This window comes from Oncorhynchus nerka, linkage group LG6 (genome assembly GCF_034236695.1).
Source record: "Oncorhynchus nerka isolate Pitt River linkage group LG6, Oner_Uvic_2.0, whole genome shotgun sequence".
In the NCBI taxonomy this organism is placed as follows: Eukaryota; Metazoa; Chordata; class Actinopteri; order Salmoniformes; family Salmonidae; genus Oncorhynchus; species Oncorhynchus nerka.
Window position 1 is genome coordinate 7,503,154 of NC_088401.1, and position 137,500 is coordinate 7,640,653.

The 137,500-nt window shown below is 45.3% G+C and overlaps 3 protein-coding genes across 4 annotated transcripts in view; 2 read left to right on the forward strand and 1 right to left on the reverse strand.

Moving 5' to 3' along the window:
- Window positions 1–21,112: 21,112 nt before the first annotated feature.
- On the reverse strand, window positions 21,113–26,324 carry LOC115123330 (XK-related protein 9-like). Its single transcript, XM_029652665.2, has 4 exons — window positions 25,569–26,324; window positions 23,762–23,973; window positions 22,473–22,555; window positions 21,113–22,366 (listed from the first exon to the last, which is right to left on the reverse strand). The coding sequence occupies exons 1-4, from the start codon at window positions 25,883–25,885 to the stop codon at window positions 21,812–21,814; spliced, it is 1,167 nt and encodes a 388-aa protein (XP_029508525.1). The 5' UTR covers window positions 25,886–26,324; the 3' UTR covers window positions 21,113–21,811.
- A 10,538-nt stretch (window positions 26,325–36,862) lies between these two features.
- LOC115128017 (translocating chain-associated membrane protein 1-like 1) lies at window positions 36,863–79,327 on the forward strand. 2 transcript variants are annotated; one of them, XM_065019246.1, is made up of 11 exons: window positions 36,863–37,168; window positions 58,315–58,378; window positions 61,709–61,830; window positions 63,192–63,308; window positions 63,546–63,604; window positions 66,929–67,013; window positions 67,739–67,809; window positions 69,663–69,767; window positions 74,905–75,048; window positions 77,833–77,993; window positions 78,383–79,327. In XM_065019246.1, the coding sequence occupies exons 1-11, from the start codon at window positions 37,046–37,048 to the stop codon at window positions 78,451–78,453; spliced, it is 1,122 nt and encodes a 373-aa protein (XP_064875318.1). In that variant the 5' UTR covers window positions 36,863–37,045; the 3' UTR covers window positions 78,454–79,327. The 2 variants fall into 2 exon arrangements, with proteins under 2 accessions (XP_064875318.1, XP_064875317.1); XM_065019245.1 differs by having other exon boundaries at window positions 61,706–61,830; window positions 78,383–79,326.
- A 9,580-nt stretch (window positions 79,328–88,907) lies between these two features.
- LOC115131012 (nuclear receptor coactivator 2-like) overlaps window positions 88,908–137,500 on the forward strand; it is a 221,303-nt gene continuing 172,710 nt past the window's right edge. Inside the window, exon 1 of the mRNA XM_065019247.1 lies at window positions 88,908–89,039. The gene's annotated coding sequence lies outside the window, so the exon portion shown is untranslated. The remainder of the gene's footprint in view (window positions 89,040–137,500) is intronic.

Consider the following 137,500-nt stretch of genomic DNA (forward strand, 5'->3'; position numbering starts at 1 on the left):
AATTAGACCCAACCAAATCATAAGAAAACAAAAAGATAATTACTTAACACATTGGAAAGAATTAACAAAAAAACTGAGCAAACTAGAATGCTATTTGGCCCTACACAGAGAGTACACAGCGGCAGAATACCTGACCACTGTGACTGACCCAAAATTAAGGAAAGCTTTGACTATGTACAGACTCAGTGAGCATAGCCTTGCTATTGAGAAAGGCCGCCGTAGGCAGACATGGCTCTCAAGAGAAGACAGGCTATGTGCTCACTGCCCACAAAATGAGGTGGAAACTGAGCTGCACTTCCTAACCTCCTGCCCAATGTATGACCATATTAGAGAGACATATTTCCCCCAGATTACACAGATCCACAAAGAATTCGAAAACAAATCCAATTTTGAAAAACTCCCATATCTTTTGGGTGAAATTCCACAGTGTGCCATCACAGCAGCAAGATTTGTGACCTGTTGCCACAAGAAAAGGGCAACCAGTGAAGAACAAACACCATTGTAAATACAACCCATATTTATGCTTATTCATTTTATCTTGTGTCCTTTAACTATTTGTACATTGTATATATATATATAATATGACATTTGTAATGTCTTTACTGTTTTGAAACTTCTGTATGTGTATGTTTACTGTTAATTTTGGTTGTTTTTCACTTTATATATTCACTTTGTATGTTGTCTACCTCACTTGCTTTGGCAATGTTAACACATGTTTCCCATGCCAATAAAGCCCTTGAATTGAATTGAATTGAATTGAGAGAGAGGGGGGGGGGGGAGAGAGAGAGAGAGAGAGAGAGAGAGAGAGAGGGAAAGAGAGAGACAGACAGACAGAGGGAGAGAGAGCAAGAGGGACAGACAGAGAAAGAAAGAGAAAGGGGGACAGAGAGAGACAGAAAGAGAAAGGGGGACAGAGAGAGACAGAAAGAGAAAGAGGGACAGAGAGAGAGAGAGAAAGAGAAAGGGGGACAGAGAGAGACAGAAAGAGAAAGAGTGACAGAGAGAGACAGAAAGAGAAAGAGAAAGAGGGACAGAGAGAGAGAGAAAGAGAAAGAGTGACAGGCAGAGAGAGAAAGAGACTGTGTAAGGGCTGGCAGACATTCAGAATGGGTAGCACAGTTCGGCCCTGCTATGTTGCTTGTTGCTCTCTGATTTCAATGACTCTAAAAGTGAAACACAAAATCACCTTCCCTCATTTTGGATTCTATAAATAGGAAAAATAACAAGTTCCACCATCCAAAAGGCACCTGATTGGTGGAACGACTCAGTTACTTTAGCAAAAGGAACACTGTAGTTACTAGCTATCTTAAGATGAGTGTACTAACTAAGTCGCTATGAATAAGGGCATCTGACAAATGACTAAATTGTAAAAACTGTCAATGAAATGGACTGATTTATGTTAAAATATACCATTCTGTGTCTTCAAGGATCTTTATCAAAATACCACAATCTAGTCAGACTCATAGGAAATATCAATCTAGTCAGACTCATAGCAAATATCAATCTAGTCAGACTCATAGCAAATATCAATCTAGTCAGACTCATAGGAAATATCAATCTAGTCAGACTCATAGCAAATATCAATCTAGTCAGACTCATAGCAAATATCAATCTAGTCAGACTCATAGCAAATATCAATCTAGTCAGACTCATAGCAAATATCAATCTAGTCAGACTCATAGCAAATATCAATCTAGTCAGACTCATAGCAAATATCAATCTAGTCAGACTCAGGAAATATCAATCTAGTCAGATCATAGCAAATATCAATCTAGTCAGACTCATAGGAAATATCAATCTAGTCAGACTCATAGCAAATATCAATCTAGTCAGACTCATAGGAAATATCAATCTAGTCAGACTCATAGGAAATATCAATCTAGTCAGACTCAGGAAATATCAATCTAGTCAGACTCAGGAAATATCAATCTAGTCAGACTCAGAGAAAATATCAATCTAGTCAGACTTATAGGAAATATCAATCTAGTCAGACTAATAGATAATATCAATCTAGAGGAAATAAAGTCTATCACTATATAGGGCGCTACTTTGGTCAAAAGTGCTGCGCTGTATGTAGAGTAGGGTGCCATTTCAGATGCACATATGTAGAGTTGTAGCGCCCCCCTGTGGTTAAAACATGTTTTATGCAGACTTGAATTTATCACTTACCTCAAATCATTTCCGTCCGTCTCTCTCTCTCGCTCCACACGGTGTATCTAAGCAGCGTCACTGGTGACAGACCTCTGTGAACCTCTACTGGTTATGATCAGTGCTGGAAAAAGTACTCAATTGTAGTACTTAAGAAAATACTATACACCATCTTCCTTATATTATGCAAACCAGACGGCACGCTCCAACACTCAGACATCATTTACAGATAGCCAGGGGAACACTCCAACACTCAGACATCATTTACAGATAGCCAGAGGAACACTCCAACACTCAGACATCATTTACAGATAGCCAAGGGTACACTCCAATACTCAGACATCATTTACAGATAGCCAGGGGAACACTCCAACACTTAGACATAATTTACAGATAGCCAGGGGAACACTCCAACACTCAGACATCATTTACAGATAGCCAGGGGAACACTCCAACACTCAGACATTATTACAGATAGCCAGGGGAACACTCCAACACTCAGACATCATTTACAGATAGCCAGGGGAACACTCCAACACTCAGACATCATTTACAGATAGCCAGGGGAACACTCCAACACTCAGACATCATTTACAGATAGCCAGGGGAACACTCCAACACTCAGACATCATTTACAGATAGCCAGGGGAACACTCCAACATCATTTACAGATAGCCAGGGGCACACTCCAACATCATTTACAGATAGCCAGGGGAACACTCAGACATAATTTACAGATAGCCAGGGGTACACTCAGACATCATTTACAGATAGCCAGGGGAACACTCCAACACTCAGACATCATTTACAGATAGCCAGAGGAACACTCAGACATAATTTACAGATAGCCAGGGGTACACTCAGACATCATTTACAGATAGCCAGGGGAACACTCCAACACTCAGACATCATTTACAGATAGCCAGGGGCACACTCCAACACTCAGACATCATTTACAGATAGCCAGGGGCACACTCCAACACTCAGACATCATTTACAGATAGCCAGGGGCACACTCCAACACTCAGACATCATTTACAGATAGCCAGGGGAACACTCCAACACTCAGACATCATTTACAGATAGCCAGGGGCACACTCCAACACTCAGACATCATTTACAGATAGCCAGGGGAACACTCCAACACTCAGCCATCATTTACAGATAGCCAGGGGAACACTCCAACACTCAGACATCATTTACAGATAGCCAGGGGAACACTCCAACACTCAGACATCATTTACAGATAGCCAGGGGAACACTCCAACACTCAGACATCATTTACAGATAGCCAGGGGAACACTCCAACACTCAGACATCATTTACAGATAGCCAGGGGCACACTCCAACACTCAGACATCATTTACAGATAGCCAGGGGAACACTCCAACACTCAGACATCATTTACAGATAGCCAGGGGAACACTCCAACACTCAGACATCATTTACAGATAGCCAGGGGAACACTCCAACACTCAGACATCATTTACAGATAGCCAGGGGAACACTCCAACACTCAGACATCATTTACAGATAGCCAGGGGAACACTCCAACACTCAGACATCATTTACAAACACAGTATTTGTGTTTAGTGAGTCCTCCAGATCAGCGGCAGTAGACAACGCGTTATATTGATAGGTGCGTGAATTGGACCATTCTGCCTGAGCATTCGAAATGTAAGCAGTACTTTTGGGTTTCGGTGAAAATGTATGGGAGTAAAAAGTACATATTTTCTTTAGGAATGTAGTGAAGGAAAAGTTAAAAACTGTCACAAATATAAATAGTAAAGTAAAGTACAGATACCGCAAAAAAACGACTTAAGTTGTACTTTAAAGTATTTTTACTTAAGTAGTACTTTAAAGTATTTTTACTTAAGTAGTACTTTAAAGTATTTTTACTTAAGTACTTTCCATCACTGAGTAGTAGACACAATCATTTGATTTCAGGAAGTGTTTTACTCATTTCAAATCAACTTGAAACAACACATTTAGAGTCTGTTTGGCTCCCAGACCACATCTGAGGTCATGGAAGAAGAATGAATGAATTACTCTGATACCCAGTACTTTATCAGGCTAAAAACAAACAATAATCATTTCTTTGGGATAATAAAGCTTGATTTAAACAGGCAATGTGTTTTAATATGTATTTCTTTGTAATGTGTGGACTGGCTTCTGTATTTATCTAGTAGATTGAAATCGCTCCAGAGTGGCTCAACAGTCTAAGGCACTGCATCTCACTACTAGAGGCATCATTACAGACCCTGGTTCGATCCCCGGCTGTATCATAACTGGCTGTGATCGGGAGTTCCATGTTTCTACCTGGTTCTCATGCTGATGGAGTTTTTAAAAGGACACACAGAGAGAGAGAAAGAGAGATATGCACAATTGGCCCAGCGTTGTCCGGGTTAGGGGAGGGTTTGGCCGTGGTGGGCCGTCATTGTAAAATAAGAATTTGTTCTTAATTAACAAACTTGCCTAATTAAAAAAAAAGTTTAAATGAACAAATAGAGTTGTATTAGTTTGGGAAACATAAGCAATAAATATTTCACCTTGTATTTGACTTTGGCCCTAGGAAGTAATTACTGTCATTTAGACATGATTGTAATTATTCAACAAATCTCTCTTTCTCTCTTTCAGCATGAGAACCAGGTAGAAACAGGTATATGTGCACACACAGCCTCTCGCACCCAGCCCAACTCAGTATTCAGCAAGCTTAGTGATGTGCCTTATTTGGTGTCTCTGGGTGGATCAAACACAGACCTCTCTCTCTTTGGCAGGTACAAAACCGCCAAGTCTCTGTCAGGTCTCTAGTAATAACTGACCACGTCTCTGTCAGGTCTCTAGTAATAACTGACCAGGTCTCTGTCAGGTCTCTAGTAATAACTGACCATGTCTCTGTCAGGTCTCTAGTAATAACTGACCACGTCTCTGTCAGGTCTCTAGTAATAACTGACCACGTCTCTGTCAGGTCTCTAGTAATAACTGACCAGGTCTCTGTCAGGTCTCTAGTAATAACTGACCACGTCTCTGTCAGGTCTCTAGTAATAACTGACCAGGTCTCTGTCAGGTCCCTAGTAATAACTGACCACGTCTCTGTCAGGTCCCTAGTAATAACTGACCACGTCTCTGTCAGGTCTCTAGTAATAACTGACCAGGTATCTGTCAGGTCTCTAGTAATAACTGACCAGGTCTCTGTCAGGTCTCTAGTAATAACTGACCAGGTCTCTGTCAGGTCCCTAGTAATAACTGACCACGTCTCTGTCAGGTCTCTAGTAATAACTGACCAGGTCTCTGTCAGGTCTCTAGTAATAACTGACCAGGTCTGTCAGGTCTCTAGTAATAACTGACCAGGTCTGTCAGGTCCCTAGTAATAACTGACCAGGTCTCTGTCAGGTCTCTAGTAATAACTGACCAGGTCTCTGTCAGGTCTCTAGTAATAACTGACCAGGTCTCTGTAAGGTCTCTAGTAATAACTGACCAGGTCTCTGTCAGGTCTCTAGTAATAACTGACCAGGTCTCTGTAAGGTCTCTAGTAATAACTGACCAGGTCTGTCAGGTCCCTAGTAATAACTGACCAGGTCTGTCAGGTCTCTAGTAATAACTGACCAGGTCTCTGTAAGGTCTCTAGTAATAACTGACCAGGTCTCTGTCAGGTCTCTAGTAATAACTGACCAGGTCTCTGTAAGGTCTCTAGTAATAACTGACCAGGTCTGTCAGGTCCCTAGTAATAACTGACCAGGTCTGTCAGGTCTCTAGTAATAACTGACCTCCCTATTTTTCTACAGTCCAGATGTAGTTTCTACTTCAAACATCTATCTGCCAGCAGCAGCACAGCTGTTCAAATACTGTGGGTTAAAAAACACAACTAAAGGCTGTCTCCAAAATGGCACCTTATTCCCCATTTTCCTATGTACCCTGGCCAAAAGTACTGCACTATTTATACTATACTGAACAGAATTTTACATCCAAAATGTAAAGTGTTTGTCCCATGTTTCATAAAAGATCACAGAAATGTTCCATATTGTCACGCCCTGGTCGATGTATTTTGTGTTTATCTTCATGTATTGGGTCAGGCCAGGGTGTGGCATGGGGTTTTTGTATTGTGGTGTGTTTTGTCTTGGGGTTTTGGTGTGTATTGGGATTGTAGCTAGTGGGGTGATCTAGCAAAGTCTATGGCTGTCTGGAGTGGTTCTCAATCAGAGGCAGGTGTTTATCGTTGTCTCTGATTGGGAACCATATTTAGGCAGCCATATTCTTTGGTTGTTTTGTGGGTGATTGTCCTTAGTGTCCTTGTTCCTGGCGCTGTGTTAGTTTACACTAGTATAGGCTGTTTCGGTTTTCGTTACGTTTCCACGTTTGTTGTTTTTTGTAGTGTTTAATATTCATTCGTGTTTTACGTTTGTTCATTAAACATGGATCGCAATCTACACGCTGCATTTTGGTCCGACTCTCCTTCACACCTAGAAAACCGTTACACATATGCCCAAAAAACGTATTTCTCAAAAATGTTGTGCACAAATTATTTTTCCATCCCTGTCATTGAGCTTTTCTCCGTTACCATGGTAATCCATACAGCTGACAGGTGTGCCATATCAAGAAGCTGATTAAACAGCATGAGGTGCACAGGTGCACCTTGTGCTGGGGACAATATAAGGCCACTCTAAAATATACAGTTTTGTCACATAATTCAATGCCACAGATGTTTTTGAAGGAGAGTGCAATTGGCATGCTGACTGCAGAAAATGTCCACCAGAGCTGTTGCCAGAGACTTTAATGTTCATTTCTCTTCCATAAGCCACCTCCAACGTCATTTTAGAGAATTTGGCGGTACGGCCAACCGGCAGACCACTTGTAACATGGAAACCATGGCTCCAGAGTGGCGCAGCGGTCTAAGGGCACTGCATCTCAGTGCTAGAGGCGTCACTACAGACACTCTGGTTCGATTCCACGCTGTTTTTCAATTGGCTGTGATTGGGAGTCCCATAGGGTGACGCACAATTGGCCCCGCGTCGTCCAGGTTTGGCCGGTGTCAGCCGTCATTGTAAATAAGAATTTGATCATAACTGACTTGACTAGTTAAATAAAGGTTACATTTACAAAAGTAAAACAAATAAGTACACGCTGGCCCAGAACATCGACATCTGGCTTCTTCACCTGCGGGATCGTCTGAGACCAGCCATCCTGGGCACCCTACTCTGAGCAGACACCTGTCTACTGTGATATACCTGGGCACCCTACTCTGAGCAGACACCTGTCTACTGTGATATACCTGGGCACCCTACTCTGCACTGGGGCATTATCTGAGCAGACACCTGTCTACTGTGATATACCTGGGCACCCTACTCTGAGCAGACACCTGTCTACTGTGATATACCTGGGCACCCTACTCTGAGCAGACACCTGTCTACTGTGATATACCTGGGCACCCTACTCTGCACTGGGGCATTATCTGAGCAGACACCTGTCTACTGTGATATACCTGGGCACCCTACTCTGAGCAGACACCTGTCTACTGTGATATACCTGGGCACCCTACTCTGAGCAGACACCTGTCTACTGTGATATACCTGGGCACCCTACTCTGCACTGGGGCATTATCTGAGCAGACACCTGCCTACTGTGATATACCTGGGCACCCTACTCTGCACTGGGGCATTATCTGAGCAGACACCTGTCTACTGTGATATACCTGGGCACCCTACTCTGCACTGGGGCATTATCTGAGCAGACACCTGTCTACTGTGATATACCTGGGCACCCTACTCTGAGCAGACACCTGTCTACTGTGATATACCTGGGCACCCTACTCTGAGCAGACACCTGTCTACTGTGATATACCTGGGCACCCTACTCTGCACCGGGGCATTATCTGAGCAGACACCTGCCTACTGTGATATACCTGAGCACCCTACTCTGCACTGGGGCATTATCTGAGCAGACACCTGTCTACTGTGATATACCTGGGCACCCTACTCTGCACCGGGGCATTATCTGAGCAGACACCTGCCAACTGTGTTATACCTGGGCACCCTACTCTGCACTGGGGCATTATCTGAGCAGACACCTGTCTACTGTGATATACCTGGGCACCCTACTCTGAGCAGACACCTGTCTAGTGTGATATACCTGAGCACCCTACTCTGCACTGGGGCATTATCTGAGCAGACACCTGTCTACTGTGATATACCTGGGCACCCTACTCTGCACCGGGGCATTATCTGAGCAGACACCTGTCTACTGTGATATACCTGGGCACCCTATTCTGAGCAGACACCTGTCTACTGTGATATACCTGGGCACCCTATTCTGAGCAGACACCTGTCTACTGTGATATACCTGGGCACCCTATTCTGAGCAGACACCTGTCTACTGTGACATACCTGGGCACCCTATTCTGAGCAGACACCTGTCTACTGTGATATACCTGGGCACCCTATTCTGAGAAGACACCTGTCTACTGTGATATACCTGGGCACCCTATTCTGAGCAGACACCTGTCTACTGTGATATACCTGGGCACCCTATTCTGAGCAGACACCTGCCTACTGTTATATACCTGGGCACCCTATTCTGAGCAGACACCTGTCTACTGTGATATACCCGGGCACCCTATTCTGAGCAGACACCTGTCTACTGTGATATACCTGGGCACCCTATTCTGAGCAGACACCTGTCTACTGTGATATACCTGGGCACCTATTCTGAGCAGACACCTGTCTACTGTGATATACCTGGGCACCTATTCTGAGCAGACACCTGTCTACTGTGATATACCTGGGCACCCTATTCTGAGCAGACACCTGTCTACTGTGATATACCTGGGCACCCTATTCTGAGCAGACACCTGTCTACTGTGATATACCTGGGCACCCTATTCTGAGCAGACACCTGTCTACTGTGATATACCCGGGCACCCTATTCTGAGCAGACACCTGTCTACTGTGATATACCCGGGCACCCTATTCTGAGCAGACACCTGTCTACTGTGATATACCCGGGCACCCTATTCTGAGCAGACACCTGTCTACTGTGATATACCCGGGCACCCTATTCTGAGCAGACACCTGTCTACTGTGATATACCCGGGCACCTATTCTGAGCAGACACCTGTCTACTGTGATATACCCGGGCACTATTCTGAGCAGACACCTGTCTACTGTGATATACCTGGGCACCCTATTCTGAGCAGACACCTGTCTACTGTGATATACCTGGGCACCCTATTCTGAGCAGACACCTGTCTACTGTGATATACCTGGGCACCCTATTCTGAGCAGACACCTGTCTACTGTGATATACCTGGGCACCCTATTCTGAGCAGACACCTGTCTACTGTGATATACCTGGGCACCCTATTCTGAGCAGACACCTGTCTACTGTGATATACCTGGGCACCCTATTCTGAGCAGACACCTGTCTACTGTGATATACCTGGGCACCCTATTCTGAGCAGACACCTGTCTACTGTGATATACCTGGGCACCCTATTCTGAGCAGACACCTGCACTATCAGCTCCAATATAAATAACATGAGCATGTCTACTTCTGATAAGCTTCTCAGCAAAGCATTAAAAAACAATCAAGCCACCCAGAGAAGTGCTAAAAAGAAATAGCCCATATTAACATATGCAGCCTAAGAAACAGGATTCATGAAGTCAGTAACTTGCTTGTAACAGATGACATTCATATTCTGAAACTCACTTAGACAATACCTTTGATGATATAGTGGTAGCAATACAAGGTTGTAACATCTACAGAAAAGACAAATGCCAGTGGTGTAGGTGTTGCGGTTTATATTCAGAACCACATTCCTGTAAAGCTTAGAGGGGATCTCATGTTAAATACAGTTGAAGTAATATGACTACAGGTTCATCTGCTTCACCTAAAGCCCATTATTGTGGGAAGCTGCTGTAGACCACCAAGTGCTAACAGTCAGTATCTGGATAACGTGTGAGAAATGCTTGATAATATATGTGATATCAACAGAGAGGTATATTTTCTGGGTGATTTAAATATTGACTGGATTTCATCAAGCTGCCCCACCCAAGAAAAAGCTTCAAACTGTAACCAGTGCCTGTAACCTGGTTCAGGTTATCAGGTTCAGGTTATCAGTCAACCTACCAGGGTAGATACAAACAGCACGGGAATGAAATCATCATCATGAAATAAACTATACCATGAAACAAAAATTAATGAAATAAAGAATGATGGTACAAAGCTTTGGAGCACCTTAAATTACATTTTGGGAAAAAAAGGTCAACTCGGCTCCATCATTCATTGAATCAGATGGCTCATTCATCAGAAAACCCACTAATATTGGCAACTTCTTAAAAACTTTTTCATTGGCAAGATTAGCAAATTTAGGTATGACATGCCAGCAACAAACACTGACACTACATATCCAAGTATATCTGACCAAATTATGAAAGACAAGCATTGTACTTTTGAATTCTGTAAAGTTTGTGTGGAAAAGGTAAAAAAATATATTGTTGTCTATCAACAATGACAAGCCACCGGGGTCTGACAAATTGGATGGAAAATTACTGAGGATAATAGCAGACGATATTGCCACTCCTATTTGCCATATCTTCATTTAAGCCTACTGGAAATCAAATCAAAATCAAATCAAATCCAATTTTATTTGTCACATACACATGGTTAGCAGATGTTAATGCGAGTGTAGCGAAATGCTTGTGCTTCTAGTTCCGACAATGCAGTGATAGCCAACAAGTAATCTAACTAACAATTCTAAAACTACTGTCTTATACACAGTGTAAGGGGATAAAGAATATGTACATAAGGATATATGAATGAGTGATGGTACAGAGCAGCATACAGTAGATGGTATCGAGTACAGTATATACATATGAGATGAGTATGTAGACAAAGTAAACAAAGTGGCATAGTTAAAGTGGCTAGTGATACATGTATTACATAAGGATGCAGTCGATGATGTAGAGTACAGTATATACGTATGCATATGAGATGAATAGTGTAGGGTAAGTAACATTATATTATATAAGGTAGCATTGTTTAAAGTGGCTGGTGATATATTTACATCATTTCCCATCAATTCCCATTATTAAAGTGGCTGGAGTTGGGTCAGTGTCAATGACAGTGTGTTGGCAGCAGCCACTCAATGTTAGTGGTGGCTGTTTAACAGTCTGATGGCCTTGAGATAGAAGCTGTTTTTCAGTCTCTCGGTCCCAGCTTTGATGCACCTGTACTGACCTCGCCTTCTGGATGATAGCGGGGTGAACAGGCAGTGGCTCGGGTGGTTGATGTCCTTGATGATCTTTATGGCCTTCCTGTAACATCGGGTGGTGTAGGTGTCATGGAGGGCAGGTAGTTTGCCCCCGGTGATGCGTTGTGCAGACCTCACTACCCTCTGGAGAGCCTTACGGTTGAGGGCGGAGCAGTTGCCGTACCAGGCGGTGATACAGCCCGCCAGGATGCTCTCGATTGTGCATCTGTAGAAGTTTGTGAATGCTTTTGGTGACAAGCCAAATTTCTTCAGCCTCCTGAGGTTGAAGAGGCGCTGCTGCGCCTTCTTCACGACGCTGTCAGTGTGAGTGGACCAATTCAGTTTGTCTGTGATGTGTATGCCGAGGAACTTAAAACTTGCTACCCTCTCCACTACTGTTCCATCGATGTGGATAGGGGGTGTTCCTCTGCTGTTTCCTGAAGTCCACAATCATCTCCTTAGTTTTGTTGACGTTGAGTGTGAGGTTATTTTCCTGACACCACACTCCGAGGGCCCTCACCTCCTCCCTGTAGGCCGTCTCGTCGTTGTTGGTAATCAAGCCTACCACTGTTGTGTCGTCCACAAACTTGATGATTGAGTTGGAGGCGTGCGTGGCCACGCAGTCGTGGGTGAACAGGGAGTACAGGAGAGGGCTCAGAACACACCCTTGTGGGGCCCCCATGTTGAGGATCAGCGGGGAGGAGATGTTGTTGCCTACCCTCACCACCTGGGGGCGGCCCGTCAGGAAGTCCAGTACCCAGTTGCACAGGGCGGGGTTGAGACCCATGGTCTCGAGCTTGATGACAAGCTTGGAGGGTACTATGGTGTTGAATGCCGAGCTGTAGTCGATGAAAAGCATTCTCACATAGGTATTCCTCTTGTCCAGGTGGGTTAGGGCAGTGTGCAGTGTGGTTGAGATTGCGTGTGCCCTCAGGCCTGGAGGGAAGCAAAGGTCATTCCACTACCCAAGAATAGTTAAACCCCCTTTACTGGCAAAAAAATAGCTGACCAATCAGCCGGTTACCAATTCCCCAGGGCAGCTGTCTAAGCCCCTTACTTCTTTCAATCTTCACTAATGACATGCCACTGACTTTGAGTAAAGCCAGTGTGTCTATGTATGCTGATGACTCAACACTATACACGTCAGCTACTACAGTAACTAAAATTACTGCAACACATTGTCAAAACACAACTGATTGGCTCAAACTCATTAAAGAAGGAAAGAATTTCGACAAATTAACTTTTAACAAGGCACACATGTTAATTGAAATGCATTCCAGGTGACTACCTCATGAAGCAGGTTGAGAGAATGCCAAGAGTGTGCAAAGCTGTCATCGAGGCAAGGGGTGGCTACTTTGAAGAATCTCAAGTATATTTGTTTAACACTTTTTTGGTTAGTGCATGATTCCATATGTGTTATTTCATAGTTTTGTACAAAATAGTACAAAATAAAGAAAAAACATTGATTGAGTAGGTGAGTCCAAACTTTGACTGGTACTGTATCTATCTATCTATCTATACAGTATCTTTAAAATGGTGCAGTAGGTAGGTACCATACCAAATGGCATCCTCTTCCCTATGAACCCTGGGCAAAAGTAGTGCACTATAGGTAATAGGGTGACATTTGGGACACTCCCTCAGTGCCCTTGCGTCATACTAACTGACTTGCACCATCATCCCATCCCTCCTCCAAATGTGGGGAAATCTCCAGGTATGAGGCAAAGGGCCAGAGTAAGAGCCCTCCTAGCAGCAAAGGGCCAGAGTAAGAGCCCTCCTAGCAGCAAAGGGCCAGAGTAAGAGCCCTCCTAGCAGCAAAGGGCCAGAGTAAGAGCCCTCCTAGCAGCAAAGGGCCAGAGTAAGAGCCCTCCTAGCAGCAAAGGGCCAGAGTAAGAGCCCTCCTAGCAGCAAAGGGCCAGAGTAAGAGCCCTCCTAGCAGCAAAGGGCCAGAGTAAGAGCCCTCCTAGCAGCAAAGGGCCAGAGTAAGAGCCCTCCTAGTAGCAAAGGGCCAGAGTAAGAGCCCTCCTAGCAGCAAAGGGCCAGAGTAAGAGCCCTCCTAGCAGATAGACATTCACAGGTCGGCTAGCAGGAAGCGCTTAGGGATCCGAGGCATTGTGTGTGTGTGTGTGTGTGTGTGTGTGTGTGTGTGTGTGTGTGTGTGTGTGTGTGTGTGTGTGTGTGTGTGGATATGTTTTTCAATTTTATCAGAAATCCCCACTAGAATAGTAAACCAACAGACATTTGACCAACCGGGGACATTTTGTTAGTCGCCACAAGGACAAGTGCTGTTTCTTGGTGGGGTTAGGGTTAAGGTTAGATTTAGTGTTAGGTTAAGGGTTAGGAGCTAGAGTATGGTTTAGGGTTAAGGTTAGATTTAGAATTAGGTTAAGGGTTAGGAGCTAGAGTTAGGTTTAGGTTTAGGCTTAGAAGCTAGAGTTAGGTTTAGGGTTAGGGTTAAGGTTAGATTTAGATTTAGGTTAAGGGTTAGGAGCTAGTGTTAGGGTTAGGTTTAGGCTTAGAAGCTAGAGTTAGGTTTAGGGTTAAGGTTAGATTTAGATTTAGGTTAAGGGTTAGGAGCTAGTGTTAGGTTTAGGTTTAGGCTTAGAAGCTAGAGTTAGGTTTAGGGTTAAGGTTAGATTTAGATTTAGGTTAAGGGTTAGGAGCTAGTGTTAGGTTTAGGTTTAGGCTTAGAAGCTAGAGTTAGGTTTAGGGTTAAGGTTAGATTTAGAAGTTAGGGTTAGGTTTAGGCTTAGAAGTTAGGGTTAGGTTTAGGGTAAGGTTTATGGGTTAAGGTTAGGGTTAGGGTAAAAGTACGGGTTAGGGTTAAGGTTTAAGTTTAGGGGTTAGGGAAAATATCATTTGGAATGGGACTGAATTGTGTGTCCCCACAAGGTTAGCTGTACAATTATGTGTGTGTGTGTGTGTGTGTGTGTGTGTGTGTGTGTGTGTGTGTGTGTGTGTGTGAAGCCAGTTCGTTCAAGATCAACCTATACAATCCTTAACCAGTACCTTAACCCTATCCAATCCTTAACCAGTACCTTAACCCTATCCAATCCTTAACCCTATCCAAACCTTAACCAGTACCTTAACCCTATCCAAACCTTAACCAGTACCATAACCCTATCCAAACCTTAACCAGTACCTTAACCATTCAGAATGAGAAACTATACTTAATGTTTTAACCCAAGCACTGCTATGGAGGTGGAAAGCACAACAGTGGATTTTGTAGGACACAAGGGGGCACTATGAGCAAAGGAATCACAAGCAATATGACTGACCAAAGGAATCACAAGCAATATGACTCTGACCAAAGGAATCACAAGCAATATGACTCTGACAAAAGGAATCACAAGCAATATGACTCTGACAAAAGGAATCACAAGCAATATGACTTTGACCAAAGGAATCACAAGCAATATGACTTTGACCAAAGGAATCACAAGCAATATGACTTTGACCAAAGGAATCACAAGCAATATGGTCATCAACCTGGTTAATAATTATAATGATGAGGATTGTTTATAATACATTTTATTGGTAAATACATTATATATTTATATCGTAATACATGATATTTTTACGTTTTAAAGTGCATTTACAGACGGTAAATACTACACGAAACATCATATTATTTAATACAGATCACGACAGAATAACACTGTGGAAAATATGTCAGAGATGACATACATCAGTCATTCAATGGGGCGGCAGGGTAGCCTAGTGGTTAGAGTGTAGAGGTGGCAGGGTAGCCTAGTGGTTAGAGTGGAGGGGCGGCAGGGTAGCCTAGTGGTTAGAGTGGAGGGGCGGCAGGGTAGCCTAGTGGTTAGAGTGGAGGGGCGGCAGGGTAGCCTAGTGGTTAGAGTGGAGGGGCGGCAGGGTAGCCTAGTGGTTAGAGTGGAGGGGCGGCAGGGTAGCCTAGTGGTTAGAGTGGAGGGCGGCAGGGTAGCCTAGTGGTTAGAGTGGAGGGGCGGCAGGGTAGTCTAGTGGTTAGAGTGGAGGGGCGGCAGGGTAGTCTAGTGGTTAGAGTGGAGGGGCGGCAGCGTAGCCTAGTGGTTAGAGTGGAGGGGCGGCAGGGTAGTCTAGTGGTTAGAGTGGAGGGGCGGCAGGGTAGCCTAGTGGTTAGAGTGGAGGGGCGGCAGGGTAGCCTAGTGGTTAGAGTGGAGGGGCGGTAGGGTAGCCTAGTGGTTAGAGTGGAGGGGCGGCAGGGTAGCCTAGTGGTTAGAGTGGAGGGGCGGCAGCGTAGCCTAGTGGTTAGAGTGGAGGGGCGGCAGGGTAGCCTAGTGGTTAGAGTGGAGGGGCGGCAGGGTAGCCTAGTGGTTAGAGTGGAGGGGCGGTAGGGTAGCCTAGTGGTTAGAGTGGAGGGGCGGCAGGGTAGCCTAGTGGTTAGAGTGGAGGGGCGGCAGCGTAGCCTAGTGGTTAGAGTGGAGGGGCGGCAGGGTAGCCTAGTGGTTAGAGTGGAGGGGCGGCAGGGTAGCCTAGTGGTTAGAGTGGAGGGGCGGTAGGGTAGCCTAGTGGTTAGAGTGGAGGGGCGGCAGGGTAGCCTAGTGGTTAGAGTGGAGGGGCGGTAGGGTAGCCTAGTGGTTAGAGTGGAGGGGCGGTAGGGTAGCCTAGTGGTTAGAGTGGAGGGGCGGTAGGGTAGCCTAGTGGTTAGAGTGGAGGGGCGGTAGGGTAGCCTAGTGGTTAGAGTGGAGGGGCGGCAGGGTAGCCTAGTGGTTAGAGTGGAGGGGCGGCAGGGTAGCCTAGTGGTTAGAGTGGAGGGGCGGCAGGGTAGCCTAGTGGTTAGAGTGGAGGGGCGGCAGGGTAGCCTAGTGGTTAGAGTGGAGGGGCGGTAGGGTAGCCTAGTGGTTAGAGTGTAGAGGAGGCAGGTAGCCTAGTGGTTAGAGTGGAGGGGCGGCAGGGTAGCCTAGTGGTTAGAGTGGAGGGGCGGTAGGGTAGCCTAGTGGTTAGAGTGTAGAGGAGGCAGGTAGCCTAGTGGTTAGAGTGGAGGGGTGGCAGGGTAGCCTAGTGGTTAGAGTGGAGGGGCGGTAGGGTAGCCTAGTGGTTAGAGTGGAGGGGCGGCAGGGTAGCCTAGTGGTTAGAGTGGAGGGGTGGCAGGGTAGCCTAGTGGTTAGAGTGGAGGGGCGGTAGGGTAGCCTAGTGGTTAGAGTGGAGGGGCGGTAGGGTAGCCTAGTGGTTAGAGTGTAGAGGAGGCAGGTAGCCTAGTGGTTAGAGTGGAGGGGCGGCAGGGTAGCCTAGTGGTTAGAGTGGAGGGGCGGTAGGGTAGCCTAGTGGTTAGAGTGGAGGGGCGGCAGGGTAGCCTAGTGGTTAGAGTGGAGGGGCGGTAGGGTAGCCTAGTGGTTAGAGTGTAGAGGAGGCAGGTAGCCTAGTGGTTAGAGTGGAGGGGCGGCAGGGTAGCCTAGTGGTTAGAGTGGAGGGGCGGTAGGGTAGCCTAGTGGTTAGAGTGTAGAGGAGGCAGGTAGCCTAGTGGTTAGAGTGGAGGGGCGGCAGGGTAGCCTAGTGGTTAGAGTGGAGGGGCGGTAGGGTAGCCTAGTGGTTAGAGTGTAGAGGAGGCAGGTAGCCTAGTGGTTAGAGTGGAGGGGTGGCAGGGTAGCCTAGTGGTTAGAGTGGAGGGGCGGTAGGGTAGCCTAGTGGTTAGAGTGGAGGGGCGGCAGGGTAGCCTAGTGGTTAGAGTGGAGGGGCGGCAGGGTAGCCTAGTGGTTAGAGTGGAGGGGCGGCAGGGTAGCCTAGTGGTTAGAGTGGAGGGGCGGCAGGGTAGCCTAGTGGTTAGAGTGGAGGGGCGGCAGGGTAGCCTAGTGGTTAGAGTGGAGGGGCGGCAGGGTAGCCTAGTGGTTAGAGTGGAGGGGGGCAGGGTAGCCTAGTGGTTAGAGTGGAGGGGCGGCAGGGTAGCCTAGTGGTTAGAGTGGAGGGGCGGCAGGGTAGCCTAGTGGTTAGAGTGGAGGGGCGGCAGGGTAGCCTAGTGGTTAGAGTGTAGAGGAGGCAGGTAGCCTAGTGGTTAGAGTGGAGGGGCGGCAGGGTAGCCTAGTGGTTAGAGTGGAGGGGCGGTAGGGTAGCCTAGTGGTTAGAGTGGAGGGCGGCAGGGTAGCCTAGTGGTTAGAGTGGAGGGGCGGTAGGGTAGCCTAGTGGTTAGAGTGGAGGGGCGGCAGGGTAGCCTAGTGGTTAGAGTGGAGGGGCGGTAGGGTAGCCTAGTGGTTAGAGTGTAGAGGAGGCAGGTAGCCTAGTGGTTAGAGTGGAGGGGCGGCAGGGTAGCCTAGTGGTTAGAGTGGAGGGCGGTAGGGTAGCCTAGTGGTTAGAGTGTAGAGGAGGCAGGTAGCCTAGTGGTTAGAGTGGAGGGGTGGCAGGGTAGCCTAGTGGTTAGAGTGGAGGGGCGGTAGGGTAGCCTAGTGGTTAGAGTGGAGGGGCGGCAGGGTAGCCTAGTGGTTAGAGTGGAGGGGTGGCAGGGTAGCCTAGTGGTTAGAGTGGAGGGGCGGTAGGGTAGCCTAGTGGTTAGAGTGGAGGGGCGGTAGGGTAGCCTAGTGGTTAGAGTGTAGAGGAGGCAGGTAGCCTAGTGGTTAGAGTGGAGGGGCGGCAGGGTAGCCTAGTGGTTAGAGTGGAGGGGCGGTAGGGTAGCCTAGTGGTTAGAGTGGAGGGGCGGCAGGGTAGCCTAGTGGTTAGAGTGGAGGGCGGTAGGGTAGCCTAGTGGTTAGAGTGTAGAGGAGGCAGGTAGCCTAGTGGTTAGAGTGGAGGGGCGGCAGGGTAGCCTAGTGGTTAGAGTGGAGGGGCGGTAGGGTAGCCTAGTGGTTAGAGTGGAGGGGCGGCAGGGTAGCCTAGTGGTTAGAGTGGAGGGGCGGCAGGGTAGCCTAGTGGTTAGAGTGGAGGGGCGGTAGGGTAGCCTAGTGGTTAGAGTGGAGGGGCGGTAGGGTAGCCTAGTGGTTAGAGTGTAGAGGAGGCAAGTAGCCTAGTGGTTAGAGTGGAGGGGTGGCAGGGTAGCCTAGTGGTTAGAGTGGAGGGGCGGTAGGGTAGCCTAGTGGTTAGAGTGTAGAGGAGGCAGGTAGCCTAGTGGTTAGAGTGGAGGGGCGGCAGGGTAGCCTAGTGGTTAGAGTGGAGGGGCGGCAGGGTAGCCTAGTGGTTAGAGTGTAGAGGAGGCAGGTAGCCTAGTGGTTAGAGTGGAGGGGCGGTAGGGTAGCCTAGTGGTTAGAGTGGAGGGGCGGTAGGGTAGCCTAGTGGTTAGAGTGGAGGGGCGGCAGGGTAGCCTAGTGGTTATAGAGTGGAGGGGCGGCAGGGTAGCCTAGTGGTTAGAGTGTAGAGGAGGCAGGTAGCCTAGTGGTTAGAGTGGAGGGGCGGTAGGGTAGCCTAGTGGTTAGAGTGGAGGGGCGGTAGGGTAGCCTAGTGGTTAGAGTGGAGGGGCGGCAGGGTAGCCTAGTGGTTAGAGTGTAGAGGAGGCAGGTAGCCTAGTGGTTAGAGTGGAGGGGCGGCAGGGTAGCCTAGTGGTTAGAGTGGAGGGGCGGTAGGGTAGCCTAGTGGTTAGAGTGGAGGGGCGGCAGGGTAGCCTAGTGGTTAGAGTGGAGGGGCGGCAGGGTAGCCTAGTGGTTAGAGTGGAGGGGCGGCAGGGTAGCCAAATGACTTAAATGTAAATGTAAATGTAGTGGTTAGAGTGTAGAGGAGGCAGGTAGCCTAGTGGTTAGAGTGTAGAGGAGGCAGGTAGCCTAGTGGTTAGAGTGTAGAGGAGGCAGGTAGCCTAGTGGTTAGAGTGGAGGGGCGGCAGGGCAGCCTAGTGGTTAGAGTGGAGGGGCGGCAGGGTAGCCTAGTGGTTAGAGTGGAGGGGCGGCAGGGTAGCCTAGTGGTTAGAGTGGAGGGGCGGCAGCGTAGCCTAGTGGTTAGAGTGGAGGGGCGGTAGGGTAGCCTAGTGGTTAGAGTGGAGGGGCGGCAGGGTAGCCTAGTGGTTAGAGTGGAGGGGCGGCAGGGTAGCCTAGTGGTTAGAGTGGAGGGGCGGTAGGGTAGCCTAGTGGTTAGAGTGGAGGGGCGGCAGGGTAGCCTAGTGGTTAGAGTGGAGGAGCGGCAGGGTAGCCTAGTGGTTAGAGTGGAGGGGCGGCAGGGTAGCCTAGTGGTTAGAGTGGAGGGGCGGTAGGGTAGCCTAGTGGTTAGAGTGGAGGGGCGGCAGGGTAGCCTAGTGGTTAGAGTGGAGGGGCGGCAGGGTAGCCTAGTGGTTAGAGTGGAGGGGCGGCAGGGTAGCCTAGTGGTTAGAGCGTTGGACTAGTAACCGGAAGGTTGCAAGTTCAAACCCCCGAGCTGACAAGGTACAAATCTGTCGTTCTGCCCCTGAACAGGCAGTTAAGCCACTGTTCCTAGGCCGTCATTGAAAATAAGAATTTGTTCTTAACTGACTTTCCTGGTTAAATAAAGGTAAAATAAATAAAAGAGTCTGTAACACATCACTGAGCGAGTCCATAACAACGTCTTCTTACTTCACTCTTAAATGTTAGGTGGCCTGTAAAAGGATGTCTTCCTTCTGTTCTCTGTTTGCATTGACATCATGAATCAACATATAAGAGGCGCTGTGTCTCACTATATTCATCTCAGCTGAGGACACCAGACCTGAGATATGTAGGCAGAATTTTAGTGGCCAAATATCACAGTCCCTTTTTACCTGTTCCGGTCTTTCAGAGCAGCAACAACAAAAAGGAAAAGAGACTTTGATCTCCTGAGGGGGCGTGAGAACGATCATATGATGTGATGTCACAAGACAAAATTAACAAAACCTGTCTAGCCTGCAGCTTACTGTAAAAGGGAGCAGCAGCTGTAAGACTGGAGGAACCGAAACTGATAAGATAAAAGAAGGCTGAGGTGACTTAGAAACTAAAAGGATGACAGTCAGAGTCCACCAACTAGACAGTCCACCAAATAGACAGTCCACCAAATAGACAGTCCACCAAATAGACTGTCCACCAACTAGACAGTCCACCAACTAGACAGTCCACCAACTAGACAGTCCACCAACTAGACTGTCCACCAGCTAGACTGTCCACCAGCTAGAATGTCCACCAAATAGACTGTCAACCAAATAGACAGTCCACCAGCTAGACTGTCCACCAGCTAGAATGTCCACCAAATAGACTGTCAACAAAATAGACTGTCCACCAGCTAGAATGTCCACCAAATAGACTGTCAACCAAATAGACTGTCCACCAACTAGACTGTCCACCAACTAGATAGTCCACCAACTAGACAGTCCACCAACTAGACTGTCCACCAACTAGACAGTCCACCAAATAGACAGTCCACCAACTAGACAGTCCACCAGCTGGACTGTCCACCAACTAGACAGTCCACCAAATAGACAGTCCACCAACTAGACAGTCCACCAGCTGGACTGTCCACCAGCTAGAATGTCCACCAAATAGACTGTCCACCAGCTAGAATGTCCACCAAATAGACAGTCCACCAACTAGACAGTCCACCAACTAGAATGTCCACCAACTAGAATGTCCACCAAATAGACTGTCAACAAAATAGACTGTCCACCAGCTAGAATGTCCACCAAATAGACTGTCAACCAAATAGACTGTCCACCAACTAGACTGTCCACCAACTAGACAGTCCACCAACTAGACAGTCCACCAACTAGACTGTCCACCAACTAGACAGTCCACCAAATAGACAGTCCACCAACTAGACAGTCCACCAGCTGGACTGTCCACCAGCTAGAATGTCCACCAAATAGACTGTCCACCAGCTAGAATGTCCACCAAATAGACTGTCCACCAACTAGACAGTCCACCAAATAGACAGTCCACCAAATAGACAGCCCACCAACTAGACAGTCCACCAACTAGACTGTCCACCAACTAGACAGTCCACCAACTAGACTGTCCACCAACTAGACAGTCCACTAACTAGACTGTCCACCAAATAGACAGTCCACAACTAGACAGTCCACCAAATAGACAGTCCACCAACTAAACTGTCCACCAACTAGACTGTCCACCAACTAGACAGCCAACCAACTAGACAGTCCACCAAATAGACAGTCCACCAGCTAGACAGTCCACCAACTAGATTGTCCACCAACTAGACAGTCCACCAACCAGACAGTCCACCAAATAGACAGTCCACCAACCAGACAGTCCACCAACTAGACAGTCCACCAACTAGACAGTCCACCAACCAGACAGTCCACCAACCAGACAGTCCACCAACCAGACAGTCCACCAACCAGACAGTCCACCAACTAGACAGTCCACCAACCAGACAGTCCACCAACTAGACAGTCCACCAACTAGACAGTCCACCAACCAGAGTTTGTCTCAGCAGTTACATTTCTCCAACTCATCCCCCTTAGCTGTTTAACAAAACAACGTGTCTGGGTGACACCTTTGTTGTTTTTCAAATGCCTGATTGTCCTTTTAACTCCTCCATATGAATATGTGGCGAATAGGAAGGTGAGCCTCAGAGCTGTAGGAAGTTCCTCATTCTCAGCATTGTATCTGGTTCTCTCTCCTGTCCCATGTGTCCATCCACCTCATCTGCCTGTAGACTCCTCCCTCTGGGGTGATAGACAGTATAATACAGAAGCAGATAAGCCAGCCCTAGAACGGTCCCTCCAAATATCAGCAGAGTCACCGGCCAAAAGTACTCAGCAGCGTTAACCTCTGGCCTCACCAGAACCAGCAGCAAAGGACCAGAGAGGTTCACAAACGCAAAGAGAACGTAGTACACAGCCATCTGCCATCTGGTATCCTGTCCTTTCACGTTAAAGAAGGTGAATATGAGGACGACTCCCACGATGATCCGATAGAGCCTCTCTAGACCTTTAGACGTGCAGAAGTCAGTACGGACCCAATGGGCCCAGAGGGTTCCGGCCAGCCAGACGACAGCCATTCCCAGGGTACTGTAGGGGCTGAGGACGAGGAAGAGGCTGAGGCTGAGGATGTGAGCGGTGATGGTCAACAGCTTGTATAGGAGGTAGACGAATGTAGGGAGGCCAGAAGGCATCTCTCGGACCTGGGGGTGTTATATTCATTATTATTATTTGATATATATATATATATATATGATAATATGATTATGTTATTATATATTATTATATGATATATTATTATTATATTACCTGGGGTAAGGATCGACGGAGACACCGGCGGTAGTCCACTATAGCCCAGGCGATGTTGATGAATGAGCCCACCATGCAGATGCCTGCACAGGGGAAGATGAGACACACATTAGAGAAGGATTTTACAATACTGGCATGTGTGAGAGACAGGCATGTGAGAGACAGGCATGTGAGAGACAGGCTTATGAGAGACAGGCATGTGAGAGACAGGCATGTGAGAGACAGGTATGTGAGAGACAGGCATGTGAGAGACAGGCATGTGAGAGACAGGCATGTGAGAGACAGGCATGTGAGAGACAGGCATGTGACATATTTGAGGTTGTGGTAGACATTCACTCACAAGGAGAGCAGCAGACCAGAGGGTCTAGTCTGGTTATTGTGTGGAGAGAAATGGAGAACAAAAGCTGTGGCAGTGGCTGCAGATTCTCACCCCCCCTCTTCCCTCCTCCCCCCCTCTTTCTCTCTCTCCCCCTCTCTCTCTCCTCCCCCCCTCTTTCTCTCTCTCCCCCTCTCTCTCTCCTCTCTCCCCCTCTTTTTCTCTCTCTCCCCCTCTCTCTCTCCTCTCTCTCCCCTCTCCTCCCTCTCTCTCCCCTCTCCTCCCTCTCTCTCTCCTCTCTCTCCCCTCTCCTCCCTCTCTCTCTCTCCTCTCTCTCCCCCTCTTTCTCTCTCTCCCCCTCTCTCTCTCCTCTCTCTCCCCCTCTCCTCCCTCTCTCTCTCCCTCTTTTCTCTCTCTCCCCCCTCTCTCTCTCTCTCTCTCCCTCTCCCTCCCTCTCTCTCCCCCCTCTCTCTCTCCCTCTCTCTCCCCTCTCCTCCCTCTCTCTCTCTCCTCTCTCTCCCCCTCTTTCTCTCTCTCCCTCTCTCTCTCCTCTCTCCCCCTCTCTCTCTCCTCTCTCTCCCCCTCCTCCCTCCCTCTCTCTCTCTCTCTCCCCCTCTCTCTCTCCTCTATCTCTCTTTCTCCTCTCTCCCCCTCTCTCTCTCCTCTCTCTCCCCTCTCTCTCTCTCTCTCTTTCCTCTTTCCCCCTCTCTCTCTCCCCCTCTTTCTCTCTCTCCCCTCTCTCTCTCCTCTCTCCCCCTCTCTCTCTCCTCTCTCTCCCCTCCCTCCCTCTCTCTCCTCTCTCTCCCCCTCTCTCTCCTCTATCTCTCTTTCTCCTCTCTCCCCTCTCTCTCTCTCTTTCCTCTTTCCCCCTCTCTCTCCTCTCTCTCCCCTCTCACCCACCCTCTCCCCCCTCTCTCTTTCTCTACCCCCCCCTCCCCCCATCTCTCTCTCTCACACACACACACATACACACATTGTATTGTGGACTTGTGTCCATGGCCCAGCAGGATATACATCTGGAAGAGGAGCTGAGGGACACTCTCCAGGAACGTCTCAAACAGTTTGAGCATGCTCAGATCGGTCGCCCGACCAAACAGGACCAAGTGGACCTCTCTGGAGAATTCAGCAGTCCCAGGTGACTTGAACCACACCGCCATGTATCCTGCCTTCAACAGGTGGTAGTACCTAACGGAGAGAGAGAGAGAGAGAGAGAGAGAGATGTGTGTCGGTATAGAGATAAACAGACTGCTGCAACCTGATTGGCTGAAGGCGATACGTAAACATCCGGGACAAGTATTAGCCACTGTTGCATTGTGGGTGAAAATGATGTTTCATAAAAGACACCGTATGCGTATTATCCTCGCCTTCTCAACATTAAATCGAGTTCAGGAAGACATTTTCAGGCTGAATGGAGAATGTTTGGTGTACAAACCGATCCACGGGTTATACAAGTGTATAGACATAGATCCCCTTTCGAACGGTGAGACGAAACGACTCAATATCGCTATCTGCCTTTGAGCTTCAACTAACCAAACAATTTGTGGACGCCAACGTTGTAACTTACTAAGTTACCGGTGGCACAATCACAGGATGACAATAAAGGTGTGTTGTATGGCTACTCAGCCATATCTTTTGGCTAGATAGCTACCTGGTAATTTAGTAATTAACAGGTCATCTATGGCAATCCATGGTAACTGGTCATTTATACTTTAATAACTTTTTTTTCTTTCATATAGTATTAAAATATATATATATATATATCTGTGTCATTATTCTCCATGAGTTTCTAGTAGACAGAGCATATGGTTCAAGATAAAATAGTTTAATTGATCAAATAAGCATCTAATCAACAATGGCGTTATTTTCAATTAACTCTGCAACTCTTCCAACTATTTACTTTTTTTCATAACAACCAACATTTTGGCACCAAAACATTTACAACAAAGACACATAGATATTGTGAAAAGGATATTTCAGGCTGAAACCCTCATATTAAAACACCGATTGTATTCACTATGATGATGGTTTATATTTAGGACAATGTTTATATATTATATTATATTTGTTTTACAGATTTGTCATTCTACTTTTAGTTTCTAAATCCTCTTATTTATTTATTATTTCCTATATTTGACATGTGATAATGCCACACAGAGTGCCAGAGATAATTACAGACACCAGTGATCTGGGCGGCAGGGTAGCCTAGTGGTTAGAGTGGAGGGGCGGCAGGGTAGCCTAGTGGTTAGAGTGGAGGGGCGGCAGGGTAGCCTAGTGGTTAGAGTGGAGGGGCGGCAGGGTAGACTAGTGGTTAGAGTGGAGGGGCGGCAGCGTAGACTAGTGGTTAGAGTGGAGGGGCGGCAGGGTAGCCTAGTGGTTAGAGTGGAGGGGCGGCAGGGTAGCTTAGTGGTTAGAGCGTTGGACTAGTAACCGAGCTGACAAGGTACAAATCTGTCGTTCTGCCCCCTGAACAGGCAGTTAACCCACTGTTCCTAGGCCGTCATTGAAAATAAGAATGTGTTCTTAACTGACTTGCCTGGTTAAATAAAGGTTAAAAAAAATTATAATAATAAAATAAAATAATCTGAAGTACCCCAAAAACTGCCACTATATGTCTTGTGAGAATTTACATAAAATCCTTGAAAGTTTTTGGTAAACTAATGGTAAAGTTTCCAGTAATATTCCGTCCGTTTCCACTCCTAATCTTGTGAACATCTCCAGCCAACGTCACTATAAAGTTGATAACAGAAGTAATCACATTTCAACCTCACATCATCACATACCTGGTGAAGATACCCATCTGCAAAACATGGAGTCCAATCAGTCTTCCTCTGTTCATCCCAGATATCAGCTTGTCTCCACCAGGATTAACCAGTGGGTTCCTCGTGTCATCTCTGTACCAGGTGTAGCTGAAGACCTGTGTGGCTGCTGAGCCAACCACCACAAACAGTAAAGTCAGCCCAGCCCAGACCAGGTTTCCAACCAGGAAGTACTTCACTGCTAGTCCAACGTCTGTCACAATGTCCACCAGGTAAAAGCCCAGTCCGATGACGGTACAGATCCATCGCGTTTTAGTGAACTCCGAGTCTGTTTGAAGCATGTTTTGGATGCTCAGGTTTTCACTTAACGGCAAATCCTAATTCCCACTTAAATCAAATGTTCACTTCGCCTCCCAAGTGACTTCAATGCACGAGGAAGTGGAAATTCGTTAGTTTATAGATGCTGTGGCTGGGTAATACTGGCTGAGTTTGTTTTTGGGGAGTTGGTGGTTCTGGACGGGTTTGCCTTGTTTTGGGGAGTTGGTGGTTCTGGACGGGTTTGCCTTGTTTTGGGGAGTTGGTGGTTCTGGATGGGTTTGCCTTGTTTTGGGGAGTTGGTGGTTCTGGACGGGTTTGCCTTGTTTTGGGGAGTTGGTGGTTCTGGACGGGTTTGCCTTGTTTTGGGGAGTTGGTGGTTCTGGACGGGTTTGCCTCAATTGACAATGTTCTGACTAATCCGAGATTTCCCGAGATTATTCTGTCCCCAATAATGTTTGAAATGACAAGAACTTCATGCCCTGTAAATGTATACGAAGTACAGAATATTATTAGGACAAAGTACAGAATATTATTAGGACAAAGTACAGAATATTATTAGGACAAAGTACAGAATATTATTAGGACAAAGTATAGAATATTATTAGGACAAAGTATAGAATGTTATTAGGACAAAGTAGAGAATATTATTAGGACAAAGTAGAGAATATTATTAGGACAAAGTATAGAATATTATTAGGACAAAGTATAGAATGTTATTAGGACAAAGTATAGAATATTATTAGGACAAAGTATAGAATATTATTAGGACAAAGTATAGAATATTATTAGGACAAAGTACAGAATGTTATTAGGACAAAGTAGAGAATATTATTAGGACAAAGTATAGAATATTATTAGGACAAAGTACAGAATGTTATTAGGACAAAGTAGAGAATATTATTAGGACAAAGTATAGAATATTATTAGGACAAAGTACAGAATGTTATTAGGACAAAGTACAGAATATTATTAGGACAAAGTACAGAATGTTATTAGGACAAAGTAGAGAATATTATTAGGACAAAGTATAGAATATTATTAGGACAAAGTAGAGAATATTATTAGGACAAAGTAGAGAATATTATTAGGACAAAGTAGAGAATATTATTAGGACAAAGTATAGAATATTATTAGGACAAAGTATAGAATATTATTAGGAGAATATTATTAGGACAAAGTAAAGAATATTATTAGGACAAAGTACAGAATATTATTAGGACAAAGTATAGAATGTTATTAGGACAAAGTATAGAATATTATTAGGACAAAGTTCAGAATATTATTAGGACAAAGTATAGAATATTATTAGGACAAAGTATTAGTATAATTTAGTCACATGCATATTTGAGAAACTATTAACAGATAAATAAACATCTAAACGTTCAAATCCATACATGGCTGTAAATGTATTCAGATGATGTGGCCTGCTTCCCTGATTGACCTTTGCCCTTTGCCTGCACTTTTCTCATCATAAAGAGAGAGAGGAAAGGGAACAGACTAATAGAGACAGGTAATGTAATAGACTAATAGAGACAGGTAATGTAATAGACTAATAGGGACAGGTAATGTAATAGACTAATAGAGATGGGTAATGTAGTAGAGACAGGTAATGTAATAGACTAATAGTGAGAGGGGTAGTAGAGACAGGTAATGTAATAGACTAATAGGGACAGGTAATGTAATAGACTAATAGAGACAGGTAATGGAATAGACTAATAGAGACAGGTAATGTAATAGACTAATAGAGACGGGTAATGTAATAGACTAATAGAGACAGGTAATGTAATAGACTAATAGAGACAGGTAATGTAATAGACTAATAGGGACAGGTAATGTAATAGACTAATAGAGATGGGTAATGTAGTAGAGACAGGTAATGTAATAGACTAATAGTGAGAGGGGTAGTAGAGACAGGTAATGTAATAGACTAATAGGGACAGGTAATGTAATAGACTAATAGAGACAGGTAATGTAATAGACTAATAGAGACAGGTAATGTAATAGACTAATAGAGACGGGTAATGTAATAGACTAATAGAGACAGGTAATGTAATAGACTAATAGAGACAGGTAATGTAATAGACTAATAGAGACAGGTAATGTAATAGACTAATAGAGACAGGTAATGTAATAGACTAATAGAGACAGGTAATGTAATAGACTAATAGAGACAGGTAATGTAATAGACTAATAGAGACGGGTAATGTAATAGACTAATAGGGACAGGTAATGTAATAGACTAATAGAGACAGGTAATGTAATAGACTAATAGAGACAGGTAATGTAATAGACTAATAGGGACAGGTAATGGAATAGACTAATAGAGATGGGTAATGTAGTAGAGACAGGTAATGTAATAGACTGCAATAGAGACAGGTAATGTAATAGACTAATAGAGGCAGGTAATGTAATAGACTAATAGAGATGGGTAATGTAGTAGAGACAGGTAATGTAATAGACTAATAGAGACAAGTAATGTAATATACTAGTAGTGAGAGGGGTAGTAGAGACAGGTAATGTAATAGACTAATAGAGACAGGTAATGTAATAGACTAATAAGGACAGGTAATGGAATAGACTAATAGAGATGGGTAATGTAGTAGAGACAGGTAATGTAATAGACTGCAATAGAGACAGGTAATGTAATAGACTAATAGAGGCAGGTAATGTAATAGACTAATAGAGATGGGTAATGTAGTAGAGACAGGTAATGTAATAGACTAATAGAGACAAGTAATGTAATATACTAGTAGTGAGAGGGGTAGTAGAGACAGGTAATGTAATAGACTAATAGAGACAGGTAATGTAATAGACTAATAGAGACAGGTAAATGTAATAGACTAATAGAGACAGGTAATGTAATAGACTAGTAGAGACAGGTAATGTAATAGACTAATAGAGACAGGTAAATGTAATAGACTAATAGAGACAGGTAATGTAAAAGACTAATAGAGATGGGTAATGTAATAGACTAGTAGAGACAGGTAATGTAATAGACTAATAGTGAGAGGTAATGTAATAGACTAATAGAGACAGGCAATATAATAGACTAGTAGTGAGAGGTAATGTAATAGACTAATAGAGACAGCTAAGGTAGACTGCTGATAACATATCCTGCCTAACATCACTACAACAGAGATCTAATCAATCAGTTTCATGTAGCTGGTGAGCTCTCCCTCCGTGTCCTGAACAATTACATAACCTCCTGTAGGAAGGAGCATCTTGTTCTGGTTCTTAGCTATAGAGACAGGTAATGTAATAGACTAATAGAGACAGGTAATGTAATAGACTAATAGAGACAGGTAATGTAATAGACTAATAGAGACAGGTAATGTAAAAGACTAATAGAGACAGGTAATGTAATAGACTAGTAGAGACAGGTAATGTAAAAGACTAATAGTGAGAGGTAATGTAATAGACTAATAGAGACAGGTAAATGTAATAGACTAATAGAGACAGGTAATGTAATAGACTAATAGAGACAGGTAATGTAATAGACTAATAGAGACAGGTAATGTAATAGACTAATAGAGACAGGTAATGTAATAGACTAATAGAGACAGGTAATGTAATAGACTAGTAGAGACAGGTAATGTAAAAGACTAATAGTGAGAGGTAATGTAATAGACTAATAGAGACAGGTAAATGTAATAGACTAATAGAGACAGGTAATGTAATAGACTAATAGAGACAGGTAATGTAATAGACTAATATAGACAGGTAATGTAATAGACTAATAGAGACAGGTAATGTAATAGACTAATAGAGACAGGTAATGTAAAAGACTAATAGAGACAGGTAATGTAATAGACTAATAGAGATGGGTAATGTAGTAGACTAATAGAGACAGGTAAATGTAATAGACTAATAGAGACAGGTAATGTAATAGACTAATAGAGACAGGTAATGTAATAGACTAATAGAGACAGGTAATGTAATAGACTAATAGAGACAGGTAATGTAAAAGACTAATAGAGACAGGTAATGTAATAGACTAATAGTGACAGGTAATGTAATAGACTAATAGTGACAGGTAATGTAATAGACTAATAGTGACAGGTAATGTAATAGACTAATAGAGACAGGTAATGTAATATACTAATAGTGAGAGGTAATGTAATAGACTAATAGAGACAGGTAATGTAATAGACTAATAGAGACAGGTAATGTAATAGACTAATAGAGACAGGTAATGTAAAAGACTAATAGAGACAGGTAATGTAATAGACTAATAGTGACAGGTAATGTAATAGACTAATAGTGAGAGGTAATGTAATAGACTAATAGAGACAGGTAATCATTCAAGTCTATTAAACATTGTTTTTACATTAATGCCAGTCAACCATCTGTCTCTTACATCTCACCACATTTATTCATTTTACTTTATTTTTTTTACCTTTATTTAACAAGGTTAAATCATTGAAGATAAAAAATGTTTACATTTCTTTACACTTCTTTTACAGTTTCCTCGGTCATTGTATCAAGTGGAAGTTGTCAGAACAAAGATTGATAAAAGACAACAACAACAACAACAATAGATTGTTCAATATTTTCTAGAAGTGAAGCACAGTGGTACTCACCGGTGTGTCTTCACTAGTCTTCCTCTTACTGTCAGTGACCAGGCACACTGCTCCAAGGTCCGTCTCTCTTCTGGAGCTCCACCCTGACAACCGTAACCAACACCCACAGTCATACGCCATTAAAGAGTCAACGCCTGGGCTGTGTGTGTGTGTGTGTGTGTGTGTGTGTGTGTGTGTGTGTGTGTGTGGTAGACCACTGACATGTGAGTTGATGTGTGTGAGAGGTAATGTCTCAATTAGCCAATTTCTCTACAAATGTACACACACAGACAGACACACGTGAGTCAACTCGAGGCATGGGTCTACTGTAAATACCACAAAGGGAAGTACACATTCTCAAAATTGTTCAGATTTCGTTTCAGGTTTGAGGTGTGCCAATGATGTCATCACTCATCACACTCTCTGATAACTCTGTGAATGCAGCGCTGAGTGTGAGAGAGTTTGGGTGTATGTTTGTGTGTGTGTGTGTGTGTGTGTGTGTGTGTGTGTGTGTGTGTGTGTGTGTGTGTGTTTGGGTGTGTATGTGTGTGTGTATGTTTGGGTGTGTGTGTGTGTGTGTGTGTGTTTGGGGTGTGTGTGTGTTTGGGGTGTGTGTGTGTGTGTGTGTGTTTGGGGGTGTGTGTGTGTGTGTGTGTGTTTGGGTGTGTGTGTGTGTGTGTGTGTTTGGGGTGTGTGTGTGTGTTTGGGTGTGTGTGTGTGTGTGTGTGGTTGGGGGGTGTGTGTGTGTGTGTGTGTGTGTGTGTGTGTGTGTGTGTGTGTGTGTGTGTGTGTGTGTGTGTGTGTGTGTGTGTACTTTTTGCGTACAAAGGGAGTCAAAGAAGTACATACATGAAGTGTAGTTGTGTAAAATCACAGGGTTCACCAAGACTTAGTGCTGAGCGATTTATGCTTTTTGAGGTCGGTTTGGTCCGTTCTGTCCGTCTGTCTGTCTGTCAGTCTGGTCAGTGTCTCTCTGTCTTCCTGGCCTGTCTGTCTGTCTTCTGGTCAGTGTCTGTCTGTATCTGTCTGTGTCTGTCTGTCTGTCTTCCTGGCCTGGCTGTCTGTCTTCTGGTCAGTGTCTGTCTGTATCTGTCTGTGTCTGTCTGTCTTGCTGGCCTGTCTGTCTGTCTTCTGGTCAGTGTCTGTCTGTATCTGTCTGTGTCTGTCTGTCTTCCTGGCCTGTCTGTCTGTCAGTCTGGTCAGTGTCTGTCTGTATCTGTCTATGTCTGTCTGTCTCTGTCTGTCTGTCTGTCTGTCTGTCTGTCTGTCTGTCTGTCTGTCTGTCTGTCTCTGGTCTGTCAGTCTGGTCAGTGTCTGTCTGTATCTGTCTATGTCTGTCTGTGTCTGTCTGTCTTCCTGGCCTGTCTGTCTGTATCTGTCTAAGTCTGTCTGTCTTCCTGGCCTGTGTGTCTGTCTGTCTGTCTGTGTGTCTGTCTGTGTGTCTGTCTGTCTGTCTGTCTGTCTGTCTGTCTGTCTGTCTGTCTGTCTGTCTGTCTGTCTGTCTGTCTGTTCCTCTGTCTGTCTGTCTGTCTCTGGTCTGTCTCTCTGGTCTGTCTCAGTTCATTTCTGAGATATTATTCTCCAAGGATCTGACCCTAATTAGTTTGAAGGAAATGAAAGAGCAAACCTAAAGTATTACACAACTCAACAGCACTACTTCATTGAAATGTGGGTTGTTCTAATCTACTCAAACGCACCTTTTTCTGGGTCACACAGAAGACTCAGTTCAGTATTTTAACACGTATTAGAACCATCAATTCTAGGTCCATTTATATGGACACAGTCAGGTAGAAAACAGGAAAGAGGCAGATATATCCATTTTAAAAAATAAACAAAATGGTTTCTCTCACCCAAAATACACCTGTACAGAGACAGTAAAGCACTAAATCCACTCTGGCCGTTCAGGGATTAAAAACCCAAGAGTGGTCATCCCTGAGGAAACAGGTCAAAGCTATGGTTTCATCCCTGAGGAAACAGGTCAAAGCTATGGTTTCACCCCTGAGGAAACAGGTCAAAGCTATGGTTTCATCCCTGAGGAAACAGGTCAAAGCTATGGTTTCATCCCTGAGGAAACAGGTCAAAGCTATGGTTTCACCCCTGAGGAAACAGGTCAAAGCTATGGTTTCATCCCTGAGGAAACAGGTCAAAGCTATGGTTTCACCCCTGAGGAAACAGGTCAAAGCTATGGTTTCTATCCTGTCACAACCCTATAAGGAAAGTCTTTACATGGATTGTCCCAAGTAGATGGTCCGTAGATGTTCAATAACGCCACATTTAAACTAACTGTCTATGAAACATAACCTTAACTAAACCCTGACCTAAACCCTTATCCTAACACTGAACTTTAATGAGATGTTTAATCCAAGTATGCAGTGAGGTGTGAGTAAACTGTGAAACAAGTTGCAGATGTATTCCTCCCGAAAAACAACAACGTTCTTCCCTGTAGGTAAACAAGAGCTGTAACATGGGTTATATGTCTACTTCCGGCGCCGACAGAGATGGCCGCCTCGCTTCGCGTTCCTAGGAAACTATGCAGTTTTTTGTTTTTTTACGTGTTATTTCTTACATTAGTACCCCAGGTCATCTTAGGGTTCATTACATACAGTCGAGAAGAACTACTGAATATAAGATCAGCGTCAACTCACCATCAGTACGACCAAGAATATGTTTTCCGCGATGCGGATCCTGTGTTCTGCCTTACAAACAGGACAACGGAATGGATCGCATGCAGCGACCCAAGAAAACGACTCCGAAAAAGAGGGAAACGAGGCGGTCTTCTGGTCAGACTCCGAAAAAGGGCACATCGCGCACCACTCCCCAGCATTCTTCTTTCCAATGTCCAGTCTCTTGACAACAAGGTTGACGAAATCCGAGCAAGGGTGGCATTCCAGAGGGACATCAGAGACTGCAACGTTCTCTGCTTCACGGAAACATGGCTCACTGGAGAGACGCTATCCGATGCGGTGCAGCCAACGGGTTTCTCCACGCATCGCGCCGACAGAAACAAACATCTTTCTGGTAAGAAGAGTGGCGGGGGCGTATGCCTCATGACTAACGAGACATGGTGTGATGAAGGAAACATACAGGAACTCAAATCCTTCTGTTCACCTGATTTAGAATTCCTCACAATCAAATGTAGACCGCATTATCTTCCAAGAGAATTCTCTTCGATTATAATCACAGCCGTATATATCCCCCCCAAAGCAGACACATCGATGGCTCTGAACGAACTTTATTTAACTCTTTGCAAACTGGAAACCATTTATCCGGAGGCTGCATTCATTGTAGCTGGGGATTTTAACAAAGCTAATCTGAAAACAAGACTCCCTAAATTTTATCAGCATATCGATTGCGCAACCAGGGGTGGTAAAACCTTGGATCATTGTTACTCTAACTTCCGCGACGCATATAAGGCCCTGCCCCGCCCCCCTTTCGGAAAAGCTGACCACGACTCCATTTTGCTGATCCCTGCCTACAGGCAGAAACTAAAACAAGAGGCTCCCACGCTGAGGTCTGTCCAACGCTGGTCAGACCAAGCTGACTCCACACTCCAAGACTGCTTCCATCACGTGGACTGGGACATGTTTCATATTGCGTCAGATAAAAATATTGACGAATACGCTGATTCGGTGTGCGAGTTCATTAGAACGTGCGTCGAAGATGTCGTTCCCATAGCAACGATAAAAACATTCCCTAAACAGAAACCGTGGATTTATGGCAGCATTCGCGTGAAACTGAAAGCGCGAACCACTGCTTTTAATCAGGGCAAGGTGACCGGAAACATGACAGAATATAAACAATGCAGCTATTCCCTCCGCAAGGCTATTAAACAAGCTAAGTGTCAGTACAGAGACAAAGTGGAATCTCAATTCAATGGCTCAGACACAAGAGGCATGTGGCAGGGTCTACAGTCAATCACGGACTACAAGAAGAAACCCAGCCCAGTCACGGACCAGGATGTCTTGCTCCCAGGCAGACTAAATAACTTTTTTGCCCGCTTTGAGGACAATACAGTGCCACTGACACGGCCTGCAACGAAAACATGCGGTCTCTCCTTCACTGCAGCCGAGGTGAGTAAGACATTTAAACGTGTTAACCCTCGCAAGGCTGCAGGCCCAGACGGCATCCCCAGCCGCGCCCTCAGAGCATGCGCAGACCAGCTGGCCGGTGTGTTTACGGACATATTCAATCAATCCCTATACCAGTCTGCTGTTTCCACATGCTTCAAGAGGGCCACCATTGTTCCTGTTCCCAAGAAAGCTAAGGTAACTGAGCTAAACGACTACCGCCCGTAGCACTCACTTCCGTCATCATGAAGTGCTTTGAGAGACTAGTCAAGGACCATATCACCTCCACCCTACCTGACACCCTAGACCCACTCCAATTTGCTTACCGCCCAAATAGGTCCACAGACGATGCAATCTCAACCACACTGCACACTGCCCTAACCCACCTGGACAAGAGGAATACCTATGTGAGAATGCTGTTCATCGACTACAGCTCGGCATTCAACACCATAGTACCCTCCAAGCTCGTCATCAAGCTCGAGACCCTGGGTCTCGACCCCGCCCTGTGCAACTGGGTACTGGACTTCCTGACTGGCCGCCCCAGGTGGTGAGGGTAGGCAACAACATCTCCTCCCGCTGATCCTCAACACGGGGCCCCACAAGGGTGCGTTCTGAGCCCTCTCCTGTACTCCCTGTTCACCCACGACTGCGTGGCCACGCACGCCTCCAACTCAATCATCAAGTTTGCGGACGACACAACAGTGGTAGACTTGTTTACCAACAACGACGAGACGGCCTACAGGGAGGAGGTGAGGGCCCTCGGAGTGTGGTGTCAGGAAAATAACCTCACACTCAACGTCAACAAAACTAAGGAGATGATTGTGGACTTCAGGAAACAGCAGAGGGAACACCCCTATCCACATCGATGGAACAGTAGTGGAGAGGGTAGCAAGTTTTAAGTTCCTCGGCATACACATCACAGACAAACTGAATTGGTCCACTCACACTGACAGCGTCGTGAAGAAGGCGCAGCAGCGCCTCTTCAACCTCAGGAGGCTGAAGAAATTTGGCTTGTCACCAAAAGCACTCACAAACTTCTACAGATGCACAATCGAGAGCATCCTGGCGGGCTGTATCACCGCCTGGTACGGCAACTGCTCCGCCCTCAACCGTAAGGCTCTCCAGAGGGTAGTGAGGTCTGCACAACGCATCACTGGGGGCAAACTACCTGCCCTCCAGGACACCTACACCACTCGATGTTACAGGAAGGCCATAAAGATCATCAAGGACATCAACCACCCGAACCACTGCCTGTTCACCCCGCTATCATCCAGAAGGCGAGGTCAGTACAGGTGCATCAAAGCTGGGACCGAGAGACTGAAAAACAGCTTCTATCTCAAGGCCATCAGACTGTTAAACAGCCACCACTAACATTGAGTGGCTGCTTCCAACACACTGTCATTGACACTGACCCAACTCCAGCCACTTTAATAATGGGAATTGATGGGAAATGATGTAAATATATCACTAGCCACTTTAAACAATGCTACCTTATATAATGTTACTTACCCTACATTATTCATCTCATATGCATACGTATATACTGTACTCTACATCATCGACTGCATCCTTATGTAATACATGTATCACTAGCCACTTTAACTATGCCACTTTGTTTACTTTGTCTACATACTCATCTCATATGTATATACTGTACTCGATACCATCTACTGTATGCTGCTCTGTACCATCACTCATTCATATATCCTTATGTACATATTCTTTATCCCCTTACACTGTATAAGACAGTAGTTTTGGAATTGTTAGTTAGATTACTTGTTGGTTATCACTGCATTGTCGGAACTAGAAGCACAAGCATTTCGCTACACTCGCATTAACATCTGCTAACCATGTGTATGTGACAAATAAAATTTGATTTGATTTGATTTTGATTTGATTTGATATGGCCGTGTGGGAACACTAACCCTATAAAGGTGTGTAGTAATTTAACATTTTAATATGAAAGATATCTTCCTTATGTTTTCATTTGTATTTTTTGTAAAGTTCAGAACTAGCATTGGGGCTCTTGACAAAACACCCCTGGTCATAAGATCATTAAAAGGCACTAAAAAGATATGTTGAGTCTATGAACGGTACGGGCTAGTATTCATCATGCTCCCTCTATGCAAAATAACATGCATGGGTTGTCTTTTTATCACTTATCCAGAAAATCCTGTTAACGGTTTCGATTTAATATCTCTTATCCAGTCGATCTTAAAAAATGGTTTCGATTGACTATCACCTGTCGGGGTTGTGAAGAGGAAGGCACGTAAAACCAACGGTCTCTGCACTCCAGACATGTAGGGGGCGGTAAACCGCACCGCTCTACCGACGACGCGCGTCGGCTGAGATCCTCCCACAAGAAGAAGAGCAGCTCGCTAGAGTCATTTGCTGACCCGTGTTTGAGTGAGAGAGAGGAGCAGGAGGGAGACTGGCTTGCGTTAAGAGCTGACGAAGACGGACAGATAACAATACCGAATACTTGGTCATATCTATTCACTCTCTGCTTTTGAGTTGCGCCGGTCGCTAAAAGTTCCCGTTTTGGAAGCCGTCCAAAATGGGGTTCCGCAAAAAGACCAACAAGAACCCGCCGGTGTTGAGCCATGAGTTTATCATCCAGAACCATGCAGATATTGTTTCCTGTGTTGCTATGGTGTTCCTCCTCGGGTTGATGTTTGAGGTAGGTCTAGTCCACATGTTCGAGGGGTCTGGGGTGCAATAAGAACTAAGCTTTCCAAATAATGTGACTCGTAAAGCTACGACGTGTCAACTCAACTGGGGAGAGAAGAAGAGGCTGAACTGTCACGTCAGCCTCTAGAAAGTGGACATGGTTGCTCAACTCCCCTATGTCTCTTTCTCTAGTGATGAATCCATAGTGTCTCTATTGTCGTGTCTTTGAGTTGAAAAGGCGTGTAGTGGCCTACTGTTATTATAGCTGTACAACTGACCACCATTTCCACATGGTTCCTTTTCTAGTCTAGGAGCCACTTGTAAAATTAGAAATAATTTGGTATACCTCGCATTGCAATCTTTGTGGTAGCAACTGGAACGCTAAATAGATTCTGAGATTGTAACATTTAAGCGGCTAACGTTACAATGTTGCAGTTTCGCTGGATACAATATTGTGCAAGAAAGACAGTCCAGCGTGGATACTTTTACTAGTGTTCTGCCAGCAGCACAAATAACGACGTCACGTAAGGTCTGGTAATGAGAGAACCTTCAAAATAAAAGCCCACCTTTCGAAACGTTGGCTAAATTCAAAAGATGGACACTTAAAAAAATATATATATATTGTGCCAACAAGAAAAGGCAATTGGTCATTTTTGAAAACAAATATGGTTTTAACATTTTTTTTTAAATCTGACTAATATTGAAAGGATATGTTGGCAGTGAAATGAGAATATTGGCTTGTAGAGAGACCTTTTCTAACTGTCTGATAAACTGGGGTGGAAAATACTCTGCAAGGTCTTACTAACCAAATGTGTAGTTTGAGTACATAGAAGGCAGTGAAAACACAGCATTGCTTCAACAGAGGCTTCAAAACAGCGATATGTGTGACAAAATCAAATCAAATGTATTTATAAAGCCCTTTGTACATCAGCTGATATCTCAAAGTGCTGTACAGAAACACAGCCTAAAACCCCAAACAGCAAGCAATGCAGGTGTAGAAGCACGGTGGCTAGGAAAAACTCCCTAGAAAGGCCAGAGCCTAGGAAGAAACCTAGAGAAGAACCAGGCTCTGAGGGGTGGCCAGTCCTCTTCTGTCTGTGCCGGGTGGAGATTATAACAGAACATGGCCAAGATGTTCAAATGTTCATAAATGACCAGCAGGGTCAAATAATAATAATCATAGTAGTTGTCGAGGGTGCAACAGGACAGCACCTCAGGAGTACATGTCAGTTGGCTTTTCATAGCCGATCATTGAGAGTATTTATACCGCTCCTGCTGTCTCTAGAGAGTTGAAAACAGCAGGTCTGGGACAGGTAGCACGTCCAGTGAACAAGTCAGGGTTCCATAGCCGCAGGCAGAACAGTTGAAACTGGAGCAGCAGCACGACCAGGTGGACTGGGGACAGCAAGGAGTCATCATGCCAGGTAGTCCTGAGGCATGGTCCTAGGGCTCAGGGCCCCCGAGAGAGAGAAATAGAGAATTAGAGAGAGCATACTTAAATTCACACTGGAGAAATACTCCAGATATAACAGACTGACCCTGACACAAACTACTGCAGCATAAATACTGGAGGCTGAGACAGGAGGGGTCAGGAGACACTGTGGCCCCATCTGACGATACCCCCTGACAGAGCCAAACAGGCAGGATATAACCCCACCCACTTTGCCAAAGCACAGCCCCCACACCACAAGAGGGATATCTTCAACCACCAACTTACCATCCTGAGACAAGGCCGAGTATAGCCCACAAAGATCTCCACCACGGCACAACCCAAGGGGGGGCGCCAACCCAGACAGGAAGACCACGTCAGCGACTCAACCCACTCAAGTGACACACCCCTCCTAGAGACGGCATGGAAGAGCCCCAGTAAGCCAGTGACTCGGCCCCTGTAATAGGGTTAGAGGCAGAGAATCCCAGTGGAAAGAGGGGAACCGGCCAGGCAGAGACAGCAAGGGCGATTCGTTGCTCCAGAGCCTTTCAGTTCACCTTCACACTCCTGGGCCAGACTACACGCAATCATTTGACCCACTGAAGAGATGAGTCTTCAATAAAGACTAGGAGGCCTGCGTCTTGTGACCGTAGCGTGTTTGTAGGTATATATGTCAGGACCAAATCGGAAAGATCGATAGGAGCAAGCCCATGCAATGTTTTGTACGTTAGCAGTAAAACCTTGAAATCAGCCCTTGCCTTAACAGGAAGCCAGTGTAGGGAGGCTAGCACTGGAGTAATATGATATGGTTCTAGTCAGGAGGATAACATGGTATGATAATATGGTTCTAGTCAGGATTCTAGCAGCCGTATTTAGCACTAACTGAAGTTTATTTAATGCTTTATCCGGGTAGCCGGAAAGTAGAGCATTGCAGTAGTCTAACCTAGAAGTGACAAAAGCATGGATACATTTTTCTGCATCAATTTTTGGACAGAAAATGTCTGATCTTTGCAGTGTTACGCAGATGGAAAAAAGCTGTCCTTGAAACAATCTTGATATGTTCGTCAAAAGAGAGATCAGGGTCCAGAGTAACGCCGAGGTCCTTCACAGTTTTACACCTTGAGGAGATACAGACAAGATATCCTCAACCGTTTTGGAGCCAAATAAACAAGTTAGGACCCAAACGACATAAGAAAATTCCAATGGAAGAGCAGGGACTGTCCCCAGTCCACTTGACCGTGCTGCTGCTCCAGTTTCAACTTCCACCTGACCGTGCTGCTGTTCCAGTTTCAACTTCCACCTGACCGTGCTGCTGCTCCAGTTTCAACTTCCACCTGACCGTGCTGCTGCTCCAGTTTCAACTTCCACCTGACCGTGCTGCTGCTCCAGTTTCAACTTCCACCTGACCGTGCTGCTGCTCCAGTTTCAACTGTTCTGCCCTATTATTATTCGACCATGCTGGTCATTTATGAACATTTGAACATCTTGGCCATGTTCTGTTATAATCTCCACCCAGCACAGCCAGAAGAGGACTGGCCACCCCACATAGCCTGGTTCCTCTCTAGGTTTCTTCCTAGGTTTTGGCCTTTCTAGGGAGTTTTTCCTAGCCACCGTGCTTCTACACCTGCATTGCTTGCTGTTTGGGATTTTAGGCTGGGTTTCTGTACAGCACTTTGAGATATCAGCTGATGTACGAAGGGCTTTATAAATACATTTGATTTGATTTGGGTACTTAAGGAGTTTGCTAGTTTGTTCTCAGGAAACGAAAAAGGTGGCATATTTTGAGGAAGAATTTGATAAAGGCATATGTTCCCTGAGAACTAAAAATGGAGCCCACTTTTATGCATGTATCCTGTACTTAATGAGGAGCTGTCTGCGGCAGACGTTAACCTGTAGTGACGCCCAGCCCGTGAACGGGACCGTTATCATCATCTGACACCAAGAGGTTAAGGTGATTGACGCTGCGAAAAAATGGGAAAGCGTGTGGCATTTATGAGCTGCCGAATGAAGTTTTAAAATGCCCTAAATTAATTGACCTCCTATATGATTTTCTTCAAATGTGTTTTTGAGTTCAGTATACTGCCATCCACTGGGTATGAGTCTATAGTGTATGAGTTCAGTATACTGCCATCCACTTGGTATGAGTCTATAGTGTATGAGTTCAGTATACTGCCATCCACTGGGTATGAGTCTATAGTGTATGAGTTCAGTATACTGCCATCCACTTGGTATGAGTCTATAGTGTATGAGTTCAGTATACTGCCATCCACTGGGTATGAGTCTATAGTGAATGATTTCAGTATACTGCCATCTACTGGGTATGAGTCTATAGTGAATGAGTTCAGTATACTGCCATCCACTGGGTATGAGTCTATAGTGTATGAGTTCAGTATACTGCCATCTACTGGGTATGAGTCTATAGTGAAGGAGTTCAGTATACTGCCATCCACTGGGTATGAGTCTATAGTGAAGGAGTTCAGTATACTGCGATCCACTGGGTATGAGTCTATAGTGAAGGAGTTCAGTATACTGCGATCCACTTGGTATGAGTCTATAGTGAATGAGTACACCATACTGCCCCATCCACTTGGTATGAGTCTATAGTGAATTCCATTCCCAAATCTTCAAATAATGAAGAGTACCACTGAACTATAGAGGCATATGTTTAATAAGTCCGATCTATAAATGATATTTATCCATATTCATCCATCCTCCAATAGGCTGATCTTTTTGAGGATCAAAACATTCTGGTGGAAGAACAAAATGTTTTTCATAAATCTAGAGCCTGTACAGATCATCTCTTTTCAGTCGGTACAATAATCAGAAATAGACTACGTGAAGAGAAACCTACTTTTGCACGTTTCATTGATTTCCAGAAAGCAATTTGATTTAGTAAATGGGGGATATTTTAGCCTATAGTTTGTTAAAAGACAGGGGGGTTGATGGGACATTTTTATCAAGCAATCCAGTCGTTTTACAAAGTACCAATTGCGTGTGTGCGTGTTAATGAATACCGTACCGATTGGGTTCCCCACAACCTCGGGTGACTTTGTTTGCTTTGTTTTATAAATGATTTGGCAAAAGAAATGAAACAGTCAAATATTGGAGAAAGATATGATGAGTATCTTTTTATAACATATTATTCTGATGTCAGAAACTGAAAAGACCTGCAGAAAATGTAATTATGTGCAGTCAGTTGGTGTAAAAGATGGAGACTCGTGTTCAACCAGACAGAAACACAGATAATGTCTTGGTGGTAAAGAGACTCGTGTTCAACCAGACTAAAACACAGATAATGTCTTGGTGTTAAAGAGACTCATGTTCAACCAGACTAAAACACAGATAATGTCTTGGTGGTAAAGATGGAGACTCATGTTCAACCAGACTAAAACACAGATAATGTCTTGGTGTTAAAGATGGAGACTCATGTTCAACCAGACTGAAACACAGATAATGTCTTGGTGGTAAAGATGGAGACTCATGATCAACCAGACTAAAACACAGATAATGTCTTGGTGTAAAAGAGACTCATGTTCAACCAGACTAAAACACAGATAATGTCTTGGTGTTAAAGAGACTCATGTTCAACCAGACAGAAACACAGATAATGTCTTGGTGTTAAAGAGACTCATGTTCAACCAGACTAAAACACAGATAATGTCTTGGTGGTAAAGATGGAGACTCGTGTTCAACCAGACAGAAACACAGATAATGTCTTGGTGTAAAAGAGACTCATGATCAACCAGACTAAAACACAGATAATGTCTTGGTGTTAAAGATGGAGACTCATGTTCAACCAGACTAAAACACAGATAATGTCTTGGTGTAAAAGAGACTCATGTTCAACCAGACTAAAACACAGATAATGTCTTGGTGTTAAAGAGACTCATGATCAACCAGACAGAAACACAGATAATGTCTTGGTGGTAAAGATGGAGACTCATGATCAACCAGACTAAAACACAGATAATGTCTTGGTGTTAAAGAGACTCATGATCAACCAGACTAAAACACAGATAATGACTTGGTGTTAAAGAGACTCATGATCAACCAGACAGAAACACAGATAATGTCTTGGTGGTAAAGATGGAGACTCGTGTTCAACCAGACAGAAACACAGATAATGTCTTGGTGTAAAAGAGACTCATGATCAACCAGACTAAAACACAGATAATGTCTTGGTGTTAAAGAGACTCATGATCAACCAGACAGAAACACAGATAATGTCTTGGTGTAAAAGAGACTCATGATCAACCAGACTAAAACACAGATAATGTCTTGGTGTAAAAGATGGAGACTGAAACAGGTCAGATCAGGGATATTGCCTCTGCGTATTGAAACGGGTCAGATCAGGGATATTGTCTCAGGTCAGATCAGGGATATTGTCTCTGCGTATTGAAACGGGTCAGATCAGGGATATTGTCTCTGCGTATTGAAACGGGTCAGATCAGGGATATTGTCTCTGCGTATTGAAACGGGTCAGATCAGGGATATTGTCTCTGCGTATTGAAACGGGTCAGATCAGGGATATTGTCTCTGCGTATTGAAACGGGTCAGATCAGGGATATTGCCTCTGCGTATTGAAACGGGTCAGATCAGGGATATTGTCTCTGCGTATTGAGACGGGTCAGATCAGGGATATTGTCTCTGCGTATTGAAACGGGTCAGATCAGGGATATTGTCTCTGCGTATTGAAACGGGTCAGATCAGGGATATTGTCTCTGCGTATTGAGACGGGTCAGATCAGGGATATTGTCTCTGCGTATTGAAACGGGTCAGATCAGGGATATTGTCTCTGCGTATTGAAACGGGTCAGATCAGGGATATTGTCTCTGCGTATTGAAACGGGTCAGATCAGGGATATTGTCTCTGCGTATTGAAACGGGTCAGATCAGGGATATTGTCTCTGCGTATTGAAACGGGTCAGATCAGGGATATTGTCTCTGCGTATTGAGACGGGTCAGATCAGGGATATTGTCTCTGCGTATTGAAACGGGTCAGATCAGGGATATTGTCTCTGCGTATTGAAACGGGTCAGATCAGGGATATTGTCTCTGCGTATTGAAACGGGTCAGATCAGGGATATTGTCTCTGCGTATTGAAACGGGTCAGATCAGGGATATTGTCTCTGCGTATTGAAACGGGTCAGATCAGGGATATTGTCTCAGGTCAGATCAGGGATATTGTCTCAGGTCAGATCAGGGATATTGTCTCTGCGTATTGAAACGGGTCAGATCAGGGATATTGTCTCTGCGTATTGAAACGGGTCAGATCAGGGATATTGCCTCTGCGTATTGAAACGGGTCAGATCAGGGATATTGTCTCAGGTCAGATCAGGGATATTGTCTCTGCGTATTGAAACGGGTCAGATCAGGGATATTGTCTCTGCGTATTGAAACGGGTCAGATCAGGGATATTGTCTCTGCGTATTGAAACGGGTCAGATCAGGGATATTGCCTCTGCGTATTGAAACGGGTCAGATCAGGGATATTGCCTCTGCGTATTGAAACGGGTCAGATCAGGGATATTGTCTCTGCGTATTGAAACGGGTCAGATCAGGGATATTGTCTCTGCGTATTGAAACGGGTCAGATCAGGGATATTGTCTCTGCGTATTGAAACGGGTCAGATCAGGGATATTGTCTCTGCGTATTGAGACGGGTCAGATCAGGGATATTGTCTCTGCGTATTGAAACGGGTCAGATCAGGGATATTGTCTCTGCGTATTGAAACGGGTCAGATCAGGGATATTGTCTCTGCGTATTGAAACGGGTCAGATCAGGGATATTGTCTCTGTGTATTGAAACGGGTCAGATCAGGGATATTGTCTCTGCGTATTGAAACGGGTCAGATCAGGGATATTGTCTCAGGTCAGATCAGGGATATTGTCTCTGCGTATTGAAACGGGTCAGATCAGGGATATTGCCTCTGCGTATTGAAACTGGTATTGTGGTGAAACGGAAGAGGAAAGACTATGTAACTATTGTGACCTCCAAGAAATTGAGAATGAAATGCATTTTATCCCCTATTGCCCTTTCTACCACTATATACACTTGCTCTTATTCCAGAAAGCACAGCAGATATACCCTGGTATTATGTGGCTGAGTGATGAGACAGACCACCAGATACACCCTGGTATTATGTAGCTGAGTGATGAGACAGACTACCAGATACCTGTATACCCTGGCATTATGTGGCTGAGAGACGAGGAGACAGACCACCAGATATACCCTGGTATTATGTGGCTGAGAGATGAGGAGACAGACCACCAGATATACCCTGGTATTATGTGGCTGAGCGATGAGACAGACCACCAGATATACCCTGGTATTATGTGGCTGAGCGATGAGACAGACCACCAGATATACCCTGGTATTATGTGGCTGAGTGATGAGGAGACAGACCACCAGATACACCCTGGTATTATGTAGCTGAGAGATGAGGAGACAGACCACCAGATATACCCTGGTATTATGTGGCTGAGTGATGAGACAGACCACCAGATATACCCTGGTATTATGTGGCTGAGTGAGGAGACAGACCACCAGATATACCCTGGTATTATGTGGCTGAGTGATGAGACAGACCACCAGATATACCCTGGTATTATGTGGCTGAGTGAGGAGACAGACCACCAGATATACCCTGGTATTATGTGGCTGAGTGAGGAGACAGACCACCAGATATACCCTGGTATTATGTGGCTGAGTGATGAGACAGACCACCAGATATACCCTGGTATTATGTGGCTGAGTGAGGAGACAGACCACCAGATATACCCTGGTATTATGTGGCTGAGTGAGGAGACAGACCACCAGATATACCCTGGTATTATGTGGCTGAGTGAGGAGACAGACCACCAGATATACCCTGGTATTATGTGGCTGAGTGAGGAGACAGACCACCAGATATACCCTGGTATTATGTGGCTGAGTGAGGAGACAGACCACCAGATATACCCTGGTATTATGTGGCTGAGTGATGAGACAGACCACCAGATATACCCTGGTATTATGTGGCTGAGTGATGAGACAGACCACCAGATATACCCTGGTATTATGTGGCTGAGTGAGGAGACAGACCACCAGATATACCCTGGTATTATGTGGCTGAGTGATGAGACAGACCACCAGATATACCCTGGTATTATGTGGCTGAGTGAGGAGACAGACCACCAGATATACCCTGGTATTATGTGGCTGAGTGAGGAGACAGACCACCAGATATACCCTGGTATTATGTGGCTGAGTGATGAGTAGACAGACCACCAGATATACCCTGGTATTATGTGGCTGAGTGAGGAGACAGACCACCAGATATACCCTGGTATTATGTGGCTGAGTGAGGAGACAGACCACCAGATATACCCTGGTATTATGTGGCTGAGTGAGGAGACAGACCACCAGATATACCCTGGTATTATGTGGCTGAGTGAGGAGACAGACCACCAGATATACCCTGGTATTATGTGGCTGAGTGAGGAGACAGACCACCAGATATATCCTGGTATTATGTGGCTGAGTGATGAGACAGACCACCAGATATACCCTGGTATTATGTGGCTGAGTGAGGAGACAGACCACCAGATATACCCTGGTATTATGTGGCTGAGTGAGGAGACAGACCACCAGATATACCCTGGTATTATGTGGCTGAGTGATGAGGAGACAGACCACCAGATATACCCTGGTATTATGTGGCTGAGTGATGAGGAGACAGACCACCAGATATACCCTGGTATTATGTGGCTGAGTGATGAGACAGACCACCAGATATACCCTGGTATTATGTGGCTGAGTGATGAGACAGACCACCAGATATACCCTGGTATTATGTGGCTGAGTGATGAGACAGACCACCAGATATACCCTGGTATTATGTGGCTGAGTGAGGAGACAGACCACCAGATATACCCTGGTATTATGTGGCTGAGTGAGGAGACAGACCACCAGATATACCCTGGTATTATGTGGCTGAGTGATGAGGAGACAGACCACCAGATATACCCTGGTATTATGTGGCTGAGTGAGGAGACAGACCACCAGATATACCCTGGTATTATGTGGCTGAGTGAGGAGACAGACCACCAGATATACCCTGGTATTATGTGGCTGAGTGATGAGACAGACCACCAGATATACCCTGGTATTATGTGGCTGAGTGATGAGACAGACCACCAGATATACCCTGGTATTATGTGGCTGAGTGAGGAGACAGACCACCAGATATACCCTGGTATTATGTGGCTGAGTGAGGAGACAGACCACCAGATATACCCTGGTATTATGTGGCTGAGTGATGAGGAGACAGACCACCAGATATACCCTGGTATTATGTGGCTGAGTGATGAGGAGACAGACCACCAGATATACCCTGGTATTATGTGGCTGAGTGATGAGACAGACCACCAGATATACCCTGGTATTATGTGGCTGAGTGATGAGACAGACCACCAGATATACCCTGGTATTATGTGGCTGAGTGATGAGGAGACAGACCACCAGATATACCCTGGTATTATGTGGCTGAGTGATGAGGAGACAGACCACCAGATATACCCTGGTATTATGTGGCTGAGTGATGAGGAGACAGACCACCAGATATACCCTGGTATTATGTGGCTGAGTGATGAGGAGACAGACCACCAGATATACCCTGGTATTATGTGGCTGAGTGATGAGGAGACAGACCACCAGATATACCCTGGTATTGTGTGGCTGAGTGATGAGGAGACAGACCACCAGATATACCCTGGTATTATGTGGCTGAGTGATGAGGAGACAGACCACCAGATATACCCTGGTATTATGTGGCTGAGTGATGAGACAGACCACCAGATATACCCTGGTATTATGTGGCTGAGTGATGAGTAGACAGACCACCAGATATACCCTGGTATTATGTGGCTGAGTGATGAGACAGACCACCAGATATACCCTGGTATTATGTGGCTGAGTGATGAGGAGACAGACCACCAGATATACCCTGGTATTATGTGGCTGAGTGATGAGACAGACCACCAGATATACCCTGGTATTATGTGGCTGAGTGATGAGACAGACCACCAGATATACCCTGGTATTATGTGGCTGAGTGAGGAGACAGACCACCAGATATACCCTGGTATTATGTGGCTGAGTGAGGAGACAGACCACCAGATATACCCTGGTATTATGTGGCTGAGTGATGAGACAGACCACCAGATATACCCTGGTATTATGTGGCTGAGTGATGAGGAGACAGACCACCAGATATACCCTGGTATTATGTGGCTGAGTGATGAGGAGACAGACCACCAGATATACCCTGGTATTATGTGGCTGAGTGATGAGGAGACAGACCACCAGATATACCCTGGTATTATGTGGCTGAGTGATGAGGAGACAGACCACCAGATATACCCTGGTATTATGTGGCTGAGTGAGGAGACAGACCACCAGATATACCCTGGTATTATGTGGCTGAGTGAGGAGACAGACCACCAGATATACCCTGGTATTATGTGGCTGAGTGAGGAGACAGACCACCAGATATACCCTGGTATTATGTGGCTGAGTGATGAGACAGACCACCAGATATACCCTGGTATTATGTGGCTGAGTGATGAGACAGACCACCAGATATACCCTGGTATTATGTGGCTGAGTGAGGAGACAGACCACCAGATATACCCTGGTATTATGTGGCTGAGTGATGAGACAGACCACCAGATATACCCTGGTATTATGTGGCTGAGTGAGGAGACAGACCACCAGATATACCCTGGTATTATGTGGCTGAGTGAGGAGACAGACCACCAGATATACCCTGGTATTATGTGGCTGAGTGATGAGTAGACAGACCACCAGATATACCCTGGTATTATGTGGCTGAGTGAGGAGACAGACCACCAGATATACCCTGGTATTATGTGGCTGAGTGAGGAGACAGACCACCAGATATACCCTGGTATTATGTGGCTGAGTGAGGAGACAGACCACCAGATATACCCTGGTATTATGTGGCTGAGTGAGGAGACAGACCACCAGATATACCCTGGTATTATGTGGCTGAGTGAGGAGACAGACCACCAGATATATCCTGGTATTATGTGGCTGAGTGATGAGACAGACCACCAGATATACCCTGGTATTATGTGGCTGAGTGAGGAGACAGACCACCAGATATACCCTGGTATTATGTGGCTGAGTGAGGAGACAGACCACCAGATATACCCTGGTATTATGTGGCTGAGTGATGAGGAGACAGACCACCAGATATACCCTGGTATTATGTGGCTGAGTGATGAGGAGACAGACCACCAGATATACCCTGGTATTATGTGGCTGAGTGATGAGACAGACCACCAGATATACCCTGGTATTATGTGGCTGAGTGATGAGACAGACCACCAGATATACCCTGGTATTATGTGGCTGAGTGATGAGACAGACCACCAGATATACCCTGGTATTATGTGGCTGAGTGAGGAGACAGACCACCAGATATACCCTGGTATTATGTGGCTGAGTGAGGAGACAGACCACCAGATATACCCTGGTATTATGTGGCTGAGTGATGAGGAGACAGACCACCAGATATACCCTGGTATTATGTGGCTGAGTGAGGAGACAGACCACCAGATATACCCTGGTATTATGTGGCTGAGTGAGGAGACAGACCACCAGATATACCCTGGTATTATGTGGCTGAGTGATGAGACAGACCACCAGATATACCCTGGTATTATGTGGCTGAGTGATGAGACAGACCACCAGATATACCCTGGTATTATGTGGCTGAGTGAGGAGACAGACCACCAGATATACCCTGGTATTATGTGGCTGAGTGAGGAGACAGACCACCAGATATACCCTGGTATTATGTGGCTGAGTGATGAGGAGACAGACCACCAGATATACCCTGGTATTATGTGGCTGAGTGATGAGGAGACAGACCACCAGATATACCCTGGTATTATGTGGCTGAGTGATGAGTAGACAGACCACCAGATATACCCTGGTATTATGTGGCTGAGTGATGAGACAGACCACCAGATATACCCTGGTATTATGTGGCTGAGTGATGAGACAGACCACCAGATATACCCTGGTATTATGTGGCTGAGTGATGAGGAGACAGACCACCAGATATACCCTGGTATTATGTGGCTGAGTGATGAGGAGACAGACCACCAGATATACCCTGGTATTATGTGGCTGAGTGATGAGGAGACAGACCACCAGATATACCCTGGTATTATGTGGCTGAGTGATGAGGAGACAGACCACCAGATATACCCTGGTATTATGTGGCTGAGTGATGAGGAGACAGACCACCAGATATACCCTGGTATTGTGTGGCTGAGTGATGAGGAGACAGACCACCAGATATACCCTGGTATTATGTGGCTGAGTGATGAGGAGACAGACCACCAGATATACCCTGGTATTATGTGGCTGAGTGATGAGACAGACCACCAGATATACCCTGGTATTATGTGGCTGAGTGATGAGTAGACAGACCACCAGATATACCCTGGTATTATGTGGCTGAGTGATGAGACAGACCACCAGATATACCCTGGTATTATGTGGCTGAGTGATGAGGAGACAGACCACCAGATATACCCTGGTATTATGTGGCTGAGTGATGAGACAGACCACCAGATATACCCTGGTATTATGTGGCTGAGTGATGAGACAGACCACCAGATATACCCTGGTATTATGTGGCTGAGTGAGGAGACAGACCACCAGATATACCCTGGTATTATGTGGCTGAGTGAGGAGACAGACCACCAGATATACCCTGGTATTATGTGGCTGAGTGATGAGACAGACCACCAGATATACCCTGGTATTATGTGGCTGAGTGATGAGGAGACAGACCACCAGATATACCCTGGTATTATGTGGCTGAGTGATGAGGAGACAGACCACCAGATATACCCTGGTATTATGTGGCTGAGTGATGAGGAGACAGACCACCAGATATACCCTGGTATTATGTGGCTGAGTGATGAGGAGACAGACCACCAGATATACCCTGGTATTATGTGGCTGAGTGATGAGGAGACAGACCACCAGATATACCCTGGTATTATGTGGCTGAGTGATGAGACAGACCACCAGATATACCCTGGTATTATGTGGCTGAGTGATGAGACAGACCACCAGATATACCCTGGTATTATGTGGCTGAGTGATGAGTAGACAGACCACCAGATATACCCTGGTATTATGTGGCTGAGTGATGAGACAGACCACCAGATATACCCTGGTATTATGTGGCTGAGTGATGAGACAGACCACCAGATATACCCTGGTATTATGTGGCTGAGTGATGAGGAGACAGACCACCAGATATACCCTGGTATTATGTGGCTGAGTGATGAGACAGACCACCAGATATACCCTGGTATTATGTGGCTGAGTGATGAGACAGACCACCAGATATACCCTGGTATTATGTGGCTGAGTGAGGAGACAGACCACCAGATATACCCTGGTATTATGTGGCTGAGTGATGAGACAGACCACCAGATATACCCTGGTATTATGTGGCTGAGTGAGGAGACAGACCACCAGATATACCCTGGTATTATGTGGCTGAGTGAGGAGACAGACCACCAGATATACCCTGGTATTATGTGGCTGAGTGAGGAGACAGACCCCCAGATATACCCTGGTATTATGTGGCTGAGTGATGAGGAGACAGACCACCAGATATACCCTGGTATTATGTGGCTGAGTGAGGAGACAGACCACCAGATATACCCTGGTATTATGTGGCTGAGTGATGAGACAGACCACCAGATATACCCTGGTATTATGTGGCTGAGTGATGAGACAGACCACCAGATATACCCTGGTATTATGTGGCTGAGTGATGAGACAGACCACCAGATATACCCTGGTATTATGTGGCTGAGTGATGAGACAGACCACCAGATATACCCTGGTATTATGTGGCTGAGTGATGAGACAGACCACCAGATATACCCTGGTATTATGTGGCTGAGTGATGAGACAGACCACCAGATATACCCTGGTATTATGTGGCTGAGTGATGAGACAGACCACCAGATATACCCTGGTATTATGTGGCTGAGTGATGAGACAGACCACCAGATATACCCTGGTATTATGTGGCTGAGTGATGAGACAGACCACCAGATATACCCTGGTATTATGTGGCTGAGTGAGGAGACAGACCACCAGATATACCCTGGTATTATGTGGCTGAGTGATGAGACAGACCACCAGATATACCCTGGTATTATGTGGCTGAGTGATGAGTAGAAATTTAAGAAGAAAAAAAATAGTCTGTTGTTTATTTCCGTTTGCAGAATATTTAGATAAAGCCTGGAATAAAAGACCTAATAATTACATGAATAAGATATTTAGCTTCTATGTGGTAGTGTGTGTGTGTGTGTGAAGGCTTGTCTTTCACGTGAATTTTCTCTTTGTGCCAGACTGGGTTCATTTTTCTGTATTTATATACACAATTGAAGTCTGAAGTTTACATACACTTTAGGTTGGAGTCATTAAAACTAGTTTACATACACTTTAGGTTGGAGTCATTAAAACTAGTTTACATACACTTGGGTTGGAGTCATTAAAACTAGTTTACATACACTTAGGTTGGAGTCATTAAAACTAGTTTACACACACTTAGGTTGGAGTCATTAAAACTAGTTTACATACACTTGGGTTGGAGTCATTAAAACTAGTTTACATACACTTGGGTTGGAGTCATTAAAACTAGTTTACATACACTTGGGTTGGAGTCATTAAAACTAGTTTACATACACTTAGGTTGGAGTCATTAAAACTAGTTTACATACACTTAGGTTGGAGTCATTAAAACTAGTTTACATACACTTAGGTTGGAGTCATTAAAACTAGTTTACATACACTTGGGTTGGAGTCATTAAAACTAGTTTACATACACTTGGGTTGGAGTCATTAAAACTAGTTTACAGACACTTGGGTTGGAGTCATTAAAACTAGTTTACATACACTTAGGTTGGAGTCATTAAAACTAGTTTACATACACTTAGGTTGGAGTCATTAAAACTAGTTTACATACACTTGGGTTGGAGTCATTAAAACTAGTTTACATACACTTGGGTTGGAGTCATTAAAACTAGTTTACATACACTTGGGTTGGAGTCATTAAAACTAGTTTACATACACTTAGGTTGGAGTCATTAAAACTAGTTTACATACACTTGGGTTGGAGTCATTAAAACTAGTTTACATACACTTGGGTTGGAGTCATTAAAACTAGTTTACATACACTTAGGTTGGAGTCATTAAAACTAGTTTACATACACTTAGGTTGGAGTCATTAAATCTAGTTTACACACACTTAGGTTGGAGTCATTAAAACTAGTTTACATACACTTAGGTTGGAGTCATTAAAACTAGTTTACATACACTTGGGTTGGAGTCATTAAAACTAGTTTACATACACTTGGGTTGGAGTCATTAAAACTAGTTTACATACACTTAGGTTGGAGTCATTAAAACTAGTTTACATACACTTAGGTTGGAGTCATTAAAACTAGTTTACATACACTTGGGTTGGAGTCATTAAAACTAGTTTACATACACTTGGGTTGGAGTCATTAAAACTAGTTTACATACACTTGGGTTGGAGTCATTAAAACTAGTTTACATACACTTGGGTTGGAGTCATTAAAACTAGTTTACATACACTTGGGTTGGAGTCATTAAAACTAGTTTACATACACTTGGGTTGGAGTCATTAAAACTAGTTTACATACACTTGGGTTGGAGTCATTAAAACTAGTTTACATACACTTGGGTTGGAGTCATTAAAACTAGTTTACATACACTTGGGTTGGAGTCATTAAAACTAGTTTACATACACTTGGGTTGGAGTCATTAAAACTGGTTTTCAACCACTCCACAAATTTCTTGTTAACAAACTATAGTTTTGGCAAGTCTGTTAGGACATCTACTTTGTGCATGACACAAGTAATTTTTTCAACAATTGTTTACAGACAGATTATTTCACTTATAATTCACTGTATAACAACAGAACAACAGTAAAGGACTGTGTGAAGATGCTGGAGGAAACGGGTACAAAAGTATCTCTATCCACAGTAAAACAAGTCCTTTATCGACATAACCTGAAAGGCCGCTCAACAAGGAAGAAGCCACTGTTCCAAAATCGTCATAAAAAAAGCCAGACAACGGTTTGCAACTGCACATGGGGACAAAGATTGTACTTTTTGGAGAAATGTCCTCTGGTCTGTTGAAACAAAAATAGAACTGTTTGGCCATAATGACCATCGTTATGTTTGGAGGAAAAAGGGGGAGGCTTACAAGCCGAAGAACACCATCCCAACCGTGAAGCATGGGGGTGGCAGCATCATGTGGGGTGCTTTGCTGCAGGAGGGACTGGTGCACTTCACAAAATAGATGGCATTGTGAGGCAGGAACATTATGTGGATATATTGAAGCAACATCTCAAGACATCAGTCAGGAAGTTAAAGCTTGGTTGCAAATTGGTCTTCCAAATGGACAATGACCCCAAGCATACTTCCAAAGTTGTGGCAAAATGGCTTAAGGACAACAAATTCAAGGTATTGGAGTGGCCATCACAAAGCCCTAACTTCAATCCTATAGAACATTTGCGGGCAGAACTGAAAAAGCGTGTGCGAGCATGGAGGCCTACAAACCTGACTCAGTTACACCAACTCTGTCAGGAGGAATGGACCAAAATTCATCCAACTTATTGTGGAAGGCTACCCGAAACATTTGCCTTTAAATTGTTTAACTTGGGTCAATGCTACCAAATACTAATTGAGGGTATGTAAACTTCTGACCCACTGGGAATGTGATGAAAGAAATAAAAGCTGAAATAAATCATTCTCTCTACTATTATTCTGACATTTCACATACTTAAAATAAAGTGGTGATCCTAACTGACCGAAGACGGGGAATTTTTACTAGGATTAAATGTCAGGAATTGTGAAACTGAGTTTACACGTATTTGGCTAAGGTGTATGTAAACTTCAGACTTCAACTGTATGTACATTATTTTACTGCTCTAGGGATATAATTATAGTTTGGATAACCTTATTTTACTATTACGTATTGATTTTTCTCCTTACATTTTTTTCACTCTTTATGTGATGCAGAGTAAACCGGCTGAAGAAATGTGAATTATTATGTTTGTTTATGTGTCAATTCATCCCACAAGGGGGATGGGTTGCCAACTAGGGATTTGACACTAAAATAAAATGTCATTCATTCATAAAATGTCAAATTCAGTCAGTGCAAGAAAGCCATGTAAAAGACTAAATAGTTGAACCAAGTCATATTTCAGGTTTTAAAAAAAGTTCTCTACAAACAAATCTGTATCCCATGTTCAGTCTATTAGCATATTGCTATTAGGGGAGGGGGGGTAGAACAAAGTGATGCTGGATATGAACAACGCAGTCCCCCTCCAAAACTACACATTTGCTTAGTAGAGACCCTACTGAGTACATCTCCACTTTAACTGAGCCGGGAAGAAAAGTTCTCTCTCCACAAGTCAAAGTACAGTCTATTACAGTGCAGTGGGTGGAGTCACCTACACGCTGTGTTAAACCTGTGTTAAACCTAGCACAAGAGACACATTTAAGTTTAGCAGGCTATTGAGTAATTCATATTCAACATATTTGTATTTTATTAAAAGTATATTTATTTAAATACAGCCTAGACAATAGCTTTCAACATACCAATATTTGTGAACTTTCAAAAATGTTGGTATGAAAACTCAAATTATCCATAAAAAAAAAAAAGGTGGTATCGATGCTGTGAAACAGTTGTACTGGACTAGTCTGCAAAAAAATATTCGATATTCCCAAAGTTTAGCATATCTTTGCAAAGGGACTCTTATTCTGAAGGGAGAAAAATCCTAGCTCGTCCTGCCAGCATAACATCCTGCTGCTAGGAGAACGGGGATGATTCTTCCTATGCGCAGATCAAGTGTTACGTGGCAATCACTGGGCGACCGTGAGCGCTGTCATCGTTTGTGGGTAACCCCCCCCCATTCATTAAAAAATCTAAAGTTATATTCTGTAAAAGTCCCAAGAATCGCAATTCATTTTACAAAGTGAACAGTTTACGTTTTAAAACAATTTGTGTTTTTTAAAAAATGTATTGTTGGTTTACACAGTTGTATTTTTTTTGCTTCATGTTTACTAGGGTGAATTCAGAAAAAGTGGAACTGGGACAGTTTAATATTTTATGCGGTTTTTATTTCTTGTTCCAACGAGGGAACCAAACCTATTGTTACTAAGCCCATGCAGAGAAACCTCATGATGAATAACGCATCGATGTATTGATGTGACATAGAAGCTTGCTCTGTCCTCCTCTAACAGGGAGCTCACCCTGCGACTCAGATCCATGACGTAGCTTTGTTTACTGGTTTGTTGTTAACGTTATAAACCTGTCATAAATAACGCACTGGGTAGAATTGTGGCGTAAATGTACATACGAGGTATTAGCGCATCAAAATAAACATTTTTAAAGTTGCCAAAATTATGTTTGTTTTGTAAATAGTTTTTGTTTTCCTGCTTAACCAACCATAGCTAGGAGAAGCTTATCGGTTTGTCCCATAGAGGAACGAGATCCCGTTTACAGTAGGGATCCCCTGTACTGGGGGTTAGGCTGGGCCGTACTGGGGGTTAGGCTGGGCCGTACTGGGGGTTAGGCAGGGCCGTACTGGGGGTTTAGGCAGGGCCGTATTGGGGGTTAGGCTGGGCCGTACTCGGGGTTAGGAGGGGCCGTACTCGGGGTTAGGAGGGGCCGTACTCGGGGTTAGGAGGGGCCGTACTGGGGGTTAGGCGGGGCCGTACTGGGGGTTAGGCGGGGCCGTACTGGGGTTTAGGCTGGGCCGTACTGGGGTTTAGGCTGGGCCGTACTGGGGGTTAGGCCGGGCCGTACTGGGGGTTAGGCAGGGCCGTACTGGGGGTTAGGCAGGGCCGTACTGGGGTTAGGCTGGGCCGTACTGGGGGTTTAGGCAGGGCCGTACTGGGGGTTAGGCTGGGCCGTACTCGGGGTTAGGAGGGGCCGTACTCGGGGTTAGGCGGGGCCGTACTGGGGTTAGGCGGGGCCGTACTGGGGGTTAGGCGGGGCCGTACTGGGGGTTAGGCGGGGCCGTACTGGAGTTTAGGCGGGGCCGTACTGGGGTTTAGGCGGGGCCGTACTGGGGTCGGGGCCGTACTGGGGTTTAGGCGGGGCCGTACTAGGGGTTAGGCGGGGCCGTACTGGGGTTTAGGCGGGGCCGTACTGGGGTTAGGCTGGGCCGTACTGGTGGTTAGGCAGGGCCGTACTGGGGGGTTAGGCTGGGCCGTACTGGGGGTTAGGAGGGGCCGTACTGGGGGTTAGGAGGGGCCGTACTGGGGGTTAGGCGGGGCCGTACTGGGGTTAGGCGGGGCCGTACTGGGGGTTAGGCGGGGCCGTACTGGGGTTTAGGCGGGGCCGTACTGGGGTTAGGCGGGGCCGTACTGGGGGTTAGGCGGGGCCGTACTGGGGGTTAGGCGGGGCCGTACTGGGGTTTAGGCGGGGCCGTACTGGGGGTTAGGAGGGGCCGTACTGGGGGTTAGGAGGGGCCGTACTGGGGGTTAGGCGGGGCCGTACTGGGGGTTAGGCGGGGCCGTACTGGGGTTTAGGCTGGGCCGTACTGGGGGTTAGGCTGGGCCGTACTGGGGTTAGGCTGGGCCGTACTGGGGTTAGGCTGGGCCGTACTGGGGTTAGGCTGGGCCGTACTGGGGGTTTAGGCAGGGCCGTACTGGGGGTTTAGGCAGGGCCGTACTCGGGGTTAGGAGGGGCCGTACTCGGGGTTAGGCGGGGCCGTACTGGGGGTTAGGCGGGGCCGTACTGGGGTTTAGGCGGGGCCGTACTGGGGTTTAGGCGGGGCCGTACTGGGGTCGGGGCCGTACTGGGGTTTAGGCGGGGCCGTACTAGGGGTTAGGCGGGGCCGTACTGGGGTTTAGGCGGGGCCGTACTGGGGGTTAGGCTGGGCCGTACTGGTGGTTAGGCAGGGCCGTACTGGGGGTTAGGCTGGGCCGTACTGGGGGTTAGGAGGGGCCGTACTGGGGGTTAGGCGGGGCCGTACTGGGGGTTAGGCGGGGCCGTACTGGGGGTTAGGCGGGGCCGTACTGGGGTTTAGGCGGGGCCGTACTGGGGGTTAGGCGGGGCCGTACTGGGGGTTAGGCGGGGCCGTACTGGGGTTGGCGGGTTAGGAGGGGCCGTACTGGGGGTTAGGCGGGGCCGTACTGGGGGTTAGGCGGGGCCGTACTGGGGTTAGGCGGGGCCGTACTGGGGGTTAGGCGGGGCCGTACTGGGGGTTAGGCGGGGCCGTACTGGGGGTTAGGCTGGGCCGTACTGGGGGTTAGGCAGGGCCGTACTGGGGTTTAGGCCGGGCCGTACTGGGGGTTAGGCAGGGCCGTACTGGGGGTTAGGCAGGGCCGTACTGGGGGTTAGGCTGGGCCGTACTGGGGGTTAGGCTGGGCCGTACTGGGGGTTAGGCTGGGCCGTACTGGGGGTTAGGCTGGGCCGTACTGGGGGTTAGGCTGGGCCGTACTGGGGGTTAGGCTGGGCCGTACTGGGGGTTAGGCGGGGCCGTACTGGGGGTTAGGCGGGGCCGTACTGGGGGTTAGGCGGGGCTAATCCTGTGTTTTATGTCTAAACAATCCTCTCCCTTGGCCCCTCTGTGATCCAGGTCACCTCGAAGGTTGCAGTGCTGTTCATCACTGTCCAATACAACGTTACCATCTCTGAAAATGGTGAGTTTAACTTTTATATTCTTCCCCATATTAACTTTTAGCAAATTATATATTTTAAATTGATTTTTAATTTAATTTTACGTGGTCAACTGTATGCTCCGATATGGAGGTTATATCGACTTCCTCTTTTGCTTTCATACATTTTTTTTCATGACATTTTATTTTGAATGAATGACAAAGCAAAACATTTCCTCGTGACATCCTCATTTCTTACCCACCTATTTGTCAGTGTGTCTGGACCTACTTTGCCTGTTATTCTGTCAGTGTAGAAACTTAACTAGGCAGCCTATAACTAGAATATACATTTGTGGTTCTAGAATCAGAAGGATTCTCCTCTGGGGTTACAGAATAGAACTCTACTCTATTGGCCTTCCACTTCTAGAACACTTTTCCCACTTCTAGAACACTTTTCTAGAACACTCTTCCCAATTCTAGAACACTCTTCCCACTTCTAGAACACTCTTCCCACTTCTAGAACACTCTTCCCCCCCCCCCCCCCGTGATGCTACATTTAGTCTCCTTGATTTATAATGTTCTCCTGTTAGGTTGTCCGGGAAGAATTGGGGCTAGGGTTTACTACAGGCTACAGCATCACCGCCTCGCCTGTGTCCCAAATGGCACCCTATTCCATATGTGGTGCTCTGCTTTTGACCAGGGCCTATTGGGTAGTGCGCTATATAGGGAAAAAGTTGTTTTTCTACAAACTCCTCCTTGTAACACTCATTCTATAACAGTGGGGCTCCAAACTCATTTATTCTAGCCATTCTACTTCCTGCTCTACGTAATCCTAAAAGTTCTACATCCTGTACTACTTAAACCTAGCAGTTCTACTTCCTACTCTACTTTGACTTATATTTGAAGTCATGTGCGAGGTGCTGATGGAATGTGTTTCGTGATGTCGGATTTTATTTGAAGAGCAGATATTCTTGGCAGGCCGCTTCCCAAATGGCACCCTATTCCTGACACGGTGCACTACTTTTAATCAGAGCCCTATGGACCCTGGTCTAAAGTAGTGCACTACATAGGGAATAGGGTGTCATTTGGGACATATATTCAGTTTACGATGCTCATAAGCCCTCTGTCATTCATTTAACAGGCTGGTGTTTTCAGCTAAATTACTTGAGTAGCAGGTCAGGCAGGTATTTCCTAGTCAAGTTGCCTTTTCAGCTTGAGGAAACCTTTTCCTCACTTGTTATATGTAGCATGTAGCATGTGGTATGTGGTTCTAAACCCTTCTTAAAGCATCCATGAAGGCCTTTGTAAAGGCTTTGAAACCTTAATAAATGCTACATGTATGTTTGTCTGAAGTGGGACCTTGGTGTGGTTATAGGGCCGGCTCCTACAGTGGGACCTTGGTGTGGTTATAGTGCCGGCTCCTACAGTGGGACCTTGGTGTGGTTATAGTGCCGGCTCCTACAGTGGGACCTTGGTCTGGTGGTTATAGTGCCGGCTCCTACAGTGGGACCTTGGTGTGGTTATAGTGCCGGCTCCTACAGTGGGACCTTGGTCTGGTGGTTATAGTGCCGGCTCCTACAGTGGGACCTTGGTGTGGTTATAGTGCCGGCTCCTACAGTGGGACCTTGGTCTGGTGGTTATAGTGCCGGCTCCGACAGTGGGACCTTGGTCTGGTGGTTATAGTGCCGGCTCCTACAGTGGGACCTTGGTGTGGTTACAGGGCCGGCTCCTACAGTGGGACCTTGGTGTGGTTATAGTGCCGGCTCCTACAGTGGGACCTTGGTGTGGTTATAGTGCCGGCTCCTACAGTGGGACCTTGGTCTGGTGGTTATAGTGCCGGCTCCTACAGTGGGACCTTGGTGTGGTTATAGTGCCGGCTCCTACAGTGGGACCTTGGTCTGGTGGTTATAGTGCCGGCTCCTACAGTGGGACCTTGGTGTGGTTATAGTGCCGGCTCCTACAGTGGGACCTTGGTGTGGTTATAGTGCCGGCTCCTACAGTGGGACCTTGGTGTGGTGGTTATAGTGCCGGCTCCTACAGTGGGACCTTGGTGTGGTTATAGTGCCGGCTCCGACAGTGGGACCTCGGTGTGGTTATAGGGCCGGCTCCTACAGTGGGACCTTGGTCTGGTGGTTATAGTGCCGGCTCCTACAGTGGGACCTTGGTGTGGTTATAGGGCCGGCTCCGACAGTGGGACCTTGGTGTGGTTATAGGGCCGGCTCCGACAGTGGGACCTCGGTGTGGTTATAGGGCCGGCTCCGACAGTGGGACCTTGGTGTGGTTATAGTGCCGGCTCCTACAGTGGGACCTTGGTGTGGTTATAGGGCCGGCTCCGACAGTGGGACCTCGGTGTGGTTATAGGGCCGGCTCCGACAGTGGGACCTCGGTGTGGTTATAGTGCCGGCTCCGACAGTGGGACCTTGGTCTGGTGGTTATAGTGCCGGCTCCTACAGTGGGACCTTGGTCTGGTGGTTATAGTGCCGGCTCCTACAGTGGGACCTTGGTCTGGTGGTTATAGTGCCGGCTCCTACAGTGGGACCTTGGTCTGGTGGTTATAGTGCCGGCTCCTACAGTGGGACCTTGGTCTGGTGCTTATAGTGCCGGCTCCTACAGTGGGACCTTGGTCTGGTGCTTATAGGGCCGGCTCCGACAGTGGGACCTCAGTGTGGTTATAGGGCCGGCTCCGACAGTGGAACCTCAGTGTGGTTATAGGGCCGGCTCCGACAGTGGGACCTTGGTCTGGTGGTTATAGTGCCGGCTCCTACAGTGGGACCTTGGTGTGGTTATAGGGCCGGCTCCTACAGTGGGACCTTGGTGTGGTTATAGGGCCGGCTCCTACAGTGGGACCTTGGTGTGGTTATAGGGCCGGCTCCTACAGTGGGACCTTGGTGTGGTCTGGGTGTTATAGTGCCGGCTCCTACAGTGGGACCTTGGTGTGGTTATAGGGCCGGCTCCTACAGTGGGACCTTGGTGTGGTTATAGGGCCGGCTCCTACAGTGGGACCTTGGTGTGGTTATAGGGCCGGCTCCTACAGTGGGACCTTGGTGTGGTTATCGGGCCGGCTCCGACAGTGGGACCTTGGTGTGGTCTGGTGGTTATAGTGCCGGCTCCTACAGTGGGACCTTGGTGTGGTTACAGGGCCGGCTCCTACAGTGGGACCTTGGTGTGGTCTGGTGGTTATAGTGCCGGCTCCGACAGTGGGACCTTGGTGTGGTTATACCGTTTGACATGTACTCTCTTATCGATTCATCTTTCCCCCTGTCTCCAATCTGTCCATTTCACTTGCAAAATACTCCCATCAGATGGTCCAGCAGAGACAGTAGGGTATAAAGGGTTTATTAAGGCGAAATGCTTTGTGTGTCTCCCTATCAGAAGGCCTATCAGAGGAGAGCGTGGTGAACCACTTCCACCACGGGCTGAAGGATCTGGCTACGATCTTCTTCTACATGCTGGTGGCCATCATCATCCACGCTATCATCCAGGAGTATGTACTGGACGTAAGGACACACACACACTCAGACACACACACACACACACTCAGACACACACACACACACTCAGACACACACACACACACTCAGACACACACACACACGCTCAGACACACACACACACGCTCAGACACACACACACACGCTCAGACACACACACGGATAATAATTAATTACCTCTAACCTCTATCTATACACCACCACCTCTAACCTCTCTCTCGATCTATACACCACCACATCTAACCTCTCTCTCTATCTATACACCACCACATCTAACCTCTCTCTGTCTATACACCACCACCTCTAACCTCTCTCTATCTATACACCACCACATCTAACCTCTCTCTCTATCTATACACCACCACCTCTAACCTCTCTCTCTATCTATACACCACCACATCTAACCTCTCTCTCTCTATCTATACACCACCACATCTAACCTCTCTCTATCTATACACCACCACCTCTAACCTCTCTCCATCTATACACCACCACCTCTAACCTCTCTGTCTATACACCACCACCTCTAACCTCTCTCTCTCTGTCTATACACCACCACCTCTAACCTCTCTCTGTCTATACACCACCACCTCTAACCTCTCTCCATCTATACACCACCACCTCTAACCTCTCTGTCTATACACCACCACCTCTAACCTCTCTCTCTCTGTCTATACACCACCACCTCTAACCTCTCTCTGTCTATACACCACCACCTCTAACCTCTCTCTGTCTATACACCACCACCTCTAACCTCTCTCTCTATCTATACACCACCACCTCTAACCTCTCTCTGTCTATACACCACCACCTCTAACCTCTCTCTGTCTATACACCACCACCTCTAACCTCTCTCTCTCTCTATCTATACACCACCACCTCTAACCTCTCTCTATCTATACACCACCACCTCTAACCTCTCTCTGTCTATACACCACCACCTCTAACCTCTCTCTGTCTATACACCACCACCTCTAACCTCTCTCTCTCTATCTATACACCACCACCTCTAACCTCTCTCTCTCTATCTATACACCACCACCTCTAACCTCTCTCTATATATACACCACCATCTCTAACCTCTCTCTATATATACACCACCATCTCTAACCTCTCTCTCTCTATCTATACACCACCACCTCTAACCTCTCTCTCTCTATCTATACACCACCACCTCTAACCTCTCTCTCTCTATCTATACACCACCACCTCTAACCTCTCTCTCTATCTATACACCACCACCTCTAACCTCTCCTACTCTATCTATACACCACCACCTCTAATCTCTCTCTCTATCTATACACCACCACCTCTAACCTCTCTATCTATACACCACCACCTCTAACCTCTCTCTATTTGTTATGCAGAAAATCAACCGAAAGATGCACTTCTCTAAGACCAAGCACAGCAAGTTCAACGAGTCAGGCCAGCTCTCTGCCTTCTACCTGTTCTCCTTCGGGTGGGGAACCAGCATCCTCATGTCTGTATGTGCTTTAAACTATAATGTTTAGTGTGTGTGTGTGAGTGTGAGTGTGAGTGTGAGTGTGTGTGTGAGTGTGTGTGTGTGTGTCGGGTGTGCAAGATGTCGGTGGTTTTAAATGGTCTACATTCTGGGCTGTTTTGTTTACTGGGCTAGTGGGGTGTTCCTGTTTTGTTTAAGACCATCTGATTGGTGCGTGTGTGTGTGTGTGTGTGAGACTTTTTTTTTGTTTCTCTTCCAGGAGAACTTCCTGTCCAACCCAGTGAGTCTGTGGGATGGATACCCTCATACCCTGATGCCGTAAGTCCTGAACCCTTTTCTATGCCAAACCCAAACATTATACTCATCAGACTTGGGTACTGTCTCTTTTTTGTTTTACAGAGTTAAAAAGTTAAACATGTACAACTAAATGTTTCTGACTGTTTTACACATCATCTTAGTGGGTTGTTTCCTTGTAATGGCTCATCATTCACAGTACTCCTCAGTTCCCTAATGTCAACTGGTGGGATATTTGCATAGAAGTGGGTGGCTTTGTTTAAACACACAGACAGACTGTTTGTACTTAGAGAGCATTAGTTCTCTTAAGTATCTCCGCGGAAACCGTTCTGCTTATTCTAGCTTCAGAGATGTTCTTTGGTTAGTTAGGGTTAGTAAGGGTTTCTATGGAAACCGTTCTGCTTATTCTAGCTTCAGAGATGTTCTTTGGTTAGTTAGGGTTAGTAAGGGTTTCTATGGAAACCGTTCTGCTTATTCTAGCTTCAGAGATGTTCTTTGGTTAGTTAGGGTTAGTAAGGGTTTCTATGGAAACCGTTCTGCTTATTCTAGCTTCAGAGATGTTCTTTGGTTAGTTAGGGTTAGTAAGGGTTTCTATGGAAACCGTTCTGCTTATTCTAGCTTCAGAGATGTTCTTTGGTTAGTTAGGGTTAGTAAGGGTTTCTATGGAAACCGTTCTGCTTATTCTAGCTTCAGAGATGTTCTTTGGTTAGTTAGGGTTAGTAAGGGTTTCTATGGAAACCGTTCTGATTATTCTAGCTTCAGAGATGCTCTTTGTGTTAGTCACAGGATTTCAGGTTGGAAAGGTGGTTAGTAAGATGGTTAGTTAGGGTTAGTAAGATGGCTAGTAAGGGTTAGTTAGGATTAGTAAGATGGTTAGTTAGGGTTAGTAAGATGGCTAGTAAGGGTTAGTTAGGATTAGTAAAATGGTTAGTAAGATGGCTAGGAAGGGTTAGTTAGGATTAGTAAGATGGTTAGTTAGGGTTAATAAGATGGCTAGTAATGGTTATTGTGTTAGTCACAGGATTTCCATAGTTAAGTGTCAAAGTAGATTTTTGCCTAATATAGACATACCAACAGAAAAAAAGTAATTATTTATCACGAGAGCCATGAACAATACCTAGTAATGCTTATACTGACAGAAAGATTACAATCTCACCTTTCTGGTCAACGTAGTTATACCTGGCTGAGGTGTAGTCATTTTTGAGGCCACGAACTCAAGTACACCGTCCAAATATGACAAATCAGTGGAGTGATATATATAGTTACAATCACATTTTATAAACGTCATACTGTAGTATTTCACCTATCTAAATACATGTGATCGTACTTAATGACAAGCTTGGGACCGTTTCGTATATAACTAACAGACCATTTTCAGCCCAGCGTCCTCCGACCAATGCAAAGATGCCATTTCAAACGCATGCTTTAGTCGTTACAACGTCAGCTTTAAAACACAGCGTGATATCTGTCCTTCTGTGACCGAGAGGAAACTGGTCCTGTTTCAATTCGACAAAATGATTTAGTATTCTTTCATGTTGAAAGCTCTAAACCCATCTGAGAACATCACAGTGAGATGATACTGCTTGAGATGCAATCCGTAAGCTCTCTCCTTACGCTCTAACCACTAGGGTGGAGGAGGTGGTCTAGTGGTTAGGGTGTAGAGGTGGCAGGGTGGCCTAGTGGTTAGAGTGTAGAGGAGGCAGGGTGGCCTAGTGGTTAGAGTGTAGAGGTGGCAGGTAGCCTAGTGGTTAGGGTGTAGAGGTGGCAGGGTGGCCTAGTGGTTAGAGTGTAGAGGAGGCAGGGTGGCCTAGTGGTTAGAGCGTAGAGGTGGCAGGGTAGCCTAGTGGTTAGAGCGTAGAGGTGGCTTAGTGGTTAGAGCGTAGAGGTGGCAGGGTGGCTTAGTGGTTAGAGCGTAGAGGTGGCAGGGTGGCCTAGTGGTTAGAGCGTAGAGGTGGCAGGTAGCCTAGTGGTTAGAGGGGAGGGGCGGCAGGTAGCCTAGTGGTTAGAGCGGAGGGGCGGCAGGTAGCCTAGTGGTTAGAGCGGAGGGGCGGCAGGTAGCCTAGTGGTTAGAGCGGAGGGGCGGCAGGTAGCCTAGTGGTTAGAGTGTAGAGGTGGCAGGGTGGCCTAGTGGTTAGAGTGTAGAGGCGGCAGGTAGCCTAGTGGTTAGAGTGTAGAGGCAGAAGGTAGCCTAGTGGTTAGAGTGTAGAGGTGGCAGGGTGGCCTAGTGGTTAGAGTGTAGAGGCAGAAGGTAGCCTAGTGGTTAGAGTGTAGAGGTGGCAGGGTGGCCTAGTGGTTAGAGTGTAGAGGCAGAAGGTAGCCTAGTGGTTAGAGTGTAGAGGTGGCAGGGTAGCCTAGTGGTTAGAGTGTAGAGGTGGCAGGGTGGCCTAGTGGTTAGAGTGTAGAGGCGGCAGGTAGCCTAGTGGTTAGAGTGTAGAGGCAGTTTCTTTTAAAAAGGAATTGGGGGCGTTTCTTTTAAAAAGGAATTGGGGGCGTTTCTTTTAAATAGGAATTGGGGCGTTTCTTTTAAAAAGGAATTGGGGCGTTTCTTTTAAATAGGAATTGGGGGCGTTTCTTTTAAATAGGATTTGGGGGCGTTTTTAAATAGGATTTGGGGCGTTTCTTTTAAATAGGATTTGGGGCGTTTCTTTTAAATAGGAATTGGGGCGTTTCTTTTAAATAGGAATTGGGGGCGTTTCTTTTAAATAGGAATTGGGGGCGTTTCTTTTAAATAGGAATTGGGGCGTTTCTTTTAAATAGGAATTGGGGGCGTTTCTTTTAAATAGGAATTGGGGGCGTTTCTTTTAAATAGGAATTGGGGGCGTTTCTTTTAAATAGGAATTGGGGCGTTTCTTTTAAATAGGAATTGGGGCGTTTCTTTTAAATAGGAATTGGGGGCGTTTCTTTTAAATAGGAATTGGGGGCGTTTTCTTTTTAGGGGGCGTTTCTTTTCAAAAGGATTTGGGGGCGTTTCTTTTCAAAAGGATTTGGGGGCGTTTCTTTTCAAAAGGATTTGGGGGCGTTTCTTTTCAAAAGGATTTGGGGGCGTTTCTTTTCAAAAGGATTTGGGGGGGGTGTTCTCTTCAAACCCTCTATGGAATGAGTGAATCATATCACTCAGCATGACTTCTCCTAGGTGTGTAATCCGTCTAGTGCTATTTAATAGCAAATTGTAGCTGCTTTTTTCTTTTTGTATGTGCAAAATGCTACTATAACATTGTCTTACCTACCTTCGTTGAATTCACTTGATTTATTTAGTTTTAAGTCGCTCTCGAGAAGTGTCTGCTAAATGAACTAAGAATATAAGGTAGTGATAGAATGGACTTGGTGTTTTGTTTGTGGTGCTTGTAGGTTCCAGATGAAATTCTATTTTATCAGCCAGATGGCCTACTGGCTTCACGCTCTGCCTGAGATCTACTTCCAGAAGACCAAGAAGGTGAGCACTTAGTACACACAGTACTCCAACAGACTATGTGTACTACGTGTATGTGTACTACGTGTATGTACTGTGTGTACTATGTTTATGTGTACTATGTGTACTATGTTTATGTGTACTATGTGTACTGTGTGTATGTGTACTATGTGTATGTGTACTATGTGTATGTGTACTATGTGTATGTGTACTATGTGTATGTGTACTATGTGTATGTGTACTATGTGTATGTGTACTATGTGTATGTGTACTATGTGTATGTGTACTATGTGTATGTGTACTGTGTGTATGTGTACTATGTGTACTATGTGTATGTGTACTATGTGTATGTGTACTATGTGTATGTGTACTATGTGTATGTGTACTATGTGTATGTGTACTATGTGTATGTGTACTGTGTGTATGTGTACTATGTGTACTATGTGTATGTGTACTATGTGTACTATGTTTATGTGTACTATGTGTATGTGTACTATGTGTATGTGTACTATGTGTATGTGTACTATGTGTATGTGTACTACGTGTATGTGTACTGTGTACTACGTGTACTATGTGTACTGTGTACTATTTGGATTGAATTGACTTAACTCACAAGTGAGTTCCTTGCTGATGTACTATTTGTGTTTCAAAAGAAGTTGAAACATTTTGATCACCAGAGTTAAATGTCGGCTGTGTCCCCAAGCAGTTTGTTTTCCTGAAATCCTGTCTCTTTTCCTGTTTGTTTGCAGGAGGATATTCCCCGACAGTTGGTGTATATCTCTCTGTACTTAGTTCACATCGCAGGAGCATACATTCTCAAGTAAGACTGGTTCACATCAACAACACTAGAAGATTATTGTTTTGTCCAATTGTACACAAAAGTCCAGTGGAAAATCCACCTCCACTTCCTCTACCGCTCTGAAAGATGCTTACACACAGAGGCCTGAGGTTGGGACAGAGGGCTGACTACAGCCGGGAGGTTGGGACAGGGGGCTGACTACAGCCGGGAGGTTGGGACAGAGGGCTGACTACAGCCGGGAGGTTGGGACAGAGGGCTGACTACAGCCGGGAGGTTGGGACAGAGGGCTGACTACAGCCGGGAGGTTGGGACAGAGGGCTGACTACAGCCGGGAGGTTGGGACAGAGGGCTGACTACAGCCGGGAGGTTGGGACAGAGGGCTGACTACAGCCGGGAGGTTGGGACAGAGGGCTGACTACAGCCGGGAGGTTGGGACAGAGGGCTGACTACAGCCGGGAGGTTGGGACAGAGGGCTGACTACAGCCGGGAGGTTGGGACAGAGGGCTGACTACAGCCGGGAGGTTGGGACAGAGGGCTGACTACAGCCGGGAGGTTGGGACAGGGGGCTGACTACAGCCGGGAGGTTGGGACAGGGGGCTGACTACAGCCGGGAGGTTGGGACAGGGGGCTGACTACAGCCGGGAGGTTGGGACAGGGGGCTGACTACAGCCGGGAGGTTGGGACAGGGGGCTGACTACAGCCGGGAGGTTGGGACAGGGGGCTGACTACAGCCGGGAGGTTGGGACAGGGGGCTGACTACAGCCGGGAGGTTGGGACAGGGGGCTGACTACAGCCGGGAGGTTGGGACAGGGGCTGACTACAGCCGGGAGGTTGGGACAGGGGGCTGACTACAGCCGGGAGGTTGGGACAGGGGGCTGACTACAGCCGGGAGGTTGGGACAGGGGGCTGACTACAGCCGGGAGGTTGGGACAGGGGCTGACTACAGCCGGGAGGTTGGGACAGGGGGCTGACTACAGCCGGGAGGTTGGGACAGGGGCTGACTACAGCCGGGAGGTTGGGACAGGGGGCTGACTACAGCCGGGAGGTTGGGACAGGGGCTGACTACAGCCGGGAGGTTGGGACAGGGGGCTGACTACAGCCGGGAGGTTGGGACAGGGGGCTGACTACAGCCGGGAGGTTGGGACAGGGGGCTGACTATAGCCGGGAGGTTGGGACAGGGGGCTGACTACAGCCGGGAGGTTGGGACAGGGGGCTGACTACAGCCGGGAGGTTGGGACAGGGGGCTGACTACAGCCGGGAGGTTGGGACAGGGGGCTGACTACAGCCGGGAGGTTGGGACAGGGGGCTGACTACAGCCGGGAGGTTGGGACAGGGGGCTGACTACAGCCGGGAGGTTGGGACAGGGGGCTGACTACAGCCGGGAGGTTGGGACAGGGGGCTGACTACAGCCGGGAGGTTGGGACAGGGGGCTGACTACAGCCGGGAGGTTGGGACAGGGGCTGACTACAGCCGGGAGGTTGGGACAGGGGGCTGACTACAGCCGGGAGGTTGGGACAGGGGGCTGACTACAGCCGGGAGGTTGGATCAGGGGGCTGACTACAGCCGGGAGGTTGGATCAGGGGGCTGACTACAGCCGGGAGGTTGGATCAGGGGGCTGACTACAGCCGGGAGGTTGGGACAGGGGGCTGACTACATTTCTACTCTGTCCACGGCTCCTCTTTTTTGATATGACAATTAGATGGTTGGAAATTGACACACCATAGCAAGGCTAGGGTTCGTGGTTAAAATAGCAGTTTTCTAGCCAAAGAAAGGCGAAGTATTCCCTTACCTCTCTGTGAGGCTCGAACCGTCTAATTAGTTGTCATTACTGTGGTAACAGGGGGATCTAACGGCGTCCATTTTGTGTCTTCCAGTCTGAATCGTCTGGCTCTGGTCCTGCTGGTGCTGCACTGCTTCGTAGAGCTTCTCTTCCACGTGTCCCGCCTGGTCTACTTCAGCAACGAGAAGAGACAGACTGGGTGAACACACACACACACACACACACACACAGACGGAGAGACTGGGTGAACACACACACACACACACACACACACACACACACACACACACACACACAGACGGAGAGACTGGGTGAACACACACACACACACACACACACACAGACGGAGAGACTGGGTGAACACACACACACACACACACACACAGACGGAGAGACTGAGAGACTGGGTGAACACACACACACACACACACACAGACAGACAGACAGACAGACAGACAGACAGACAGACAGAGAGACTGGGTGAACACAGACAGACAGAGAGACTGGGTGAACACAGACAGACAGAGAGACTGGGTGAACACAGACAGACAGAGAGACTGGGTGAACACACACAGACAGAGAGACTGGGTGAACACACACAGACAGAGAGACTGGGTGAACACACACAGACAGAGAGACTGGGTGAACACACACAGACAGAGAGACTGGGTGAACACACACAGACAGAGAGACTGGGTGAACACACACAGACAGAGAGACTGGGTGAACACACACACACACACACACACACAGACAGAGAGACTGGGTGAACACACACACACACACACAGACAGAGAGATTGGGTGAACACACAGACAGACAGACAGACAGACAGACAGACTGGGTGAACACACACACACACAGACAGAGAGACTGGGTGAACACACACACACACAGACAGAGACTGGGTGAACACACACACAAACACACACACACAGAGACACACACACACACACAGACAGAGACTGGGTGAACACACACACACACAGACAGAGAGACTGGGTGAACACACACACACACACAGAGACTGGGTGAACACACACACACACACACACACACACACACATAGACTGGGTGAACACACACACACACACACACAGACAGAGACTGGGTGAACACACACACACACACACACACACACACACACACACACACACAGAGACTGGGTAAACACACACACACACACACACACACACACACACACAGAGAGACTGGGTGAACACACACACACACACACAGAGAGAGACTGGGTGAACACACACACACACACACAGACCGAGAGACTAGGTGAACACAGACACACACACACACACAGAGACTGGGTGAACACACACACACACACACACACACACACAGAGACTGGGTGAACACACACACACACACACAGAGACTGGGTGAACACACACACACACACACACACACACACAGAGACTGGGTGAACACACACACACACACACACACACACACACACACACACAGAGACTGGGTGAACACACACACACACACACACACACAGAGACTGGGTGAACACACACACACACACACACACACACACACACACAGACTGGGTGAACACACACACACACACACACACACACACACAGAGACTGGGTGAACACACACACACACACACACACACACACACACACACAGAGACTGGGTGAACACACACACACACACACACACACACACACACACACACACACACACACACAGAGACTGGGTGAACACACACACACACACACACACACACACAGAGACTGGGTGAACACACACACACACACACACACACACACACACAGAGACTGGGTGAACACACACACACACACACACACACACACACAGAGACTGGGTGAACACACACACACACACACACACAGAGACTGGGTGAACACACACACACACACACACACACACAGAGACTGGGTGAACACACACACACACACACACACAGAGACTGGGTGAACACACACACACACACACACACACACAGAGACTGGGTGAACACACACACACACACACACACACACACACACACAGAGACTGGGTGAACACACACACACACACACACACACACACATACACACACACACACAGAGACTGGGTGAACACACACACACACAGAGACTGGGTGAACACACACACACAGAGACTGGGTGAACACACACACAAACACACACACACAGAGACTGGGTGAACACACACACACACAAACAGCGACTGGGTGAACACACACACACACACACACAGAGACTGGGTGAACACACACACACACAGAGACTGGGTGAACACACACACACACACAGAGACTGGGTGAACACACACACACACACACACACACAGAGACTGGGTGAACACACACACACACACACACAGACACACACACACAGAGACTGGGTGAACACACACACACACACACACACACACACACACATACACACACACACAGAGAGACTGGGTGAACACACACACACACACACACAAACACACACAGAGACTGGGTGAACACACACACACACACACACACACAGAGACTGGGTGAACACACACACACACACACACACAGAGACTGGGTGAACACACACACACACACACACACACACACACACACACACACACACACACAGAGAGACTGGGTGAACACACACACACACACAGCCAACTTGGCATTTTAGACCAGGATGTTAGTCAGTCTACAGGTCTTGTTGTGATAGTGTTTATCTATTAAGACATCATCTGTCCCGGACGACTGTGTGATCACTCTCTTCGTAGCCGACGTGAGTAAGACCTTTAAACAGGTCAACATTCACAGATGGATTACCAGGACGTGTGATCCGTGTGCTCCGGGCATGTGCTGACCAACTGGCAGGTGTCTTCACTGACATTTTCAACATGTCCCTGATTGAGTCTGTAATACCAACATGTTTCAAGCAGACCACCATAATCCCTGTGCCAAAGAACACTAAGCTAACCTGCCTAAATGACTACAGACCCGTAGCTCTCAAGTCCGTAGCCATGAAGTGCTTTGAAAGGCTGGTCATGGCTCACATCAACACCATTATCCCAGAAACCCTAGACCCACTCCAATTTGCATACTGCCCCAACAGATCTACAGATGATGCAATCTCTATTGCACACTGCCCTTTCCCACCTGGACAAAAGGAACACCTATGTGAGAATGTTGTTCATTGACTACAGCTCAGCATTCAACATCATAGTGCCCTCAAAGCTCATCACTAAGTTAAGGACCCTGGGACTAAACACCTCCCTCTGCAACTGGATCCTGGACTTCCTTACGGGCCTCCCCAGCTGGTAAGGATAGGTAGCAACACATCAGCCACGCTGATCCTCAACACGGGGGGCCCCCATGGGTGCGTGCTCAGCCCCCTCCTGTACTCCCTGTCACTCATGACAACTGCATGGCCAGGGCACGACTCCAACACATCACTAAGTTTGCAGACGACGACAACAACAGTGGTAGATCATGATCCCAGACAACGACAAGACAGCCTATAGGGAGGAGGTCAGAGACCTGGCTGGCTGGTGCCAGAATAACAACCTATCCCTCAACGTAACCAAGACAAAGGAGATGATTGTGGACTACAGGAAAAGGAGGACAGAACACGTCCCCATTCTCATCGACGGGGCTGTAGTGGAGCAGGCTGAGAGCTTCAAGTTCCTTGGTGTCCACATCACCAACAAACTAACATGGTCCAAACACACCAAGACAGTCGTGAAGAGGGCACGACAAAACCTATTCCCCCTCAGGAAACTAAAAAGATTTTCCATGGGTCCTCAGATCCTCAAAAGGTTCTACAGCTGCAACATCGAGAGCATCTTGACCGGTTGCATCACTACCTGGTATGGCAACTGCTCGGCCTCCGACCGCAAGGCACTACAGAAGGTGGTGTGTACAGCCCAGTACATCACTGAGGCAAAGCTTCCTGCCATCCAGGACCTCTATACCAGGCGCTGTCAGAGGAAGGCCCTAAAAATTGTCAAAGACCCGAGCCACCCCAGTCATAGACTGTTCTCTCTACTAGCGCACGGCAAGCGGTACCAGAGTGCCAAGTCCGGGACAAAAAGGCTTGTCAACAGTTTTTACCCCCAAGCCATAACACTCCTGACTTCTGCTGCTAATCTCTGTTTATCATATATGCATAGTCACTTTAACTATACATTCATGTACATACTACCTAAATGGACCGACCAACCAGTGCCTCCGCACATTGGCTAACTGGGCTATGTGCATTGTGTCCCACCAACCCCTCCTTTAAACTGCTGCTACTCTCTGTTCATCATGCATAAATAGTCACTTTAACCATATCTACATGTGCATACTACCTCAATCAGCCTGACAAACCAGTGTCTGTATGTAGGCTTGCTACTGTTTATAGCCTGTTGAATACAACACCTGTTGTATTCGGCGCACGTAACAAATCAACTTTGATTTGATCATAGTGTTTATCTAGTAGACAGTCTACTACAGGTCTTGTGTTTATCTATTAGACAGTCGGTCTACTACAGGTCTTGTGTTTATCTATTAGACAGTCGGTCTACTACAGGTCTGGTGTTTATCTATTAGACAGTCTACTACAGGTCTTGTGTTTATCTAGTAGACAGTCGGTCTACTACAGGTCTTGTGTTTATCTATTAGACAGTCGGTCTACTACAGGTCTTGTGTTTATCTATTAGACAGTCGGTCTACTACAGGTCTTGTGTTTATCTATTAGACAGTCGATCTACTACAGGTCTTGTGTTTATCTATTAGACAGTCGGTCTACTACAGGTCTTGTGTTTATCTAGTAGACAGTCGGTCTACTACAGGTCTTGTGTTTATCTAGTAGACAGTCGGTCTACTACAGGTCTTGTGTTTATCTATTAGACAGTCGGTCTACTACAGGTCTTGTGTTTATCTAGTAGACAGTCGGTCTACTACAGGTCTGGTGTTTATCTAGTAGACAGTCGGTCTACTACAGGTCTTGTGTTTATCTATTAGACAGTCGGTCTACTACAGGTCTGGTGTTTATCTATTAGACAGTCGGTCTACTACAGGTCTTGTGTTTATCTATTAGACAGTCGGTCTACTACAGGTCTTGTGTTTATCTATTAGACAGTCGATCTACTACAGGTCTTATGTTTATCTATTAGACAGTCTACTACAGGTCTTGTGTTTATCTATTAGACAGTCGGTCTACTACAGGTCTTGTGTTTATCTATTAGACAGTCTACTACAGGTCTTATGTTTATCTATTAGACAGTCAGTCTACTACAGGTCTTGTTATGATAGTGTTGATAAAGAATGGTCATGTAACTCGTGTCTGTCTCTCCACAAGGTTCTCCATCTGGGCGGTGCTGTTTGTCCTTGGACGGCTGCTCACCCTGTCCCTGTCTGTCCTGACTGTGGGCTTCGGCCTGTCCAACGCTGATCAACAGGGACTGGACCTGGCTAACGGGAACTTCAATGTGCTCATAGTTCGGTGAGAGAGAGCGTGTAATGGGGTGGCTTGGCTGGAATGAAACTTAACTAAAGACAATTTACTAGTTGTAGTTTTATTTATTTTTTATTTGACCTTTTATTTAACTAGGTAAGTCGGTTAAGAACACATTCTTATTTTCAATGACGGCCTAGGAACAGTGGGTTTAACTGCCTGTTCAGGGGCAGAACGGGGGTTTGAACTGGCAACCTTCCGGTTACTAGTCCAACGCTCTAACCACTAGGCTACCCTGCCACCTCTACACTCTAACCACTAGGCTACCCTGCCACCTCTACACTCTAACCACTAGGCTACCCTGCCGCCTCTACACTCTAACCACTAGGCTACCCTGCCACCTCTACACTCTAACCACTAGGCTACCCTGCCACCTCTACACTCTAACCACTAGGCTACCCTGCCGCCTCTACACTCTAACCACTAGGCTACCCTGCCACCTCTACACTCGAACCACTAGGCTACCCTGCCGCCTCTACACTCTAACCACTAGGCTACCTTGCCGCCTCTACACTCTAACCACTAGGCTACCCTGCCGCCTCTACTACACTCTAACCACTAGGCTACCCTGCCGCCCCTACACTCTAACCACTAGGCTACGCTGCCGCCCCTACACTCTAACCACTAGGCTACCTGCCTCCTCTACACTCTAACCACTAGGCCACCCTGCCTCCTCTACACTCTAACCACTAGGCTACCTGCCACCTCTACACTCTAACCACTAGGCTACCTTGCCGCCTCTACACTCTAACCACTAGGCTACCCTGCCGCCCCTACACTCTAACCACTAGGCTACCTTGCCGCCTCTACACTCTAACCACTAGGCTACCTGCCTCCTCTACACTCTAACCACTAGGCCACCCTGCCTCCTCTACACTCTAACCACTAGGCTACCTGCCACCTCTACACTCTAACCACTAGGCTACCTGCCACCTCTACACTCTAACCACTAGGCTACCTGCCACCTCTACACTCTAACCACTAGGCTACCTGCCACCTCTACACTCTAACCACTAGGCTACCTGCCACCTCTACACTCTAACCACTAGGCTACGCTGCCACCTCTACACTCTAACCACCAGGCTACCTGCCACCTCTACACTCTAACCACTAGGCTACCCTGCCGCCCCTCCACTCTAACCACTAGGCTACCTGCCACCTCTACACTCTAACCACTAGGCTACCTGCCACCTCTACACTCTAACCACTAGGCTACCTGCCACCCCTCCACTCTAACCACTAGGCTACCTGCCTCCTCTACACTCTAACCACTAGGCTACCTTCCACCCCTCCACTCTAACCACTAGGCTACCTGCCACCTCTCCACTCTAACCACTAGGCTACCCTGCCACCTCTACACTCTAACCACTAGGCTACGCTGCCGCCCCTCCACTCTAACCACTAGGCTACCCTACCGCCTCTACACTCTAACCACTAGGCTACCCTACCGCCTCTACACTCTAACCACTAGGCTACGCTGCCGCCCCTCCACTCTAACCACTAGGCTACGCTGCCACCCCATAGTAGGGAGGAAGTCCTTTCAGATGGTAGAGAAAACAGGATTAGGAACAGAGTCTAGTAAAGAAATGAGCCACTTCGACTGTACCGGTGTTCTCACAGTCTGGAGCCAGTTTGGCTATTACCTCAAATGTAATATTTGGTGTCTAACTACTGTCTCTTCCCAGGATCGCTGTGTCTAACTACTGTCTCTTCTCTTCCCAGGATCGCTGTGTCTAACTACAGTCTCTTCTCTTCTCAGGATCGCTGTGTCTAACTACCGCCTCTTCCCAGGATCGCTGTGTCTAAGTACTGTCTCTTCCCAGGATCGCTGTGTCTAACTACTGTCTCTTCTCCTCCCAGGATCGCTGTGTCTAACTACTGTCTCTTCTCTTCCCAGGATCGCTGTGTCTAACTACTGTCTCTTCTCAGGATCGCTGTGTCTAACTACTGTCTCTTCTCTTCCCAGGATCGCTGTGACTAACTACTGTCTCTTCTCAGGATCGCTGTGTCTAACTACTGTCTCTTCTCAGGATCGCTGTGTCTAACTACTGTCTCTTCCCAGGATCGCTGTGTCTAACTACAGTCTCTTCTCAGGATCGCTGTGTCTAACTACTGTCTCTTCCCAGGATCGCTGTGTCTAACTACAGTCTCTTCTCAGGATCGCTGTGTCTAACTACTGTCTCTTCCCAGGATCGCTGTGTCTAACTACTGTCTCTTCTCAGGATCGCTGTGTCTAACTACTGTCTCTTCTCTTCTCAGGATCGCTGTGACTAACTACTGTCTCTTCTCTTCTCAGGATCGCTGTGTCTAACTACTGTCTCTTCTCAGGATCGCTGTGTCTAACTACTGTCTCTTCCCAGGATCGCTGTGTCTAACTACTGTCTCTTCTCAGGATCGCTGTGACTAACTACTGTCTCTTCTCAGGATCGCTGTGTCTAACTACTGTCTCTTCTCTTCCCAGGATCGCTGTGTCTAACTACTGTCTCTTCCCAGGATCGCTGTGTCTAACTACTGTCTCTTCTCTTCCCAGGATCGCTGTGTCTAACTACTGTCTCTTCTCTTCTCAGGATCGCTGTGTCTAACTACTGTCTCTTCTCTTCTCAGGATCGCTGTGTCTAACTACTGTCTCTTCCCAGGATCGCTGTGTCTAACTACTGTCTCTTCCCAGGATCGCTGTGTCTAACTACTGTCTCTTCTCAGGATCGCTGTGTCTAACTACAGTCTCTTCTCTTCTCAGGATCGCTGTGTCTAATTACAGTCTTCTGTCCACAGGATCACTGTGCTGGCTACCATCTGTGTGACTCAAGCCTTCATGATGTGGAAATTCATCAACTTCCAGCTGAGGAGGTGGAGAGAGCAGGCCCAGGTCCAGGTCCAGCCCGTGAAACCCAAGAAGCTCCAAGCTCCCAAGACCAAGTCCAAGAAAGACAAAGGTGAGTCACGATGTTGTCTAAGTTAAAACACGTCTGGTTCTTTCTCTGCTTTTTAATCGGGATCCATCTAGAATTTTTATTTAATCAGTCAAGTCAGTTAAGAACAAATTCTTATTTATAATGACAGCCTACCGGGGAACAGTGGGTTAACTGCCTTGTTCAGGGGCAGAATGACAGATTTTTACCTTGTCAGCTCGGGGGATTCAATCTAGCAACCTTTCGGCTACAAGTCCAAAGCTCTAACCACTAGGCTACCTGCCACCCCTTGAATATGTTGGTTAGGGTTAAAACTGGTGTTAATGCTGCAAGTAGAGCTGGGTAGTTTGGCTTTATGTTTTTCATCTGTTGTTTGCTCCAAGAACATTGACTTTATCCTCTGTCCTTGGCAGCCAATGGAGTGAACGGAGTGAGTTCCAACGGAGCCGATTCGCCGAGAGCAAAGAAAGAGAAGTCTTCGTAAACTACCCCCCCCACACCCCCTTCTCAGTTCCTCCAACCAATCCCCTTCAGGCAGCATCCAGCCTTCTCATTCCACTGCTCTGTATGCTGTCTATGGCCCAATCCCAAATCCATCCCTAGACCCTTGTAGAGATCTAAGAGGAAATGATTGATTCAAGCAATATGGTGAAACTTCCACCTAGAATATCAGAGAGCCGAGTTGTACTAAGCCCATATTGATTACACCTGTCATATCATCTCAGATCCCCTCAAGGGGGTTTCATTTGGGACTGTTCATCTACAACAGCTACTAAAGGAGGACAACTCCTTCCAACAGGACTACAAGATCCAGAATGCATCTTGGCTTCATCTTCTTGTTGCCAATCTCCAGTGCTGACCATTCCCAGAATCATTGTGACACTGCTGTGTCATTATTACAGCGAAAGAAAACCATGAAAGAACAAAGAACTTATTTAAAAGTGCCTATTCATAGACTGTACAGGATGTGCAGATTTAAAATGTCAGGAATGATATAAGCTCAGTATTTCAGTAAACACCCCACACATCCCCCCAAGCCAGTTATGTTATTTATCAGACTGTGTCCTGTGACATGTTCTGTTTGTTTAACAAAAGGTCTTCTTGATTCAGTCCCATTTATTTGGAACCGCCTGAGAAATGCACCTGCTGACCTTCTAGTTTAAATGACCTCATTTCCTGTTTGTTTTTTTGTGGGGGGTGGGGGGTCTTTTTTTCATCAACACAGACATGTTTGTAGAATGGATAGGTTTAATTGGTTCATTGGAATGGATGGGTTTAATTGGTTCATTGGAATGGGTGGGTGTAATTGGTTCATTGGAATGGGTGGGTTTAATTGGTTCATTGGAATGGGTGGGTGTAATTGGTTCATTGGAATGGGTGGGTGTAATTGGTTCATTGGAATGGGTGGGTTTAATTGGTTCATTGGAATGGGTGGGTGTAATTGGTTCATTGGAATGGGTGGGTGTAATTGGTTCATTGGAATGGGTGGGTTTAATTGGTTCATTGGAATGGGTGGGTTTAATTGGTTCATTGGAATGGGTGGGTTTAATTGGTTCATTGGAATGGGTGGGTGTAATTGGTTCATTGGAATGGGTGGGTTTAATTGGTTCATTGGAATGGATGGGTTTAATTGGTTCATTGGAATGGATGGGTTTAATTGGTTCATTGGAATGGATGGGTTTAATTGGTTCATTGGAATGGATGGGTGTAATTGGTTCATTGGAATGGATGGGTTTAATTGGTTCATTGGAATGGATGGGTTTAATTGGTTCATTGGAATGGGTGGGTTTAATTGGTTCATTGGAATGGGTGGGTGTAATTGGTTCATTGGAATGGGTGGGTTTAATTGGTTCATTGGAATGGGTGGGTGTAATTGGTTCATTGGAATGGGTGGGTGTAATTGGTTCATTGGAATGGGTGGGTTTAATTGGTTCATTGGAATGGGTGGGTGTAATTGGTTCATTGGAATGGGTGGGTGTAATTGGTTCATTGGAATGGGTGGGTTTAATTGGTTCATTGGAATGGGTGGGTTTAATTGGTTCATTGGAATGGGTGGGTTTAATTGGTTCATTGGAATGGGTGGGTGTAATTGGTTCATTGGAATGGGTGGGTTTAATTGGTTCATTGGAATGGGTGGGTTTAATTGGTTCATTGGAATGGGTGGGTTTAATTGGTTCATTGGAATGGGTGGGTGTAATTGGTTCATTGGAATGGGTGGGTTTAATTGGTTCATTGGAATGGGTGGGTTTAATTGGTTCCACCGTATTGCTTTAACCTACAAGTTTGTGTGCTTCTCAAATGGCACCCTATTCCCTACATAGTGCTCCAATATTGACCAGAGATGTATGGCCTTGGTCAAAATTAGGGTACTACATAGGGAATAGGGTCCCATTTGAGTCGCAGATATTCTTTCAGGACACTGGCAGTGAGAATGAAGGAACGGGAATGAGGATAGGAAGCCATTCTAGTGAGAATGAAGGAACGGGAATGAGGATAGGAAGCCATTCTAGTGGGAATGAAGGAACGGGAATGAGGATAGGAAGCCATTCTAGTGGGAATGAAGGAACGGGAATGAGGATAGGAAGCCATTCTAGTGGGAATGAGGAGAGGAAGCCATTCTAGTGGGAATGAGGATAGGAAGCCATTCTAGTGGGAATGAGGATAGGAAGCCATTCTAGTGAGAATGAAGGAACGGGAATGAGGATAGGAAGCCATTCTAGTGGGAATGAGGATAGGAAGCCATTCTAGTGGGAATGAGGATAGGAAGCCATTCTAGTGAGAATGAAGGAACGGAAATGAGGATAGGAAGCCATTCTAGTGGGAATGAGGATAGGAAGCCATTCTAGTGAGAATGAAGGAACGGGAATGAGGATAGGAAGCCATTCTAGTGGGAATGAGGATAGGAAGCCATTCTAGTGGGAATGAGGATAGGAAGCCATTCTAGTGAGAATGAAGGAACGGGAATGAGGATAGGAAGCCATTCTAGTGGGAATGAGGATAGGAAGCCATTCTAGTGGGAATGAGGATAGGAAGCCATTCTAGTGGGAATGAGGATAGGAAGCCATTCTAGTGGGAATGAGGATAGGAAGCCATTCTAGTGAGAATGAAGGAACGGGAATGAGGATAGGAAGCCATTCTAGTGGAAATGAGGATAGGAAGCCATTCTAGTGGCAATGAGGATAGGAAGCCATTGTAGTGTATTTTGACTTGTTGTTGTTGTTGCTTTTCAAGCCCTTTGTTTTGGTGCTGTAAAAAAGACCTGACCCCTGTTGAGTTTCGTTAATGCATCCTGTGGCCTTTCCTTTGCTGAAGTAATCACTGATCTAACAAGGTTGGATAAGTCCGTTTCCCCCCCAAACCCAGTCAATGGCAGGATCAGTGGTCACTGTGAAGGGAGAAAATAATTATTGGTGTTGCATCCCAAATGGCACCCTATTCCCTAATATAGTGCACAAGAGCCACTATGGGATCAGGTGAAAAGTAGTGTACTACATAGGGAATAGGGTGCCACTTTAGGATGCACAACCCTAGTGAAAAAAATGGTTGCCATTGGCGATTGACTGCCTTCATTCGAGAGCCTGCAAAGCCAAAATCTGTATTTTTTTTTTAACATAAGTGATGAGGATCCTATCACAGAGGTTATTCGAGGACATATTTAGTGTTATTAATATTAGTGTTGTTTTCTTTGTTGAAGAATATGGAATTGAGGCCTACTTTTTGGTCAACAAACCCGAGTGGTTTGTGTTTGTCACTGTCTGTTTCAAATGGCAACCTATTCTCTTTATAATGCTGTCCTGTGTCCAGTAGAGTACCTAAGGGCCCTGGTCTAAAGTAGTGTACTATATAGGGAATAGGGTGCCATTTGGGACTGTATTTTGTCTCCTTTTCAACATGTTCATGGGAATATAATTTGATGTTATGAATGAGGAAATGTTGTGTTTTTCCATTTTATCCCTCTATTTTACTTTAACTGAATGTGCCAAATCAGAGCTCTCAACATGACGGGATCTTTCTTTCCTTTAACATGCTCACTCGTTGCCATTAAAATAATTTACACGGAAAGAAATGTGTCCAATTTTATTGAACTGAGATGGTATTTTGGTAGAAATATGCTGATGTAATGACGTTGTGTAATGTTTGACGGTGATATGTGGTTGTTACCTACCTTTTTGAATGCACTGCCTGGTATAAGATGGATGCTAAATGACCAAAATGTTAAATGGAATGTTTATTCATTTTGTAAATCATATCAATTAATCACTTAACTACCTCAGTTCTTTAAGAACATAACTATAATTTTATTTATATGTAAACTATATTATGAGAAACTATCATCTTTGGAATGAACGCAAACGCCAATGAATAAACTTTAACTAGAGGTCAAAGTTCATGAGCTGAAACTAATGATGTATATAAACCCTGGAATGCTAATGTTATGTATTGGCCAATGAGAGGCTTGAAGCCACTGATCGGCCATATTGCTACCCTGGAATGCTAATGTTATGTATTGGCCAATGAGAGGCTTGGAAGCCACTGGTCGGCCATATTGGAACTCCCCAGAAGGAGCAGTCCTGAATGGAATTCTACAGTCATGCAATTAAATGTTTCAAGGCCAAAATTATATCAAAAGTAAATTTGTTGTTGTGGGGACATAAGAACTTCCTATAAAATGATACTTTAATTTTACATTTAGCTCATATAATATAATTTAAGGTTACACATTCAGGTGTCTAATAGAATAGATGTCAAAAAAAAAAAAAAATTAAGATGACATGCATTTCTACAGCTTCAAATATGTTTTACAACAGTGGGGGAGTACAAAGATGGAGGTGCCATGACTTCAAAACAGTGCCCACTGTAAGTCATCTAGTGTGCATATATATATATAAACCATTGGTTGAAACAAACTAAATCCCTGCTGTACCACTGACAACCACATGGTGGAGCTACAGTTCACACAACCTGCTGTCAAAGACATGCAATTTGGTTGTGAACTGAAATATATACTGAACAGAAATATAAATGCAACATGGAACATTTTTATAGCCTTTACTGAGTTACAGTACATATTAGGAAATTGGTTAACTGAGAAAAATTAATTAGGCCCTAATCTACAGATTTCATGACCAGGAAAGCTTGATACCTAGTCAGTTGTACAACTGAATGCATTCAACTGAATAGTGTCTTCTGCATTTAACCCAACCATAGTTAGTCCCTGTTCCCAAGAACAATTAGGTAACCTGCCTAAATGACTACCAACCCGTAGCACTCACGTCTGTAGCCATGAAGTGCTTCGAAAGGCTTGTCATGGCTCACATCAACACCATTCTCCCAGAAACCCTAGAGCCACTCTAATTTGCATACCACACCACAGATCCACAGATGATGCAATCTCTATTCCACCCCACACTGCCCTTTCCCACCTGGACAAAAGGAACACCTATGTGAAAATGCTATTCATTGACTGCAGCTCAGCATTCAACATCATAGTGCCCTCAAAGTTCATCACTAAGCTAAGGACCCTGGGACTAAACACCTCCCTCTACAACTGGACCCTGGACTTGCTGACGGGCCGCCCCCAGGTGGTAAGGGTAGGTAACAATGCATCTGCCACGCTGATCCTCAACACGGGGGCCCCTCAGGGATGCGTGCTCAGTCCCCTCCTGTACTCCATGTTCACCCATGACTGTACGGCCAGGCACAACTCCAACACCACCATTACATTTGCAGACGACAACAGTGGTAGATCATGATCACTGACAACGATGAGACAGCCTATAGGGAGGAGGTCAGAGACCTGGTGGTAGGCCTGATCACTGACAACGACAAGACAGCCTATAGGGAGGAGGTCAGAGACCTGGACGTTGCTGCCAGGACAACAACCTCTCCCTCAACGTGATCAAGACAAAGAAGATGATTGTGGACAACAGGAAAAGGAGGACAGAACACGTCCCCATTCTCATCGACGGGGCTGTAGTGGAGCAGGCTGAGAGCTTCAAGTTCCTTGGTGTCCACATCACCAACAAACTAACATGGTCCAAACACACCATGACAGTTGTGAAGAGGGCACGACAAAACCTATTCCCACTCAGGAGACTGAAAAGATATGGCATGGGTCCCCAGATCCTCAAAAGGTTCTACAGCTGCACCATCGAGAGCATCCTGACGGGTTGCATCACTGCCTGGTATGGCAACTGCTCGGCTTCCGACTGCAAGGCACTACACAGGGTAGTGCGTACGGCCCAGTACATCACCGGGGCCAAGCTTCCTGCCATCCAGGATCTCTATACCAGGCGGTGTCAGAGGAAGGCCCTAAAAATGGTCAAAGACTCCAGCCACCCCAGTCATAGACTGTTCTCTCTGCTACCCCACGGTACCGGAGCACCACGTCTACGTCCAAGAGGCTTCTTAACAGCTTCTACCCCCAAGACATAAGACTGTTCTCTCTGCTACCCCACGGCAAGCGGTACCAGAGCACCAAGTCCAGGTCCAAAAGGCTTCTCAACAGCTTCTTCCCCCGAAGCCTTAAGACTTCTGAACTTCTTCTTTTATCCTGCTGCTACTCTCTGGTTATTATCTATTCAGAATCACTTTAACTCTACATATTACCTCAATTACCTCGACTAACCGGTGCCCCCGCACATTGACTCTGTACCGATACCCCCCTGTATATAGCCTCCACATTGACTCTGTACCGATACCCCCTGTATATAGCCTCCACATTGCCTCTGTACCGGTACCCCCTGTATATAGCCTCCACATTGACTCTGTACCGATACCCCCTGTATATAGCCTCCACATTGACTCTGTACCGATACCCCCTGTATATAGCCTTCACATTGACTCTGTACCGGTACCCCCTGTATATTGCCTCCACAGTGACTCTGTACCGATACCCCCTGTATATAGCCTCCACATTGACTCTGTACCGGTACCCCCTGTATATAGCCTCCACATTGACTCTACCAATACCCCTTGTATATAGCCTCCACATTGACTCTGTACCGGTACCCCTGTATATAGTCTCCACATTGACTCTGTACCAGTACCCCCTGTATATAGCCTCCACATTGCCTCTGTACCGGTACCCCCTGTATATAGCCTCCACATTGACTCTGTACCGATACCCCCTGTATATAGCCTCCACATTGACTCTACCGATACCCCTTATATATAGCCTCCACATTGACTCTGTACCGATACCCCCTGTATATAGCCTCCACATTGACTCTGTACCAGTATCCCCTGTATATAGCCTCCACATTGACTCTGTACCGATACCCCCTGTATATAGCCTCCACATTGACTCTGTACCGGTACCCCCTGTATATAGCCTCCACATTGACTCTGTACCGTAACACCCTGCATATAGCCTCCACATTGACTCTGTACCGGTACCCCCTGTATATAGCCTCCACATTGACTCTGTACCGTAACACCCTGTATATAGCCTCCACGTTGACTCTGTACCGACACCCCCTGTATATAGCCTCCACATTGACTCTGTACCGTAACACCCTGTATATAGCCTCCACATTGACTCTGTTCCGGTACCCCCTGTATATAGCCTCCACATTGACTCTGTACTGGTACCCCCTGTATATAGCCTCCACATTGACTCTGTACCGGTACCCCCTGTATATAGCCTCCACATTGACTCTGTACTGGTACCCCCTGTATATAGCCTCCACATTGACTCTGTACCAGTACCCCCTGTATATAACCTCCACATTGACTCTGTACTGGTACCCCCTGTATATAGCCTCGCTACTGTTATTTTACTGTTGCTCTTTAATTATTAGCAATTTTTATTTTTTATTTAGCTATTTTTTACTTAACACTTATTTTTCTTAAAACTGCATTGTTGGTTAAGGGCTTGTAAGTAAGCATTTCACTGTAAGGTCTACACCCATTGTATTCGGCGCATGGGACAAATAAACATTAGATTTGATACTTTTTTTTTTTAAAGTAGGGCTGTGGATCAGAAAACCAGTCAGTATCTGGTGTGGATCAGAAAACCAGTCAGTATCTGGTGTGGATCAGAACACCAGTCAGTATCTGGTGTGACCATCATTTGCCTCATGCAGCGTGACACATCTCCTTCACACAGAGTTGATCAGGCTGTTGATTGCGGCCGGTTGAATGTTGTCCCACTCCTCTCCAATGGCTGTGTGAAGTCGCTGGATATTGGCGGGAACTGGAACACGCTGTCGTACACGTCGGTCCAGAGCATCCCAAACATGGCAACAGCTCTGTTGGATATTCCTGCAGTCAGCCAATTACACACTCCCTCGAAACTTCAGACATCTGTGGTATTGTGTTGTGTGACAAAACTGCACATTTCCAATTGGCCATTTATTGTCCCCCAGCACAAGGTGCACCTGTGTAATGATCCTGCTGTTTAATACGATTCTTGATATGCCACATCTGTCAGGTGGATGGATTATCTTGGTAAATTAGATTGTCTCACTAACAAGCTTTTTGTGCGTAACATTTCTGGGATCTTTTATTTCAGCTCATGAAACATGGGACCAACACTTTATATGTTGCGTTCATATTTCTGTTCAGTGTATAATCAACCAATCAAGTGTTTAGGTTAAAACATTTAAATATAAAGTCCTAAGATAACCAGCACAATTTAGTCAATTTAATTGGAAAATTTTCAGTTTATGCAAATGTGGCCTATATTTAATTGGAAAATCTTCAGTTTATGCAAATGTGGCCTATATTTAATTGGTCAGTAGACCATTATCACAGGAATCAAGGTGGCCTAATATCTTAATATTATGTAATAGCAGTGGTTTTGATACTGGTGATGCTATTCGGGAGACCTATGTGTTGAAATAATTCCATTTAGCGGTTGTAAGTAGATAAGCTGATTCAGCTAGAATTGTTGTAGTAGATAAGGACTTGACGGAGAGGTTACTTAACATGTTTATACACAGACAATTGTTACTTTACCCTCATTTCTAAGAATCAAAAATAAACAGAAGAATCGTAGAAACCTTTAACTAGGCGAGTCAGTTCAGAACAAATTCTTATTTACAACGAAGGCCAGCTGTGATACAGCCCGGGATCGAACCAGGGTTTGTAGTGACGCCTCTAAATCAAATCAAATTTATTTATATAGCCCTTCGTACATCAGCTGATATCTCAAAGTGCTGTACAGAAACCCAGCCTAAAACCCCAAACAGCAAGCAATGCAGGTGTAGAAGCACGGTGGCTAGGAAAAACTCCCTAGAAAGGCCAAAACCTAGGAAGAAACCTAGAGAGGAACCAGGCTATGTGGGGTGGCCAGTCCTCTTCTGGCTGTGCCGGGTGGAGATTATAACAGAACATGGCCAAGATGTTCAAATGTTGATAAATGACCAGCATGGTCGAATAATAGTAAGGCAGAACAGTTGAAACTGGAGCAGCAGCATGGCCAGGTGGACTGGGGACAGCACTGAGATGCAGTGCCTTAGACCGCTTGCGCCACTCGGGAGCCCTTGTGAGTCCTTAAATGGCACTCTATTCCCTACACATTGCACTACATGGCACCCTACGTAGTGCACTACTTGGGCCCTTGGTCAACAGTAGTGCACACTATATAGGGAACAAACGTCTGTCTGGAGTGACTGATTGGCTCGTGTCCATGACAGACTTAAAGCTTGTTCTGTATTGAAGCAGTATGCTTATCTGTGTCTCAAAAAAGACAACAGCACATGTACCTTACCTTAACATAAAAGTGACACCCCCTGTGTGTGTGTGTGTCCAAAATGGAACGCTAATCCCTATAGAGTGCACAACCATATGGGCCCTGGTCAAAAGTAGGGCACTGTGAAGGGAATAGGGTGGCGTACGGGACGCAGGCCAGATATTTAAGGAGACGTTTGTTATTACGTTCTTGCTATCAAACGAGACGAGGAGGAGGACTGTTTTGCTGTCTCCTGTCCAAGGTCTAGTCTGCACTGTGATGACGACCGTGGTATCTTCATTCACTGAGATAAGCTGCATTCATGCCCTGTTGCCCACGTGAGCCTTTGATTCGTGACTACTTGTAGGAGGACGTGTTGATTATTGAGCATCAGACACATTTGTGTCTCTGGTTTCAGTGTGTGTGTGTGTGTTTCTGTGAGTGTGTGTGTATCATTCATTACAGCAGTGTGATTTGTGGATTCAAAAACAGTTTTTTAAAAATGTGTGTGTGTGTGTGTATTCACGCACTCTGCGACCTGAGCATGCAGTCCTCTCTGCACAAGACCTGAGTCAGACTCTAGAATCCTCTCTGGTTCTTTCTGCTTTGCTCATCAATTTCCTTCCTTTGCATCCCAAATGACAACCTATTCCTTTTAGTGCACTACTTGGACCAGGAACCTATAGGGGCCTTTGTGAAATCTAGTGCAACTATAGAGGGAATATAGGGTGCCATTTGACATGTATACTTCATCTGCAGCAATGGTCATCGTCTGATATGTTTACCCCATGTTCCTAATCAAAACTATTCACAATAAAACAAAATAAGATATGTTTACTATTTGCTATTTACTTGCTAGGAATATATCTGGGGGATCCTTAATAATAAATATATAACTGAATAGTTGTATTTAGCCTACATGTTGCTGTAAGTAAGTTAAATATGTTATGGCTAAAGCAATGTGTTAGAGCTATAGTCTATCTATGCTGTCAAGTCATCTTGAATAACTATGCATTTCGTATTCTATCCTCTTTGATTAACTAGCTAAATCACGGGTGTTTCTCTCCGCTGTCTCTCCGTGCTATATCATCACTTGGATGGGTTGTTGCTGTTTGTTCGCTGTCTTCCATACCGGAGAGAGACCCCCCCCTCCCCTGCTAACCGACTGGCTCCTCTCTGTGGTGCCGTGATATGATGTGTGGGGGAGGCTTTCTAGCGAGATAAACAAGCAGCCAGTCAGCATCGGGGTTTCAGCACAGAGCAGTCAGAGAGGAACATGGCCGCAGCAGCTCATTTAGCTCGCGCTATAGCTGTTCCTCCCAACCGAAGGTCAGACCGGGTTGATTAAACATACAGGATTTAACAAGAGCACGAGCGACGGAAAGTTTCACATCGTAAGTACGCATGTGGGTTTTTGTTGTTTTGGTTGATTCGCTGTTTTTTGGTGTGCAATTCCGTGTCCTTATTATTTTTGCGAGGGATTTAATATCTGAAACAGTGTCGGTACGTTAGCTTGCTTGAGCAAGGCAGCGCTGACTGCTAGCGTCGGCTACCACCGGGGAAGCTAGATCACTAAACAGACATGTTTTTAAAATGGTATATTCCTTTACCTTGCCGCACTTGATCCATTTTCACTACTCGTTTCCGTGCTTGGCAGTGCTTTTGCATGCATGTATTTCGTGCACCGGGGAATACTTTTATCTTTCTGAGTGTGCTTGTTGTCAGTGACTGAAGTTCACGGATCCCAATAGCGCTAGCCAGCCATTAGCTAGTTACAACAGTGGAAATTGTGAATGTTTTCAGAGACCCTCTCTCTCCTTGGCTATTTAACTTTAGTGTTTAGAGCGGGCTTTTAAATCAAGAGCAGTGATCGGATTGCTCATATCCACGAATCAGCCTTAGCGTAAATATAAATAAAAAGGTAAACAACTTTGTTTACGTAATGCTCCCCATATCAGTGACTTTAGTGAGTCAGCTTTCTTTCTGCGTCGTGCAAAGCTTGCTTCGCTACAATGTGGAAAAGTTGCAACTACACCAGTGGTATTTCTCAATAGGGGTGTGAAATTGAATGGGCCACGAAGTGGTGCAGAGTTCCAGTGGAATCTCACGAAGTCAGTCTAGTGATGATGTCGGACCCCCCAGGACTGTCCCCCCAGGACTGTTCCACCCCCCCAGGACTGTTCCACCCCCCAGGACTGTTCCACCCCCCAGGACTGTTCCACCCCCCACCACCAGGACTGTTCCACCACCCCCTTTAAGGGAACGTTCCTGCTGCGTTTCTCTCTCTCCACCCGGGTAGAAAGGGAGTGGGTAGCCTACATGTCATTTATTTTTTAGAAAGTGGGTTTTAATGACCTATTTACAATCTACGCAGGCGAGGTTGCGTAGTGTGATGACGTGCGGAACAGAGCTGCCGAGCTCTCATGCATTTGATCCTCTTCTCACGCCACACCTCTTAAATCTTAAACGCATTGAAAAGTACCGCTTTTTTTAATTTTATTTTTCCAATGAGTCAATTGTACAGTCAGTGGGTTTTATCTTTTCAGCTGTCCTCCACATCGTTTTGAAATGGGAGAATCTGCGCTTGCATTTAAAACATCACGAGCCACCCTGGTCTCAGATAATTTCGTATTATTGTGTACGAAAAATGTAGATATTTCGTTTATGTTAAGTTCAGATGATATGTATTAATTAGTGGATGTCCAGCAATCATTTGATATGTTATGAATTTCAGTTTGTGCAACATGTTATGGGTTCGTAAAATATACAAATGTTACCAATTTGAAAAACATAAGATATGTTACGAATTCCAATTTTTTGTTTTTGCTAATGTTAGCTAGGTGGCTAATTATCTCTTGGATAGGTGTTAAGGTTAGGCTTAAGGTTGGGACTTAGGTAAAAGGCTTAAGGTTAGGGGAATGGTTAGCTAAAATGGCTAGGGTTAGCTAAAAGGGTTAATATTAGGTGAAGGGTTAGCTAACACGCTAAGTAGTTGTAAAGTAGCTAAAAACCTGCTTAGTAGTTGCTAAGTGCAAATACTATAGTTGTCTGGGGATTAGAGCCGAACATGCAACCTTTGGGTTGTTAGAAATTTGCGTTAAACGCCCATCCACTACAACCAACCTGCTTTAATTTTCGTCCTAAGTAACTTTCTGTAACCATACTAAATATAAACATATTGTATCATACTTATTTGTGGTTTTAGGTTTACATTTACTATGTTACCTCTAGTCTATGAGACCAGGTTGCACGAGGGGAACCTCTGTCCGGTCTTGCCACAGCACTTTGAACTCTGGCACATTGAAGCATATGATTGGTCTAGTTATGTAAAGGATCAAGGGGATTGGATGGCGTTTTAAAGAAACGCCCCTCAAGATTAGAGTGGCGCTGAATGGAGAGAGAACGTTCTCCGCGGGGTTTATACAACTGTAAAATAAAACGCAAGGTAGCGCTATTTTATGTACAATGTTGTAAAACAAACTTCGCTGTTACTCCTGCAGAATGCAGCCTTTTGACAGCATGTACGAAAGTTGATTTAGTCCCCACTTGCATTAGTCCCCTTGTTTGGTGATTGGCATTTAGGCTGTGACAAGGAAAAGGCTTCTTCCAACCATCCCATTGTTTTTTTTCCCCCGGAATCCCCCCCCCCCCGTCTTTTTCCCCGGCCTCCCCATTTCCCCATCTCGTTTCATTACTGTCTGAATGTGTCAAACCATCTCAAAAAATGTATATAAAACACAGTAGCATACTTAAAATTAAACATAATTCCCAAACATCTCACAGTAACAAAGGCGTCGAGTTTGGAGTTTTCATTTAATGTTCAAACCACCCCGAATACACTTGACCTGTGTTTATTTTTAATTTTTAAATGATTAAAAAAAACAAAAAACCCACCCTGGTCATAGAACTAAGCCATGTCAAAATATGTAGAATGGCAGGAAATGAGCTTTAAAACAGTAAACTGTTATAAGGGGAACCCGCCATCTGATGGTTGTGCCAGGGGGCAATGAAATTCACAAAGCAAATCTCACTCCAAACGTTCTTCAAAAGTTGGCAGCCCTGTGCATAGTGATGGTACGATTGATACCGTACAGGTTGTCGCTAATTACCACAGCCACAAGTCATAATGATGGCTGACGCTGTGGTAACTAGTGACAACCGTTGATTTGATACCGGAGCTCCCACACTAGTGGCCCAGTGCTCCAGTTGTCTGTGGGGGTTTAAACACCTTTTTAGTTGGTGCTTCCTGTTTTTATTTCTTGACAAACAAATTTAAATTTAAAATTGTTCCTTTATCAGATTTTGTTGTTTTGCACCACCTTTTTGGTTTACTTCCTGTCTTTTACGTTTGGTTTTGGGTTTTTCTTTTGTTTTGCCTCTTAGCTGGCAAAATTTAGTGGGCTCCTCGTGGCGGGGGTCTTTTAGGTCTCAGTTGTTGTTGCTAGGCAACTTTCAGTGGACACCCCCACGAGTGTCTTTCAACCCCCCCACCACCATGTTTAGTTTGGGTTGTTGTCAGTGACTCGTTGTTAGTTCCCAGTTGTTTGAGCAACAGTTTTGTCTTTCTCGCTGGGGAACGTAACACGCCAGAGGACTCTCACCTGAAATCGTAGCACACTAGTATCAAATTTTGGGCGATTCTATTTTAGATAATTTTTTTGTATTTATCAAACAGTGATTGTAAATAAAAACCGCTCTAGTAGTTATTGGCTAACTATCAAATTAAGGATCCAAAGTTATTTTGTTAATATGTAAAAGTGAGTTAAACGTTTAATTCAAACCCCAAGTAAAGTTTACAAGCAGTTACCACGTGATAAATGACGAACAAAGCTTTGTCTGATCTCTCAGTCAGTGGATCCCGCTGTGGCTTCCAACACATCAACCTCTCTAGACATTACTTAGACTAGAACAGTGATCTGCAAGGCATTCCTAGTCGATCGCTGAACATTTCTGTAAAAAAAAACAACACAACAACAATAACAATAAGTCTTGCGTTCCTATTTAAAAAAAAAAAAAAAGTATTTATCTCGGTCTGTTGGTTTGGGTACGCTCAGCTGTCCTGCTCACCGGGGAGGTGACGGATTCCCATTTCAAACCATTTCAAATGTCAGAAGGTACAAACTCTGCCTTCCCGCAGGCCCAGGGGGAGCAAATCAAGGCTTACCACTGGCCAATCGGATGGCTCAGATTACCGTGTGTGCAGTAATGTAGCAGGTGTAAAAGAGAGCTACAGTATAGTTGATATGGTGAGGTTTCTAAATGTTTAAAACCACGACTAGAGAGAGAGACTGTCAACAAATACAGTATAGTTGATATGGTGAGGTTACTAACCACGACTAGAGAGAGACTGTCAACGACTACAGTATAGTTGATATGATGAGGTTTAAAACCATGACTAGAGAGAGAGACTGTCAACGAATACAGTATAGTTGATATGATGAGGTTACTAACCACGACTAGAGAGAGACTGTCAACGAATACAGTATAGTTGATATGGTGAGGTTACTAACCACGACTAGAGAGAGAGACTGTCAACGAATACAGTATAGTTGATATGGTGAGGTTACTAACCACGACTAGAGAGAGAGAGAGACTGTCAACGACTACAGTAAAGCGCTGCTATTTTTCTGAGTTCATGTTTGTTTTCTTTACTCAGTACTGTCAACACTCTTTTTTTTTTTTAAAGCCAACGAAACATGTTATTCCTACTTCTACTCACCAGACAACAACACCGTAGCTGTAATGAAATGAGTAGGAAGTGTATTGATACACTTCCTTTAGTATTAGTGGTTTGAGTTGTATTTAATATGGAGGAATGTTTCACTTTCGCTGGTCCATAGGAGTAACAGCATGAATTTGTGCATGAGGCAGAAATAATGTGGTGCGACTCCAGTTTTTTTTCTCCATCAGCTGGAAAGACTTGTGTCCCTTTTTGGTCACTGTCATTGGAGGGAAAGGAAGAACGAGGGGATGTTGATTGGTTACTCAGTCTGCTGCCCTCTTCCTCCTCTGAGTCTGACCATCAGATGCAGTCTCCATCGGCCCAGGGGAAAAAAAGAAAAAGAAGCTAATTATTCAAATGTAAGCACAACAACTGATCTCTATATCATTTTTGCAGTGATAATGTTTTGGGCCTTATAGCCTACTGCAAAAACCTCATTACTACAGTACTGTTTGTAATAGGCTTAATAGATTTTGTATAGACTTACACTTTTTAAGTCATGTAAAAAATAAAAAATAAATAATAATCTGAACGGTAGATCTCAGGTTGCATTTTGACTCTGATCTCAACTCAAAGGTTAAATATTCTGTTCCGTTTCTCACCTGACAGGTGTCTCTGTCTGTAGAGCAGCAGCTAAGTCTGGTCTTGTGGAGGCTCAGTGTTCCGTTTCTCACCTGACAGGTGTCTCTGTCTGTAGAGCAGCAGCTAAGTCTGGTCTTGTGGAGGCACAGTGTTCCGTTTCTCACCTGACAGGTGTCTCTGTCTGTAGAGCAGCAGCTAAGTCTGGTCTTGTGGAGGCTCAGTGTTCCGTTTCTCACCTGACAGGTGTCTCTGTCTGTAGAGCAGCAGCTAAGTCTGGTCTTGTGGAGGCTCAGTGTTCCGTTTCTCACCTGACAGGTGTCTCTGTCTGTAGAGCAGCAGCTAAGTCTGGTCTTGTGGAGGCTCAGTGTTCCGTTTCTCACCTGACAGGTGTCTCTGTCTGTAGAGCAGCAGCTAAGTCTGGTCTTGTGGAGGCACAGTGTTCCGTTTCTCACCTGACAGGTGTCTCTGTCTGTAGAGCAGCAGCTAAGTCTGGTCTTGTGGAGGCTCAGTGTTCCGTTTCTCACCTGACAGGTGTCTCTGTCTGTAGAGCAGCAGCTAAGTCTGGTCTTGTGGAGGAACAGTGTTCCGTTTCTCACCTGACAGGTGTCTCTGTCTGTAGAGCAGCAGCTAAGTCTCGTCTTGTGGAGGCACAGTGTTCCGTTTCTCACCTGACAGGTGTCTCTGTCTGTAGAGCAGCAGCTAAGTCTGGTCTTGTGGAGGCTCAGTGTTCCGTTTCTCACCTGACAGGTGTCTCTGTCTGTAGAGCAGCAGCTAAGTCTCGTCTTGTGGAGGAACAGTGTTCCGTTTCTCACCTGACAGGTGTCTCTGTCTGTAGAGCAGCAGCTAAGTCTGGTCTTGTGGAGGCACAGTGTTCCGTTTCTCACCTGACAGGTGTCTCTGTCTGTAGAGCAGCAGCTAAGTCTGGTCTTGTGGAGGCTCAGTGTTCCGTTTCTCACCTGACAGGTGTCTCTGTCTGTAGAGCAGCAGCTAAGTCTCGTCTTGTGGAGGCACAGTGTTCCGTTTCTCACCTGACAGGTGTCTCTGTCTGTAGAGCAGCAGCTAAGTCTGGTCTTGTGGAGGCTCAGTGTTCCGTTTCTCACCTGACAGGTGTCTCTGTCTGTAGAGCAGCAGCTAAGTCTGGTCTTGTGGAGGCTCAGTGTTCCGTTTCTCACCTGACAGGTGTCTCTGTCTGTAGAGCAGCAGCTAAGTCTGGTCTTGTGGAGGCACAGTGTTCCGTTTCTCACCTGACACGTTTCTCTGTCTGTAGAGCAGCAGCTAAGTCTGGTCTTGTGGAGGCTCAGTGTTCCGTTTCTCACCTGACAGGTGTCTCTGTCTGTAGAGCAGCAGCTAAGTCTGGTCTTGTGGAGGCTCAGTGTTCCGTTTCTCACCTGACAGGTGTCTCTGTCTGTAGAGCAGCAGCTAAGTCTGGTCTTGTGGAGGCACAGTGTTCCGTTTCTCACCTGACAGGTGTCTCTGTCTGTAGAGCAGCAGCTAAGTCTGGTCTTGTGGAGGCTCAGTGTTCCGTTTCTCACCTGACAGGTGTCTCTGTCTGTAGAGCAGCAGCTAAGTCTCGTCTTGTGGAGGCACAGTGTTCCGTTTCTCACCTGACAGGTGTCTCTGTCTGTAGAGCAGCAGCTAAGTCTGGTCTTGTGGAGGCTCAGTGTTCCGTTTCTCACCTGACAGGTGTCTCTGTCTGTAGAGCAGCAGCTAAGTCTCGTCTTGTGGAGGCACAGTGTTCCGTTTCTCACCTGACAGGTGTCTTTGTCTGTAGAGCAGCAGCTAAGTCTGGTCTTGTGGAGGCTCAGTGTTCCGTTTCTCACCTGACAGGTGTCTCTGTCTGTAGAGCAGCAGCTAAGTCTGGTCTTGTGGAGGCACAGTGTTCCGTTTCTCACCTGACAGGTGTCTCTGTCTGTAGAGCAGCAGCTAAGTCTCGTCTTGTGGAGGCTCAGTGTTCCGTTTCTCACCTGACAGGTGTCTCTGTCTGTAGAGCAGCAGCTAAGTCTCGTCTTGTGGAGGCTCAGTGTTCCGTTTCTCACCTGACAGGTGTCTCTGTCTGTAGAGCAGCAGCTAAGTCTGGTCTTGTGGAGGCACAGTGTTCCGTTTCTCACCTGACAGGTGTCTCTGTCTGTAGAGCAGCAGCTAAGTCTCGTCTTGTGGAGGCTCAGTGTTCCGTTTCTCACCTGACAGGTGTCTCTGTCTGTAGAGCAGCAGCTAAGTCTGGTCTTGTGGAGGCACAGTGTCCCATATAGATTATCCAAACAAATAATTATAATTACATTAATTTGTAAAATAGTTTTCTTTGAAACACTGGCTGCATTGTGTTTTGAACTTGTTCTGTTTCTACTTAATATCCTAAATCATACAATGAAGCCACCATCTTTTGTAAATATATAATAACATTTAAAAAAAAAAACTAGGTTTCTCGTTTCAAAGTAAGAACCACGTGATCAATGACGTCCGACTCTTCTTTTCGTCAAGTCGTTTATTATTATAATTTTTTTCCGAACTGTTTGTTGCAAAATCCGATATCTTTTGCCGTGGTGCTTTCTTCAACGCAAAGTGAAACACTGACCTCTACTGGACACCTTGTATTTTTTATATATTTTTTATACCTTTATTTAACTAGGCAAGCCAGTTAAGAACAAATTCTTATTTTCAATAACGGCCTAGGAACAGTGTTCAGGAGCAGAACGACAGATTTGTACCTTGTCAGCTCGGGGATTTGAACTTGCAACCTTCCGGTTACTAGTCCAACGCTCTAACCACTAAGCTACCCTGCCGCCTCTACACTCTAACCACTAGGCTACCCTGCTGTATATCAATTACCTTAGATTTTTTTTGTGTTGTTGTTGGGTTTAATAGGCTCCTGAACTGTAGCTCAGCAGATGAGGACAGGGGATTTGGGATCGGACAGCAGCGTGGGCACAAGATCGAATCCTGGCTATGGCTGAAAATGGATTTTCTATGAAACCACATCTTTATCTTCCCATTGTTCAAATCATTTGTTTATTTGAGTTTAGCCTATTAATCATTTCTCTTGAATGTCCTAAATAATTGCGGATAAATATTTAATCAAATCGCTGCCTGGACTATCGTCATCGACCCTTTCAAACCACGTTGCTACTGTTTATTATCTATCCTGTTGTCTGGTCACTTTACCCCGACCTACAGTATACTGCTGTTACTGTCTATTATCTATCCTTTACCCCTACCTACAGTATACTGCTGTTACTGTCTATTATCTATCCTTTACCCCTACCTACAGTATACTGCTGTTACTGTCTATTATCTATGCTTTACCCCTACCTACAGTATACTGCTGTTACTGTCTATTATCTATCCTTTACCCCTACCTACAGTATACTGCTGTTACTGTCTATTATCTATCCTTTACCCCGACCTACAGTATACTGCTGTTACTGTCTATTATCTATCCTTTACCCCTACCTACAGTATACTGCTGTTACTGTCTATTATCTATCCTTTACCCTACCTACAGTATACTGCTGTTACTGTCTATTATCTATCCTTTACCCCTACCTACAGTATACTGCTGTTACTGTCTATTATCTATCCTTTACCCCTACCTACAGTATACTGCTGTTACTGTCTATTATCTATCCTTTACCCCTACCTACAGTATACTGCTGTTACTGTCTATTATCTATCCTTTACCCCTACCTACAGTATACTGCTGTTACTGTCTATTATCTATCCTTTACCCCTACCTACAGTATACTGCTGTTACTGTCTATTATCTATCCTTTACCCCTACCTACAGTATACTGCTGTTACTGTCTATTATCTATCCTTTACCCGACCTACAGTATACTGCTGTTACTGTCTATTATCTATCCTTTACCCCTACCTACAGTATACTGCTGTTACTGTCTATTATCTATCCTTTACCCCCTACCTATCATTATACTGCTACCTACAGTATACTGTCTGTTATCTATTATCCTTTACCCCTACCTACAGTATACTGCTGTTACTGTCTATTATCTATCCTTTACCCCTACCTACAGTATACTGCTGTTACTGTTTATTATCTATCCTTTACCCCTACCTACAGTATACTGCTGTTACTGTCTATTATCTATACTTTACCCCTACCTACAGTATACTGCTGTTACTGTCTATTATCTATCCTTTACCCCTATCTACAGTATACTGCTGTTACTGTCTATTATCTATCCTTTACCCCTACCTACAGTATACTGCTGTTACTGTCTATTATCTATCCTCTACCCCTACCTACAGTATACTGCTGTTACTGTCTATTATCTATCCTTTACCCCTACCTACAGTATACTGCTGTTACTGTCTATTATCTATCCTTTACCCCTACCTACAGTATACTGCTGTTACTGTCTATTATCTATCCTTTACCCCTACCTACAGTATACTGCTGTTACTGTCTATTATCTATCCTTTACCCCTACCTACAGTATACTGATGTTACTGTCTATTATCTATCCTTTACCCCTACCTACAGTATACTGCTGTTACTGTCTAGTCACTACCCCTACCTACAGTATACTGCTGTTACTGTCTATTATCTATCCTTTACCCCTACCTACAGTATACTGCTGTTACTGTCTATTATCTATCCTTTACCCCTACCTACAGTATACTGCTATTACTGTCTATTATCTATCCTTTACCCCTACCTACAGTATACTGCTGTTACTGTCTAGTCACTACCCCTACCTACAGTATACTGCTGTTACTGTCTATTATCTATCCTTTACCCCTACCTACAGTATACTGCTGTTACTGTCTATTATCTATCCTTTACCCCTACCTACAGTATACTGCTGTTACTGTCTATTATCTATCCTTTACCCCTACCTACAGTATACTGCTGTTACTGTCTATTATCTATCCTTTACCCCTACCTACAGTATACTGCTGTTACTGTCTATTATCTATCCTTTACCCCTACCTACAGTATACTGCTGTTACTGTCTATTATCTATCCTTTACCCCTACCTACAGTATACTGCTGTTACTGTCTATTATCTATCCTTTACCCCTACCTACAGTATACTGCTGTTACTGTCTATTATCTATCCTTTACCCCTACCTACAGTATACTGCTGTTACTGTCTATTATCTATCCTTTACCCCTACCTACAGTATACTGCTGTTACTGTCTAGTCACTATCCCCCTACCTACAGTATACTGCTGTTACTGTCTATTATCTATCCTTTACCCCTACCTACAGTATACTGCTGTTACTGTCTATTATCTATCCTTTACCCCTACCTACAGTATACTGCTGTTACTGTCTATTATCTATCCTTTACCCCTACCTACAGTATACTGCTGTTACTGTCTATTACCTATCCTTTACCCCTACCTACAGTATACTGCTGTTACTGTCTATTATCTATCCTTTACCCCTACCTACAGTATACTGCTGTTACTGTCTATTATCTATCCTTTACCCCTACCTACAGTATACTGCTATTACTGTCTATTATCTATCCTTTACCCCTACCTACAGTATACTGCTGTTACTGTCTATTATCTATCCTTTACCCCTACCTACAGTATACTGCTGTTACTGTCTAGTCACTACCCTACCTACAGTATACTGCTGTTACTGTCTATTATCTATCCTTTACCCCTACCTACAGTATACTGCTGTTACTGTCTATTATCTATCCTTTACCCCTACCTACAGTATACTGCTGTTACTGTCTAGTCACTACCCCTACCTACAGTATACTGCTGTTACTGTCTATTATCTATCCTTTACCCCTACCTACAGTATACTGCTGTTACTGTCTATTATCTATCCTTTACCCCTACCTACAGTATACTGCTGTTACTGTCTATTATCTATCCTTTACCCCTACCTACAGTATACTGCTGTTACTGTCTATTACCTATCCTTTACCCCTACCTACAGTATACTGCTGTTACTGTCTATTATCTATCCTTTACCCCTACCTACAGTATACTGCTGTTACTGTCTATTATCTATCCTTTACCCCTACCTACAGTATACTGCTGTTACTGTCTATTATCTATCCTTTACCCCTACCTACAGTATACTGCTGTTACTGTCTAGTCACTACCCCTACCTACAGTATACTGCTGTTACTGTCTATTATCTATCCTTTACCCCTACCTACAGTATACTGCTGTTACTGTCTATTATCTATCCTTTACCCCTAACTACAGTATACTGCTGTTACTGTCTATTATCTATCCTTTACCCCTAACTACAGTATACTGCTGTTACTGTCTATTATCTATCCTTTACCCCTACCTACAGTATACTGCTGTTACTGTCTATTATCTATGCTTTACCCCTACCTACAGTATACTGCTGTTACTGTCTATTACCTATCCTTTACCCCTACCTACAGTATACTGCTGTTACTGTCTATTATCTATCCTTTACCCCTACCTACAGTATACTGCTGTTACTGTCTATTACCTATCCTTTACCCCTACCTACAGTATACTGCTGTTACTGTCTATTATCTATCCTTTACTCCCTACCTACAGTATACTGCTGTTACTGTCTATTATCTATCCTTTACCCCTACCTACAGTATACTGCTGTTACTGTCTATTACCTATCCTTTACCCCTACCTACAGTATACTGCTGTTACTGTCTATTATCTATCCTTTACCCCTACCTACAGTATACTGCTGTTACTGTCTATTATCTATGCTTTACTCCCTACCTACAGTATACTGCTGTTACTGTCTATTATCTATCCTTTACCCCTACCTACAGTATACTGCTGTTACTGTCTATTATCTATCCTTTACCCCTACCTACAGTATACTGCTGTTACTGTCTATTATCTATCCTTTACCCCTACCTACAGTATACTGCTGTTACTGTCTATTATCTATGCTTTACCCCTACCTACAGTATACTGCTGTTACTGTCTATTACCTATCCTTTACCCCTACCTACAGTATACTGCTGTTACTGTCTATTATCTATCCTTTACCCCTACCTACAGTATACTGCTGTTACTGTCTATTACCTATCCTTTACCCCTACCTACAGTATACTGCTGTTACTGTCTATTATCTATCCTTTACCCCTACCTACAGTATACTGCTGTTACTGTCTATTATCTATCCTTTACCCCTACCTACAGTATACTGCTGTTACTGTCTATTATCTATCCTTTACCCCTACCTACAGTATACTGCTGTTACTGTCTATTACCTATCCTTTACCCCTACCTACAGTATACTGCTGTTACTGTCTATTATCTATCCTTTACCCCTACCTACAGTATACTGCTGTTACTGTCTATTATCTATGCTTTACCCCTACCTACAGTATACTGCTGTTACTGTCTATTATCTATCCTTTACCCCTACCTACAGTATACTGCTGTTACTGTCTATTATCTATCCTTTACCCCTACCTACAGTATACTGCTGTTACTGTCTATTATCTATCCTTTACCCCTACCTACAGTATACTGCTGTTACTGTCTATTATCTATCCTTTACATTACATGTAAGTCATTTAGCAGACGCTCTTATCCAGAGCGACTTACAAATTGGTGCGTTCACCTTATGACATCCAGTGGAACAGCCACTTTACAATAGTGCATCTAAATCTTTTAAGGGGGGTGAGAAGGATTACTTTATCCTATCCTAGGTATTCCTTAAAGAGGTGGGGTTTCAGGTGTCTCCGGAAGGTGGTGATTGACTCCGCTGTCCTGGCGTCGTGAGGGAGTTTGTTCCACCATTGGGGGGCCAGAGCAGCGAACAGTTTTGACTGGGCTGAGCGGGAACTGTACTTCCTCAGTGGTAGGGAGGCGAGCAGGCCAGAGGTGGATGAACGCAGTGCCCTTGTTTGGGTGTAGGGCCTGATCAGAGCCTGGAGGTACTGAGGTGCCGTTCCCCTCACAGCTCCGTAGGCCAGCACCATGGTCTTGTAGCGGATGCGAGCTTCAACTGGAAGCCAGTGGAGAGAGCGGAGGAGCGGGGTGACGTGAGAGAGCTTGGGAAGGTTGAACACCAGACGGGCTGCGGCGTTCTGGATGAGTTGTAGGGGTTTAATGGCACAGGCAGGGAGCCCAGCCAACAGCGAGTTGCAGTAATCCAGACGGGAGATGACAAGTGCCTGGATTAGGACCTGCGCCGCTTCCTGTGTGAGGCAGGGTCGTACTCTGCGGATGTTGTAGAGCATGAACCTACAGGAACGGGCCACCGCCTTGATGTTAGTTGAGAACGACAGGGTGTTGTCCAGGATCACGCCAAGGTTCTTAGCGCTCTGGGAGGAGGACACAATGGAGTTGTCAACCGTGATGGCGAGATCATGGAACGGGCAGTCCTTCCCGGGAGGAAGAGCAGCTCCGTCTTACCGAGGTTCAGCTTGAGGTGGTGATCCGTCATCCACACTGATATGTCTGCCAGACATGCAGAGATGCGATTCGCCACCTGGTCATCAGAAGGGGGAAAGGAGAAGATTAATTGTGTGTCGTCTGCATAGCAATGATAGGAGAGACCATGTGAGGTTATGACAGAGCCAAGTGACTTGGTGTATAGCGAGAATAGGAGAGGGCCTAGAACAGAGCCCTGGGGGACGCCAGTGGTGAGAGCGCGTGGTGAGGAGACAGATTCTCGCCACGCCACCTGGTAGGAGCGACCTGTCAGGTAGGACGCAATCCAAGCGTGGGCCGCGCCGGAGATGCCCAACTCGGAGAGGGTGGAGAGGAGGATCTGATGGTTCACAGTATCGAAGGCAGCCGATAGGTCTAGAAGGATGAGAGCAGAGGAGAGAGAGTTAGCTTTAGCAGTGCGGAGCGCCTCCGTGATACAGAGAAGAGCAGTCTCAGTTGAATGACTAGTCTTGAAACCTGACTGATTTGGATCAAGAAGGTCATTCTGAGAGAGATAGCGGGAGAGCTGGCCAAGGACGGCACGTTCAAGAGTTTTGGAGAGAAAAGAAAGAAGGGATACTGGTCTGTAGTTGTTGACATCGGAGGGATCGAGTGTAGGATTTTTCAGAAGGGGTGCAACTCTCGCTCTCTTGAAGACGGAAGGGACGTAGCCAGCGGTCAGGGATGAGTTGATGAGCGAGGTGAGGTAAGGGAGAAGGTCTCCGGAAATGGTCTGGAGAAGAGAGGAGGGGATAGGGTCAAGCGGGCAGGTTGTTGGGCGGCCGGCCGTCACAAGACGCGAGATTTCATCTGGAGAGAGAGGGGAGAAAGAGGTCAGAGCACAGGGTAGGGCAGTGTGAGCAGAACCAGCGGTGTCGTTTGACTTAGCAAACGAGGATCGGATGTCGTCGACCTTCTTTTCAAAATGGTTGACGAAGTCATCTGCAGAGAGGGAGGAGGGAGGGGGAGGAGGATTCAGGAGGGAGGAGAAGGTGGCAAAGAGCTTCCTAGGGTTAGAGGCAGATGCTTGGAATTTAGAGTGGTAGAAAGTGGCTTTAGCAGCAGAGACAGAAGAGGAAAATGTAGAGAGGAGGGAGTGAAAGGATGCCAGGTCCGCAGGGAGGCGAGTTTTCCTCCATTTCCGCTCGGCTGCCCGGAGCCCTGTTCTGTGAGCTCGCAATGAGTCGTCGAGCCACGGAGCGGGAGGGGAGGACCGAGCCGGCCTGGAGGATAGGGGACATAGAGAGTCAAAGGATGCAGAAAGGGAGGAGAGGAGGGTTGAGGAGGCAGAATCAGGAGATAGGTTGGAGAAGGTTTGAGCAGAGGGAAGAGATGATAGGATGGAAGAGGAGAGAGTAGCGGGGGAGAGAGAGCGAAGGTTGGGACGGCGCGATACCATCCGAGTAGGGGCAGTGTGGGAAGTGTTGGATGAGAGCGAGAGGGAAAAGGATACAAGGTAGTGGTCGGAGACTTGGAGTGGAGTTGCAATGAGATTAGTGGAAGAACAGCATCTAGTAAAGATGAGGTCTAGCGTATTGCCTGCCTTGTGAGTAGGGGGGGAAGGTGAGAGGGTGAGGTCAAAAGAGGAGAGGAGTGGAAAGAAGGAGGCAGAGAGGAATGAGTCAAAGGTAGACGTGGGGAGGTTAAAGTCGCCCAGAACTGTGAGAGGTGAGCCGTCCTCAGGAAAGGACCTTATCAAGGCATCAAGCTCATTGATGAACTCTCCGAGGGAACCTGGAGGGCGATAAATGATAAGGATGTTAAGCTTGAAAGGGCTGGTAACTGTGACAGCATGGAATTCAAAGGAGGCGATAGACAGATGGGTAAGGGAGAAAGAGAGAATGACCACTTGGGAGAGATGAGGATCCCGGTGCCACCACCCCGCTGACCAGAAGCTCTCGGGGTGTGCGAGAACACGTGGGCGGACGAAGAGAGAGCAGTAGGAGTAGCAGTGTTATCTGTGGTGATCCATGTTTCCGTCAGTGCCAAGAAGTCGAGGGACTGGAGGGAGGCATAGGCTGAGATGAACTCTGCCTTGTTGGCCGCAGATCGGCAGTTCCAGAGGCTACCGGAGACCTGGAACTCCACGTGGGTCGTGCGCGCTGGGACCACCAGATTAGGTGGCCGCGGCCACGCGGTGTGGAGCGTTTGTATGGTCTGTGCAGAGAGGAGAGAACAGGGATAGACAGACACATAGTTGACAGGCTACAGAAGAGGCTACGCTAATGCAAAGGAGATTGGAATGACAAGTGGACTACACGTCTCGAATGTTCAGAAAGTTAAGCTTACGTAGCAAGAATCTTATTGACTAAAATGATTAAAATGATACAGTACTGCTGAAGTAGGCTAGCTGGCAGTGGCTGCGTTGTTGACTTTGTAGGCTAGCTGGCAGTGGCTGCGTTGTTGACACTACACTAATCAAGTCGTTCCGTTGAGTGTGATAGTTTCTACAGTGCTGCTATTCGGGGGCTAGCTGGCTAGCTAGCAGTGGTGATTACGTTACGTTGCGTTAAAAGAACGACAATAGCTGGCTAGCTAACCTAGAAAACGCTCTAGACTACACAATTATCTTTGATACAAAGACGGCTATGTAGCTAGCTATGTAGCTAGCTACGATCAAACAAATCAAACCGTTGTACTGTAATGTAATGAAATGAAATTAAAATGTGATACTACCTGTGGAGCGAAGCGGAATGCGACCGGGTTGTTGGGTGAGGAAGTTCTATTCGGTAGACGTTGGCTAGCTGTTGGCTAGCTAGCAGTGTCTCCTACGTTAAGGACGACAAATAGCTGGCTAGCTAACCTCGGTAAATTAAGATAATCACTCTAAGACTACACACTCTAAACTACACAATTATCTTGGATACGAAGACGGCAAAGACAACTATGTAGCTAGCTAACACTACACTAATCAAGTCGTTCAGTTGAGTGTAATAGTTTTTACAGTGTTGCTATTCGCTAGACGGTGGACGTTTGCTAGCTGGCTAGCTGGCTAGCTGCTGGGCAGATAGCAGTGTAGACTACGTTAGGACGACGAAATACGATAATTACGCAATTATCTTTGATACAAAGACGGCTATGTAGCTAGCTAAGAAGAAATTGCTAAGATTAGACCAATCAAACCGTTGTACTATAATGAAATGTAATGAAATGTAATACTACCTGCGGACCGAAGTGCGGATGCGACCACTCGCTCCAACCCCTACCTACAGTATACTGCTGTTACTGTCTATTATCTATCCTTTACCCCTACCTACAGTATACTGCTGTTACTGTCTATTATCTATCCTTTACCCCTACCTACAGTATACTGCTGTTACTGTCTATTATCTATCCTTTACCCCTACCTACAGTATACTGCTGTTACTGTCTATTATCTATCCTTTACCCCTACCTACAGTATACTGCTGTTACTGTCTATTATCTATCCTTTACCCCTACCTACAGTATACTGCTGTTACTGTCTATTATCTATCCTGTACTCCTACCTACAGTATACTGCTGTTACTGTCTCTCTCCTGTACTCCTACCTACAGTATACTGCTGTTACTGTCTCTCTCCTGTACTCCTCCCTGTATACTGCTGTTACTGTCTCTCTCCTGTACTCCTCCCTGTATACTGCTGTTACTGTCTCTCTCCTGTACTCCTCCCTGTATACTGCTGTTCCTGTCTCTCTCCTGTACTCCTACCTACAGTATACTGCTGTTCCTGTCTCTCTCCTGTACCCCCCCTGTATAGTGCTGTTACTGTCTCTCTCCTGTACCCCCCCTGTATACTGCTGTTACTGTCTCTCTCCTGTACTCCTCCCTGTATACTGCTGTTACTGTCTCTCTCCTGTACTCCTCCCTGTATACTGCTGTTCCTGTCTCTCTCCTGTACTCCTCCCTGTATACTGCTGTTACTGTCTCTCTCCTGTACTCCTCCCTGTATACTGCTGTTACTGTCTCTCTCCTGTACTCCTACCTACAGTATACTGCTGTTACTGTCTCTCTCCTGTACCCCCCCTGTATAGTGCTGTTACTGTCTCTCTCCTGTACCCCCCCTGTATACTGCTGTTCCTGTCTCTCTCCTGTACCCCCCCTGTATACTGCTGTTACTGTCTCTCTCCTGTACTCCTCCCTGTATAGTGCTGTTACTGTCTCTCTCCTGTACCCCCCTGTATACTGCTGTTCCTGTCTCTCTCCTGTACCCCCTGTATACTGCTGTTACTGTCTCTCTCCTGTACCCCCTGTATAGTGCTGTTACTGTCTCTCTCTCCCCCTGTATAGTCCTGTCTCTCTCCCCCCTGTATACTGCTGTTACTGTCTCTCTCCTGTACCCCCCCTGCATAGTGCTGTTACTGTCTCTCTCCTGTACCCCCCCTGTATATCCACCTCGTACCTCTGCACATCCACTGCATTGTTGGGAAGGTCCAGTAACCATTTCACTGTCTGGTCTAAAACCTGTTTTACCGAGCTGTTACTGTCTATTATCTATCTATCTGTCTATTACCTATCTGTCTATTACCTATCTATCTGTCTATCTGTCTATTATCTATCTATCTGTCTATTACCTATCTATCTGTCTATTATCTATCTGTCTATTACCTATCTATCTGTCTATCTGTCTATTATCTATCTATCTGTCTATTATCTATCTATCTGTCTATTACCTATCTATCTGTCTATTACCTATCTATCTGTCTATTACCTATCTATCTGTCTATTATCTATCTATCTGTCTATTACCTATCTATCTGTCTATTATCTATCTGTCTATTATCTATCTGTCTATTACCTATCTATCTGTCTATTATCTATCTATCTGTCTTACCTATCTGTCTATTATCTATCTGTCTATTATCTATCTGTCTATTATCTATCTGTCTATTATCTATCTGTCTATTATCTATCTGTCTATTACCTATCTGTCTATTATCTATCTGTCTATTATCTATCTGTCTATTATCTATCTGTCTATCTGTCTATTATCTATCTATCTGTCTATTATCTATCTATCTGTCTATTATCTATCTGTCTATTATCTATCTGTCTATTATCTATCTATCTGTCTATTATCTATCTGTCTATTACCTATCTATCTGTCTATTATCTATCTATCTGTCTATTACCTATCTGTCTATTACCTATCTATCTGTCTATCTGTCTATTATCTATCTGTCTATTACCTATCTATCTGTCTATTATCTATCTGTCTATTACCTATCTATCTGTCTATCTGTCTATTATCTATCTATCTGTCTATTACCTATCTATCTGTCTATTATCTATCTATCTGTCTATTATCTATCTATCTGTCTATTATCTATCTATCTGTCTATTATCTATCTGTCTATTATCTATCTATCTGTCTATTATCTATCTATCTGTCTATTATCTATCTATCTGTCTATTATCTATCTATCTGTCTATTATCTATCTATCTGTCTATTATCTATCTATCTGTCTATTACCTATCTATCTGTCTATTACCTATCTATCTGTCTATTACCTATCTATCTGTCTATTATCTATCTATCTGTCTATTATCTATCTATCTGTCTATTACCTATCTATCTGTCTATTATCTATCTGTCTATTATCTATCTGTCTATTATCTATCTATCTGTCTATTATCTATCTGTCTATTATCTATCTATCTGTCTATTATCTATCTGTCTATTATCTATCTGTCTATTATCTATCTATCTGTCTATTACCTATCTATCTGTCTATTATCTATCTGTCTATTATCTATCTGTCTATTACCTATCTATCTGTCTATTACCTATCTATCTGTCTATTACCTATCTATCTGTCTATTATCTATCTATCTGTCTATTATCTATCTGTCTATTATCTATCTGTCTATTATCTATCTATCTGTCTATTATCTATCTATCTGTCTATTATCTATCTGTCTATTATCTATCTGTCTATTATCTATCTATCTGTCTATTATCTATCTATCTGTCTATTATCTATCTATCTGTCTATTATCTATCTATCTGTCTATTACCTATCTATCTGTCTATTATCTATCTGTCTATTATCTATCTGTCTATCTATCTGTCTATTATCTATCTGTCTATTATCTATCTATCTGTCTATTACCTATCTATCTGTCTATTATCTATCTGTCTATTACCTATCTATCTATCTATCTGTCTATTATCTATCTATCTGTCTATTATCTATCTGTCTATTATCGATCTATCTGTCTATTATCTATCTGTCTATTACCTATCTATCTGTCTATTACCTATCTATCTGTCTATTATCTATCTGTCTATTATCTATCTGTCTATTATCTATCTATCTATCTATCTATCTATCTATCTATCTATCTATCTATCTATCTATCTATCTATCTATCTATCTATCTATCTGTCTATTATCTATCTATCTGTCTATTATCTATCTATCTGTCTATTATCTATCTATCTGTCTATTATCTATCTGTCTATTATCTATCTGTCTATTATCTATCTGTCTATTATCTATCTGTCTATTATCTATCTATCTGTCTATTATCTATCTGTCTGTCTATTATCTATCTATCTGTCTATTATCTATCTATCTGTCTATTATCTATCTGTCTGTCTATTATCTATCTATCTGTCTATTATCTATCTATCTGTCTATTATCTATCTATCTGTCTATTATCTATCTGTCTGTCTATTATCTATCTATCTGTCTATTATCTATCTATCTGTCTATTATCTATCTATCTGTCTATTATCTATCTATCTGTCTATTATCTATCTATCTGTCTATTACCTATCTATCTATCTATCTGTCTATTATCTATCTATCTGTCTATTACCTATCTGTCTATTATCTATCTATCTGTCTATTATCTATCTATCTGTCTATTATTTATCTATCTGTCTATTATCTATCTATCTGTCTATTATCTATCTGTCTATTATCTATCTGTCTATTATCTATCTATCTGTCTATTATCTATCTATCTGTCTATTACCTATCTGTCTATTATCTATCTATCTGTCTATTATCTATCTATCTGTCTATTATCTATCTATCTGTCTATTATCTATCTGTCTATTACCTATCTGTCTATTACCTAACTGTCTATTACCTAACTGTCTATTACCTATCTGTCTATTACCTATCTATCTGTCTATTACCTATCTATCTGTCTATTACCTATCTATCTGTCTATTACCTATCTATCTGTCTATTATCTATCTGTCTATTATCTATCTATCTGTCTATTATCTATCTGTCTATTACCTATCTATCTGTCTATTACCTATCTATCTGTCTATTACCTATCTATCTGTCTATTACCTATCTATCTGTCTATTACCTATCTATCTGTCTATTATCTATCTATCTATTATCTATCTATCTGTCTATTATCTATCTGTCTATTATCTATCTGTCTATTACCTATCTATCTGTCTATTACCTATCTATCTGTCTATTATCTATCTATCTATTATCTATCTATCTGTCTATTACCTAACTGTCTATTACCTATCTATCTATCTGTCTATTATCTATCTGTCTATTATCTATCTGTCTATTATCTATCTGTCTATTATCTATCTGTCTATTATCTATCTGTCTATTATCTATCTGTCTATTACCTATCTGTCTATTACCTATCTGTCTATTACCTATCTGTCTATTATCTATCTGTCTATTATCTATCTGTCTGTCTATTATCTATCTATCTGTCTATTACCTATCTGTCTATTACCTATCTGTCTATTACCTATCTGTCTATTACCTATCTATCTGTCTATTACCTATCTATCTGTCTATTACCTATCTATCTGTCTATTACCTATCTATCTGTCTATTATCTATCTATCTATTATCTATCTATCTGTCTATTATCTATCTGTCTATTATCTATCTGTCTATTACCTATCTATCTGTCTATTACCTATCTATCTGTCTATTATCTATCTATCTATTATCTATCTATCTGTCTATTACCTAACTGTCTATTACCTATTATCTATCTGTCTATTATCTATCTGTCTATTATCTATCTATCTATTATCTATCTATCTGTCTATTACCTAACTGTCTATCTATCTGTCTATTACCTATCTGTCTATTATCTATCTGTCTATTATCTATCTGTCTGTCTATTATCTATCTGTCTATTACCTATCTATCTGTCTATTACCTATCTGTCTATTACCTATCTGTCTATTACCTATCTGTCTATTACCTATCTGTCTATTACCTATCTGTCTATTATCTATCTGTCTATTATCTATCTGTCTATTATCTATCTATCTGTCTATTATCTATCTGTCTATTATCTATCTGTCTATTATCTATCTGTCTATTATCTATCTGTCTATTATCTATCTGTCTATTATCTATCTGTCTATTATCTATCTGTCTGTCTATTATCTATCTGTCTATTATCTATCTGTCTGTCTATTATCTATCTGTCTATTACCTATCTATCTGTCTATTACCTATCTATCTGTCTATCTGTCTATTACCTATCTATCTGTCTATTATCTATCTGTCTATTATCTATCTGTCTGTCTATCTATTCTATCTATCTGTCTATTATCTATCTGTCTGTCTATTATCTATCTGTCTATTACCTATCTATCTGTCTATTATCTATCTATCTGTCTATTATCTATCTGTCTATTATCTATCTATCTGTCTATTATCTATCTATCTGTTTATTATCTATCTATCTGTCTATTATCTATCTGTCTATTACCTAACTGTCTATTACCTAACTGTCTATTACCTAACTGTCTATTACCTATCTGTCTATTATCTATCTATCTGTCTATTATCTATCTATCTGTCTATTACCTATCTATCTGTCTATTACCTATCTATCTGTCTATTACCTATCTATCTGTCTATTACCTATCTATCTGTCTATTACCTATCTATCTGTCTATTACCTATCTATCTGTCTATTACCTATCTATCTGTCTATTATCTATCTGTCTATTATCTATCTGTCTATTATCTATCTATCTGTCTATTATCTATCTGTCTATTATCTATCTATCTGTCTATTATCTATCTATCTGTCTATTACCTATCTATCTGTCTATTATCTATCTATCTGTCTATTATCTATCTATCTGTCTATTATCTATCTGTCTATTATTATCTATCTGTCTATTATCTATCTATCTGTCTATTATCTATCTGTCTATTATCTATCTATCTGTCTATTATCTATCTGTCTATTATCTATCTATCTGTCTATTATCTATCTGTCTATTATCTATCTGTCTATTATCTATCTGTCTATTATCTATCTGTCTATTATCTATCTGTCTATTATCTATCTGTCTATTACCTATCTATCTGTCTATTATCTATCTGTCTATTATCTATCTGTCTATTATCTATCTGTCTATTATCTATCTGTCTATTATCTATCTATCTGTCTATTATCTATCTATCTGTCTATTATCTATCTGTCTATTATCTATCTGTCTATTATTATCTATCTATCTGTCTGTCTATTATCTATCTATCTGTCTATTATCTATCTGTTATCTATCTGTCTATTATCTATCTGTCTATCTATCTATTATCTATCTGTCTATTATCTATCTGTCTATTATCTATCTGTCTATCTATCTGTCTATTATCTATCTGTCTATTATCTATCTGTCTATTACCTATCTATCTGTCTATTACCTATCTATCTGTCTATCTGTCTATTACCTATCTATCTGTCTATTATCTATCTATCTGTCTATTATCTATCTATCTGTCTATTATCTATCTGTCTATTATCTATCATCTATCTATCTGTCTATTATCTATCTATCTGTCTATTATCTATCTATCTGTCTTATCTATCTATCTGTCTATTACCTATCTATCTGTCTATTACCTATCTATCTGTCTATTACCTATCTGTCTATTACCTAACTGTCTATTACCTAACTGTCTATTACCTAACTGTCTATTATCTACCTATCTGTCTATTATCTATCTATCTGTCTATTATCTATCTATCTGTCTATTATCTATCTATCTGTCTATTATCTATCTGTCTGTCTATTATCTATCTGTCTGTCTATTATCTATCTGTCTGTCTATTATCTATCTGTCTGTCTATTATCTATCTGTCTATTACCTATCTATCTGTCTATTATCTATCTGTCTATTATCTATCTGTCTATTATCTATCTGTCTATTATCTATCTGTCTATTATCTATCTGTCTATTATCTATCTATCTGTCTATTATCTATCTGTCTATTACCTATCTGTCTATTACCTAACTGTCTATTACCTATCTATCTGTCTATTATCTATCTATCTATTATCTATCTATCTGTCTATTATCTATCTGTCTATTACCTATCTGTCTATTACCTAACTGTCTATTACCTATCTATCTGTCTATTATCTATCTGTCTATTATCTATCTGTCTATTACCTATCTGTCTATTATCTATCTGTCTATTACCTAACTGTCTATTACCTATATGTCTATTATCTATCTGTGTATTACCTATCTATCTGTCTATTATCTATCTATCTGTTATCTATCTGTCTATTACCTAACTGTCTATTACCTATCTATCTGTCTATTACCTATCTGTCTATTATCTATCTATCTGTCTATTATCTATCTATCTGTCTATTATCTATCTATCTGTCTATTATCTATCTGTCTGTCTATTATCTATCTATCTGTCTATTACCTATCTATCTGTCTATTATCTATCTGTCTATTACCTATCTGTCTATTACCTATCTATCTGTCTATTATCTATCTGTCTATTATCTATCTGTCTATTACCTATCTATCTGTCTATTATCTATCTGTCTATTACCTATCTGTCTATTACTTAACTGTCTATTACCTATCTATCTGTCTATTATCTATCTGTCTGTCTATTATCTATCTGTCTGTCTATTATCTATCTGTCTGTCTATTATCTATCTGTCTGTCTATTATCTATCTGTCTGTCTATTATCTATCTATCTGTCTATTACCTATCTATCTGTCTATTATCTATCTATCTGTCTATTATCTATCTATCTGTCTATTATCTATCTATCTGTCTATTATCTATCTGTCTATTACCTATCTATCTGTCTATTACCTATCTGTCTATTATCTATCTGTCTATTATCTATCTGTCTATTATCTATCTGTCTATTATCTATCTGTCTATTATCTATCTATCTCTCTCTCTCTCTCTCTCTATCTCTCTCTGTCTCTCTCTGTCTCTCTCTGTCTCTGTCTCTCTCTCTCTCTCTCTCTCTCTCTCTCTCTGTCTCTCTCTCTCTCTCTCTCTCTCTCTCTCTGTCTCTCTCTCTCTGTATCTCTCTCTCTGTATCTCTCTCTGTCTCTCTCTCTCTGTATCTCTCTGTCTCTCTCTCTCTGTATCTCTCTCTCTCTCTCTGTATCTCTCTCTGTCTCTCTCTCTCTCTCTCTCTCTGTCTCTCTCTCTCTCTCTCTCTCTCTCTCTCTCTCTCTCTCTCTCTGTATCTCTCTCTCTCTCGTCACACCAGACGCGTGCCCGCGCCCCACATTCCACGCTCACGGTTTAACATGACCGAGTGCTCACCAACGGTCAACCCCCCGGGGGGCTTCTAGGCCAAGACATTTCAGCTCTTAAGCAAGCAGGATGTCAACTTGTTACACAATGGAAAGTCAACCCGGGAGGCAGGGTTATTGTTTCAGAGTAAACACCACACAAGTAGTCACCTACATGATGAAGTAGGCCTACTGTATTTAGTAGTAGTCTACATGATGAAGTAGGCCTACTCTATTTAGTAGAAGTCTACATGATGAAGTAGGCCTACTCTATTTAGTAGTAGTCTACATGAAGTAGGCCTACTGTATTTAGTAGTAGTCTACATGATGTAGGCCTACTGTATTTAGGAGTAGTCTACATGATGTTGGCCTACTGTATTTAGTAGTAGTCTACATGATGAATTAGGCCTACTGTATTTAGGAGTAGTCTACATGATGTTGGCCTACTGTATTTAGTAGTAGTCTATATGATGAAGTAGGCCTACTGTATTTAGTAGTAGTCTACATGATGAAGTAGGCCTACTGTATTTAGTAGTAGTCTACATGATGTTGGCCTACTGTATTTAGTAGTAGTCTACATGATGAAGTAGGCCTACTCTATTTAGTAGTAGTCTACATGATGAAGTAGGCCTACTGTATTTAGTAGTAGTCTACATGAAATAGGCCTACTCTATTTAGTAGTAGTCTATATGATGAAGTAGGCCTACTGTATTTAGTAGTAGTCTACATGATGAAGTAGGCCTACTGTATTTAGTAGTAGTCTACATGATGTAGGCCTACTGTATTTAGTAGTCACCTACATGATGAAGTAGGCCTACTGTATTTAGTAGTAGTCTACATGAAGTAGGCCTACTCTATTTAGTAGTAGTCTACATGAAGTAGGCCTACTCTATTTAGTAGTAGTCTACATGAAGTAGGCCTACTGTATTTAGTAGTAGTCTACATGATGAAGTAGGCCTACTGTATTTAGTAGTAGTCTACATGATGAAGTAGGCCTACTGTATTTAGTAGTAGTCTACATGATGAAGTAGGCCTACTGTATTTAGTAGTAGTCTACACACTCTGCTCAAGAACCACTTGGTTGTCCAAAATGACACCCTATTCCCTACACAGAGCACTACTTTAGACCAGAGCCCTATGGCACCCTATTCCCTATATAGTGCACTACTTTAGACCAGAGCCCTATGGTACCCTATTCCCTATATAGTGCGCTACTTTAGACCAGAGCCCTATGGCACCCTATTCCCTATATAGTGCACTACTTTAGACCAGAGACTCTGTAGTGCAGTATAGAGGGAATAGGGTGCCATTTGTGATGCAGAATTTTCATGCAATGATGTCACCCTGATAGGAAGAATAACAACAAATAAACAAATTACCTTTCAGGGGGGGAAGAGAGGAAGACAGGTGGAGGAGGAAGACAGAGGAGAGAGGAAGACAGGTGGAGAGAGGAAGACAGGTGGAGGAGGAAGACAGGTGGAGAGAGGAAGACAGGTGGAGAGAGGAAGACAGGTGGAGAGAGGAAGACAGGTGGAGAGAGGAAGACAGGTGGAGGAGGAAGACAGGTGGAGAGAGGAAGACAGGTGGAGAGAGGAAGACAGGTGGAGGAGGAAGACAGGTGGAGGAGGAAGACAGGTGGAGAGAGGAAGACAGGTGGAGAGAGGAAGACAGGTGGAGGAGGAAGACAGGTGGAGAGAGGAAGACAGGTGGAGAGAGGAAGACAGAGGAGAGAGGAAGACAGGTGGAGGAGGAAGACAGGTGGAGAGAGGAAGACAGGTGGAGGAGAGACAGAAGACAGGTGGAGGAGGAAGACAGGTGGAGGAGGAAGACAGGTGGAGGAGGAAGACAGAGGAGAGAGGAAGACAGGTGGAGGAGGAAGACAGGTGGAGGAGGAAGACAGGTGGAGAGAGGAAGACAGGTGGAGGAGGAAGACAGAGGAGAGAGGAAGACAGGTGGAGGAGGAAGACAGAGGAGAGAGGAAGACAGGTGGAGGAGGAAGACAGAGGAGAGAGGAAGACAGGTGGAGGAGGAAGACAGGTGGAGGAGGAAGACTGAGGAGAGAGGAAGACATGTGGGGGAGAGGGCAAGAGAGGAGGCAGGAGGGAGGAGACTGAGGTGGAGGGAGGCGGAGGGAGGCGGAGGGAGAGAGGGTGAGGGGGAGAGGGAGGCGGAGGGAGAGAGGGTGAGGGAGAGGTTTATTTAACTTTTGTTTATTATCTATTTCACTAGCTTTGGCATTGTAAACATATGTTTTGAGGGAGAGATTATTCTCTCTTTCTTTCCCAGGCTGAAAGGTGCATTGTTGTTTGTCTTCCAATCAGGATAGGAAAGTGTGAAATCAGAGTGGAAGAGCAGGAAAATCACTGTTAGTTTATTTCATATGGCCACTGCCCCCCCCCCCCTCCCCCTGTATATTGTGTCTCTATTTATAGATGGCAATACTCCTCATTGAACTGAATGACCTTGGTGTCTAACTGGTGTGTGTGTGAACTGTCTGGGGCTGTTTGTGGTCTAAGATACAGAACAAGTCAACCTCCACTCCCTACAGACTGGGGTGTAATGGAGACCTATAGGGGTGTGTGTGTGTGTGTGTGAACTGTCTGGGGTGTTTGTGGTCTAAGATACAGAACAAGTCAACCTCCACTCCCTACAGACTGGGGTGTGAACTGTGAACTGTCTGGGGCTGTTTGTGGTCTAAGATACAGAACAAGTCAACCTCCACTCCCTACAGACCTAATGGAGACTGGGTGTAATAAGATACAGAGACCCACTCCCTACAGACTGGGGTGTAATGGAGACCCATAGGTGTGTGTGTGTGTGTGTGTGTGTGTTCAATATGATATTGTGTGAAAGAGAGCACTACACACAGACGAAGTGTAAGAAAAGGATATCAAGATTGGCGCTTGGTACTCTGTGTGACCTTATGTTAGTAGACTGGAGTCATGGGGGGGGAGGGACTGCTGCACCAGTCCTTTCAGGTTACGGATGGGGTCAGGTGTTAAATGACCCCTGCTCCACCAGTCCTTTCAGGTTACGGATGGGGTCAGGTGTTAAATGACCCCTGCTCCACCAGTCCTTTCAGGTTACGGATGGGGTCAGGGTTCAATTCTGTAATACAGTATATTATAGGAGTTACACACGTTGATACAGTATATTATAGGAGTGTCCCTCTCTCTGTCTCTGTCCCTCTCTCTGTCTCTCTCTCTCATTCTCCCTCTCTCTCTCTCTGTCCCTCTCTCATTCTCTCTGTCATTCTCCCTCTCTCATTCTCCCTCTCTCATTCTCCCTCTCTCATTCTCCCTCTCTCATTCTCCCTCTCTCATTCTCCTCTCCCTCTCTCATTCTCCCTCTCTCATTCTCCTCTCTCTCTCTCATTCTCCCTCTCTCTCTCATTCTCGTTCTCTGTCCCTCTCGTTCTCTGTCTCTCTCTCTCGGTCTCTCCATCTCTGTCTCGTTCTCCCGCTCTCGTTCTCTCTCTCTCTCTCTCTCTCTCTCTCTCTCTCGGTCTCTCTCTCTCTCCATCTCTGTCTCGTTCTCCCGCTCTCGTTCTCTGTCCCTCTCTCTCTCTGTGTCCCGCTCTCACTTGTGTCCCTCTCTCGCTCGCTCTCTGTGTCGCTCTCCCGCTCGCTCTGCGACGCAACAGGTTTTTACTCTGCCCAAAATCTGTCCATGAAAATAAGACCATGAAATGAGGAATTTTTGTATGAAGGTCAATGAGTGTTTTTGTATTTTGTGTGTATTTCGTCAACAACAAAAAGGGAAGTTTCGTAATGGTTAGGTTGTAAGGAATGCACATGGCATTTCGGCAACTTTGGAGAAAACAAATACTTTTATATTGGAATTGTGCCGGTTGTGATAGAGGACTCCGCATAGATGTTTTCTTATCGGCCGACTCAACAGCCTTGGTGAAGCAGGCGAGGCAGTCATTTGAGAAACCAACTACTTCTCCTCTAACTTTAAACATCACCTGTCAGAGCAGCTCACAGCTCACAACTGTACATAGCCCATCTGTAAACAGCCCAATCCAACTACCTCATCCCCATATTGTTATACATTTTTTGGCTCCTTTGCCCAGTATCTCTACTTGCACATTCATCTTCGGCACATATATCACTCCAGTGTTTAATTGCTAAATTATTTTGACACTATGGCCTATTTATTGCCTTTACCTCCCTTATCCTTACCTAATTTGCACATATATATACTTTTTTCTCTCGTGTTATTGACTGTATGCTTTGTTTATTCCATAACTCTGTGTTGTTGTTTATTCCATAACTCTGTGTTGTTGTTTATTCCATAACTCTGTGTTGTTGTTTATTCCATGTGTAACTCTGTGTTGTTGTTTATTCCATGTGTAACTCTGTGTTGTTGTTTATTCCATGTGTAACTCTGTGTTGTTGTTTACTCCATGTGTAACTCTGTGTTGTTGTTTACTCCATGTGTAACTCTGTGTTGTTGTTTACTCCATGTGTAACTCTGTGTTGTTGTTTATTCCATGTGTAACTCTGTGTTGTTGTTTATTCCATGTGTAACTCTGTGTTGTTGTTGTTACTGTGTTGTTGTTTACTCCATGTGTAACTCTGTGTTGTTGTTTACTCCATGTGTAACTCTGTGTTGTTGTTTACTCCATGTGTAACTCTGTGTTGTTGTTTATTCCATGTGTAACTCTGTGTTGTTGTTTGTGTCGCACTGCTTTGCTTTCTCTTGGCCAGGTTGCAGTTGGAAATGAGAACTTGTTCTCAACCAGCCTACCTGGTTAAATAGAGGTGAAATAAATAAAAAATAAATATATATTTTTTTAACCCGTTTTTAGCATGAACATTGCAATTGAGGGCTGCCACCATTTTAAAGTAGTCAACTGGGTGGGGATTCCTGTGAGTTGGTAGCAATCAGCCAATTAAGAAGAAAATGGAGATGTCACTAGAGGTCGACCGATTATGATTTTCAACGCCGATACCGATTATTGGAGGCCCAAAAAAAAGCCAATACCGATTAATCGGCCAATTTTAAAAAAAATGTTTTTTTTTTTTAAATATATATTTTTAAATGTATTTATTTATTTGTAATAATGACAATTACAACAATACTGAATGAACACTTATTTTAACTTAATAAATCAAATCAATTTAGCCTCAAATAAATAATGAAACACGTTCAAGAAGAAAGTAAAAGTGCAATATGTGCCATTTAAGAAAGCTAACGTTTCAGTTCCTTGCTCAGAACATGAGAACATATGAAAGCTGGTGGTTCCTTTTTAACTTGAGTCTTCAATATTCCCAGGTAAGACGTTTTAGGTTGTAGTTATTATAGGAATTTTTGGGACTATTTCCCTCTATACCATTTGTATTTCATATACCTTGACTATTGGATGTTCTTATAGGCACTTTAGTTTTGCCAGTGTAACAGTATAGCTTCCATCCCTCTCCTCGCTCCTACCTGGGCTCGAACCAAGAACACAACGACAACAGCCACCCTCGATGCAGCGTTACCCATGCAGAGCAAGGAGGACAACCACTAAGTCTCAGAGCAAGTGACGTTTGAAACGCTATTAGCGCGCACCCCGCTAACTAGCTAGCCATTTCACATCGGTTACACCAGCCTAATCTCGGGAGTTGATGGGCTTGAAGTCATAAACAGCACGATGCTTGAAGCATTGCGAAGAGCTGCTGGCAAAACGCACGAAAGTGCTGTTTGAATGAATGCTAACGAGCCTGCTGGTGCCTACCATCGCTCAGTCAGACTGCTCTATCAAATCATAGACTTAATTATAACATAATAACACACAGAAATACGAGCCTTAGGTTATTAATATGGTCAAATCCGGAAACGATAATTTCGAAAACAAGACGTTTATTCTTTCAGTGAAATACGGAACTGTTCCGTATTTTATCTAACGGGTGGCATCCATCAGTCTAAATATTCCTGTTACATTGCACAACCTTCAATGTTATGTCATAATTACGTAAAATTCTGGTACCGGTACCGAGTTAGTTGAGGTAATTTGTACATGTAGGTGGGGGTGAAGTGACTATGCATAGATAATAAACAGTAGTACAGGTTAGTTGAGGTAATTTGTACATGTAGGTAGGGGTGAAGTGACTTTGCATAGATAATAAACAGTAGTACAGGTTAGTTGAGGTAATTTGTACATGTAGGTAGGGGTGAAGTGACTATGCATAGATAATAAACAGTAGTACAGGTTAGTTGAGGTAATTTGTACATGGAGGTAGGGGTGAAGTGACTATGCATAGATAATAAACAGTAGTACAGGTTAGTTGAGGTAATTTGTACATGTAGGTAGGGGTGAAGTGACTATGCATAGATAATAAACAGTAGTACAGGTTAGTTGAGGTAATTTGTACATGTAGGTAGGGGTGAAGTGACTATGCATAGATAATAAACAGTAGTACAGGTTAGTAGAGGTAATTTGTACATGGAGGTAGGGGTGAAGTGACTATGCATAGATAATAAACAGTAGTACAGGTTAGTTGAGGTAATTTGTACATGTAGGTAGGGGTGAAGTGACTATGCATAGATAATAAACAGTAGTACAGGTTAGTAGAGGTAATTTGTACATGGAGGTAGGGGTGAAGTGACTATGCATAGATAATAAACAGCGAGTAGCAGCAGTGTACAAAACAAATGGAGGGGGGGGGGGGGGGGTCAATGTAAATAGTCTGGTGGCCATTTGATTAATTGTTCAGCAGTCTAATGGCTTGGGGGTTGAAGCTGTTAAGGAGCCTTTTGGTCCTAGACTTGGCGCTCCGGTACCGCTTGCCGTGCGGTAGCAGAGAGAACAGTCTATGTCTTGGGTGACTGGAGTCTGATAATTTTATGGGCTTTCCTCTGACACCGCCTATTATATAGGTCCTGGATGGCAGGAAGCTTGGCCCCAGTGATGTACTGGGCTGTACGTACTAGAGGTCGACCGATTATGATTTTTCAACGTCGATTCCGCTTATTGGAATTAAAAATATATATATATATACGGTATATATTTCATATGAAATGGATGTTGCCTGTAATCCATGGCTTCTGGTTGGGATATGTACGTACGGCCCCTGTGGGGACGACGTCATCGATGCACTTTTTGATGAAGACAGTGACTGAGGTGTTATACTCCTCAATGCCATTGGATGAATCCCGGAACATATTCCAGTCTATGGTAGCAAAACTGTCCGGTAGCATCGGTCTATGGTGGTAAATAGACTACATCTCCCTACTACATCGCACAGTTCAGGCTGGATCTGATTTATCTCTAGAGAAACTACATCTCCCTACTACATCGTACAGTTCAGGCTGGATCTGATTTATCTCTAGAGAAACTACATCTCCCTACTACATCGCACAGTTCAGGCTGGATCTGATGTATCTGGATCTGATGTATCTGGATCTGATGTATCTGGATCTGATGTATCTGGATCTGATGCATCTCTAGAGAAACTGTGCGGTGTGGCATTGAGCTCATAGAACAATTATAATAAAATGGAATTCAAATAATTGAACCAATGTTGGTCAATTAGTTGTTGTTTTTTAAAATAAAAAATAATAACTGAAATATCGGTTAATTGCTCAGCACTAGCGTTCGCGTGTGTCCCCACTCTACGCCGGCCCTTTTAAGAGTGGTGTCAAAGGAGACCAGCAGACAGCGGCTCCACTCACTCAATGTTGAGCTCCATCGGTTTGTGAACCAAATGACACCCTATTCCCTATTTAGTGCACTACTGTTGCCCTAAGGGCCCTGGTCAAAATAAGTGCACTACATAGGGAATAGGGTGCCATTTGGGATGCATACCGCCGTGCACAGCGGCCAAATGCCCAGAAAGTAGCCTGTATTATTGACACGACACATGACTAACCCCTCCCCCTCTATCTAATAGACCTCCAGCTCCAAGTCGTTCTGTGTGCTGCGTTGTCACGGTAACGGCTTGGTGACAGGCCCTCTGTGGGCGTGAGGGATGAGCCGTGGGGGTAATGACCGAGTTTCTATCTGCAGGAGAGAGGGAGAGGAGAGGAGGAGACAAGGGGATGGACGCTGTCTGTTGGAAGAAGGGGATTGTGGGAAGGCGAGGACCCTTGCTGGCGGAGTGGTAGAAAAAGTTCAACTCGGCGGCGATTACTTTATGCAAATTTTCACCCGGCCACCGCTGCTGTTAACCAATCAGAGGAGCAGATGTTTCCGCCTGTCGTTTAGTTCCGGGCAACAACCAAGACAACCAATCATCGCTGCTTTTCAAACTCTATATGATGTTGCTTTGCTAGAATACAGAGACAAAATCAGAAGGTCAATGTTGTGCAAATGACCCCCCCCCCCCACCCCCCACCTGGCTTCTGAATAAATTCAATTTTCACAGAACTGCTTGTTGCAATCTCAATGAGGCTCTCTTGTTCAGATATTGGTAAATGGGCTGGAGGCAGGGCATGAAAGGGATAACGAATCCCGTTTTTTTTTTGTCCGTTTCGGGAAAGTACCTGCGTAATTGCGCACATAGCTCACTTGGCTGCTTCTCTATATCACATTTGACGTTGTCCTTAAGCTTGAGTTCATTTGCACACACAAAAAATCAAACAGTGATGGAAAGACCTGTGTTGTTGAGCTGGAAGAGCTCCAGCTTCTGAATCATAGACTCAATTCTGTCCCGCGCATTGAATATAGTTGCGGAGAGTCCCTGTAATCCTAGATTCAGATCATTCAGGTGAGAAAAAACATCACCCAGATAGGCCAGTCGTGTGAGGAAACTCGTCATCATGCAAGCGATTAGACAAGTGGAAATGATTGTCAGTAAAGTAAACTTTAAGCTCGTCTCTCATTTAAAAAAGCAAAATGTGTCAATACTTTGCTCCTTGATAACCAGCCCACTTCTGTATGTTGTAAAAGCGTTACATGGTCGCTGCCCGTATCACTGCATAGTGCAGAAAATACACGAGAGTTCAGGGGCTTTAGTGGCATCACTGTAGTGTCCGAAATGTCTTTCAAGCTGTCAGGTATTCCCCTGGCAGCAAGAGCCTCTCGGTGGATGCTGCAATGTACCCAAGAGCCTCTAGGTGGTGCTGCAGTTTACCCAAGAGCCTCTAGGTGGATGCTGCAGTGTACCCAAGAGCCTCTAGGTGGATGCTGCAGTGTACCCAAGTGGCGTCGGGAGCAACTGCTTGCATGCGCGTTACTACTCCTCTATGTCTCCCTGTCATGGCTTTTACACCATCAACACATCTTGACCACCAAAGTCCATTTGATGTCACAAAAGTTGTTCAGGACTAAATATCCTCTCCTGTTGTCCTGGTTTCCAGAAGAGGATGTCTTCCTTAATTGACCGTAAACGTAAACAGACGTGTACCAGGAGCTCCAGCTTGTCACGCACAGAATTCACTGGCTTGTATGCGAATCTGTAATTATTTTCAAAACATCTCCTGCCACGTCACTGATGCGTTGTGAAACAGTGTTGTTTGATGAAGACATTGTCTGTATAGTTTTTTTGGGGGGGGGGCTTTTCCCCCAGCATTGTCCCAGCCATTTCCTGGGCAGCAGGAAGAATGAAGAACTTCACAATAGTGGCTTTCCTGTCCAGGCCACTTGGTAGAGCACCTTATACGATCCTTCTAGCCCCTTCTTGTTAATGGGATCTGTTCATTTTATACATGTCTTACTACTCGAAAGGAGTCTTAATTCTCGCTCAAACTCCATGTGGCTTATTTTTTTCAAATGGGCATGTCTTGTTTCTAAATGTCTGCGCAAGAGTGAAGGTTTCAACGAGTTGTGAGATAGGACTTTTTGCACATACGCTTACCGTTCAAGAGTTTGAGGGTCACTTAGAAATGTTCTTGTTTTTTTTTTTTCATTTTAAAATAACATCAAATTGATCAGAAATACACTGTAGACATTGTGCATCGTATCCCATCGATTCGTTCCTCTATTCTGCGTTGTGTGGGGTGGGGGGGGGGGGCGGACTACTGCCCCCATTCAATCTGTCCTGCGGGAGGTCTGAGAAGAACAGTTTGTTCACCCATTTTTGTTGTTTCACCCTCCAGGCCACGATAATGGACCCATAAGGTATCGTCATGTGTGGCTCTGTACCAAATATAGTCTGCCTCAAAACCATCTGAGTCATGAGTCTCCTCTCTTGTGTTCCACAGCACTACTGTGTGTGTGTGTGTGTGTGTGTGTCTGTGTGTGTGTGTGTGTGTGTGTGTGTGTGTGTGTTTGCCGTTTTTTGTTTTGCTCTACGCTGCCAGATGAGACTGAGGTTTATTTTGACGACCCATAATTCCAGGTTCCAAAACCACAGATCTCTGGAGCACCGGGATAGAGGGAGGTGTAAATGCCCTGCTTACACATACACACACACACACCTAGTCAGAGACAGACACACACACACCTAGTCAGAGACAGACACACACACACACACCTAGTCAGAGACACACACACACACACCTAGTCAGAGACAGACACACACACACACACCTAGTCAGAGACAGACACACACACACACCTAGACAGACACCTAGACAGACACACACACACACACCTAGACAGACACCTAGACAGACACACACACACACACACCTAGACAGACACCTAGACACACACACACACACACACACACACACACACACACACACACACACACACCTAGTCAGACACACACACACACACACCTAGTCAGACACACACACACACACACACCTAGTCAGACACACACACACACACCTAGTCAGACACACACACACACACACCTAGTCAGACACACACACACACACACCTAGTCAGAGACACACACACACACACACCTAGTCAGACACACACACACACACACACCTAGTCAGACACACACACACACACACCTAGTCACACACACACACACACCTAGTCAGACACACACACACACACACACACACACCTAGTCAGACACACACACACACACACACCTAGTCACACACACACACACCTAGTCACACACACACACACACACACACCTAGTCACACACACACACACACACACACACACACACACCTAGTCAGAGACACACACACACACACACACACACCTAGTCAGAGACACACACACACACACACACACACCTAGTCAGACACACACACACACACACCTAGTCAGAGACACACACACACACACACACACACCTAGTCAGAGACACACACACACACACACCTAGTCAGACACACACACACACACACCTAGTCAGAGACACACACACAGTCAGACACACACACACACACACCTAGTCAGACACACACACACACACAGTCAGACACACACACACACCTAGTCACACACACACACACCTAGTCAGAGACACACACACACACCTAGTCAGAGACACACACACCTAGTCAGAGACACACACACACAGACACACACACACACCTAGTCAGAGACACACACACACACACACACACACACACACACCTAGTCAGACACACACACACACCTAGTCAGAGACACACACACACACACACCTAGTCAGACACACACACACACACACCTAGTCAGACACACACACACACACACACCTAGTCAGAGACACACACACACACACACCTAGTCAGAGACACACACACACACACACACACCTAGTCAGAGACACACACACACACACACACCTAGTCAGACACACACACACACACACACACACCTAGTCAGACACACACACACACACACACACACACCTAGTCAGACACACACACACACACACACACCTAGTCAGAGACACACACACACACACACCTAGTCAGAGACACACACACACACACACCTAGTCAGAGACACACACACACACACACCTAGTCAGAGACACACACACACACACACACACCTAGTCAGAGACACACACACACACACACCTAGTCAGAGACACACACACACACACACACACACCTAGTCAGACACACACACACACACACACACACCTAGTCAGAGACACACACACACACACACACACACACACACACACACACACACACACACACACTAGTCACACACACACACACACCTAGTCAGACACACAGTCAACACACACACACACACCTAGTCAGACACACACACACACACACACACCTAGTCAGAGACACACACACACACACACACACACTAGTAGTCACACACACACACACACACACCAGTCAGACACACACACACACACACACACCTAGTCACACACACACACACACCTAGTCAGACACACACACACACACACACACACACACCTAGTCACACACACACACACACACACCTAGTCAGACACACACACACACACACAGTCAGAGACACACACACACACACACCTAGTCACACACACACACACACACACAGTCAGAACACACACACCTACACACACACACACACACCTAGTCAGAGACACACACACACACACACCTAGTCAGACACACACACACACACACACACACCTAGTCAGAGACCAGTCACACACAGTCACACACACACACACCTAGTCAGACACACACACACACACACACCTAGTCAGAGACACACACACACACCTAGTCACACACACACACACACACACCTAGTCAGACACACACACACACACACACACCTAGTCAGAGACACACACACACACACACACACCTAGTCACACAGTCACACACACACCTAGTCAGAGACACACACACACACACACACACACACACCTAGTCAGAGACACACACACACACACACACACACACACACACACACACCTAGTCAGAGACACACACACACACACACACCTAGTCAGAGACACACACACACACACACCTAGTCAGACACACACACACACCTAGTCAGACACACACACACACACACCTAGTCAGAGACACACACACACACACACCTAGTCAGAGACACACACACACACACACACACACACCTAGTCAGAGACACACACACACACACACACCTAGTCAGAGACACACACACACCAGTCACACACACACACCTAGTCACACACACACACACACTAGTCACACACACACCTAGTCAGAGTCAGAGACACACACACACACACACACCTAGTCAGAGACACACACACACACACACACCTAGTCAGACACACACACACACACACACCACACACACACACACACACCTAGTCAGAGACACACACACACACACACACACACCTAGTCAGAGACACACACACACACACACCTAGTCAGAGACACACACACACACACACCTAGTCACACACACACACACACACCTAGTCAGACACACACACACACACACACACCTAGTCAGAGACACACACACACACACACACCTAGTCAGACACACACACACACACACACACACACACCTAGTCAGACACACACACACACACACACACACACCTAGTCAGACACACACACACACACACACACCTAGTCCTAGTCAGACACTAGTCACACACACACACACACCTAGTCAGACACACACACACACACACACACACACCTAGTCAGTCAGACACACACACACACACACACACCTAGTCAGACACACAGTCACACACACACACACACACCTAGTCAGACACACACACACACACCTAGTCAGAGACACACACACACACACACCTAGTCAGAGACACACACACACACACACACACCTAGTCAGAGACACACACACACACACACACCTAGTCAGACACACACACACACACACCTAGTCAGACACACACACACACACTAGTCAGTCAGACACACACACACACACACCTAGTCAGAGAGACACACACACACACACACACCTAGTCAGAGAGTCAGACACACACACACACACACACCTAGTCAGAGACACACACACACACACACCTAGTCAGAGACACACACACACACACACCTAGTCAGAGACACACACACACACACACACACCTAGTCAGAGACACACACACACACACACACACACACACACACACACCTAGTCAGAGACACACACACACACCTAGTCAGAGACACACACACACACACACACACCTAGTCAGAGACACACACACCTAGTCAGAGACACACACACACACACACACACACACACACCTAGTCAGAGACACACACACACACACACCTAGTCAGACACACACACACACACCTAGTCAGACACACACACACACACACACACCTAGTCAGAGACACACACACACACACACACACACACACACCTAGTCAGAGACACACACACACAGTCAGACACACACACACACACACACACCTAGTCAGAGACACACACACACACACACACCTAGTCAGACACACACACACACCTAGTCAGAGACACACACACACACACACCTAGTCAGAGACACACACACACACACACACACACACACACACCTAGTCAGACACACACACACAGTCAGAGACACACACACACACACACCTAGTCAGAGACACACACACACACACACACACCTAGTCAGAGACACACACACACACACACACACACCTAGTCAGACACACACACACACACACCTAGTCAGAGACACACACACACACACACACACCTACAGAGACACACACACACACACACCTAGTCACACACACACACACACCTAGTAGACACACACACACACACACACCTAGTCACACACACACACCTAGTCAGACACACACACACACACACACACACACACACCTAGTCAGAGACACACACACACACACCTAGTCAGAGACACACACACACACACACACACCTAGTCAGAGACACACACACACACACACTAGTCAGAGACACACACACACACACCAGTCAGAGACACACACACACACACACACCTAGTCAGAGACACACACACACACACACACACACACACAGTCAGACACACACACACACACCTAGTCAGAGACACACACACACACACACCTAGTCAGAGACACACACACACACACACACACCTAGTCAGAGACACACACACACACACACACACACACACAGAGACACACTACACACACAGACACACACACACACACTAGTCACACACACACCTAGTCAGAGACACACACACACACACACACACCTAGTCAGAGACACACACACACACACACACCTAGTCAGAGACACACACACACACACACACACCTAGTCAGAGACACACACACACACACACACACACCTAGTCAGACACACACACACACACACACCTAGTCAGAGACACACACACACCTAGTCAGAGACACACACACACACACACCTAGTCAGACACACACACACACACACACACACACCTAGTCAGAGACACACACACCTAGTCAGACACACACACACACACACACCTAGTCAGAGACACACACACACACACACCTAGTCAGAGACACACACACACACACCTAGTCACACACACACACCTAGTCAGAGACACACACACACACCTAGTCAGAGACTAGTCAGACACACACACACACACACACACCTAGTCAGAGACACACACACACACACACACCTAGTCAGAGACACACACACACACACCTAGTCAGAGACACACACACACACACACACACCTAGTCAGAGACACACACACACACACCTAGTCAGAGACACACACACACACACCTAGTCAGAGACACACACACACACACACACACCTAGTCAGAGACACACACACACACACACACACACACACCTAGTCAGACACACACACACACACACACACACACCTAGTCAGAGACACACACACACACACACACCTAGTCAGACACACACACACACACACACCTAGTCAGACACACACACACCTAGTCAGAGACACACACACACCTAGTCAGAGTCAGAGACACAGTCACACACACACACACCTAGTCAGAGACACACACACACACACACACACACCTAGTCAGACACACACACACACACACCTAGTCAGAGACACACACACACACACACACCTAGTCAGAGACACACACACACACACACACACACCTAGTCAGAGACACACACACACACACACACACACACACACACCTAGTCAGAGACACACACACACACACACCTAGTCAGACACACACACACACACACCTAGTCAGACACACACACACACACACACACCTAGTCAGACACACACACACACACACACCTAGTCACACACACACACACACACCTAGTCAGACACACACACACACCTAGTCAGACACACACACACACACACCTAGTCAGACACACACACCTAGTCAGACACACACCAGTCACACACACACACCTAGTCAGACACACACACACACACACACACACCTAGTCAGAGACACACACACACACACACACCTAGTCAGAGACACACACACACACACACACCTAGTCAGACACACACACACACACACACACACCTAGTCAGAGACACACACACACACACACCTCAGTCAGACACACACACACACACCTAGTCACACACACACACACACCTAGTCAGACACACACACACACAGTCACACACACACACCTAGTCAGACACACACACACACACACACACACCTAGTCAGAGACACACACACACACACACCTAGTCAGAGTCAGACACACACACACACACACACCAGTCAGAGTCAGACACACACACACACACACCTAGTCAGACACACACTAGTCACACACACACACACCTAGTCAGAGACACACACACACACACACACACACACCTAGTCAGAGACACACACACACACACACACCTAGTCAGAGACACACACACACACACACACCACACACACACACACCTAGTCACACACACACACACACACACCTAGTCAGAGACACACACACACACACACACACACACACCTAGTCAGAGACACACACACACACACACACACCTAGTCAGACACACACACACACACACACACACCCAGTCAGAGACACACACACACACACACACACACACACACACACCTCAGAGACACACACACACCTAGTCAGAGACACACACACACACACACACACACAGTCTAGTCAGAGACACACACACACACACACCTAGTCAGACACACACACACACCTACACACACACACACACACACCTAGTCAGACACACACACACACCTAGTCAGAGACACACACACACACACACACCTAGTCAGAGACACACACACAGTCACACACACACACACACCTAGTCAGAGACACACACACACCAGTCACACACACACACCTAGTCAGACACACACACACTAGTCACACACACACACACACCTAGTCAGAGACACACACACACACACACCTAGTCAGAGACACACACACACACACACACCTAGTCAGAGACACACACACACACACACACCTAGTCAGAGACACACACACACACACCTAGTCAGAGACACACACACACACACACACACACCTAGTCAGAGACACACACACACACACACACCTAGTCAGAGACACACACACACACACACACCTAGTCAGACACACACACACACACACCTAGTCAGAGACACACACACACACACACCTAGTCAGAGACACACACACACACACCTAGTCAGAGACACACACACACACACACACCTAGTCAGAGACACACACACACACACACACCTAGTCAGAGACACACACACACACACACACACACCTAGTCAGAGACACACACACACACACACACACACCTAGTCAGAGACACACACACACACACACCTAGTCAGAGACACACACACACACACACACACCTAGTCAGAGACACACACACACACACACACACACACACACACCTAGTCAGACACACACACACACACACACACACCTAGTCAGACACACACACACACACACACACCTAGTCAGAGACACACACACACACACACACACCTAGTCAGAGACACACACACACACACACACACCTAGTCAGAGACACACACACACACACCTAGTCAGACACACACACACACACACACAGTCAGACACACACACACACACACACCTAGTCAGAGACACACACACACTAGTCAGAGACACACACTAGTCAGAGACACACACACACACCTAGTCAGACACACACACACACACACCTAGTCAGACACACACACACACACACACACACACACACACACCTAGTCAGACACACACACACACCTAGTCAGAGACACACACACACCTAGTCAGACACACACACACACACACACACAGTCACACACACACACACACACACCTAGTCAGAGACACACACACACACACACACCTAGTCAGACACACACACACACCTAGTCAGAGACACACACACACACACACCTAGTCAGAGACACACACACACACACACACCTAGTCAGAGACACACACACACACCTAGTCAGACACACACACACACACACCTAGTCAGACACACACACACACACACCTAGTCAGACACACACACACACACACACCAGTCACACACACACACACACCTAGTCAGACACACACACACACACACACACACCTAGTCAGACACACACACACACACACACACCTAGTCAGAGACACACACACACACACACCTAGTCAGACACACACACACACACACACCTAGTCAGAGACACACACACACACACACCTAGTCAGACACACACACACCTAGTCAGAGACACACACACACACACCTAGTCAGAGACACACACACACACACACACACACACCTAGTCAGAGACACACACACACACACCTAGTCAGAGACACACACACACTAGTCAGACACACACACACCTAGTCAGAGACACACACACACACACACACACACACCTAGTCAGAGACACACACACACACACACACCTAGTCAGACACACACACACACACACTAGTCAGAGACACACACACACACACCTAGTCAGAGACACACACACACACCTAGTCAGAGACACACACACACACACCTAGTCAGAGACACACACACACACACACCTAGTCAGAGACACACACACACACACACACCTAGTCAGAGACACACACACACACACACCTAGTCAGAGACACACACACACCTAGTCAGAGACACACACACCTAGTCAGAGACACACACACCTAGTCAGAGACACACACACACACACCTAGTCAGAGACACACACACACACACACCTAGTCAGAGACACACACACCACACACCTAGTCAGAGACACACACACACACACACACACACACCTAGTCAGACACACACACACACACACACACACACACACACACACACCTAGTCAGAGACACACACACACACACACACCTAGTCAGAGACACACACACACACACACACACACCTAGTCAGAGACACACACACACACACACACCTAGTCAGAGACACACACACACACACACCTAGTCAGACACACACACACACACACACACCTAGTCAGAGACACACACACACACACCTAGTCAGAGACACACACACACACACACACCTAGTCAGAGACACACACACACACACACACCTAGTCAGAGACACACACACACACACACCTAGTCAGAGACACACACACACACACACCTAGTCAGAGACACACACACACACACACCTAGTCAGAGACACACACACACACACCTAGTCAGACACACACACACACACACACACCTAGTCAGAGACACACACACACACACACACACCTAGTCAGAGACACACACACACACACACCTAGTCAGAGACACACACACACCTAGTCAGAGACACACACACACACACACCTAGTCAGACACACACACACACACACACACTCACACACACACACACCTAGTCAGAGACACACACACACACACACACACCTAGTCAGACACACACACACACACACACCTAGTCAGAGACACACACACACACACCTAGTCAGAGACACACACACACACACACACCTAGTCAGAGACACACACACACACACACACACTAGTCAGAGACACACACACACACACACACCTAGTCAGAGACACACACACACACACACACACACACACACCTAGTCAGAGACACACACACACACACACACACAGTCAGACACACACCTAGTCACACACACACACACCTAGTCAGAGACACACACACACACACACCTAGTCAGAGACACACACACACACACCTAGTCAGACACACACACACACACACACACCTAGTCAGACACACACACACACACCTAGTCAGAGACACACACACACACACACCTAGTCAGAGACACACACCTAGTCAGAGACACACACACACACACCTAGTCAGAGACACACACACACACACACACCTAGTCAGAGACACACACACACACACACACACCTAGTCAGACACACACACACACCTAGTCAGACACACACACACACACACCTAGTCAGAGACACACACACACACACACACACCTAGTCAGACACACACACACACACACACCTAGTCAGAGACACACACACACACACACCTAGTCAGAGACAGACACACACACACACACCTAGTCAGAGACACACACACACACACACCTAGTCAGAGACACACACACACACACACCTAGTCAGAGACACACACACACACACACACCTAGTCAGAGACACACACACACACACACACACCTAGTCAGAGACACACACACACACACACACCTAGTCAGAGACACACACACACACACCTAGTCAGAGACACACACACACCTAGTCACACAGACACACACACACCTAGTCAGAGACACACACACACACACACACACCTAGTCAGAGACACACACACACACACACACACCTAGTCAGAGACACACACACACACACCTAGTCAGAGACACACACACACACACACCTAGTCAGAGACACACACACACACACACAGTCTAGTCAGAGACACACACACACACACACCTAGTCAGAGACACACACACACACACACACCTAGTCAGACACACACACACACACACCTACACACACACACACACACACACCTAGTCAGACACACACACACACACACCTAGTCAGAGACACACACACACACACACACACACCTAGTCAGACACACACACACACACACACACACCTAGTCAGAGACACACACACACACACACCTAGTCAGAGACAGACACACACACACACACCTAGTCAGAGACACCTAGTCAGAGACACACACACACACACACCTAGTCAGAGACACACACACACACACACCTAGTCAGAGACACACACACACACACACACACACACCAGTCAGACACACACACACACACACCTAGTCAGACACACACACACACCTAGTCACACACACACACCAGTCAGAGACACACACACACACCTAGTCAGAGACACACACACACACACACCTAGTCAGAGACACACACACACACACACACCTAGTCAGACACACACACACACAGAGACACACACCTAGTCAGACACACACACACACACACACACACCTAGTCAGACACACACACACACACACACCTAGTCACACACACACACACACACACACACCTAGTCAGACACACACACACACACACACACCTAGTCAGACACACACACACACACACCACACACACACACACACACCTAGTCAGAGACACACACACACACACACACACACACACACACCTAGTCAGACACACAGTCAGACACACACACACACACCTAGTCAGTCAGACACACACACACACACACCTAGTCAGAGACACACACACACAGTCACACACACACCTAGTCAGAGACACACACACACCTAGTCAGAGACACACACACACACACACCAGTCACACACACACACACACACACACACACACACACAGTCAGAGTCAGACACACACACACACACACCTAGTCAGAGACACACACACACACACACACACCTAGTCAGAGACACACACACACACACACCTAGTCAGAGACACACACACACACACACCTAGTCAGAGACACACACACACACACACACCTAGTCAGAGACACACACACCTAGTCAGAGACACACACACACACCTAGTCAGAGACACACACACACACACACACACACACACACACACACCTAGTCAGAGACACACACACACACACCTAGTCAGACACACACACACACACCTAGTCAGAGACACACACACACACACACACCTAGTCAGACACACACACACCTAGTCAGAGACACACACACACACACCTAGTCAGAGACACACACACACCAGTCACACACACACAGTCACACACACACACACACACACACACACCTAGTCAGAGACACACACACACACACACACCTAGTCAGAGACACACACACACACACACACACACCTAGTCAGACACACACACACACACACACACACACACACACCTAGTCAGACACACACACACACACACACCTAGTCAGAGACACACACACACACACACCTAGTCAGAGACACACACACACACACCTAGTCAGAGACACACACACACACACCTAGTCAGAGACACACACACACACACACACCTAGTCAGAGACACACACACACACACACACCTAGTCAGAGACACACACACACACACCTAGTCAGAGACACACACACACACCTAGTCAGAGACACACACACACACACACACACACCTAGTCAGAGACACACACACACACACACACACACACACACCTAGTCAGAGACACACACACACACACCTAGTCACACACACACACACACCTAGTCAGAGACACACACACACACACACTAGTCAGAGACACACACACACACACACACCTAGTCAGACACACACACACACACACACACCTAGTCAGAGACACACACACACACACACACACCTAGTCAGAGACACACACACACACACACCACCTAGTCAGAGACACACACACACACACACACCTAGTCAGACACACACACACTAGTCAGAGACACACACACACACACACACAGTCACACACACACACACCTAGTCAGAGACACACACACACACACACCTAGTCACACACACACACACACACCTAGTCAGAGACACACACACACACACACACACACACACACACACACACACACCTAGTCAGAGACACACACACACACACACACACACCTAGTCAGAGACACACACACACACACACACACACACCTAGTCAGAGACACACACACACACACACACCTAGTCAGAGACACACACACACACACACACACACCTAGTCAGAGACACACACACACACACACACACACCTAGTCAGAGACACACACACACACACACACCTAGTCAGAGACACACACACACAGACACACACCTAGTCACACACACACACCTAGTCAGAGACACACACACCTAGTCACACACACACACCTAGTCAGACACACACACACACACACACACACCTAGTCAGAGACACACACACACACACACACACCTAGTCAGAGACACACACACACACACACACACACACACACACACCTAGTCAGACACACACACACACACACACACACACACCTAGTCACACACACACCTACACACACACACACACCTAGTCACACACACACACACACACACACCTAGTCAGAGACACACACACACACACACACCTAGTCAGAGACACACACACACACACACACACCTAGTCAGAGACACACACACACACACACCTAGTCAGAGACACACACACACACACACCTAGTCAGACACACACACACACACACACACACACACCTAGTCAGAGACACACACACACACACACACCTAGTCAGAGACACACACACACCTAGTCAGAGACACACACACACCTAGTCACACACACACCTAGTCAGAGACACACACACACACACACCTAGTCAGAGA

What these genes read in the sequence shown, in the direction of transcription:
- LOC115123330 (XM_029652665.2), bottom strand. Translation starts at nt 25,885, where the DNA reads ATGCTTCAAACAGACTCGGAGTTCACTAAAACGCGATGGATCTGTACC. An exon ending in ACACAAGTCCACAATACAAT is followed by an intron (nt 22,556 to 23,761) that starts GTGTGTATGTGT and finishes TCCCCTGTGCAG; the next exon opens with GCATCTGCATGGTGGGCTCA. An exon ending in TCCGTCGATCCTTACCCCAG is followed by an intron (nt 22,367 to 22,472) that starts GTAATATAATAA and finishes TAACACCCCCAG; the next exon opens with GTCCGAGAGATGCCTTCTGG.
- LOC115128017 (XM_065019245.1), top strand. Translation starts at nt 37,046, where the DNA reads ATGGGGTTCCGCAAAAAGACCAACAAGAACCCGCCGGTGTTGAGCCAT. An exon ending in GAACCAGCATCCTCATGTCT is followed by an intron (nt 63,309 to 63,545) that starts GTATGTGCTTTA and finishes TTTCTCTTCCAG; the next exon opens with GAGAACTTCCTGTCCAACCC. An exon ending in AACGAGAAGAGACAGACTGG is followed by an intron (nt 69,768 to 74,904) that starts GTGAACACACAC and finishes TCTCTCCACAAG; the next exon opens with GTTCTCCATCTGGGCGGTGC.